The 141,926-nt window shown below is 37.2% G+C and overlaps 2 protein-coding genes, 1 non-coding gene and 1 pseudogene across 6 annotated transcripts; 3 read left to right on the top strand and 1 right to left on the bottom strand.

Moving 5' to 3' along the window:
* Positions 1-17,238: 17,238 nt before the first annotated feature.
* LOC125343812 lies at positions 17,239-19,212 on the bottom strand (annotated as a pseudogene).
* Positions 19,213-44,019: 24,807 nt separating this feature from the next.
* Positions 44,020-129,620, top strand: Prrg1 (proline rich and Gla domain 1). Of its 4 annotated transcripts, none has more exons than XM_048336321.1 (4): positions 44,020-44,111; positions 96,136-96,186; positions 111,981-112,141; positions 126,332-129,620. In XM_048336321.1, the coding sequence occupies exons 2-4, from the start codon at positions 96,177-96,179 to the stop codon at positions 126,818-126,820; spliced, it is 660 nt and encodes a 219-aa protein (XP_048192278.1). In that variant the 5' UTR covers positions 44,020-44,111; positions 96,136-96,176; the 3' UTR covers positions 126,821-129,620. The 4 variants fall into 4 exon arrangements, with proteins under 4 accessions (XP_048192278.1, XP_048192276.1, XP_048192277.1 ...); XM_048336319.1 differs by having other exon boundaries at positions 44,023-44,203; XM_048336320.1 differs by having other exon boundaries at positions 44,023-44,207.
* Positions 129,621-134,786: 5,166 nt separating this feature from the next.
* LOC125344476 lies at positions 134,787-134,893 on the top strand. Its single transcript, XR_007209572.1, has one exon. It is a non-coding gene; the product is annotated as a U6 spliceosomal RNA (small nuclear RNA).
* A 5,057-nt stretch (positions 134,894-139,950) lies between these two features.
* On the top strand, positions 139,951-141,246 carry LOC125343182 (protein FAM47A-like). Its single transcript, XM_048335448.1, has one exon. The coding sequence runs from the start codon at positions 139,951-139,953 to the stop codon at positions 141,244-141,246; it is 1,296 nt and encodes a 431-aa protein (XP_048191405.1).
* Positions 141,247-141,926: the final 680 nt, after the last annotated feature.

The raw sequence follows: 141,926 nt of genomic DNA, 5'->3' as shown, positions 1-141,926 counted from the left end.
CCCACCAACAATGGAGAAGGATTCCTCTTTCCCCGCAACCCCTCCAGCATTTGTTGTTGCCTGAATTCAGAGTATAGGCCATTCTAACTGGAGTGAGGTATCTCAGGGTTGTTTTATTTGCATTTCCTTTACTACCAGGGATTTTGAACATTTCCTCATATGTTTCTTTGCCATTTTTATCTCTTCTCTTGTGAAGTCTCTCTTTAGCTCCTTTGCCCATTTCCTAATTGGTTTATTGGGCTTGGAGGGGCTTAGTTTTTTGAGTTCTCTGTAGATGACAGATATTAGGCCTTTGTCTGTTGCTGTGCTGGTCAAGATCCTTTCCCATATGGTTGGCTGTCTTTCTACTTTGGTGGCTATGTCCTTAGCTGTGCAGAAACTTTTTAATTTGTAGTAGTCCCATTGGTCGAGTCTCTCCCCTATTTGTTGTGCCCCTGGGACTATATTCAGGAAGTTCCTCCTGTGCCTATAAGTTCTAGCATCTTTCCTACTCAAGGATTCAGGTTTGATATTGAGGTCCTTGATCCATTTTGAGTTGACCTTGGTGCATGGTGATAGGCTTGGGTCTACTTTGAGTTTTCTGCATATGGCTGCCCAGTTCTCCCAGCACCAGTAGATGAAGAGGCTATGTTTATTCCATTGTATGTCTTTAGCTCCTTTGTTGAATATCAGCTGAGTCTAAGAGTGTGGTTTTATTTCTGGATCTTCAATTCTGATCCATTGGTCTTCTGGTCTGTTTTTATACCAATACCATGCTGTTTTTGTTATGATGGCCCTAAAGTAGAGCTTGAAGTCTGGTATTGTGATACCTCCTGCACTGCTTTTTTTGCCTAGAATTGCTTTGCCTATTCTATGTCTTTTGCTTTTCCATATGAATTTATGGATTGCTTTCTCTATTTCAGTGAAGAGTGTAACTGGGATTTTGATAGGGATTGCATTGAATTTGTATAACAATTTGGGCAATATGGCCATTTTCACTATATTGATTCTGCCTACCCATGAGCATGGGAGGTCTTTCCATCTCCTTGTGTCTTCTTTGATGTCCCTTATTAGATTTTTATAGTTCTCATTAAATAGGTCCGTCACGTCCTTGGTTAGGTTGATCCCTAGGTACTTTATTCTTTTTTTGGCTACTGTAAATGGAATTGTTTCCATAATTTCCTTTTGTGCTTGTACATTGCTGGTGTACAGAAAAGCTGCTGACTTTTGTGGATTGATTTTGTATCCTGCTACTTTGCCAAAATGGTTTATTAGGTGTAGGAGTTTGGCGACTGAGTTTTTTGGGTCTTTCAGATATAAGATCATGTCATCTGCAAATAGGGATAGCTTTATTTCTTCCTTGCCGATGTGGATCCCTTAGATGTCCTCCTCTTGTCTTATTGCTATAGCTAGGGATTCCAGCACTATGTTGAAAAGAAGTGGGGAGAGTGGACATCCTTGTCTTGTTCCTGAGTTTAGGGGGAATGATTTAAGTTTCTCTCCATTTAATATGATGTTAGCAGTTGGTCTACTGTATATGGCTTTTATTGTTTTGAGGAATGATCCATCTATTCCTGTTCTCTCCAGAGCTTTTAATAAGTATGGATGTTGTATTTTGTCAAAGGCTTTTTGGGCATCAACAGATAACAATGTGATTCTTGATTTTAGTTCTGTTTATGTGGTGAATTACATTGATTGATTTACGGATGTTGAACCATGCTTGTGACAGTGGGATGTAGCCTACTTGGTCATGATATATAATTTTCTTGATCAGTTTTTGGATCCTGTTAGCTAATATTTTATTGAGGAGCTTTGTATCTTTGTTCATTAGTGATATTGGTCTGTAGTTCTCTTTTTTTGTTGGGTCTTTGCCTGGTTTGGGAATGAGTATGATATTAGCTTCATAGAATGAGTTTGGGATTTCTCCCTCTGTTTCTATTTCGTGGAAGGGTTTGAGGAGTATTGGTATTAGCTCCTCACTAAAGGTTTTATAGAATTCGTTGGTGAATCCATCTGGGCTTGGGCTTTTCTTTGTTGGGAGGTTCTTGATTACCCCCTGTATCTCGCTGTAAGTTATTGGTTTATTTCGTTGATTTATTTCTTCTTGGTTCAGTTTGGGCAGTTTATACTTCTCTAAGAATTGATCAATTTCTGTAAAATTATTGTTTTTTAGTGAGTAGAGGTTCTGGAAATAGTTCCTTATGATTGTTTGAATATCATGTGTACTTGTTGTAATTTTTCTGGTGTAGTCTCTGATTTTACGTATATGAGTCTCTTCTCTTCTTTTTTTTGTAAGTCTTGCGAGGGGTCTGTCAATTTTGTTTATTTTCTCAAAGAACCAGCTTTTAGTCTTATTTATTTGTTGAATGGTCTTTCTATTTTCAGTCAGATTTATCTCTTCTTTAATCTTTGTGATCTCTCTCCTCCTAGTAATTTTAGGTTCAATCATTTCTTGTTTCTCCAGTTGTTTTAGTTTCATCGTGAGGTTATTCACCTGCTCTGCTTCCATTCTTTTAATGTGAGTGCTGAGGGCAATGATCTTGCCCCTCAGTACTGCCTTAGCTGTTTCCCATAGGTTTCTTTGTGATGTATTTTCATTGTCATTGTGGCTTATGAATTCATTGATTTCATCTTTAATTTGGTCTGTGCCCAAGTGTTGGGTAACAGTGTGGGGTTTAGCCTCCAAGAATGTGTATAGCCTCTATGGTAACCGTTGTAATTGAGGGTTACCTTTAATCCACTGTGGTCAGATATAATACATGGGATGACATCAATACTTTTGTATTTGCTGAGGTTCTTTGTGTGGGCTATGACATGGTCTATTTTGGAGTATGATCCATGGGCTGCTGAGAAAAAGGTGTATTGGGTCTCTGTAGGGTGGAAGATTCTGTATAGATCTGTCAGATCCATTTTGGATATGGTGTTACTTAGGTCCTCACCTCCCTTGCTAATCCTCTGGGTGTTGGTTCTGTCTCTTGGAGAGAGCAGGGTATTAAAGTCACCCACTATGATTGTGTTTGGGTCTATCTTGTTCTGTAGTCCTGTGAGAATTTGCTTGACATATGTAGGGCCTCTTTTGTTCGGTGAGTATACATTTATCGCCGTGATGTCTTGATTCTGGATTTTACCTTGTATTAAAATGTAGTGACCTTCTTTGTCTTTTTGAGTTGATTTTAATGAGAAGTCCAGCTTGTCTGCGATCAGGATGGCTACTCCTGCCATTTTGATAGGTGCGTTTGCTTGGAAGATCTTGCTCCATCCTTTCATTCGGAGCCTGTTTTTAGCCTTTGCTGTAAGGTGGGTCTCTTGTAGACAACAGATGGCAACATTTTGTTTGTGGATCCATTTTACCAGTCTGCTGCTCCTCTTTATCGGAGAGTTTATACCGTTTATATTCAAAGAGATCAAGGATAAGAGTGTTTTTTCTCCCTCCATTTTCTTGTTGGGCTGTTTTTCCTCTTTTTTTTCCTTGTCTTTAGTGAGCTGCTCTTTCTGTTGGGCTCTGGCTATTGTAGTTTCTTTCTGTTTCTGTCTGTGTGTCCTGTACGATTTCTGTTGGGTGGGATTCCCCTCTTAGAATTCGCTGTAGGGCTGGTTTTTTATTCACATACTACTTTAGATCCTCTTTGCTATGGAAAGATCTGGTTTTCCCCTTGAATATGAACTCCAGCTTCACTGGATATTTTATTCTAGGTTGGCAATTGTTGGCCTGTAGAACTTGGATGGTGTTCTTCCATTCTCTTTGCGCGTGATAGGTTTGTGTGGAGAGGTCTGCTATTATTTGGATCCTCTTCCCATTGTAATAAATTTCTTTCTTCACTTTGGCTGCATTCAAAATTTGCTCTTTATTCTTGAAATCTGAAGTCTTGAATATTATGTGCCTTGGCATGGCTTTTCTGGGGTCTGGCCTGCCAGGTGTCCTATAGGCTTCAGTTACCTGGATGGGGTCCTTTGTGAGATTGGGGAAGTTTTCGGCAATCACTTTATTGAAAATATGTTGAAGCCCTCTGCTCTGGTATTTGGCTCCTTCTTCTATTCCAATTATGCGCAGATTATATCTCTTGTCTTTGTCCACTAGCACCTGGATTAGTCTGCCCTGGAGCTTTACCATTTCTTGGAGTGTGGTAATTTTCAGGTTCTTATCGGCTGCATCATCGTCCAAGAGAGAGATTCTGGGTTCCATATGGTCAATTCTTTGTGCTGTGGATTCAATTGCCGAGTTTATGGATGTCAGAGAGCTATTTATGGTTGTCAGATCAGCTCTGATCGTGGAAATTTCTTCCTTTAAAGAGTTGTATTTTAAATCTATTTTTTCATGCATTTCACTTCTGAGGATGTTAAGGTCTTCTTTAACAGAGGTTTGCACTGTATCCATTTTTGCTTCCATTTCTTCTTTGGCTTCCTGGATGTCCTTCGAGACTTCTACTCTAAACTCCTGGAAATGTTCTCTGATTTCGTTTCTGAGGCTTTCCATCATTTCTGCTAACATAGCCTCAGTTGATTTTTTATTCTCCATCTCCTCTTCAGTCGTGCTGCTTTTTGGAGCTGGCGAGTTGGCTTGCCCTTTGATGTAATTTGTTATATTTCTTTGTGATTTGCGCATCTGGAGATCTGTGGTTGGCTTCCCTGGTTTGGCTTTGTGCTGGTTCCCGCTGGTCTGTCAGTGGGAGACTTGTGTCCTGGCTCTGGGTTTGAGTTTGGCTGTTGAATCTTATTGCCCAATGGGTGAGCGTGACCTTCTCGGTTGTTGCTGAGGTGGTCACCCTCACTGCACTTGGGGGTGGGTAGGGTCTGTGTCTTTCTCTGCGGGATAGTGTCCTGCTGCTGTGTTGTGCTGACCCTAGCGTGCCCCTGTTGGGGGTTTGCTGGTCGCTGATTCAGCGTGGCTTGGAGGCTTTTCTCTTCTTTGGTTCTTTTTTCCACTCTGTATCTTGGTCAGAGGAGCTCACCTCTCAGGCAGTTCGCCCTCCTGTGTGGATTGCTTAGGGGCCAGTGTTGTTGAGGGGTGGCCCATCCACTTGTGCGAAATGCGCCAAACTGAGTGGGCGCTGCCGCTGGGGGGCTCTACCCTCTTGTGCGGGTGTGCCTATCAGAGCGGGCCCTGCCGCTGGGGGGGCCCTGCCCACCTGTGCAATGTGTGTCTACCACAGCGAGCCCCGGGTTGTTGGGTTGTGCTTATGCCCTCCCACGAGTTTGCTGTGGGGGGTGGTATGTGTGGGCCCCAGTGGGATCACGTGTCCAGGTGCGGGTTAGCGCCCACAGACTGCGCCTCCGCTGCGAGGGGGGCGCGTGATCGGGCCCAGGTGTCCCTGCTGGGCTGGTATTGCTCACCAGCGCACCTGTGACTTTTGTTGAAAAGTCCGCGAGGCCCAGGCGCCTCGGGTGGGGCTTCCAATGCCTGCCGTCCCAGGCCCCTGTTGGGAAGGAGGCAAGGCCAGTGCAGCCAGTTCAGGCTCCTCTGCTGCCTTGGCGCTGCTCCGCCCCTGCTAGCTCCTGTGTCCTCCCAGAGTCTGAAGGGACCTTTTGCGGCCTGATTTGGGGGTTCTTTTTTCCCTCGGGGTGGGGAGGGGGAGGGAGGGAGCTCTAGCTTCTTTGTAGGATTTGGGTCTCTGATAGCTGGTCTCCCGTTGTGGGAGGGGGTAATGGGGAACTTACTGGTCCTGGGTTGTGTGTGTGTCCCGCGCTGCTGTTGGCCATTTGGGGGTGGGGTGCTGGGGTGCTGGGGTGTGGGGATAGGTCATTTGGTGGTGGTGGCCCCGGCTCTCCCCTTCTGCACCGCTCGGTTCCCCCACCGCTCACGTCCGATCCCGGCCATGCTGTCCCGAACTTCCCGTCGCCACCGTCTGGTCTGTCTCAATGGGTCCGCGCTCCCCCTGGGGTCCGTGGAGTCCTGCTGTCTGGACTCTGCGCTCCTGGCGTGACTTTTTGACAGTCGGTTTGTTGTTTGCCGGGTCCCCTTTCCCAGCCTGGCCCTGTTCGGGCCAGGGTCGGTGGGTGGGGGGAGGGTACCCCGGAGATTTTCCGGCCCTGTGCAGGTTATAGACTCTTCTTTTTTTGTTCTTTGTCATTTCCTGCGTTTCTCCACTGCTTCTGGCTGCTGGTTTTGCTGGGTTCTTGATGGGGTGTTGGGTGCTGTAGTTCCCAGCTCACTATTCAGTTGGAGCGAGTTGGGGTGCCTCCCTACTGTGGCGGCGCCATCTTCCTCTCTCTTTTTCTTTCTTTTTAATTCTTTTGGAAGTACTAGGGTTTAAACTCAGGGATTTATACTTTCTAGATAGGTGTTCAACTACTTGACCAGTGCCCCAGGCCCCCTTTTTGCCTTTAATTATTTTGGAGGGTAAGATCTTAAGTTTTTTTTTTTTTTGTTTTTTGTTTTTTGGTTTTTTTTTGCCAGGGACCAGCTCTCAGACTGTAATCCTCCTATCTACTTCTGCCTAGTTGAGAATATAGGCATGAACCACCATATCCGGCTATTTTTTTTTAGATGAGTGTCTGACTCCTGACTAATTAGGATTATAGTTGTGAGCCACTATAGCCAGGTGCCACACACATCTGGATAATAGCACAACGTAAGGACTCCTGTTGTCTCACAAACAAAATAATAATCTATGTGTTCACAATTAATATTTATGGCAATGTTTTAGAAGCATGGAGGTTATGTCAGGGAACATTTTGTTTTAAAGCCAAGGGTTATCAGATCAAATGAATTAGGGAGGTCATAGAGTGGAATAGTGCAGACTGTGACAAAGTAGCAAGTACATGGCCACATAAAGGCCTCTGCACTAAAATACATAAAAATGAAAAACAAATATGTTTCCTAGTGAAGCTATCAGTTTTATTAATAAATTTCAATACAAATAGGAGCTAGCAAACCTTCTGTTTCCACCATATCTCAACTTGTTAGCAGGTACTGCTATGTTATATTCTCTCTTTCCTTACACTTTGCTTTGTCTTCGTATACTGAAGATGTCTCCACTGTCCTGCTAAAGAAAAATAGAAATTAGTCTGTTTTACAAGATTCAGAATGCTTTTATTAATATTAACTCCTTCATTTTTTTAATTATTAAATTCTTATTGTTCTTATAAAGGTGTTGTACAAAGGGATTACCATTTCCTAAGTCAGGAAATAAGTACATTTCTTTTTAGACAATGTAGCATCTTCATTTTAGACTCATTGGACTCTACATATCCATTTGTCAAATGGAGACAGATTGCAGTTATTGGTGAATCTAAGACATCTTTATATGTCCCAAAAATCTTTCATGTCTGGAAGTTTAAAATCTATTTGCAGAGAAAAACTATGGTTCCAAAAGACTAGATAAATAATATTCTTATGTTAAAAACTATTCTTAAACTATACAATAGTTCAATTTTAGAATAGCATAACTGATTGCATATATATTTTACTGTAGATAAAAGGCTGAAATTTTTTTCTGTAAGAAGTCATATAATAAATATTTTAGGCTTTGCAGACCATATGATTTTCTCAAAATTACTAAATTCTCTTGTGCATATTCTCTTTTTCAGCAAGTTTGTGCTCTGATAAAACTTTATTAATGAAGCTGGAGCCAGTGGTTCATGCCTGTAATCCTAGCTACCCAGAAAGCTGAGATCTGATGATTGTGGTTCAAAGCCAGCCCAGGTAGGAAAGTTCATGTGTATTTTACCTCCAAATATCCACCAAAACAAAATCTGCATGTGGATCTGGGGCTCAAGAGGTAGAGCTCTAGACTAGAGCAAAAATGCTCATGAATAGCATTCAGGCCCTGAATTTAAGCACCAGGACTGGCACAAACATACACACACACACACACACACACACACACAAACACACACGCACCACAGCTTTATTTATGGACACAAATGCTTGACAATAGCTTTGTTATATTTCCAAATAAAATATTGGAGTACTTAAATTTGAAAAGATGCATTATACCATTAATAATTACCAAATATTGTGGTGCCTAGTCAAAATTAATAAATCTAAACAAATCTTGTTTTTAAACTTTATAGCAATCTCTGTACTATCAAGCTCAACAGAATATTTTCAATTGATTACAAAAGGTTGATTAGGGTTCATAGGAGCTGGGAATACGGCCTAGTGGCAAGAGTTCTTGCCTCATATACATAAAGCCCTTGGTTTGATTCCCCAACACCACATATACATATATAGAAAATGGCCAGAAGTGACGCTGTGGCTCAAGTGGCAGAGTGCTAGCCTTGAGCAAAACGAAGCCAGGGACAGTGCTCAGACCCTGAGTCCAAGGCCCAGGACTGGCAAAAAAAAAAAAAAAAAAAAAAAAAAACTAAAACTAAACTGCCATTCGGGGCTGAGAATATGGCATAGTGGCAGGAGTGCTTGCCTCAGATTAGGGTTCATAGCCATTCCAGAGATGTACAATGGCCAAATAGTATGTAGATCCACCTCCATAGGAAAGCTTATTTTCCCCATTTCCCTATGTACACTGATAATAAAAATGATTTTAACTTTACTATCACATTTAAGTTCTTTACACTCAATGAACTCATACATTGCCTTTCTTCATGGCTTATATCAAGGGTTTGACAGTCCTCCCTATCCTACCTTTGGAATGCAACTAAAGCTAGCTTAGCATAATAGAATTTGAGGGTACAGGGAAGCCTCAGACAATTATATCATAAAAATATTTGAAATTCTACCATTAATAGTAAAAATAATATTAATTATGATAACATAAGAGATACAATTTATTAAATGTCTATCATATGCTGAAAATTGTGAGTTATGTTCTTTGTTCATATTTTAAGGATCAAGAAGTCACATTTCAGAGATTCAACGTTACTTTTTTTTTCAAAATTTTATTATCAAACTGATGTACAGAGAGGTTACAGTTTCATACATTAGGCATTGGATACATTTCTTATACTGTTTGTTACCTTGTCCCTCATACCCCCCTCCCTCCTCCCCCTTTCCCTCCCCCCCCGGAGGTGTTCAGTTCACTTACACCAAACAGTTTTGCAAGTATTGCTTTTGTAGTTGTTTGTCTTTTTTTACCCTGTGTCTGTCAAATTTGGTATTCCCTTTGAATTTCCTACTTCCAATACCAGTATACACGATTTCCAATATACTCAGATAAGATTACAGAGATAGTGTAGGTACAACCACAGGAAGGTGATACAAGAACATCATCAATAATAGAAGTTACAGATACACATGGGACGTTGAAAGTAGTTACAACTGTGATATAACAATTGTTTCCATAACATGGAGTTCATTTCACTTAGCATCATCTTATGTGTTCATAAGGGTATAGCTATTGGGCCTTGTGATGCTCTGCTATGACTTGCCTAAACCTGTACTAATTATTCCCAATAAGGGAGACCATAGAGTCCATGTTTCTTTGGGTCTGGCTCACTTCACTTAGTATAATATTTTCCAAGTCCTTCCATTTCCTTACAAATGGGACAATGTCATTCTTTCTGATAGAGGCATAAAATTCCATTGTGTATATGTACCACATTTTCCTGATCCATTCGTCTACTGAGGGGCATCTGGGTTGGTTCCAGATTCTAGCTATGACAAATTGTGCTGCGATGAACATTGTTGTGCTGGTGGCATTACTGTGATTTTGTTTGTGGTCTTTTGGATAGATACCCAAAAGTGGGGCTGCTGGGTCATAGGGGAGTTCTATATTTAGCCTTCTGAGGAATCTCCATACTGCTTGCCAGAGTGGCTGAACCAGTTTACATTCCCACTAACAATGAAGTAGGGTTCCCTTTTGGCCACATCCCCTCCAACTATTGTTATTGTTAGTTTTCTTGATATATGACATTCTTTCAACGTTACTTGTCTAATGTCCTAACGTTAGGATATGTGGAATCAGGGATTGGGTACAAAGACAGGGAAGGCTGTGTGGATAAGTTCAGGGAAAATGATTATTAGACCAGTTAGAAAATTCATGTTAAAAAGATAAAAGGATTACATCTAAAGGAGAGAATATTTCATAGGGTTTCCTGAGGCTATTATTGAATCCTTCCTACTTTAATCATTTGTTTGCTCCTATAAGATATGCAGCATACTTCCATATCGCTCCTATTATTGCTTTCAGTTACTTCCTGTGGGGCATGCCCGGAGGCAATTAGCTGGCCCCTCCTGTTTCCCAGCCCTGGGGCCACATGGCTGTTATGCTGCAACCCGGAAAGGCAGTCCTAGTTGGCCCCGCCTGTATTCTGGTCCCAGGTGGTCACATGTGGCTATTACGATGAACCTGGAAAGGCAGTTCTATCTGGCCCTGCCTCCCAGCCTTGGGACCACGTGTGGCCAAGATGGCACCTGGTGATGAACCCGGAGGCGGTCCTGTGGGCTGTGACGTAGCATTAGGCCGCCTCTTAGGATTGGTCCCTTGGCTCTCCACCCTTGACAGACAGCTCAGGCCTCCCTTCACAGTCCCTAGATAGATGCATGTACACCCCCTCCCTTTCCTGCCGCTTTCTGACCTATTTAAGAGTGGAGCTTAGGGCTGGGGATATAGCCTAGTGGCAAGAGTGCCTGCCTCGGATACACAAGGCCCTGGGTTCGATTCCCCAGGACCACATATACAGAAAACGGGCCAGAAGTGGCTCTGTGGCTCAAGTGGCAGAGTGCTAGCCTTGAGCGGGAAGAAGCCAGGGACAGTGCTCAGGCCCTGAGTCCAAGGCCCAGGACTGGCCAAAAAAAACCAAAACAAAACAAAAAAAAAAAGAGTGGAGCTTATTTCAATAAAGCGAGACATGCGCAGACATTTCTCCCGGACTCTGTCTGATTGTCCTCCGGTGAGGGGGGGGCTGGGTGCGGGCGGTCTGTTGACCTTTCTCCTTTCTTGGCCTGCCCCGGTGGCGGTGAGCTTCCCTGTCTCTCCCGCAGCTCGGGAGAGCGCTGGGGGCTGAGACTCTGACAACTGGCATCCAACGGGTCAGCTAATTGACTCCGGGCATGCCCCACACTTCCAACCATGGCCAGAGTTTTATGTGTTAGTTGAGGCAAAGGAGCTCTCTGTTATCCTGTCTGGGATATATACTATTAGTAAAAAATATGAGCCAACATCAGTTATTATGTCTTCTCTTTTTTCTTTTGTCAGTGGTTGGGCTCAAACTCAGGGCCAGGTGCTGTCCCTGAGCATTTCTGCTGAAGGCTAACTGTATCAGAGTTCCACTTCTGGTTTTCTGATGATTAATTGGAGGTAAGAATCTCACAACAGATTTTCCTGCCAGGGTTGGCTTTGAACCATGATCCTCAAATCTTAGCCTCCTGAGTATCTAGGATTACTAGTGTGAACCACCAGCACCCAGCTGTCTTCTCTTTCATTTGTAAAGTAATTCAGAAAGAAACCTAATTCTTCAGAAAGAATATGAAATAATTATGCAAGCCTTTTTCATAGCACTTCCATACAATATATAAGAAGATACTGAAATATCTAGAAATATTGTAATGTGGTACCATAATTACTCTAGTTTGCTTGCTAAATGAGATAATAATTTCTAAATCAGAAATATACAACAGAATTTGAATATTAAAATGAGCTTATTGTGTAAGACATAAAAGTAGTTTTGGTTTCAGAAAGGTTTTAGCATGTAACAGGTTCAGATCTTATAAAATAGAGCATTCCTAAACTCATTCCCTCAAAGAAATATCAGTATGAACAATTATGCATGCAAATAACTTCACATGATCAAAGAAAACCAGTTGAGAGATTATGAATGATCTTTTTGGAAAGAAAAATAAAGACACACTTTTAGGTAACTAAACAAGAGGAAACTCAAAGAATAGAATTACAACTGAAAGAGAAAACATTATAATTGATGAGGCAGACTATTGTGAATGAATACATTCCTAAGTATTTTCCCAAGAAATACAAAATCTGAACAGGATTTAATGACTACTGGCAAATGTTACTAAACATTTAAAGAATTAATGCCAGTACTTCTCAAATTCTTCTGGAAAAACTGAAGAGAAGGAAGCACTTCCAAACAAATTGTGTGAGGTTAGCATTATCCTGATACCAAAACCTGAAAGAAAAACTGCATAGCTTTTGAGCAAACTATAAATAAACTCACCATTAGAGTGGAATGTTGAACTTTACACTGTACACTGGTGCCTTCAGCTCCACCTGACATCTTTGATATTAGTTTGAGACAAACCAGATACATTTTGGCTGGGTGAAACTGTTCCAACATACAAGCCTTTTTCCTCTGACCCAAAATGTGACTATTCACTGTTCTTGTTGCCACCTTTGACTTGGCTTCTGTTTATGTTTGCCCAATAAATAACATTCTCTGCTATCATGACCTGCCTGCCTCTTTCTTCATTCTTTCTTGTTTCCATCAGTAATTTTATACTAGAGTTTCCTAGAATAAGCATAGATGTGAAAATTCTCAACAAATAGAATTTTCAATTACTCAAACTTTACAATGCACTGGTGCACATGAGGCATGTGAACAAACATTGATGGGTAGCAACCACCAGAAATTCTGATTTATTAAAATAAGGCTGCCCACCTAGGCTTAGCCTAGTCCATTTATAAAAATGATTCATAAGACTCGGCATAATTATTGGTATAGTTTAATCTTACATATATAGACCAATGAAAATAGGTCAAGCTTACATAGTCTACATGGAAAAATGTTACACACAAAGAAAAGTGTAGAAAAATAATCACATTGTAACACAGCAAACAGTTTTGTAAAGATTATACACATTGAGAATAACTCCACATAAATACTTGGCAACAGTATGAAAACATATGCAAGGAACACCAGATGTTCTTTGTATTACATTTTAGGAGGAAAGACTGGATGATGCTATTGCAGAAGCCTACAAAAAATGCGCTTTTCCCCATAAAATATTTGATTTCTTTTTGTGTGTGGTGCTAATGATTGAAATGACTGATTTCTAGATGGGCTAAGCAAATAAATACTTTATCCCTGGGTCAGACCCCTAGCCCTTGATGTGTGATCTCATTGGGTAGCCAAGTCTAGCCTTGAACTCCTTTTCCAATATGCTTAGCATCAAAAATATCTTTAAAAGAAATGTACTGCAACAAATGTGTCAGAATGTTACCACTGAATACATTCGAATGGAATAGATGGGTGATTTTTTTATTCTCCACGTTTTTGTATAGTTTAAATAAACTGTGAAAAGAGGAATACCATTTTCTCTGCCCAGAAAATGTATCAATTTTGAACCCTGATAGGAGATGTTGACAGTGTTTCAGTACTGTCCTATATTGAGAATTCCTGACAATATTTGACTTGAGGCTCCTTTTTGAAGAAGACTGTGGAGTGGGGGCTTCTAGAACACCAATATGAATGACTTCTTTAATAGACAGGTGTAAACAATCACTGCATCATTTTTATGATCATTGTTAAGCACTAGACAAATAAGGACAGGTTTAGGCTTATAAGGTTTGAACTATCACAAATTGTCCTTGAACTCCCGCTCCTTTACAGTTGATGTCAGGCGATATATAAATCTGCAGATGTTCAAGTGAGGATGTGTGTGTAGGGTCCTTAATAACATGCTACCTTTTACTCACCAAAAGTATTTATGGAAAACGATTCATGACACTCATCATGTACTTGTACTCAGGGAGGAGATTCATTAAATTCATTTATACACATCCAAATCATCAAGAAAAATAGATACAAGTGGAATGTGCACGAATCCATGTATAGGCCTTCTTATATTCTTTCTCAAGGAGTATCACATAGAGCATTCTTTTCCCCAGCAACACAGATGTAGCAATAGGCTTATGATGTTTCTACCCTAGGAAAGCCCTTTGAAATTCAGTTTAGCGATTTTATTTTATTGGTTTGTACTTGTTATACAAGGTGAAAGAAATTCCATTGTTACATCTCCATATGTTTATACTGTATTCCAACCAAATTTACAACACCCATTTATTACATTTCCAGTACTCTCAGAAATAGCATCTCCAAAAGATTTCCTTGTTCTGTTTTCATAGATAGAAATAATCTATTTCAACAGTATTCAAACTTTTACCCATCCCCTTACTGCTAGGCCCTATAAACCCACAAAGCCTATATTCAATCCCTCCAATCCCCCATTCATCATCAGCCTTTGTTGAGTTTCTCTGTGTTGCTTCCATGTATACTGGAAATGTGTTACAGTTATTCACCCTGTTTCTTTTTCCATTCCCTTTTCCTGTTCTCTTTCCTTCTCCAGTTTAGAGAGAGAGAGAGAGAGAGAGTGTGTGTGTGTGTGTGTGTGTGTGTGTGTGTGTGTGTGTGTGTGCATGCTGATCTTGACACTTGAACTCAGGGCCTGGGTGCTGTCCTTGAACTGTTATGCTCAAGGCTAGACTTGAGCCACAGCTCCACTTCTGCCTTTTTGGTAGTTAATTGGATACAAGTGTCTCTTGTACTTTCCTGCCTGGCCGGGCTATGAACCAACAGCTCATCAGATCTCAGCCTCCTGAGAAGCTGGGTTTACAGGCATGAGTCACCAGCACCCTGTCAGTTTAGAGGTTTTAATAGAGCTGGTAGTACAGACACTTTCTGCCTACCATTTGCCAAAAGTCCAATCTCTAAAAAGATAACAGACCATTACAGTGTCTATATGAACAGTCAGAGGGCAATCAACACCCTTGTTAACTAGAGAATGTTAAAAAATATATATAAAGAAAGGGAAACACAACTCTCCATAAAATGAAACTCCCAGACACCTGCCAAGATCCATGCTTGTAAACAGACCTTCCTAAGGATAGCAATCTCAGGCCAGTTGTATTAACTGTTTTCTGCACAGGACCAGTGACTGAGACCATAGAAAGTGGAATTAGAATTATTAAGGAACCCAGTGGGAGAGAAGCATGAGGGGAATCCAACAAGGTGAGGCCTATTAAGGAAAAGCAAGAGCCTTGCATTAAAGTCCAAAAGATTGATTACTAGTACTGGATGTAGAAGACCTAGCTCAACAACAATTAATGTGAAAAATACCTCAGGGATTTGTTACTCAATATCAATTAACAGTGTTAACTGAGCCATCTGAAAACTAATGGCATCTTATTCTACATAAATGGGAATGTCATGCTTAGATCAATGGAGTTAGAACTCCCATGGTATGCTGAAATGGTCAAACACATTTGGGCAAATAAGTATTTCTAAGGTCCTTATTATGATACAGATACAACTGAATAAAAGTAGTGCAGTGGGCAGTGTGAGTTACTAGGCTTATATTAACATGTGAACTGTGCTAACATTTTAAATAAAGTTTCATGATCTATAAATGAACCATGGCTATTTTTATTTGCTTCATTTGAAAGATTTAAGACCAATGTCAGCATCATAAGAAAGACAGGTATAGAGTGGCTATAAAAAATCAAACAAAAACACAGTTCATTGGGCAGGAACATTTTTCTCAGTACTGGATGTATTTGCACTGCTGGATAAATATTTACCTCTAGATTGGCTGAGATATTGACCCTCGATATCTATAGATTCTCTTTATACTCTAAAACCCATGACCTTATGCTTTTTTAAAAAAGATTTGGACATTACACCTGTGTCTTAGAATTTCCTTAATGAACAGCCAAAGTTTTTAAAAGAGTGATGAAGTTGACTCCATATCTCTGGATTTTATTCTCGGTGTTGTCTCTGATACTATGAGAATATTCACAAACTCGGTGGTCTCATTCATTTGTATGAGGACATTTCTGTATAAAAATGAGTTCTAAATTTGGAGATAACTTTTTAAAAACCCTTTTCAAGACTGAGAGTTACTCTTGAAATTCCCAGCTCTAGATTTTTTCAGGAAAATGGGAAAAACGTCAAGTACCTGAATGGAAGCCTTTGTTTAATTTTATTTATTTCATTTTATTTTTGCCTGGTAATAAATACTTTTTTTCATTTTTATGATGACAATTTTCAAGTTTTATTTCCTTTTGTTTGCCTGAGTACAAAGCGAAACCACAAATGGGTACAACCAAGCCATTTCATCTCATATTTACATACCCTCATCAGATCCTCCTCCAGTCTGATGACCACTGACCAGGCTAGCAGGGTGGGGGAGAAGACTTTCTTAGGTAGCACCGTGGTGAAGTCCAGGATGGGGGATCGAGGACAAGGGCCATTTCACATACCTGTCTCTATTCACATTTACCTGGGCACAGGGCAGGCAGGAGCCTTGGCCTGGAGGGGAGCAGTAAAGAGAACTGGTCCCTACTGGCGAGGGAGGAAGCAGCCCCCGCCACCCGCTGTCACACTCCCTCAACACCTGAGCATACCCTCAATCCCAGGCCACTGCTGGCAGGGGTGGCTGGGGAAGGGGTGGAGGGCTCCTCGGGTCCTACTCCAGCTCATGGCTGTGTTCACAGGACAACCAGGGGTTCTGACAGGTAGACGGCCTCCACAGCAGGCCGGGAACAACGACCCAGCACAAGTGGGAGGGTGAGGCATTGGGTAAATAATTTCTGCTCCCACTACAAAACTTTATTTTTTATTATAGAGTACCATCTCATTCTCCTCTGCAAAAGCACTCCCCCCCAAAAAAAAAACCCAAATGAAACAAAAAAAAAAGCAGCCACTTCACTCACTGCAAGACCTATATACATGTAAGTTATTTTCTGTGGGTTTGTTTTTGAATGTTTTTGTTTTTAAGTTTTTATTATTATTTAAATAAACTCAGTGTTCACATTTCTATAAATAACCCCATTTCAGGAAGGCCTCCCCGGGGGTGCGGAGCAGTGCCTTGCCCATGGGGCCTCCACCCTGAAGCTGCGAGCAAGGGGCCTGGAGCAGAGGCCTCTGGGGAAGCGCATCTGGGCCCAGCCATGCTCTCGGCCGGCTTGGGTTGATAAGCTTTGAGAAAGCAGAGGGGAAGACTAGCTTACTGGGAAACCTTTAAAAAAATATTCATACCTCAATGTGTGCCTGTCAAGACATGAGGAGAACAAGAGTTTGGAGATGTCCCGTCCAGGCTGGGTTGTGTTGGGGCGCTGCACCCTTGCCTGTCCCAGGACAGGGGTGAGGCATGCTGGCCCACCTTCCTAGTTCATGTCTGACTCTTCCTTCTAAGACCTGTGCTGAGTCCTGGACTGCATGCACGGGAAGCACAAATGCTCCATTTGTATGCAAAAAAGGTACAAAACAACTAGAATATAAAAGTATTGGTAATATAAGGCCATCTGTTCAAGCCCACTCAGGAACCTGTAACAGATATTAAATACTACAGTGAGAAGGCATCTTAATATGCTTTTTCTTTTAAAAAATATCTGAAGTAATCTGCTAAAATTAAATGTGTAAAAAAAATCCTTTCCCTTTGAGGGCACTTAGCCCTGCGCAGGAGGGCGGTGCTCAGTGCTTGAGCCATGGGTAGGCCTTGATGGAGGCCTTGCTGTGGTCGCCAAAGTCGTACAGCAGCTCCTCCCCCGCCTCAATGTCGCCAGAGGCCACGAGGATGAGGTGCGGCACTCTGGCGATGTCGTGCACTTTGGTCTGGCAGTTCCCACATTGGCTGTGATTGATCAGTCTTCCCAGGCCATTTGTCTCTCGCATGGAGTCCACGCAGTAGGTTTTGCTCAGGTACTGGAAGTAGTACATGTAGCAGCCCGTGGAGAGGTTCTGCATATACAGCGCCTCTCTCTTCTTGGTGTCATTGATCTCCATGAGGTCCCTGTGGTAGTCTTCCCCCGGGGGGAATCGCTTGGTGGCGATCACACCCCTACCTTTGCCATCAGTAAGGTCAATCTTCATGCCCTCCTCCTTCCCGCTGTCAACGAGCTCGTGTATCCTTCTTTCTTTGGATTGCAGCTCAACTTTGCTCTTCCTCAAGCTCCTTTGAATGGGGTAGAAGTCTGTGAGTTTTCGGTTCTGTTGCGTTTTTCCTTGAGCTTTTTTCCTAGGAGCTGGTTTGCCTTTGAGAACCTTTTTCAGGGCTTGCTTGGCAGCAGCTGCATGGGTAGGATCACAGGAAGAGGGTAGAGTTTTTGGAGGTTCTGCTGCTTCAGATTTTTGATTCGGAAAAGGTGCCAGGGGACCTCTCCTGGTATCTTTTTTCTTTAATACTTTATTTATTAATTAAACAAAAATTTTTGACAAGGTGTTGTGCAAAGGGGTACAGTTACATAGTAGGGTAGTGTGTACATTTCTTGTGATATCTTACACCCTGTTTTTCTTTCCCTTCCCTAGGTCAGGTAGACATATATATAATACACAGTGTACCAAGAACATATACAGTAGCCACATGGCCTACGCCAAAGAAAATTCACCTAGGGCTTTAAATGTAATGTTGACAGTAGACAGTATGTCCACAATAGTCTTATATGAACGTACATACATAGCTTTTGAGCTATTGTATTCCACTGAGAGGTCTATTTTTGGCCCTTATATGTTGAGTAGTTGTTTGGTTTTGGATACATAATGTAGGGTCGCTGACCTACACCTGTGGGAAATACCATTTGACAAGAAGTTTTTGGTTTTGCAGACCTGGTCTCTACTGTCTCCCCCTTCCCCCTCCTTAACAGTCATATATCAAGGAGATCACCTCTGTTTTCTGTGTTCTAGGCTTGTCTCGCTCAACATTATTTGTTCAAGTTCTGACCATTTCCCTGCGAATACCAATATTTCACCAATTCTTATCGCTATGTAATATTCCATTATGTACAGGTACCATATTTTTTGGATCCATTCATCTGTGGAGGGGCATCTGGGTTGTTTCCATATTTTGGCTATTGTGAATTGTGCAGCAATAAACATGGAAGTGTAAATGTCTTTTTGATATCTTGGGACCTGTTGTTCAGGATAGATGCCTAGGAGTGGTATGGCTGGGTCATAGGGTAGGTCTATGTTGAGCTCTTTGAGAAACCTCCATACTGTTCTCCAAAGTGGTTGTACTAATTTGCACTCCCACCAACAATTCTCCTGGTATCTTTGATCTTGTGTTCTTCTGATTTCATGGCGCTTCGTATTGCATTCCCAGCATTTCTTTTCTCTTCTCACTTCTTGTAGATTCTGGCTAATGGTTTCCCCTGGCACTTGACTTTGTGAGGTGCAACTGAGTTCTCTTCCTGAAGGGGGGAACACATTCTAGAGCATTTGTTGGGGCTCATGTAGGAATAGATCTTTGACTTCCTGGCAAACACGTTCTCGCTATTGGTGCCGGGCCTCCCAGGGCCCCTCCGATCCACCATCTCCTGGCCCAGGGCCGCCGGCCGCTCCCACCTCCACCGCGCAGTGCTTGAACATCTTCCTGCCTCTAGCCATGGCCCGGCACTGTCACCGCTGGGGATCTCCCAGCAAACCGAGCTTTCCTAATTTTAAATATAGTGTCTGAGGACACCTTAAAGTTTCTTAGTTCAAATTGTCCAGATTAAACCTCCTCAGATTAAATAATCAAAAATCCATTTCTGTTTATTTCAAAAGTATGTTCACTTTCTGGGAAACTTACACAAAACAAATATCTGCAGGAAATAATACTTTGACATGTAAACATAGGATTGCTAAACTTTTTGTGTCAGGTTTACTAAAAAAATACTTAAGGTTGGACCCTTAATCTGTGTATATGCATTTATTTACATATATTCTCAAAAAATTTTTGTCACTCAAACATACTTCCTTAAAACAACTACAACTCTAGGGCTGGTAAGGAGGTTATGTGGTAGAGTGCTTGCCTAGCATGCATGAAGCACAGGGTTCAATTTCTCAGTACCACATAAACATGAAAAAAACAGAAGTGTTGCAGTGGCTCATGTAGTAGAGTGCTAGTTTGAGCAAAAGATGCTCAGGGACAGTGCCCAGGCCTCGAGTCCAAGCCTCAGAACTCTCTCTCACTCTCTCTCCTTCTCTCTTTATCTCTATCTCTTTCTGTCTCTCTTTCTGTCTTTCTGTCTCTCTGTCCCTCTGTATCTCAGATTATATATATATATATATATATATATATATATATATATATAAATATATCCATCTCTAGTCATATCCAGCTCTGTCTCCTTTTCAGCTGTTCTTCCTACTACATTTGACTGGGAAAAGTCCACTCTCTTTAAATTCATGTAGTAAACCTCAAATAGGCTGCTTCCAGCTACTGTTCTACTTCCTACTGCAGTGAGAAAGCCTTAGTAATCTAAGTGGGTACTTCATAGACTGACACATTATCCATATCTGCCAGCATCAGAACTCACATATTCTGCCTCTTATCTGTTAATAAACATTGAAACATAGCTTTCCTAAAAGAAACTTCTGAAAGTGTCACCAAAATCTCTTATACCATGCCCCATGTACCTCTATCAGGTAATAAAAAAAAAATCTCACATGTTCTCCTTCAAACTTGAAATCTAGATGAAGAATGTCACAAGTATAAAATATGAGGGGACTGATTGGGATGGAGACCAGCAAAAAGAGGAAGAGTGAAAGGAGATGATGAAAGGGGGTGAGGTAAAGCCAGGTGCCAATGGCACACATCTGTAATCCTAGCTATTTAGGATGTTGATGTCTGAGAATCTAGGTTTGAAGCCAGCCCAGGATGAGACTCTTCTCTTCAACTAGCCATCCAAAAGCTGAAAATAGAGCTGTGGCTCAAATGATAAGAGTGCCATCTTTGAGATAAAAAGAAACTGTGCCCAAGCCCTAAATTCAAGCCTTAGTGCTGGCACAAGATAGGGGAGGTGGCCTGGCCCCCGATGACTCACTCCTGTAATCCTAGCAACTCAGGAGGCTGTGATCTGAGGATCTTTGTTTAGTGCCAGAGCATGCCAAAACAATCTGTGAGACTCTTATCTCCAATTAACTGACAGAAAACCGGAAGTGGAACTGTGGCTCAAAGTGGGAGAGCACTAGCCTTGAGCTGAAGAGCTCAGGGACAGTGGCCAGGCCCTGAGTTCAAGCTCCATGACCAACAAAAAAAATAGAAGAGATATGAGAAAAAGTGACTTATGAAATTCATGTATGAAAATAAAAACATGAAGAGGCAAAGAAAGATTAATAGGATAAAACTGACCAAAGTACATTATAGGCATGTATGGAAATACTACAACAAAATAACATAGACTAATACAATGTTTAAATAATCTTGTGAAAGTTTTGGACACACCAAAAGCTGTCTGCTTTGAAAGTATTTTCCTCAATATCAGTTTATTTAACATATTTTACTGTGTCCAGTTGTTCTCCCTATGAGAAAAGCAACATTTCTATCATAGATTGTTTCCTTTCTGTCAATCATATGAGAATTGTTTTTCTGAAAACTTCCTGTTTTGACCAAGTGCCTTTTACCCTTATTGATTACATTGTAGTTACATCCTTTTCATGGTGAACTTTAATTAAGACATCCTGTTAGAAGCTCCTTGAAGTTAGTTGTATTCTGTTGATGAAGCCACATCCTTTCACAGATTGTGAACCTGACCTCAGCAAATCTGATCAGAGGGGAAAGGCCTACTGTGTTAGGGATAAAAAAGGAGCAGTCTGCCAGATCTTTGGCTGGTTGTACATTCTTCTGCAGAAGTTCCTTTTCAGTTGTTGTCCTTATTCTTACGTGACACCCCGATATTCTGAGCCATTTTAAAATATCTAATGAAACTTTAGACAACCCTTTCACAAGTATTTTTATTTTTTATTTTTTGTCAGTCCTGGGGCTTGAACTAAGGGCCTGAGCACTGTCCATGGCTTCTTTTTGCTCAAAGCTAGCACTCGCAGGGCTGGGGATATAGCCTAGTGGCAAGAGTGCCTGCCTCGGATACACGAGGCCCTAGGTTCGATTCCCCAGCACCACATATACAGAAAACGGCCAGAAGTGGCGCTGTGGCTCAAGTGGCGGAGTGCTAGCCTTGAGCGGGAAGAAGCCAGGGACAGTGCTCAGGCCCTGAGTCCAAGGCCCAGGACTGGCCAAAAAAAAAAAAAGCTAGCACTCTGCCTCTTGCGCCACACTACCACTTCCGGCTTTTTCTGTTTATGTGGTGCTGAGGAATCGAACCCAGGACTTCACACATGTAAGTCGAGGTACCACTAAGCCATATTCCCAGCCCTCACAAGTATTTTAGAACAAAAGAAAAACATAAGTTTCTTTTTCCTTGGGTTTCTTTCCTTTGGTCTTTGAAAATATTTCCTTTGTTGTCATTTTGCACAGAATTGATTTTCAATCATTCCTTCAATAATGAATATTTATTTCACTAATGTCAAATCTATACCCTATTCTTTCTCTTCACATTTTGTTTCATCTTAACTTTTCAACACCATCATTATATAATTTTGGAAGATATCTTAAAAACAATTAAAAGAGATGTGTAGTCCCATTTGTCCAACCTTTCTTTGATTTGTAGCCTTTCAGGGTCTTTGTTAAGGAAGTTCTGTCCTGTGCCAAGGAGCCCAAGTGTTTCTCCTACTCCTTCCTTTAGTGTTTTCAGGGTGCCTGTTTTGATTTCAAGGTCTTTAATCCATTTGGAATTGATTTTGGTGCAGGGTGATATATAAGGATCTAGTTTTAGTTTGTTGCATGTGTTGAGCCAGTTTTGCCAGCACCACTTGTTAAAGAGGCTATCTTTCTTCCATACTATTGTTTTAGCTCCTTTATCAAAGATTAAGTAGGCGTAGTTCTGTGGGTTCAATTCTGGGTCTTCATAGCGAGAATCTGGAACCAACCCAGATGCCCCTCAGTAGACGAATGGATCAGGAAAATGTGGTACATATACACAATGGAATTTTATGCCTCTATCAGAAAGAATGACATTGTTCCATTTGTAAGGAAATGGAAGGACTTGGAAAAAGTTATACTAAGTGAAGTGAGCCAGACCCAAAGAAACATGGACTCTATGGCCTCCCTTATTGGGAATAATTAGTACATGTTTAGGCAAGTCATAGCAGAGGATCACAAGGCCCAATAGCTATACCCTTATGAACACATAAGATGATGCTAAGTGAAATGAACTCCATGTTATGGAAACAATTGTTATATCACAGTTGTAAGTACTTTCAACGTCCTATGTGTATGTGTAGTTTCTATTATTGATGATGTTCTTGTATCACCTTCCTATGGTTGTACCTACACTATCTCTGTAATCTTATCTGAGTATATTGGAAACCGTGTTTACTGGTATTGGAAGTAGGAAATTCAAAGGGAATACCAAATTTGAGAGACACAGGGTAAAAAAAAAAAGAGAAATAACTACAAAAGCAATACTTGCAAAACTGTTTGGTGTAAGTGAACTGAACACCTGGGGGGGGCGGGGAGGGAAAGGGGGGAGGGAGGGGGGCATGAGGGACAAGGTAACAAACAGTACAAGAAATGTATCCAATGCCTAACGTATGAAACTGTAACCTCTCTGTACATCAGTTTGATAATAAAAATTTGAAAAAAAAGAAATATTAAAAATAAGTATAAAAAAGAGATGTGTAGTATGAATAATACACGAAACTCAGTTAAAAGGATAAAAACAATATACCTGAATAAATTCCTCTCTGTCCAGACAAAAAGGACACAAAAACTGCCACCTGGCAGCCAACTATTACAACAATATTATTAAGATCATCTCAGTAACACTGGTGTAAGACATGTAAAATGTAGAAAATTTGTATCTGGGAAGAGATAAAACTCACTAAGTCAGATCATGTCACTTGAGACACTAAACACTCCAAAATATTCCCATTACACTTGCTAGAGCCCTTTCTATGTCTACAAGTCAGGTGCTATGAACAACCCTGCCTCTACCTGCAAAAACTGTCTTTGTCCCAGAAGAAACTCATCATTTATATTTCCAAGGAGTATTTAGAATCTAGCCAGAGGCATACATTTAGATTGGATTTCTGTGATGTGTCTTTGTATTTCAGAGTCCTGAGTAGAAGAAAGATATTTCTGGCTTTTAAAGAATAAGAAATGGCTTTCAGGAAATTTCCTCTTAACCTACTATGATTCATCTGTGAACAGAACATATGGAGATAAAATCATAAAGTCTGATGATAGGAACATATGCTAAGGTTCTACACCTGGAAATAGGAAAATATGTGGGTAAAGGAAGATAAGTAATCCTTGAAATATATGACATCAGAAGCTTGACAGCAGGAAAATCTTATCTAATCATCAGACATATAAAATTATAAACAGATTGCTTCCCATCAATGCTTGTGTAAATAGACATTCTCTCCATCAGGACCATACATACACTAATAACCATTTAAACACAACTATATTTTAGGATTTTGGATGTTTATGATATTTGGCATAATTACAGAATATCATTTGGTAAAATTGCCTTTGTTATTCTATCTAACTATTCAAATTTGTATCTAATTTTGTATTTATGCATTTTAATTCTTTTAAAAAAGAAAACCTGAAATTCTATAAAACTAGGAATTTATAAACCTAGCTGGTCTCTGTTCTGACATCTATATCACAGCAACCCCCCCCCCCACTCCAGGGCTTCGTTCCCACCAACCTGGTTCTGTTGTCTCAGAAAATCTTAACATACCCTGGCCTTTGCACCAGAGTGTCTATTTCTGTAGCCTTCATCCTCCAGACATTCTCATAGCTTGCTTCCCACCTTTGTGAAGGATTTTTTTTTCAAAATTCATCTTCCTCATTAAAGACTCTCTTGTTCATTCCCTTTAATACACAGCCTATTTCTATTTATACTAGCCTCTGCCTGAGGAAGATACTATTTAGAGACAAGCACACTTTCAGAGTGTTCTTTTTGCAGGTAGAGCAAAAATGGATTTGTTTTCTTCAAATATTTTGGAGAAAGCTGAGTATGCCTAAAGGCATTTCTTTTTCACACGTTAACCTTTAGAACAAGTGCTCCATAACCTTGAACTAAACATGCCCCAAAATGTGTCCTTCATCTTTGCTTCTTGAACTAGGACCTTAAACTGAGTATGCTCAGGAATGTGCCTGCCCTTAACGTGATTTCCTGAATGAATATGTATAGGTTCCTCAAAGAATCCTCATGCTTTCTGTTATTTAAAGAGCACATTTCTTTGGACATAATTCCTATGCTTTCCTTAATCTGCTACATGTGGTAAATCTTTACTTTTTTCCTTGGTCATACCCATTTTTGTTTTTTCACTCACTAAGACTAGAATCCACTGCATTCAGTTACTAATGTGCTTTTCAGTCTCCTTGCTGGGCTTTAATTTTCTGTTTACTATCTTCTAAGGTAGGTAGGTATGTACGTTAGGTAGGTAGGTAGGTAGACAGACAGACAGACAAACAAATGAGGTCAATTTATAGCCATAGTATTGTACTTAAATATATTGTCTTGTCATCCACAGGAAGTATATACAACATCTGTTAAACTAAGAAAACTTCATATCAAATCAGCAAATTACTTAATTATGAAAATATATGACTCTAAATAATGTTCTGTTAAACCAAAGGGAAAACAATATCTACTAGGTCCTAAAGATTAGCTCACTGTGCCCTAAAAATATGAAGCCAGTATAATAGGACACAGGAATGTGAGAATGTGAAGAAAATAAATTTTCCCTTGAAAAGCCCCAGGGAAATATTTGCGTTCCACTGTCATCACTGGTTGTAGACTAATATTATAGAGAATGGTAAGAAGATTTTTACAGTTAAATGAGTGCATGACAAAAGGCAGAAACTTGCCTTTCAAATAAAGCTTCTAATAAGTATGGCTCTTAGTTTAGGGAAGCCAGATGTACTGTCTCGGTCATTATTAAGAATAGTGAGGAAAATGAATGCAGCAGAAAATGTTGAATACTGTGAACATTTAGATACAAACAAAGCCATCTATTTAAAATAGTTATTTATGAACTTAATTTTGGTCAGCATTTTTAATATTTTTTTCCTGACTTGAGAATAAGGACTATCTTTTCACATTTTCCTGACACATTAACATCAGGGCTTCTGTTTTTATCTCCTTGGGAGGTGATAACAGCAGGATTCTTACAGATAATAATTAACTTATATTTCTGATGACATCTGAGGAAAAGTTTTCCTTTGTATCACCAGCAAAATAATTCACAATTAATATTTATGGTTTTTTTGTTTGCACTTGGTTGCCTGTTATTCCAAACAACTTCTGTGCATGGGAAAGACTAGATAACAGGTCATGTTTCTTTTTGTTGCAACAAAAGAAATATTCGGGCATAACACTTTCAGCTTGGCTTAGCAATATACTAGGTCACTTTCATATTTTGTGCAGCTGCTCTGTGAAAATTTTAACTTTGAGAGCAAATACAGAACTGTTCTCTCAACACTTTTAATACTTCTGGAATATTTCACTTAGGACATCACACAACATAGAGCATTTCTATGACCCAAATGTATGAATGTTCTCCAATACCAGCTTGGTATCTTACACTTTAATTCAGTTCTAATCCCACAAGTTAAGGGCTCAGTCTCACAATTTTGCTTCCCATTTCAGATGCCAATCACAAATGTGAATATCAAAATTATCCCAAATTTCTGTCCAATTAACCTACAAATTGGAGATTTCCACAACCTCCTTCTCTGGTTTACTTGTTTGATAGGTAAGTTCACGGAATGTGGAGAGCGTAATTGCTTACATTGTTTACTGGTTTATTATAAAGAACATGAAGGTTCTGGAAGGGAGTTATTTCGTTCTTCATTCAGATTACAAACACGTATTTTTAACTCTGCTTCACACCTCATTTTGGCCCTTAGTAATTGTCAGAGCTTTAGCTATTCATACACGGCATTATGAATTGGTAAGAGGGGTAAAACCAGGAGATACACTGATGGCTTGTGAGGCAAAAGAAAGGTCCTATATGTGCCTGGGCTTGTGGGGCTGCTTCCAAGAAGCTTGCCCTTTTGTCCATCCAGTTGACCAGGATACTGTACTAATTTTCCTGTTTCCACTCTGGACTTGCCAGTCTACTTTCAACATAATAGCTACCAGGGTCTTCTAGAAATCAGAATCAGATATTTAGCATTGTAGAGAATCATACCCTCCTGTCTGTTCTTATTTCTCAAATGCAAGGTCTTCACAATGGTCTGTGAAGCCCTCCACATACCAGGCATCCTGCCTCTCTGGTTCCTGTGATTTATGCCTTATATGTTGTTCACTGTTCTAATACAAAACCCTCTCTTATCACTTGTAATATAGCCTAGGTGGACATTTGTACTAGCTTAGCAAGACAGGTTAAATTGTGATGTTTCTCCTAGTGTGATAAATAATAATATTCCCTAAACTGTGCAATGTATTGGATGATAAATATATGGTCATCATATAAAGAAGAAATGTTTAATGAATACTTGTTTTTTCATTTTAGAGAATGCCCTCTCAGTAGTTGAACTTTCTTTAGTTTGGTTCAGGCAGAGAGAATTCTGAGAGAGAAACAGAATACCCACTCATATGAAGTAGGTAAGGCTCAGAAATGTTAGTATAATTGAAGAGGTTGCATCTGAGAGCTCAATCAATGGACAATAGTCCATTAATTTCTAATATCTGAAAGAAGAGTTCTAATTCCCAACAAAGTATACAGTGGAATTGGTACTTCTGAAAGAAGACTTTGAAAATAGAAGCCTGACAGGAGAAGAAATTAATGATAGCATCGAAACAGAAATTCGATTTTATATTCACCAAGGCTAAAGAGAGCAGTTAAAAACTCAACTGAAAAAATGATTCTAGATTATTTATTCTCTCATATAAATACCTTGAACCCTTAAAATATTCCAAACCATCTGTTTCTATTTGTGTGTGTGTATGTGGTGTGTGTGTGTGTGTGTGTGTGTGTGTGTGTGTGTGTGTGTGCTGGGGCTTGAACTCAAGGACTTGATGATGTCTCTAAGCTTTTTTATCTCAATGACAGTACTACAACAGCCTCATCTCCAGCTTTCCAGTGGTTAATTAGAGATAAGAGTCTAAAGGACTTTGCCTGCCCATGCTATCTTCAAACCTTGACCTTAAGATTGCAGCCTCTTGAGTAGCTAAGATTACAGCCGGAAGCCACCAGTGCTCAGCAAAACAATCTATTTCTTAATGAATACTGTGATCCCTCTTGGAGTTCAAGATTGGTTATCTCAAACTATGACACCTGTCATTTGAGGAAAGAACAGAGTTTTTCTTACCCACTTTCCTTTTAATAAAACCTAGGTGACTTTTCCTTGAAAATAGGTCATAAAACTCATTCTGTATAGTACTGCCTGAAACCCTGAAATGTCACATAGGCATGCTAAGAGGAATCAAAACAAATAGGCCCTGTAAGCCTCCAGTCCTCACTCCTAGCTTATGACCATTTGATCATTTTTCCCATTTTATTATGTTTCTTCCAACCATTTACTACATCAGACTTAATATAAAATACATGTCATTTTCCTCTAGTCTTTGGATATTCATTTCTGAATGCTTTCATGTCACATAAAACTTACATTAAATAGGAGTGAGGGTACGGCTCAATGATAGTATGTGTAAGTCCACAACTTCAATCCCTAGCATTGCAAAGAAAGCAACAGTGACTCATGCCTGTAATTCTAGTTGCTCAGGAGACTGAGCTCTGAAGACCATGGTTCAAAGCTAGGTTAGGCAGAAAAATTCCCGAGACATTTTTTCTCCGATTAACCACCTAATCTAGAAATGGCCCAAGTGGGCCCAATGGCCCACTAGCCTTGAGCATTAAAGCTCAGTGGCAGTGCTCAGGCCCCGAATTAAAGCCTCAGGACCAGTATGAAAAAAAAAGTTAAAATACAAAAGCAATCACATTGAATTAAATATTATTCTCTTATTAATCTATTTTTTGTTTAGAAGTCTGAGTTGTGATTCTTGAAATACACAAAGGACGAAATCGTTTTCTCCACTCCCACTTTCCTTCCATTTACTTTGTAAGCCTTTTCTCAAAAAGTACACAAATAACTTTTGCAAATATACTTCTACAGTAACAGTCTTGTACCCCAAATTCACAGTGTGTTCTGATAGGAGAACCACCAATAAATATAAAAAGTAAGTGCCCAAGGACATGACACAGTGAAAAGGAGGAAGGTACAGTTGGACCACCATCCAGAGCCGACATGCAAGTGAAAAAAGTAAAGAATAACAAGAAGCATCTGTACAATTTAAATCTCCAAAGTGTCCTGGGAAACCAAGATAAAAGCAAACACCTACAGAGCAGATACAGACTTTGGCACAGTTAAAGGCTTTAAATTGTGGGAAAAATACAAGATTAAGAAAACAGAAGAAGGATAAAGAAGAATAAAACTATGTCAATTGTAGGAAAGTGAATGGAACTGGATATGATCATGTTAAGTAAAATAAATCTGACAGAGAAAGACAAATGCCATGTATTCTTTCATGGGTGGAACCTAGAAACCTTATCACAAGATCGTAATTGTCAAAATTGGCGCACCCAAGGAAAGTAAGGGACATTTTATAATACCAAGACCCAGCAGACATAAATTTTGTTGAGATGAATAAGGATAATAATGTCAAATCCATTGTAGTAATTCCCACATGAACTGGGAAAGTCAATGGCAGGAGTTTTGTAAATATGATCCCAGCTTCCTGAGTACCAGTATTATTTGGAAACTAAGAAATATTCAAAATATGAATTCTAAGGCCTCATTCCATGCCTACTGAATCAAAAACCCCGGAGGTATGGCCACACTATGTCTTGAAATACTCTACAGAAGATATTAATGCAGACTAAAGGAATTCTAAAGGCTAATCCAAAATAATTTCCTTTCTAATTAAGACCAGGGGGGAAAAGGGGCAACACAAATTTGATCTCTTTAAGATTCCCTTCAGTTAGACCATAATATTAAACAAAAATGGAAAGAAATGCATCTATAGGAGGTAATGTCAAAACATCGACATTCAGAGTAGCTTTTTATATAAGGACAATGTGTTAAAATTTTTCTAAGGAGGTCTGAGCATGGAAGATGTAACTCTGAAGATTTCCTCTAGAATAGAGGATTTTATTGTCAAAAATACTTGGAAACATCTTTAAGCAACAACAAATCTAGGTAATACTAGGTGCACTGAAGCAGGAATATTTGTATTTTGAAAGCTACCTCTGGACAAAGTCTGATCAACTTAATCATTTTTGTTCTTTTAGTGAAAGCCACTGAGAAGAGTTTCTCAATTTTGGCATTCCATCCAACTCTCCAACCTGACTTGATGAATACCTGAATAATTTGACCAAAACCCTTCAGATTTAAAGAGTATCCAATTATTACTCTAATTGGCTCTGTTTTGTCTTATTATGGCCTATCGTTTTAGGAGTTGCTCGTTCACTCGGTTTATCTTAAATTCGAGGTTCATAGTTCTGAGAGATAAACATCTTGCATGGCAAATTGAGATCACTGTCTTTCAGTATCTCAAGCTTGGTAGATAAAAATCTCGAGAAGCAAATGGAGATTATACCAAGTCCTCTTCAGGAACAATTTCCTGGCACATGTAAGACTTGGTTCTCTGTAAACCCACACAACTTACCTTTGTTCTTCCCCTTCCATATAACCTCAAGGTCACTGTTGCCAGTCCAAGGAAACTCATTTGACTTGTCCTCCCATTTGACTTTTCCCCCTAGTGGAGCCACATTGAAATTTAGGTTTCCTTTCCTGCTTCCTTCTCTGCCTAGTTTTTTTTTTTTTTTTAACTTTTTCTTTCGGGGAAGACTGACTGAGACTTCTGGGTTATGATCCAAGGGGTCAGGCTTCTATCCTAGGATTCCTATAACAAGACCTGCCAATGTTTTCCTTATGACTCAAGGTATGAACGGTTATATTACCAATTAAACTGGTAATGGCAAGTGCAGAATAAATTTAAAGTTCTAATCAGCAATAATGATTTTCATATTTGCTTGAATTTGTATGCTTGGCCTATCAGAGTAAGGAAAATTCACTGTGAATGAAAAGTAAGCAGGGGGAGTGGAAGGGGTCAAGGATATGATTAAACTCATATACTTTCCTGTATTCTAAAAAGAAAGGAATGAACGGTATATAAGGGAAGTGAGGCTTAGTCTTCTTTATATTTCCTTGGTAAATAATGATTGACGTCCTTTCCACTAAGATCAAATGCTTTTGGGTTTCATTGTGTTTTGCCTTTGTGGTAGATCTGAAAGATCTAAGACCAAAAGAGATGCCTTTTCTTCGTGTCACATTTGCAAATTTTAATCCAGTCAAGCAGTAACTCTTGAAACATATCCTTTGAGAGAGGCTTGGATCCTACCGCAGCCATTTCCAAACTTAAGCAAATCACTTAGCATTTCAGTGCTTCCTCTGTAAAATATAATAATTCTTATCTTTTAGGATTATTTAAAAGTTAAATAAGCTCATAAATGTCAAGCACTTAGAACTACATCTTGAATTACATCTAAATACAGACATATCTAAAAAAGACCTAAGACAGATCTTATTTAGTGGACTAATAAAATGTAAAGGAACAATCTTATGATAATTAAAAAAAACAAAGAAAACACACATGGAGAACAGAAAAGGATCAATGTTTAGACAGTAATGCTTGAACTAGGGATGTAGCTTAGTGGTAAAGCAGCTGCCTAGTATGCCCAAAGCTCTGCATTCAAAGCATCAGTATTAAACAGAAAGTAAGAAAGAATCAATGAACACAATCAAGCACATAAAAAACTCTGTACTCTTAAAAAATATACCCAACTATGCATACAACTAGTGAGTCTAACTAATATAATTAAATATTAGCAAAAACAGCAAGTAATTTTTATGCCTGTCCTGGCACTTGAACTAAGGGCCTGGGCACTGTCCCTGAGTCTGTTTTGCTCAAGGTTAGTATTCTACCACTTGAGCAACAACTCCACTTATAGATGTTTTCTGGTTAATTGGAGTTAAGAATCTCAGGGACTTTCCTTCCCAGGCTAGCTTTAAACTATTATCCTCAAATCTCAGCCTCTAGAATGAATGTTTTCAGTACTCTGCCTGATAACTTTTACTCATGGAAATTTCATGAGAAACCATGACAATATTCATTTGAGTAACAATGACCCACATTTAGAAATTACATTTTTAAAGCTGGGCATTGGTGGCTCATGCCTGTAATCCTAGTTATTCCAGAGGCTTATATCTGAGGATCGATGTTGAGAGATAGCCTAAGAAAGAAAGTCCATCAGTCTCTTATCTCCAATTAACCAGCAAATATACAGAAGTGGAGCTATGGCTCAAGTGGCAGAGTGTCAGCTTGAAAAGCTGAACAACTGTACCCAAGCTTTGGGATCAAGCCTGCATACCAGCAACACACAAATAAAAAAAGAAATTATTTTTTAAAGCTATAAACTCTTGTAAAAACTTGGCTCTTGGCTTGAACAGTTGGGTCAAGCAATCCTGTTTCAATCTTCTGGGAAGCGAAGTTTCTATTATTATAACAAACTCTAACATTTTCTTTAGAAATCTAAAAGTATGCTTACTAGAACATGTTTCAAACCTGGTTTTGCTATTTGCTTTTATTTGTTATTCTTATAATTGTTATGATTTAATTGACCTATAATAATTATACACCTTATTGTAATAAAATGTACTGTGAATACATGTATATAGGTATAATGATAAAACCTAAGCAGTTTTTATCATATCTATTACCTCAAATATTTATAATTCTAGTAACTTGAATTGTTTTTCTTTTTAGTTTTAACTTTAATTTGCCTTGTCATTGATAATTTTAGTTTCAAATCTTGACTCAAAATTCCCTCAAAGAGGCTGAGAATGTGGCTTAGTAGTAGAGTGCTTGCCTAGCATGCACAAAGCCCTGTGTTTGATTCCTCAGCCCCACATATACAGAAAAAGCCAAAAGTAGCACTGTGACTCAAGATGTACAGTGCTAGCCTCGAGCAAAAAGAAGCCAGGGATAGTGCTTACACCCTGAGTCCAAGGCCCCCTCCAAGAGGAAAACAAAACAAACTCCCTTAAAGACAGCATCATGGGGTTCATTATTTTAAGTCACATTCTAAAAATCCCAAGTACTAATAAAGCATTGTTTCAAAATAGTTAAAATATTTGATAGTAAACAATAGAAAACCACAGATCAGTGTAAGATGAACGCTCTCAACATATTCAGTCATGCTTATGTATAATGCAAATTATTTAAATTCAATATTTTTCCATTTTTATTGTTACATGCTTAGTATAATTTTTGAAACCCATAATAACAAGCAGAATGACCTAATTTTCTAGACATCTCAGTATTTTCAGAGAGGACATAATAAAAATATCAACCTTATTGTCTCATTCCCACTTTTAGGTCAAGAGACAAGACACTGTTTTGACTGCGTTATTTGTACTATTTTAAATCACACAAATGTAATTCTTAATGCACATCTTTTCTGAAATAGTTTTTGTTTCCAGTGTTCAAAGTTTGTACCTATGTACATCACCTAAGAAGTATATATTTGAGAAAGTCTATCAAGTTTTAAGTTTGGAGTATAGATTCTCAAATTAATGTTGATCATGCCAGCAACACAGCACAATGATTTAAAAAAAACGGAGCCATCTCTGGTCATGGAAAAATGATTATTAGAATAAAAATAACTAAAATTTGCTAAGTAGGGGCTGTCTTGTGTGTATGCCTTATGAAAAATTTAAATTTATTCCTTTCAGGGAAGGAAAAACTGAGAGACATCAAGGGAAGAAGGGACATTGTCTCTCCCTCCCCCCAAAAAAGAAAGAAAAGAAATATAATCAGTACCCTACTTAGGTAACCATAACATCTCTGTACATAACCTTTATAATAACAATTCTAACAAATTATTAAAAATTAGTCTTTCAATTCTCAGAAGGAGGAGCTATTATTTTCCCCCATTCCACATATTTGAAAATTAGGATACATTAATGAACTTATCCAAGGTCCCACATTCAGAAAGTGGCATAGAGAACACTTCAGTCTCAGTTTACCTGATACCAGCGTAAATGCCCTTAAATACTACTCTATGCTCAGTCTCTGAACAAGCCCCATAGAATGGGTCAGAAAATTCTGATTATCTAGCTAAGTGTATCTACATAAACTCCCTAAAAAACAACAGTGAAGAGTTAGCCTACAGCCAAACAAAATATATTCTAATGAAGTAAGAATAAATCTATCTTGTCCTCTACCCACTAGCAGAATGAATCTGATACATGATGTCTCTAGAAAATACAAGTAATGTGCGGCAGGTGTTAGAAATCATGAAAAGAAAACAGTTGGGCTAAGATTTAGTAGAGTGAAAGGACTCAAAACAAAATCAGCAAAGGGAAAAAGCTCGTAAGGGACAAAGTTCAAAGGAAATCAGGTGCCAGCTTCCCAGAGTCCTCTTGCACTGGAGTCACACTGGATACAATTCTTTAATCAACAAGTTGTGACAACTCATGGAAGCTAGCTAAAATTTGAGAGTTGATATCCAAAATTACTATTGGAGTTTGGTCGTATGTATACCCTCTACCTTTTACATACTAAAGTTATAGACTATTAGAAGCAAACAAGTGTTAACACAAACCACACTCTGCGCAAACAGTTAGGTATTGCAAGTCATTCTTATCATTTGGGGAAAGTTCTATATCAACATAGGGAAACTAAGTTACAAACACAGGCCTTTTTAAGAAGAGCAATCTCAGGCGTGTTCTGTTAACTCTTTGTCTCCTCATATATATCTCTAGGTATATCTATGAAGGTAATTCTTACTTTTTCCCATTGCATTTTTAATTTTCTTATTTCTGGTGAATGAGAATGATTTACTACACTTGCTGGGGGCTAGTAGCTCACACCTCTAATTCATGATTCAACCCACCAGCTTAGGTAGAAAAGCCCATGAGACTCTTAACTCCAATTACCAGAAAAAGCCAGAATTGGAGGCTTGGCTAAAGTAGTAGAGTGCTAGTCTTGAGCAAAGAAAAAAAAAAGTGCCTGGCTCTGAATTCAAGCCCCAGGGCTGGTACAAAAAAAAATAAAGAAAAAAAAATCCCCACAACAACAAAAGAATAAATTATTATTTCAAAAGTGAAACTGATTGTAATTCAACATTAAAATATGGAGATGTAAAAATGAAATCCTCCCCCTCATAACTGATATAAGCCAATAAAATATCTGATTATAAAGCTGGGCTTCAGTGCCTCATACCTATAATTGCAGCTACTCAGGAGGCTATGATCCAAGGATCACTGTTTTGAGCCAGTTTGGGGGCAGGAAAGTCCAGGGAGGAAAGTGCTTGCCTCATATACATGAAGCCCTGGGTTTGATTCCTCAGCATCACATATATAGAAAAAGCCAGAAGTTGCACCGTGGCTCAAGTGGTAGAGTGCTAGCCTTGGACACAAAGAAACCAGGGACAGTGCTCAGGTCCTGAGCTCAGGACTGCCAAAAAAAAGGCTGTAAGATTCTTATCTCCAATTATCCATCAAAAATTGGAATTAGAGGTGTCCAGCCATGAGCAAAAAAAGCCAAACAAGAAGACCCTGAGCCCTAGTATTAACCCCTCCCCCCAAAAAACTGATTTGACATTAGTGATTATTTATATTTTAAAACCTTGTTTAAAACTTCCTCTGGGGGCCAGGAGTTAGGCCTAGTGGTAGAGTGTTTGCCTAGCATGCAGGAAACCCTGGGTTTGTTTCCTCAGTACTACATAGAAGAAAAAAAATTAAAGTGGTGCTGTGGCTCAAGTAGTAGAGTTCTAGGCTTGAGCAAAAAAAGAGCTGAAGGACAGTGTCCAGGCCCTGAGTTCAAGCCCCAAGACTGGGAAAAACAAAACAAAGCTTCCTTTGAATATTGTAAGTAAAAAAAAATCACTCTCCACAAACATTCTCATCTCTTCATTTAAATTACTTTTACTACTTTTTATTTATTTATTATCAAAGTGATGTACAGAGGGGCTACAGTTTCATATGTATAAGGCAGTGAGTACATTTCTTATCCAGTTTGTTACCCCCTCCCTCATTTTTCTCCCACCTTCCTCCTCCCCATTTCCCTCCCCCACCATGAGCTGTACAGTTGGTTTACAGCATATGGTTTTGTAAGTATTGCTGTTGCATTGATTCATCTTTTATCCTTTGTCTCTCCATTTTGATGTTCCCCTTCCCTTCCCTAGTTCCAATAAACATATATACAATACCCAGGGTACCAAAATCAGTTACAGTGACATCAGGGGTAAAACCATGGGGAAGAAAGACAAAAGGAAAAGGCATAATTTCACACAGAACATTGAAAATAGCAACAATGATACTTTTTTTGTTGGTTGCGGGGCTTGAACTCAGGATCTGGGCACTGTCCCTGAGGAATTTTGTTCAAGGCTAGTAGTGTTCTACCACTTGAAGCCACAGCTCCACTTCTGGTATTTTCATGGTTAATTGTAGATAAGAGTCTCATGGACTTTCTTGCTCCAGCTGGCTTTGAACTGTGATCCTCAGATCTCAGCCTCCTCAGTAGCTAGGGTTCCAGGCGTTAGCAGCCAGCTCTCAGCTACTTTGTGATAGTACTTTTTAACTACTTTTAAATACTACTGGAGTTTGAACTTAGAGCCTTATGTGTACTAGGAAGTCACTCTATCACTTGAGCCATGTTCCCAGTTCTTTTTGGCATTAGTAGGTTTTCAGAGAAGATCTTGTGTTTTCTCTTGGGACCAGCCTGAAGCTGCCACCCTTTTACCTGCACTTTCTGTATAGCTGGGATCTTGGGTGCATGCTACCATACTCAACTTATTTGTTGATATAGAAATATTGTTAATTTTTACCTGGGCTGGTCTTGGTTCTTATCTTCACTTCCTGAGTAGCTGGGATTACAGGTGTGTACCACTACATCTGGCCTTTCAGCAGCTGAATTCTACTCTTTTCTTTTTATTTTTAGGTCTCAGACTAGGCTTTGAACTCAGTATCTGATGCTTTTTCTCATTGACTCCAACCCCAGAGGTGAATTCTTAATGATAAATAAGTTAAAGTACTATATTTATTAAAGGCATCTTTACTCATGGTGGAGATGAAAGATGAGTAGCAAAGAATGTACAGTAGCTTCCAATCACCTATTAAAATGTGAAACTTCAGGCATGCTAAACAGACAAACTTATAGTAGCCAAAGTGTCAAAATAGGCTTTTAGTTTTCAGTAGGATCAGATAGGAATTATATTTTAGCTCAGATTAATTCCAACAGCTTGTTAATAGAACACCTTCAGAAGCTGACAGAAAATTTTAAGATGAATTGTTTTATTGTGGCTTTTAGGTTTACATTACCTTTATAAGGAGAAGTTGCTAAATTACATGGGGGAAATCTACATGTGTAACCAGAAAATAAATTGTTATAATAGTAACTTTTCTGAGGTACATAGCCTACAATATAATGAGAATTTATTTGCATGTAAATTGCTAGTGCATAAGAATTTTCCATTTGCAGTGGCTAGACTTGGTTAGGCATTGTGCAGAAAAAGAATTAAGATGCCATGCCTGAAAATGCTATCCTAAAGAAAGTGTTTATTAAGTCCAGCCCTTGCCTGATGTCTGGGAGGCTTCTATTCCCAGAACTTATAAAAGTTGCTCAATGTATTGAAACTATTCATGGCACCATGTAGCTAATGCTGAACTTTGGCTTTTCTTTAGAAAGTCTGGTATGTTTGGTACATGATAGGTAGAGAATATCCACATGATCAGACCCCAATAAAGATCCAGTGTGTTGAGTCTCCAGTGGACTTCTCTAAGGAAAAAAACATCGCATAAGTTGTTGCATTTTATTTCTGGGAGAAAATTGCACCCTTTTTGACACCTCATGGGAGACAGAGAGCATAGAGAGGCCTACATATGGAATCTTCCATATTTTTTCCCATATGTCTGGCTGTGACTGTAGCACATAAATCCTAGTCATGTGTACAATTATATTCAGAGTCCCATGAGTGTCTCTAGTGAATCTTCAAATGGTGCGGTGGCCCTGGAGACCCTTGATACAGCCACTTTCCACAGACATGTTGTATAATGGAATTTAAATAGCACTGTCCTTCATCACAAAGTTGTTGAACAATGTGACATTGCTACTTGCACTGATAAGATAAATAAAACTCTAAGTCAATTTGCGACCTGTGATTCTAATGTCAGTTTTCAACAAATATTTTACACACAGAAAGAAACTCTGGAAGGAAATCAGAAGATAGTGAATACACAAAGTAGAAACAATAGTTCACTTTAAAATAAAAATAAGCACAAGTGCCATTGTTCCTTCGGCTTTGGGATACAATTATCCTTTGTACTGAGAATTGTGAAGGGAAAAAAAATCTAAAAAGCCATGCAAAGATCTCCCATGGATTTCCAAAAATAACAGCTGAACAAGAAAGTGGGCACAGACAGACAGGAATACTTCTATTAATACTGCAAAAACATTACCTTCGTTGCAACATTGCTGTTTGTTCTGTCAGCTCTTCTTTGTGACTTTTGATGGAGTATTTGTGAACAAAGGAAAGAAAAGAAATCACACCGTGTATTTTGAAATTAAATCGAAAACAAAAGAGGTAATAAGTATTCATAGAGATTCATCAAATACAAGGAAAAAATGTTCCTGCTATCAAACTGAATTAAACATACCACTCTATAATAAATATATCATAAAGAGCTACAATAACTTTATAAAATGTTGGAAAGCAATAACTACAAGTACATCTTCTAAACTTCACTGTAACTTTTCCTCATCCATTAAACCAATGTGACTTGTTTAGAATGAGTGAAATGCAATGTTATGACAGTGTTGAACACATTTTATGTAGTTTAACAGAATGTTTTTAGAAAATGAGCAGTCATTTGAGAAGGATTTACTTTATTGAGGATATGGCTCAAAAGACGTCTTTCTTTCTAAGATTCCTGTGACATTTATGCATCCTTCGTATCTCATTTCATTGACTTTACTCTTGATAACTACTTATTTTTATCTTTACAGGGAGAAATTAAAAGACTGGCCTTAAGGGAAATAGATTTTGAAAGAAAATTATATGAAGACAGGAAGCAAATAAGTTAGGTAATAAGAGTGTTAGTTGGAGAACTATAGACTTTTATTGCTCACATGTTATTCTAATTCTAATGGGAAGTATGTCAGCATGAGCTGTCATTAAAATAGAAGTCACATGACAAATAATTATGCCTAAAAAATAAGGTTAACCTTATCATTTAAGTGATTATCAATAGTTTCACTTCAATTAGAACATGCAAATCATAAAGACATATTTTCAGTTACTCTTTTCATAATAATGGCATATGGACTTGACTTCACAGAATTATATTTGTCCACATTGTTAGAGCATCCTCGAGTTATACAAGTTCATATGTATATATGTATATATATAATATATATATATTCTGATTCAACTGACCTTCTCTGTCACTCTCCCTCATTCCCTTTATTCACTTTCCCAAACTAAATCTTTTTGTGCCCGTCCTGGGACTTGAACTCAGGGCTTGGGCTCTGTCCCTGACCTTCTTTATGCTCAAGGCTCTACTACCACTTGAGCCAGAGCTCCACTTCCTCCCAAAATATTTTAATAGGCTTCATTATTTCTCAGGGTTGTATTTAAATTCTTTTAAAGAGGAAATGAATCCATCATTCCTCCCTTCCATTTTCCTCTCTACATTTTCAGATGCTTCTCAACGCTTACCCCACAACTGGAATTTGAAGCATTAGAATCTGGGCTGTAATTAATAAGAACCTTTTAAGTTATATGGTGTTTTTAATTTTCATGGCCCATAGCATCCAAAGATAGTGTACTGAAATGACCATGGAAACACTAATCTATTTTTATGAATTAACTAATGTTTCAGATTACTATTTTTGTATTTGTTCTAACATTTAATAGAAAAAGCTCAGAATACAGAATTGTAATAAAATTGGAAAAGAAAATATTAGTAAATTGCTTTATATGAATTAAAAAAATTGGTGGAGGACTTTTAAGGGACCTCCAAAACTGATTTCCAGGATTTAAAATTATTTCCTGTGTCAGGGTTGAATGTGGTTGAGATTCTCAGCTACACTAATAGCCAAATTCTAGAACTCATTTCCATCTCCTATTTTACAACTGTACAATAAAGTTTATAACTATAAAATTTTCTATTGGTAGTTTCACTAATAGAATGCTGTAATAAAATCATTTAAACAGGTTGGGTGGCTCATACTTGTAATCTGTAATTCTAGTTATTCAGGAGCCTAAAAATAAGAGTAGCTATGGCAGAAAAATCTTCAACACTCCATGTCCAATTAAAAGCAAACTTCCATACTGGAGGCCTGTCTAAAGTGACTGAGCACTGGCCATGAGCAAGCAAGCCACCCTGGTACTGGTACACACACACACACACACACACACACACACACACACGTGTACACACACACATACACACATACAAATAATAATTTAAACATCTAGCTGATAAAAGTGAGTATACAAAGAAAGCCTTTCTACAAGCTACTTAAAATAAGAAGCAAGTAGGATTTTTCAAGACCAATAACTTTAAAAATGTAAATAGAAAGACAATCAGTAATTTATATTACTAGTTAGGGATAGTTGAAAGGAGAAAATTTGATGTTTTCTTCATAAGATGACAAATAAATAAAAGGGCTGTGACCATTAGCTATTACCTTACAGTATACATTTATTAGTATACATTTTTTCCTTCAAGTTGGATATATGTGAGCATAGTGTCATTTCCATTATGTGATACAGGGATCTATCTTCCCACTATTTTGTGGGGGAAAATACTGAAAATATCTGGCATGTTAATTGGTGGCTTACAGAACTTTTGCTGGGGGAAAAGCAAAAGCCAATAGCTACATACGGGTTTTTTTTTTTTTTAATATAGCCAGATCTAGAAATGGCATACAATTCCCAGCTAGTTCTTGTTTGACAGACCTTATTGAAATGGCCCCAGTTCCTCTGTAAGTGAGGTCAGGAATGTCATCTTTCTATATGTCCAGAGGAAATAATAGTATGGATAACACAAGGCACTCTATCCCACATTCTCATTTTAGTCAAGTCTAGAATAAGAACAAGACATGATTTTCACCTTACTTTCCTTTTTTCAATAGAGAGATGTTACTTGATTTTTCCACAGTTATTACTGTTTGCATTATATTACCAATAACATTAATAGAATGAAGATGATGTTCTCAGAAATGTATTTATGGGGTTGTTCCAAAACGAATGATGGAACAAAGAATAATATATTTGTCCATAAACAGAATATTTTGGGAGTTTCTAGTGTTTTGGGCATTTTGTTCAGCTTTTTTTGTAAGTAGTCCTCTTAGTAACCTGCTTTCTATTACAATAGCAACATAGATTGCACAGTTTTAGTATAATAAAATATATTTTTTATCTCATAAAGGTAATCTACAACTTGTGTCAAGTTAGGAACATCGGGGACCAACCACAATTGTTGCCTTGGAGGCTGCCAAGATTATGATTGGTTTATAATCCAAGGGAGGCATGAGAACTGAGCTTTGACTTTTCTTGGGAACATGTTTTAACGTCCTAGTGTGTGTGGGAGAGGCCTTAGAAAACTCAAATGACAAAATGTTTTCTTTTGAGCACTGATTAGCATTTTGTCTCACGTTGACACTTGTGTTTTAATGCACTATGCATATAAAGGTCTTTTGAAGCTGGAATTTCTGTAGCTAGTACTGGAAGATTCCCTTCATATTTGCTATCAGCCATTTTAATGTTGTTGCATGTCTGTTGTTATTTTTCCTTCAAGTACATGGCATTAGAACTATCCTGACAACTTGTCTATTGTACTGCTCAGAGTCACTCAAACATCCTAATGGTTAGAGGTGAGGGAAATAAATGACTATCTCCTGAACAATCGCACTTTTCTTCTCTAAGATCATAATAACTACTTCTTGTTAGGCAGTAAAAGTTTTAGTAATTAGGAATCGGTCTTTTCTCAAATGTTTCGTATTGGAAACTTGTATTTATTTGTCCACAAAATGTTTCCCTGTTTTTTTTTTTTTATCAGACGAGGGAAAAATATCCCAAGGGGTACAACTTTTGATCAAAAGGGAAAACTCATGAAAGAACATATCATAAAATATATTAAGGTTAGGCTCTGATGGGCTTCTTCTTAGGGATGAAAGGAGGCTTGGATTCTTTTATCCCACCGCTGAGTGATTTAGCTCAGATTTTTATATACTTTTGAGAATGACCAACACATTACTCAAACTAAGAAAAAAGCAAATAGGAAAGTTTTAGGAATCATAGCTTTTAGCACTGAAAGGGATATTCATTGTTTATCTGAAGACCTAAATTCTAATCCCAGTTTAACCATACACTTCTAATGGGGGGAGGCTTCTTAGATTACACATACATTTTATTTCCAAGAGTGGTTATGATACTCAGTCTCATCCAGTAAAACTCTTTAGTTGGTGTTTTTAAAACCTAGAAGTGAGGAAAAAGGGACACTTTCTGTATGGTAGCCACTTGGTAAGCTTGAGCCCATTATTTGTCAAAGGTTATGGCTCTAAACCTGCAGAATGTGACTTTGGGAGGTATTGAAATAATGACCCTGTCTGAGAGAGGTAGGATTGAAAGCTGGAATTTGAAACATTCTACTTTCTGGTTCCATTTATTCCCAAGGCCAATAATAGACTTACCCTTTCGCAACTTGGGTTACACAATAGCATTCTCTTTTTGCCTAAGCTACTTCAATTCAGTATTTATTATTCAAACCACAATAACCTGACAAATTTCAGGCAAAGAAAGAAGAAAGTACATTCAGAAATCAGATTAAAATTTAACTCCCCACATATACACCTCTGTTAAAGTTGCAAAGATTATCTTTATGAATCCTCTGTGTTTTTAAAAGCTTGCTATCTATGAAGAATGAATAGGACACGGGTGATCTTGTGACAATGTACTTACAGATTTATGTAATCTTTGAAATCTGTGCTTATATTTGTCAGCATATCTTTCTGCAGTAAGTCCTCTTAGGAATGTCTGCTTTGTAAAATATACCCAAATGGAAGACCCATAGAAGCTAATGGGAAGAATTTCACCATATTTAGTTGTTTAAAAGCAGTTACCAGACTCTCCAATAAGAGATTAAGAGGGTCTGGTAACTACCATTATTGATTGTAGGAGTCACAATCAAAATACTTGCTGGAAATCACTATCGGTGTGGCTCTGTGGCAATTTCTTTGTTAAGCCAAATATTTCTTAATCCTATCATGACTGAAGTACAAAAAAATAGAAGGGGAAATTATGAATAAATCACTTTAGGCCAACACCCAATTCACTTTGTATTCCGTGAGATGCGTTTAATAGCTGATCTGAAGGTAAGTAAAATGCCTTGCCACAGCTGGGCGGAGCCTAAACAGAAGCGCATAGAGCTCAATATTCAGCACCCATGTATCATGGAAGGTCAAGGTAGGTTCCTTAAAATGCGTAACATCAGAAAACACGGCCTTATATTTCATTAGGTTTTCAGAATCCTAAAGCTTGGGTTCTATGAAGATATGTAAGAAGCAGAATCAAAGATGAGCGTTATTTGATCATCTGTGTTCTCCTTTCCAAGATGCTCCTGTAGGTGTGTTCAAGATTCTTTTCAAGTGAAAGCAGATTGCTGTTCTCCAAAGTTGTCCAGAAACAGCCACATAAGTTTGTCCTGGGGAAAGGGCAATTCCTGAGCTGTAACAGAGGGCAATGGTTGGCTAGTTACCAATCAGGATCCGGGCTCACACACAACCCTACACCAGAGGTCTGTGAATTAAAAAGTTCCATGCCCCCAATTTCATGAAGGCTGAGGACTATACATAATGAAGGGGAAAAATGACAACTGCAAAGAAGAATGCATAGTGAGATAGGCACAAAGGGTGGCCAAAGGAAGAAGTGCTGGTAGGAACCCACGTGGCTTTGAGGGAGAGATGGGGCGCCCCCAAAGGGTGACTACATGGTTCTGCCTCAAGCCAGGTTTGGTCAACGTTAAGTGTGGGGGTGCACAAAAGGGCGTTGCCAGCCTTTCTCTCAGTGTTATAAAGTGACAACACGATGAAGATGAAATGCACTAGTGGAATGGTCTTTCCCGCAGAGTCGCTGGTGGTGGCAGAAGATTCACTCCTTCCTTTCCCATTCGGTTTGGCTCCTCCCCTTGCTTCCCACCCCGTCATGGCCCCGCCCCTCCATTCCTAACCCCGCCCCAGGCGGCCCCGTTGCTTCCCCCAGCCCTTTCCGTCAGCTCCTGGCTTTTAGCTCCCGCAAGGCTTGGCAGGAGTGTGAGAGCGCAGGCGCGGTTTGCAGCTCGGCTAGCGCGGAGTAGCGGAGCGGGACGGGCGGTAAGTGTGGCCAGCGGCGCTGGGCTCCTCTGAGGGAACCCGGTCCCATCCCAGCTTACCAGGAAGGATCGTGGTGGACGTGGGTGACTTCGGTAGGTGAGGAGAAACTATTTGGACGTGCTTGAATGTTGGTAGCGCAACTACTGTGGAGTGTGCCGGTTGGGGCCGCGTGGGGAGCAGAGTGCGCGGTGGCGGGAGTGGAGGAGGGTGTGTTTGAGAAGAAAAGCTGGAGAGGGGGAACCTCGACGCTGGAAGCCCGTCCACAAGCTTGGCAGGATCGGGAGGTTCGCCAAGGCTCTGGGGCATATCCTAGCTTCAAGTTCAGTCTCCCGGCATAGTGCCTCTGAGAGGAGCCCCAGGCTTATCCCATTGCTCCCACTCTGGCTTCTGGAGGTACAGGTTTGCCAGGAACACTCCCCATCACTGGGGCAAAGATTTCGGGGAGGTGGGTTATCGGCCCGGGTTATTGCCAAAGAAGGCGTGGCATTCCTGTTACTTTCCTTCACCGCGTCCCCGGGAATGTGTCCCTCTTCTGGTCCGTTGTGCTCATGGACATTTTAACAAAGGCTATGACTGTTTTGTAGGCAGTGGCTGGTGACAGCGGGGGCGGGTGTGTGTGGGAGGGGTGCTTGCAAAGTCGCGGTGTGGCCTGAGGGGGGCGGCAATTGGGAATTATGGGGGGCCCCAGCATGGTGGAGTGGAAGGAAGAAAACTACCTTCCTGCTTCAGCCTTTTCCGTCTTCCTCGTCTGCCGATTTTGATTAGTAGTAGGAAAAGCCCCGAAGGGTTATGACTACATTTTTGTGTGTGTTCAGGCTCTTGTGCAGACATAGCTTTTGTGATTGTGTTATACACGTCTTTGCGGAAGAAAAGCGAAACTAATAGCATTTGACAGGAAATAATTGAATGAGAGGGAGAAGTGGAGTGACAAAATCCCTTTGGGTAGTCACAATATAAAGGCAAACTGAACGATGTGAAGTTGCACAAATCTGAGTAAGTGAAAAGTTGAGTAGAGGACTGTTGATGGTTTCAATCAAAAGTATATTATTAAGAGAGTGCTGCCACATAGTTGGGCAGACTCACTTTAGAATCTTTAAATATGATATCAAGAATACAAAACACTAGGGAAAATATTGTGATATTGGATATGGGTTCATAGGCTTTAATTTTTAATTTTAGAATGTTTGTTTTGAAATATAGTATATATGTTCCCAAGCATAGATGTTGATATTTTTACTTATTTGTTTTAACTTAAACAACAAAATGAATTGAACTTCCTCTTCCTCCACTCTTTTCCCTTGATTTTCAATCCTATTTTATAAACATTTACTTTAAGATCTGATGTATATTTAAAGATATAATTACTCTGCCTCAGGTATGAGCTGAACAGAATTTTGTTATTTTACTCTTTTCTTTATTTTCCAGTTATATCAAGGTTTATAGTGATAACGGTACCTGATCAAATCTAATTCATCCTTCCAGACACATCAATTCCCAGAAAAAATTACCAATTTAGCTTCAGTGAAATGGTCATCCCCTTGTCTATAAAATTGATGTCACTAGACTTATTTTATCTTTAACTTTTTGTGCTAGTAGTGGGACTTGAACTTAGGGCCTCATACTCTTCTTTTTGCTCAAGGTTGGAGCTCTACTACATGCGGCACCCCTCCGCCTTTGGCTTTTTGCTGAATAATAGGAAATAAAAGACTCATGGAGGGCTGGTGATATGGCTTAGTAGTAGAGTGCTTGCCTTGCATGCAAGAAGCCCTGGGTTCGATTCCTCAGCACCACATATACAGAAAATGCTTGAAGTCGAGCTGTGGCTCAAGTGATAGAGTGCTAGCCTTGAGCAAAAAGAAGCCAAGGACAGTGCTCAGGTCCTGAGTCCAAGCCCTAGGACTGGCAAAACAAAACAAAACAAAACAAAAAAACTTGTGGGCTTTACTGCCTGCGTTAGCTTTGAATCGGGATATTCAGGTCTTTGCCTCTTGTCTTGTATTATATCTAAGTCAGTGGGTCATGTGAGACTGCCTAATAAAGCTAAAAGATTTATGTGTTGATAAATGTTGTTAGAAAGATAATAATTTGTTCCGCATAAATTCATGTGATAACAGAAAAAAAACTTCATGATGAAGTTGTATGGAATATTTGAGTAACATCAGATATAGGGAGAGAATAAATACAAATGTGTTCCCATGTCTTAGTCACAGTTCATTATTACAAAAGAGGTGTAAACACTTAGCAGATAAGGATAAATAAGGATCAGAAAAAGGATCAAGGCTAACTTCTGACACTAAAACTAGTGAACAATCAACTTTTTGTAACAGAAAGTTAACTATTTACAGGACACAAATAGGGTGTTGTTGTAATTTAGGATGTTCTATGAGTGAATCCAGGTGACCAAATGGTATCCTTTAAAGGATAATGTATCTAAAGAAAGCTGTAACTTAATTAATTGTATTAAACAGTACTCCTAAGTAGCCTTTAGCTAATGGATCTCTCTCTCTCTCTCTCTCTCTCTCTCTCTCTCTCTCTCTCTCTCTCTCTCTCTCTCTCTCTCTTCTTTTTTGCCTGTGTTGGAGCTTGAATTGGGCACTGTTCCTGAGCTTCTTTGGCTCAAGACTTGCACTCTACCACTTGAACCACAGTGCCACTTTTGGCTTTTTCTGAGTAGTTTATTGGAGATAAGAGTCTCATGGACTTTTATGCCCAGGCTTGGCTTTGAACCATGATTCTCAGATCTCAGCCTCCTGAGTAGCTAGGATTACAGGCATGAGCTGCTGCACCCTGCTGGTTCTCTTTTTTTTTTTTTTTTTTTTTTGGCCAGTCCTGGGCCTTGGACTCAGGGCCTGAGCACTGTCCCTGGCTTTCTTTTGCTCAAGGCTAGCACTCTGCCACTTGAGCCACAGCGCCACTTCTGGCTGTTTTCTGTATATGTGGTGCTAGGGAATCGAACCTAGGGCCTCGTGTATCCGAGGCAGGCACTCTTGCCACTAGGCTATATCCCCAGCCCGCTGGTTCTCGTTTTGTTTTCATATTTCCTTGTATAGTTGGTCTGATCATTTCTACCATCCTGTCTTTGATATCTCTTTTAGTTCCACCTGCAACCCTGGCCTTCCAGTAACCTCTAGCCCATAACAATAATTAACTTCTTCGTGCTTTTTACTAGGTCCACTCAAATCTCACCATTCCCACCCCCAGCTTTAATCTCAAGAATGGAGGATGTATCATGAGTAAATGATCACTCACTTTGTAAAAGAACGGAGTTGATTCTTTAATCAAAATGAATCAGGATTGACTGCTTTGTTAGTTCAGATTTCTGTGCCTGTAAAACAGAGTACCTATTTTGGTCATTAGTAACCTCTATTTGCTTCTGTCACTTAAGTTTATCCATACTCACCTTAAATGTAAAAGTGGTTTTACCTTAATATATCACTTTTCTTCATAACACTGACCTCCCACCCTCCAAAAACATGACTTCAAGTTAGTGTCTGGTTTTTACAAAGAAAATTTGAGACCCAGAGAAGATAAGTTCTTGGAAATTTCCTTTTCTCCCCCCTGTATGTGTGTTCCAGTAGTGGCGCTTGAATTCAGGCCCTTGCATTCTTGCTTGGCATTTTTGCTTAAGGTTGCTGCTCTACCACTTGAGCCACAGCTCCTCTTCGGGCTTTTCATTCATTAATTAAGAGATTAGTCTTTTAGACTTTACTGCCTATGCTGGCTTCAAACCATGATCCTCAGAGTTCAGCCTCCTGAGTAGCTAGGATTATCACTTGATAATGATAATACATGACTCTGTTACTGGTTTATGTATTTACTGGGCTGTAGTTTTTAGAAAGTACTTTTACTTAAAAAATATTCACTACAAATAAATTATACACCAGGTGCTCACATCTGTAATCCTAGCTGCTCTGGAGGCTGAGGTCTGAGGATATTGGTTTAAAGTCAGTTCAGGCAGAAAACCACTTTCCTCATTTTTAGTAAGGCCCCAGTAAGGTGTAAAGGATAGCCATTAGGAGCTTTAGAGAGAGGAGTGGTGTCACATAATTTGAATTTTACACCGATCTAATTGGATGCTTGGTGGAGTGTAAAACAGAAGATAGACAAATTAGAAGAGAAATTATAGTAACTTGAATTAAAGTAGTATATAATGAGGCAGATATAAGCAATCAGAATCAAGGATGATGGTAAGAATTTTCAGATTTTTAACTTGGAGAATTGTAGTGATTTAATGAAATATAGAAGATTCCAGGAGAAAGTTTCTAAAAGTGAAGATTAAGTGGTAGACATGTTGAGTTAGAGGTGAGTTTTGTATAATTCATAGATATGAGTGAGCAGGAAATTCTGCAATGAATCAAAATATAAGTGAAGAGGCCATGCCTTTTTTTAATTAGTAATAATTTTTTCTATAGCAGTTTTAGATTCATGGGGAAATTAGGCAAAAATGAGAACTCTCCCATACCTCCTATTCTTCCCCCACACCCCACATCTTCCTGTGCTGTCAGGATATTTTGTGCCACAGGAGTGTGTTTGGCACAATTGATAAACCTACACTGAAAAAGTATCACATAAAATTAATTGTTTATACAGGATTTACTTTTGGTATTGAAAGTTCTAAGGGTTCTGACAAATTCATATACACTTCTGCCCACCATTTTGATATACAGAATAATTTTTTTACCTTTCAAATCATCTGTGCTCTATTTATCTTTTTCTACTCCCAGGCCCTGGCAATCTTGATCCTTGATTGTGCTTTGTTCAAAATACAATGTAGTTAGAATCATACAATAAGTAGCCTTTTCAGATTGATTTCTTTCACTTAGTAGTATACATTAAGCTTCCTCCATGACTTAGTGCCTTGTTTTCTTTAATATTAGATAATAATTCATTGTCTGGATATACAGGTTTATCAATTCACCTATTAAGAAATCTTCATGGTCACAATCAAGTCTTTGAGATGATGAATAAAGCTGTATTAATCTATGTGAGGTGTGTGTGTGTGTGTGTGTGTGTGTGTGTATGTGTGTGTGTGTGTGTGTGTGTGTGTGATAGTAAGTTTCCAACTCCTTTGAGTAAATAACAAGGATCACAATTACTGGATCATATGATAAGAGAAATGCATATTTAGTTTTGTAAGAAACTGATAGTTTCTGTAGTTGATCTACTAGATTACAATCCTAGCAGCAATGAATGGTAGTTCCAGTTGCTCCACACCCTTTTTCAACATACTCAGTGTTCTGTATTTTGGCTATTTTAATAGGTGTGTAGTGGTAGTAGTGGTATCTTTTATTTTTGACTCTTGACTTTCGAATCGAATGTAGTGTTGAGCATTTTTCCATGTGCTTATTTTCCATCTACATTGTTTGTTGGCAAAGTATCTCTTCATACTTTTTGTCAGTTTTTAGATCAGGTTATTTGTATTGTCATTGCTGAGATTTAAGATTTATCTACCTACCTACCTACCTACCTACTTATTTGCCAGTCCTGGGGCTTACACTCAGGGCCTGAGCACTGTCCCTGGCTTCCTTTTGCTCAAGGCTAACACTCTACGACTTGAGGCACAGCACCATTTCTAGCTTTTTCTGTTTATGTGGTACTGAGGAAATGAACCCAGGGCTCCATGCATGCAAGGCAAGCATTCTACTGCTAAGCCATATTCCCAGATTTATTTTTTATTTTTATGTTGTGGATAATAGTCATTAGTCTGTTTTTTGTTGTTGTTTTTCCTGGTACTGGCACTTGGGCTTTGTCCCTTACCTTTTTTCACTCCAGTGTAGCACACTCTACCACTTAGACCACAGCTCCATGTTGGCTTTTTGGAGATTAAGTGGAGATAAGAATCTTTTCTTCCCTGGCTGGCTTTGAACTACTGTCATTACATCTGTTTCCTGAGTAGCTATGATTACAGGTGTGAGCCATCAACATCCACCTGAATTTGGTATTTCTTTTGCAAATATTTTCTCATGCTCTGTAACTTGACTTCTCAGTGGAGCTGAATTTTTTTGGTCTCCATGAAAATGCTTTTATAAATCATTCCATTAACAAAGCATATCTGGTGATAAAAGTAAAGTTGGCGTATCACTATTTAGATTTCCTTTATATTTTTTCTGGGAATTTTATAGTCGTGCATTTTCCCCTTAGGTCTAAGATTTGAAGTTTATTCTTACAAAGTATGTCATATCTGTATTCATAGTTTCTTTTTTCTTTTGATATGTGGATGACTAGTTGTTCTAATACTATTTGTTCAATTTTTTTTTTTATTGTATTGCTTTGTTTGGGAGGGTTCTGGTACTTGAAGCCAGTGCCTAGGAGCTGTCACTAAGCTTTTTTGCTTTAGGCTAGCACTCTACCACTTGAGCCACAGATCCACTTCCAGCTTTCTTTTTTTGGTGGTTAATTAGAGATAAGAGTCTCATGACCTTTCCTGCACAGGCTGACTTTGAACCACAATCCTGAGATCCTCACCCTCCTGAGGAGCTAGGATTACAGTTTTGTGTCCAGCTGCTGCCTTTTCTTCTTTGCAAAGACAAGTGGACTATATTTATTAAGATTTCTGAGCCCTTATTTTATTAAATTAATATATTTTCTATTTTTTGCCCATTCTACACTATTTTTTATTACTGTGATTTTGTAGAAAATCTTGCAGTTGGGTAGTGTCAGTCTACTGCCGTTGTTCTTTTACAATATTATATTTGTTGTTCTGTATATTTTGCTTCTCTCCCTCTAAACTTAAGAAAATTTTTTTTGCAGTACTGGGGTTTGATCCTAGGGCCTCATGCTTGCTATGCATGAGCTCTGTCATTTGAGTAATGTCCACAGCCCTTCTTGCTTTAGTTATTTTTCAAATCCTACTATCTGTGTTTTCTCCATAGCTGGGATTGCAGTCACCCTGCCCTGCTTATTTAGATGAATGTCTCAGTAAGTTATTTCTGATCTGTCATTGAACCACAATCCTCCCAGTGGTCTCCTTCTGAATAGCTGGGATTTCCAATAGGCCTGGCCAGAATAAATTTTTTCATAAACAGAAAATAAGTTGCTGGTTGTTTGATTGGGATTGCATTGAATTTGCAAATTGTTGTAAGGTAGTGACATCTTGAGAGTATTGAGTCTTCTTATCTATGAACATAGAATTTATTTCCATTTATTTAGTCCTTTGATTTCTTTATCAGAGTTTTTGTACATTTTTCCGTAAGCATTTAATATTGGGGATAAATTAATATAAACTATAAAGTGTTTTGAATTCAAATTCCACTTGTTATTTTCCAATAAGTACGAAGGAGATGAATTTTATTCATTAGCCATATATGATACAATCTTGATATACTTATTATTTCTAAGAATTATTCTTTTATCATTTGGGGGGGATTTTCTGTACAGGTAGTCATGTTCTCTGTGGACAAATGCAGTTTTATTTCTTTTTTTTTGCCAGTCCTTGGGCTTGGAACTCAGGGTCTAAGCACTGTCCCTGGCTTCTTTATGCTCAACACGTGTGCACACACATGCACATTTGCCTGTGCCTGTGCCTGTGCCTGTCCTGGGGCTTGAACTCAAGGCCTGGGAGGTGTCCCTGAGCTTTTTTGCTCAAGGCAAAGAGGTTTAACATGTGTGCCACAGATCTCTTTCTGGCTTTTTTTGGTGGTTAATTGGAGATAAGAGTAATATGGATTTTCCTGCCCTGGCTGGTTCGAACCACAATCCTCAGATCTCATCCTTCTGAGTAAGAAGCATTATAGGCACAAGCCACTGGTGCCTGACTATTTCTGTATATATATTTTTTGCTAGTCTTGGGGCTTGAACTCAGGACCTGAGCACTGTGTCTTGCTTCCTTTTGCTCAAGGCTAGCACTCTACCTTGAGCCACAGTGTCACTTCCGGTGTTTTCTCTTTATGTGGTACTAAGGAATTCATGCATGCTAGGCAAGCACTCTACCCCTAAGCCACATTCCCAGCTTTCTGTCGATTTTTTTAAAGTAGATTTGCTTTATCAAAGAAATTCCTTTAATTGATTCTGGGGTTTGAATTCTGCCTTACACTTGCTAGACCCATATCCCAGTCCATACCCCAGCCCCTTTTGCTTTAGTTACTTTTCAAATAAGAGTCTCATGTTTATGCCTGCGCAAGCCTGAACTATGACCCTTGATGATAGATGTGTATCACCACGCTGAGATTTTGATTGGCTAAGGTGAAGTCTCAGCCTTTTTTTTAAAAAAAAAAAAAACCTGGGTCAACCACAAACCTCTCCCATCTCCCCCGCCTGACTAGCTGATAGGTGATGATTAATTTTGATTATCATCTTGATTGAATTGAGAATGGGCTGGGAATATGGCCTAGTGGCAAGAGCGCTTGCCTCGCATACATGAAGCCCTGGGTTCGATTCCCCAGCACCACATATATAAAAAATGGCCAGAAGTGGTGCTGTGGCTCAAGTGGCAGAGTGCTGGCCTTGACCAAAAAGAAGCCAGGGACAGTGCTCAGGCCCTGAGTCCAAGGCCAGGACTGGCAAAAAAAAAAAAAAAATCAAAATTGATTGAATTGAGAGATGCTAGGTGATCAATAAAGCACACTTCTGGGTGTATCTGTGAAGATATTTTTAGAGAGGATTAACTACGATGGTGGGAGGATAGGGCCTTTCTGTGAGTGGCACTATCTCATTGTCTATGGATCTAGATAGAATTAAAAGGACACATGTTTTCTGCTTCATGATTTTACTGAGCGGAGGAGCTCTCCTCAACTACCCCCTTTCTGCCATGGTATTCTGTTTTATAACAGGCCCAGAAACATGATGCTAACTGACCATGAGCTGCAACTTCTGAAACCCTGAGCCACCATTAATTTTTCTTCTCTTAAACTGTTTTACTCAGATAGTATGTCACAACAGTGACAAAACTCACATAACTTTTACCCCAAGTTTGCTGAGGGTATTATTATTTTTTAAAATCATGAATCAGATTTGTATTTTGTCAAATATCTGTTGATAGGATCATGTACATTTTCATTTTTAGTAATTGATTTCTGGAACATATTATTAGTTTCTAAAGGTGAACTAGCCTTGTCTTGGCATAAATTCTGCTTGGTCATAGTATGTACTGTATTTGGATATTGTTGGATTCATATGCTAGTATTTTGAAAATAGCTTTTTAACCTATGCTCATGTGTGACATTGTCATGCAGTTTTGTTTACTAGTAATGTCTAGTTTTGATTTTAAGCTAAAGCTGGCCTTATAGCATAGATTAAGACATATTTCTTGGCATTTATTTTCCGGAGAGATTATAATTTCTGATAATTGTAATTTGTGTCTTTTTTATTAATTACCCTGAATAGAGACTTACTGAGTTTATGATGTTTTCAAAAAATAAGCGTTTGGTTTATCTCTGGTAATTTCCTGTTTTCAGTTTACTAATATCTGATTTGATTTTATTTCTGTTCTTCTATTAGGATTTAATTTGCTCTTCTTTTTGTAGCTTACTAAGATGGGAGCTTAAATGACCGATTTGAGATCTTATTTTCTTTTTTTAATTAATTTATTTATTGTCAAAGTAATGTACAGAAGGGTTACGGTATATGCTTTTTTTTTTTTTTTTGACCAGTCCTGGGCGTTGGACTTAGGGCCTGAGCACTGTCTCTGGCTTCTTTTTGCTCAAGGCTAGCACTCTGCCACTTGAGCCACAGTGCCACTTCTGGCCATTTTCTGTATATGTGTTGCTGGGGAATTGAACTCAGGGCTTCATGTATATGAGGCAAGCACTCTTGCCACTAGGCCATATTCCCAGCCCCATACAGTATATGCTTTTAAGCAATAATTTTCCCTTTAAGTCCAGCTTTTGCAGGACCCACAAAAAAGTGGTGTTTTTTTTTTTTGTCGGTTGTGGGGCCTGGATGCTGTCCCTGAGCCTTTTTGTGCTCAAGGTTAGTGTTCTACCCACAAAAAGTTTTGTAAGGGGGCTGGGGATATGGCCTAGTGGCAAGAGTGCTTGCCTCGTGTACATTAGGCCCTGGGTTCAGTTCCCCAGCGCCACATATACAGAAAACGGCCAGAAGTGGCGCTGTGGCTCAAGTGGCAGAGTGCCAGCCTTGAGCAAAAAAGAAGCCAGGGACAGTGCTCAGGCCCTGAGTCCAAGCCCCAGGACTGGCCAAAAAACAAAAAAAAAGTTTTGTAAGTTACATTTTAATTTTTATCTTATCTAAAACATTTTTAAATTTCTCTTGAGATTTTTCTATGATCCATGTATTATTTTAGAAGATTGTTGCTTACTATTTAAATATTGGGGCATTAGAGTCATCTTCTGTCATTAATTTCAGTTTAATTCCATTTTGGTCTGAGAGTATACTTTCCATGCTTTAAAATTTTTTAAGATGTCTTATGTCTCATAGTAATCTTTTAGTGAATGTTCCATGTGAGCTTTAGAAAACTATGCAATCTGATGTTGTTGAATGAAATAACTCAAGATGGTCAATAACAACCAACTGACTGACTGATGGTGATTTTGATTGACATGGAAGTGGACATGAATCCCTTAGAGGCCTTATTAAAGTGCAGGATCACATTGAGGAAGCTTAAAAGGTCCAGTGGGATTCTTGCTTTCTCAAAAGCCTATCTGATATTGATGTTGCTTTTAAACATACAATACTTGCTAATACTAAAGTTTTAGTTCATTTTACTTTCAATTACTTAATATGCTCTGAGTACTGCAAGTATTTGCTATACAGATTTTCCACCTAGGAGAGGAAAGAAATTGAAAAAAAATCTGCTTTACTTATCTATCAAACATTTTCTCCTAAGACTGGGAGCTAAGAGGAAACAAATTATATAAAATGGATATTGTTATCATTGTGGTAAATCGGCAATTTGAGTAAAATAGTAATATATCCCTGGAACATTTCTCACATTGCCTTTTTAGTTGTAGACAAGATTTTACCAACCATTCTGTACAGGTTATTTAAGATAAAATAAAGTTAAACAGGACAAATTGGTTCGTGTGTGTGTGTGTGTGTGTGTGTGTGTGTGTGTGTGTGCGTGTGTGTGTATTTGCATGTATGTGAGAGTAATTGACAAGGTATAAAGCTTTAAGCTTTCCTTTAGGGATGTAATAGGAACTACTAGCTCTTACTCTTTTGTTTTGATTTGTCTTTGAAGCCTGTCTTTTTTTTGTTAATTGCAGCATGTTTCCTACAATGAAAAAGTGATTGGATTATCCTGAAACGTAGGGGACCATAGAAATAATACAGATAATGCAATGTGATTTATTGAGTATCCTAAGGAAATGAATGTATGGTGTTCAGCTTTAATTCTACATTTATCTAACATCTTTGCTATTTAAGTGCTATATATACAAGTTTTATCCTTTCTCAATAAGAAACCTACATTCTTCTTTAAATGATACTGGACATATGAAATATCAATCAAAGAGCCAAGGGCCTAAGGTAATCACAGCTCTTTAAAATGTTCATAGTTGCTTTGTTCTTTCCATTATTGCGTGGTAATAATTGTCATACTTCTTTTCAAATACATTCAGCTACTAGTGATGAATTATTGATAACACTCATTATCTTATTGAAAGTCTTAGCAATTAAATATGCCACAATTGAAATAATGATTTGAATTCACAGACACATTTTAGTGCTTCAGAATTTAGAATCTAAGATTCCTTTAAGAAATGCGGCAAAGCATTTAAGCATGACAATATACAGTCTATGTTTTTCCTGTAAAAGTGCTATTTAGTTGCTATAAGTTAAACTATTTAATTTGACCAAAATGTTTTCTGCTCTTTATTATATTACCACAGCTTAGAAAAATGTGTGCATATATTGTTCATGGAAGTTGTACAGCTTTTGATGTTCTTCTTAATGGCAGTTCTTTAGCATACTTAGTTATTTAAAACCAGGAGGGTAAAGACTGGATTTTGAATTTATTATATACTAAATTCTGTGAAAGGAGATACCTAAATTCAAAAAGACGTTATAAAGCAGGAAAAAATGAAAATGTGTCATATTTTAAATCCTTGACTTGAGATTAGTACCCTATATTCTCTTTCTTTCTTTCATCCAAAATTTTGTCTTAGAAGATGCATGTTATTCTCTGGAGTCCTCATTAATCAAAAGCTCCATTTTCAGTGACAAAGTCTTGTTACACCAAGTACTTTTTAGTCTTTAAATCTCCTATATTTCTCTCCACCGTGCCTGATGTTTGTGGTTTGGTTCCTAATGTTATGCATTCCAGGTTTGTAAAAAAAAAGTCAAAAGAAAAAAGGTCTATGTGAGTAACTTACCACAGTAATCCACTTTGACATGTTTGCTTTAGGGAGAAAGCAGGAAAAGTTAGAAACATAAATCTAGTTTTAGAATTTGCTGTCACTGCAAAAAAAGTAAATGGAATATATTTCAAGTTTCTTTTCCTATATTAGTATTACTTATGGGACCAGAATAATTATTCTGGCAAGGATATATTTACTTTCACATGTAATTTTATCCTGCTTCAGTATCTCACTTATTTCCCCTTAGATTTACCAAGAAAATATTGTTGCACTAGTGGAAGTAGTAAATGCCTCTCTGTAGGTTCACAAGTAGTGTGAAAATAGATATTTTTGTTGTACTAAACAATATTATAAAATTAGCAATTCTTTGAATTTTAAATGGTAGGTAATATTTATGAGTAGTATTTTGTTTATATTTTACTCTCTAAATTATGAATGTTCATCCACATTGTAGAATTGACCTTTGATAAATTTTAATAATCTCTATCTGCTATTATTCAAGTTCAACCTTCCTTAATTCTTTCCTAACACTCTATAGTCATATCTTTTATTGTGTGTTCCAATCCTTTGGCTGGAGCTGAAGGCCTTTCCATGAATTTTTGTGCTCAGGCTAGCACTTTTGCCACGTGAGTCACAGCTCCACTTCTGGCTTTTTAAAACAAATTCTTTATGTAGGTCTTAGGACTTGAACTCAGGGCCTGGGTGCTGCCAGTTAGCTATTTTGCCCAAGGCTAGTGCTCTGCCACTTGAACCACAGCTCTACTTCCAGATTTTCGGGCAGTTAACTGGAGATGAGAGTCTCACAATGTTTTCTGCCCTAGCTGCCTTCAAACTACTATCCTTGGATTTCAGCCTCCTGAGTAGCTAGGATTACAAGAATGAGCCACCAGCACCTGACACATATCCTCTTAACTCATCTGCCCAGTAATTTTTTTTTGCTTGTTCTTCATCTAAATCTGCCCATCCACAAATATTGAAAACCTCCACCTGGTGGCCCCACCCTTCTCAGTGCACATAGAAAGCACATTTAATACACTTACAGAATAAATTAACCCACTCAATGAAAAGTTATAGTTTTTCTATTTGATTTCTTCCTTTCTGTTTCTGTCCTTCACCTTTTAAACTCGAGCTAATTATCCACCAGAATCCTAGCCTGGCTAGTTAGGACATCCCCATTGTATTAGTCTAGTTGTTCTTTGCCTGGTTTCTACCACCAGGAATCAGGCTGCTAAATACATCTAGAATCCGTCCAGCTATAGTGGGTGGATTCCTGTCTGCCAGAGTCCTCAGAATACAAGGAAAGGCTTAGAAACAATCCTGTAAGGAATGAAATTTTCTCTCTTTTGTTTGTGAGACCCAAATCCCCTCCTAATAGCCTGTTCCTCACATGAGTATAGTGTTAGTACATTATTCAGAAAATGGCTCAATTTATTTGTTCACTCTAGTTCCCCCACAACTCAGAGCCATATTCATTATCTTTCTTAGTAATAATAATGATAACAATAATTTCTTTGCATTTTACTGGATATTTTAATGCCATTTTTCTTGCCCATATAGTATATGCATGGCATTTATCCCACTTTATAGTAAGGACACTATATTTTAAAGAGTTTAAGTGCCTAAGGTCACTTTAATTGTATGTAGTAACATTATAATTATTCCAATCCATATTTTTCTGACACTGGATGACTGAATTTTTCCTCAAAAAGCCCTGGTGCCTCCTTCTTTTCTCAGTTTCACACAGTAAATATAGAATAAAACTGTGTTTACAAAGAGAAAAAGTATATTGAGCAATTATGCATGCATCTTAAGCACCAAGCATTATGGACTAGGATTAGTATTTAATAACTGTCAAATGAATGAAGAAATGCCATGTAAATTTCTTAGAAAGATAATCGCTGTGTAGTAGAATGGCAAGCATATGGTAAATACTCAAAATATTTATTGAGTTCATGAGGTTATCTACTCAGACACTGTTGAGTTAATCATATTACCCACTGAACCTTTCTATTGGAACAGAGGATGATTATGAATGTGAGTAAACAGATACAGTCTTCTAGAGAGGAAAATGGTTGTTTTAATGTTTCTCCTTTGTATACCTTCGTATATCTCAGTGGGTTTCTCTCTCTCTCTCTCTCTCTCTCTCTTTGGTACTGGGGATTGAACCCAGGACGTTGCACTTGATAGGCAAGCACTTTGCCTCTGAGCTACATCCCATCCCCTCAGTGTTTTATATCATGCGATGAAGCATGAAGCTTTTGTTTACCTATCCTGTTTCATTGAGACTTTGATTTCCTAAAAATCCTTTCATGTTTCCCCCCCCCCCCCTTTTTTTTTTTTTTTTGCCAGTTCTGTGCCTTGGATTCAGGGCCTGAGCACTGTCCCTGGCTTCTTTTTGCTCAAGGCTAGCACTCTGCTACTTGAGCCACAGCGCCACTTCTGGCCATTTTCTATATATGTGGTGCTGGGGAATAGAACCAAGGGCTTCATGTATATGAGGCAAGCACTCTTGCCACTAGGCCATATTCCCAGCCCCTTTTGTTCCCATTTTTGTACAATGCCATTAGTTCCATGGCGTCAAATTGATTCTTCACACATAAATTTTCCACATTTTATCCAGTCAGAATTTTTCATGGAGATTCTGGAATAAATACATGATTGTCTGCCTTAAACTAAAATGTCCGAAATGTCAATGGCTCACATTTGTTACTCTAGTTACTCAAGAGGCAGAGAGGAGAGGATCTTGGTTTAAAGCCAATCTGGACACAAACAGTCATTCCTAAAATCCTAGTCTCGAGGTGTAACTTACTGGCAGGATACCCATTGTGAATAAAGATGAGTAAGAGCTTGAAGTTTTGAATTCAAACACTAAAACTACCACCATGTACATTCATTCAGTGCACACACACACACGTGCACACACACACACACACTCTCATAAATAAATACAGTGTTCAAAACAGAACTTCTCCTGACCTCTACTCTACCTATGTGTCTGCTTTTTCTCTTGTGTCTTGTTGTGTTCCATGGGGAAAGGGCTGTGTTTTCATATCTCTGGGTAAAAAGCAATCAATATATAATCAAGAATGTGACCATGTAGTTGTGTTTAACTGCTCCTTTGGAAAACTTATAGTTGAGGCCCTGGGCTTAAGACCTCTAAATTAAGGGGGTACCTACCAGTAATCTGTATCACCCCATCCAAAGATATTTCTGCTTTCCTTCTATTTCTCTTTCCTAACAAGTAGAGATAAAGCAAGAGAGGAAGCTGTCTTTTATTATCTCTTTAACTTGAGCATAACTTCTTGAGAGAAATACTTCGATTGTCATGTCTATAGATCTCATTCCAAACATATATAAAATGCAAACTTTAGGTCAGATCATTAAAATTCCATTGACTGCAATAGTCATAACCTAGCAAATTTCTTTGAGAGCATTGCTGCATTGTATGTTTAGCATATCCAGTGGTTTATCTGTAGTTATTGATTAATGAAAGCAGTTATAATTTTTTGAGCTTACATTGAGGTTCCCTAGAACATTCATATTTTGTGTGGATTTTTCTCTGTGGTTCATTTCTTTTGTAGTTGAATTACAGGCCACAATTTGTCATGTAGATGCTTTTTCTTATTCCATTCAGTCATCAAATGAAGGCCTACCCATGATACTGTGCAGTCCACTCTTAACCTCTATCTGTGGATTTGTTCAGAGAATGTTTATGGCTTATCCTTTCTGTAGGATAGTTACTGGACTTCTGCTGATGATATTGTTTTTTTTGTTCCTGTTATACTATTGTATTGACAATGTGGTTTTGCTTCTCTTTTTTGTTCATCACACACTGGTTGGGCTCAATTTATCTAAAAGTATGCAGATTGTCTCCAAGAGCATTAATTAAGTCATATCTAATTTCTATAATTTTGGCAAAGAAATCTCATGTGTGCCCTTTTAACATTTAGTTTTATTAAATAGAATTTTGTAAGGAGTATTGCTTCCTTCTTATTCCAAAAAATATGTTTCGATTCTGTATGTAGTATTATTGAAATGTATGATTTTTTAAGATGCAAAAAGTTAATGCATTACTAGCATTTTGGTATAGGAAGTTTGTAATTGGTTTATAACTACCTTTTGGTATAGGAAGGTCTTAATTGGTTTATAACTACCCCTTATCTTCATCTGTACTTACAGAAGTGAAATTCAAACTCATTTTAGGGTTGGTTTTCCAAGTCAGGTAGAGCTCAAGAAGAGTGCCTCAGAGACCTCTGAGTGTTTTATATATATCATTCAGTTTCTAGAAGGGTCTTGGGTAAATGTTTCTGATTACAGTGCCATGACTGTTTTAAAACCATAGACTTTGATTTGAGCTTATTCTGTTTTACCAGGAACAATAACATTAATTCCAGGGACTATTACCAGACCTTATATTATCCTTCTGTGGGTGAGTAGGTAGTTAGGGAAGTCAAATAGCTGATGCAAGTGCTTTCTCCCATGTGCACAGCAAATAACTCACAAATAGGTCCCTTGCTTCAAAAGTTACTCAAATTGCAGGAGGTGACAGGACATTCTATTAATAACTTCACATTTACTCTACTCCATTGCCACTTCCTTTTAGCTAATCCAGGGCCCTACTGAAACACAGTCTTCTTTTAATAAATACTTAGAAAGCAGGGCGCTGGTGGCTCACTGCTGTAATCCAAGCTAGTGAAGAGGCTGATATTTGAGGATCACACTTCAAAGTCAGCCCAGGCTGACTTTATGGGACTCTTATCTCCAATGAACTTCCAAAAAGCCAGAAATGGATCTGTGGTTCAAGTGGTAGAGTTCTAGCCTTGAGTAAAAAGAACTTAGCCCAGTCCCCGAGTTCAAGCTGTAAGACTAGCAAAAATATTTTTAAAAATAAAGCTTAGAAAAATGTTAACACTAAATATCATTCTACTACATCTGGTTCACAGGGAAGCAGAAAAAATCAATATAGTGTAAAATAACTACATTGAGTAGCACCTGAACGACTAAATCTTACATGATTTTGTATAGGACATGGAGTTAATACATGACCCAAGTCTTAGTGAAATGTCCCATAATTCTTGACGGAACAAGGAAAATAACCTAGTGAGAAGTGGAAAATTGCTGCAAAGTCCTTCCCTCCTATCTCCTAGTTTAACAAAGACTTTCTTCCCTTATTCCATATGGGAGTAAAACTACTGGTTTCAATATACAAAATATCTTGGATTTAGTTTAATATTTTAGGTTGTTCAACATCAAATGACCTATTGCTTAGGCCATCTGGCTCCAGTTTGGTGTCATCATGTGAGACTAGGGATTCCGGAAACTGATACCATGCTGATTTTGCTTTTGCTGTCAATGTAAGTAATAAATTATCTTCTTACCAGCCAAAGTAGCAGAAATTTGGCAAGTGAATCTAACAGCTGCAGTAGTAATACACGTAGCTCTGTTAGCCACCATGTTGCTACTTTGGGAATGTTTGTGTGACATAGTGGAACATTCGCTGCCAAACATCCAGCTGGCATGGGTACCAGGAGATATTCCTTGAGCCTTGCACTCATCTCTGGCAGAATGGGAACCCTGGTTTGGCAAGTGGATAGAGGTGGGGGTTTTCTATTAGAATTACTCTTGATTGTTTTTCTCTTGCATTGTTAAACTGAAGAACTACTGAGACCCTCCTCATTAGAAAGGTTTTTTTGCTGGTCCTGGGGCTTGGACTCAGGGCCTGGGCACTGTCCCTGAGCTTTTATGCTCAAGGGTACTACTTTACCACCTGAACCACTGATCAGCTTTTTTTTGGTGGTTAATCAGAGATAAGAGTCTCATGGACTTTTCTTCCTCAGATCTCGGTCTCCTGAGTACCTAGGATTATAGATGTGAGCCACCAGTGACCTACTAGAAGGTCTTTCTTATATACCTGGAAGTACTTGTGAATTCTGAAGCCACTGTTCCACAAATATTCACCTATGCATGATGGGAATGGAAGCATAATGGTAATGTTTGGGTCTATTCAGAAAGGTGCACCTTCAATATGTGATTGCCTCCAGCTACTAATCAATTCTGTGGTCTCTATAGTCTATGCTGTCTTTGGGTTTCAAAAAAACTCCAATGTTTCACTATACAAGAATTTGTAAAATATTCTTATTCTGGCATTATATCTGGAATAAAACAAGGAGGCAACATGAAGGTTACTTCCTAAATTATACATTTAAAAGTTTCTGTAACATTTGTCAATTCTTTATTGTTACTTTCTAATATAGGCATTTAGAGCTTTAAGCTTCCTCGCAAGCACTATGTTAACTGCATTTTCCAGATTCTGAGGTTTTATCTATTTATGTTATTGTGAAGTAGTTGTATGAAAGAGTTACCATTTAACAAAGTAGTTTATGAATACAATATATCTTGATCAATGTCTGATGTTATATTTTAATTATTGTTTTGTCCAAAATTTTGTAACCTTTATATATCTCGGAATTTATCCTTCAATCCAGTGATTACTTAGGGTTGTGTCATTTACTTTCCAAACATGTGGTGTTTCTTCTGGTTTTCATATTGGTCACTCCCCTCCTCTCCCAGGGACTCTCTCTTCCCTTTGTTCCTCCTCTCCCTTCTTTTTTTCTCCTCCCTTTTCCTCTTCTCCTCTCCTCTCCCCCTCACTTCCTCCTCCTCCTCCTCCTCCCCTCCTTCCTTCCTCCCCTCTTCACCTTTTCTTTTCTTTCTTCCTTTCCCTTCTCCTTTCCTCCCCTCTCTTCCCCTCCCCCCCTTTCCTCTCTCCTCCTTCTTGTGCTCTCATTTCCTGCCCTCCCCTCCCCTCTCCTCCTCTTCTTCTCTCCCTCTCTTCCTTTTTTCCTTCTGGCATAGCATATAGCCTTCGTTGGCCTCAAACTCACAATCCTGTCTCAGCTTTCCAAGTGATAAAATCATAGGCTTTCACCACCATGTTTCTGAAGAACATTTTCACACCTCCGGAATGGTTACAAACTCCTTTACATCTCTGTGGAGAATTTGGTATCAGTATTGTCTCAGACAACACCTGGGAATGTGATCTCAGGATGACTTTTGGGTCAAGGCTTGATTATGTTTTGTGTGTCTGGAGAAATAGATTATACACTTTATACCTGTTGGTCAAAATTGCTTTGTAAGCACATCAAGACTCATGATATGTGACTGGAGGCATGACTTAAAGTAGTAGAGCACCTTCCTTGCAAGTGTGAGGCTCTAAGTCAAGAAGAAAAGGTTTAAAAAATAACCCCCAAATGTGCACCTTATTTCTGAGTTTTGGTTACCATGATTAGTCGCATAGCATGAGCTACCTTCATTACCTTCCTTGAACAAAAGCCATTTATGCTGAGATTTAAATATTGTTCTGCTTGCCTCAAGGCAAGTATTCTGCACTTACTCTTCTAATTAGCTACTAGAGGGATATATATATATATATATATATATATATATATATATATATATATATATATATCCATTTGATTTACCCAATTGGGTTAGTCTATTTTCTGTTGGGAGACCACAGGCTAGTTAATTTATGAAGGAAAAATGTATTCAACTTATATTTCTGGAGGCTGGAGGGTCCAAGGTCAACAAGCTAGATTGATGGGGGTCTTTTTGTTAGTGGAAACATTCTATATACTGGCAAGGCAAGGCAGGGTATCATATGTGGAGAGGAGCATATAAAAGATCCAGAAATAAATTGACTTCTATAATAGATCTACTGTTAAGCTGACATAAACCATTCACCCAGAACCAGTTTTTAAAGTTGCACTTGCTAATACTTCACAATAGAAATTAAATTTAAACAGGAGTTTTTGTGGGAACATTCAAACCATAGCACCAATGTGTGCATTTTCTGCTGCTTTTATTGTGCTCTTTGCAGTAATAAATTTTAGCATTGAGTATAATCTGTTGGGTTCTTTTGATGAATCATTGAACTCCATGGTGGTCCCATGCTCCTCCCCCAAACTGTATTCTAACTTAATTCTGTTTTGATTAAAGAACACACTTTGCATAATTTCCCTTTTTCTTTCAAATTTTGAGAATTTTGTAATGGTATAAGATGTGTCTTTTCTGCCTAGTGCACCATGAGCCCTGAAAAGAAAGGAAATTCAGCCATTATTGGTGTATTGTTCTGTAAATATCAATTAGACCACAGAAGCTGATAGACTTTTGAACTTTTATATCCTTGTTGATATTTTATGCCAAGCTCAACCAGTATATTTTTTTTAAAACTTTAGATATGCATATACATTTGATACAATATTTTTCCTTTTGGAATTAGGAAGTATCCTTCTTTATGTCTTATACACTTAGTTTGATATTTGTATTCTGAGATTAATGGCCATTCTCAACTTTTGCTTCCTCTTTACAAGATGTATCTTTTAGATTTGTTTACTTTTATCTTCTCTGTGTATTCATATTTAAAATGCATAGTCAGTAAACATATAGTTTGAGTTTTTTTATACACTCCTTTAATGTTTATCTGCTTGTCTTCACTCACTAGAGTAACTTCAGGGAAGTAATCTGTCTCATTTCAGAATAATTCTTTCATTTGGTATTTGTTCCATGCAAATGTGATTCTATAACCTAGAAACTGAAGGATTTTTCTTTTTACTTTTATATGCATGCCTCCTTTTCCACTAGCTGCTGCTCACCACAAGTGCTACACTTAGACCAGACTAAAAGCCAAGGTGATGAAAACTTAATTTATGTAGCTCCCAGTCTCCATTCCAGGTCTTAGCAATTGTGGTTCATCCTCAGATTTCATATGTTACGGTTCATTGTCCAGCAGCTTAAGTTTATTTTGGTTTTATGCTTATTTTTTCAGTGTCTGCAGGCAGGGGATGAAATCTTCCCTTACAATATCACTAGATAAAATAAATTCATAAAACATATTTAACAAAAAACTGACGTTCTTGTAGGCTGAGAAATCTCAGTAAAAATGAAGAAGGTTTGGAATAGTGGTATACACCTAGAAGTTTGGGCATTGAGGTAGAAGGATCATGAGTTCAAGGCTTGCTTGTACTACATAACAGAACTATGTCAAAAAACCAAAAGAAGGATCTTTTGGAAGCAACCTGCATAATCCTGCTTTCCTAAATTGTGTTAAAATTTGGATCACTTTTCATAAAATATGAAGATTACTTTTTAGAAAAACTGTTTATAGCTGTCTTGAACCGAATACTTGATTTCTTTGCCTATGATTGATGAAGGCCTACCATGAAGTTAGGTATTCAATAAATGTTAGAGGAGGTCATGAAGTTAAATTCAGCACAATAAATTATACAGCATTAGTAAATTAGGTAAGTGTGAACATTTTAATTATCTTGGAAGTAAGATGATTAAAGAAAATTTGCATATTTTTCTTATATTCATGTACAAACACAGCCAACATATTTGAAACCATTTTAAGTAAAAAATCTTCCATGATATTCTTCGTTGTATATTTCTATAAGAATGATATTTTATTGGGGGAAATACCTTTAATCGTGTTTCCTACTTATATCTAATCCATTTGTTGAAGGAGTTTAGGGAATACCGATGTAGGTAATTAAATAAAGCTCATTTTGTAGTTTCTGCTTCACATAGCAGTCAAAGTAAATGAGATTATTAAAAGGAAGTCCTTAAAGCTCAACATAGAAATTAGAAGGCTCATAGAAATTACCATGGAATTCAAAATACAAAATAGAAAATATCAGGCTTAATGTGTTCTGGAGGTTATGATATAAAAATTCACCCAAATATAATTGCCACACTTTTGACTTTTAGATCATTATCTTCTTGTTAATGCCCATGTAAAAGATTATGTGGAGTTTTGATATCACTTTGGTAAACTAGGCTGGCCTTACTGTAGATGCTATTCATATTGAATGGGAATGAAATCAAAGTAGCTCTGTTGACCTTTCACTAAAATTAGATATTTGACATTGACTTGTCAAGAAGATTATTGTAAAAGAGATGTTAGCAGGGAGCTCCTTCTTGAAGTCTATTCAATTATTCAGGATTATAACTTAGAAACTGCCTTTGTTGCTCTTCCCTTAGGTCTCATTTAAAGGAACTTGTAAAAGATTAGGAATTTCTCTTGTTCATTAAGGAGCTATGGTACCATCTTGCAGTTGGCTATAGTGACCTACAGCCCACATATAGAGATCCACGTACATGTAGCCTCTTTCTCCCTGAGGTAGGCTAGTTTGAAATCCAATGCTCCAAACTGTTTTGAGACTTTAATTGCATGAGTGAACACTGGAAATGTGAAAAACAGTTTTGGACCAGAATAACAAGGTAAGGCTGAAGAACATTTTTATGGATATTTGTGCATGTTGCCAGCAGGATATTTTTTCCAGATGATTCTGAAAGATTCATTTATACTTTAACGGATTTTTTGTTTTATTCTTCTAAGGTTCCTATTGAATTCTTGTTAATTATGTACCAGACTACATTCATTACTATTCTTTACCTTAATGTCAACATCTCTGAGATAAATGCTTCCGTTTAATGGGAAATAAGGAGCTGATATTTTAAAAAGGAATTTCCTTATATTTCAGTGCTTCTATGATATAGGATGTCTACCTTAAAATTAACAACGCAAGTTATTAGAATCCTATAATTGTATTAAGTTTTGGAATGCTTGAGCTAAGAATTTTCTCCTTAAATCAGTAGTTACATTGGTATGTGGGAGGAGTCTTTCCCAAGATTAGCTTTCTTCAGTCACTAATGCTGCAGCTAGACATTGCAGAAGCAGTTTCTAAGGAAGTGAATAGATGGTGAGGTAATTTTTGTAAGTGCTTGGATCCTGATTGTCTCCAGAGCCTTTGAAGCTGTGAGTTACACAATAGACTGATTTGATCTCTTAGAATCTTTGCCAGGTTTGTAATTGCACTGAGATTTTAATGATCACAAATGACAACATGATGTCCTTCTCTTGATTTGAAGAATGAGGTAATTACTATAGGATGAGACGTAGGTTTTAGTTTGGAAGACTTGGAAGATCAAAATTCAGGTTAAACATACCAGTGTATCTGAGATAATTATGTGGCTGCTGAGTAGAGGCTAGTTGGTTTGTTGATATAACCTTGAAGATTACCATTAAACTATGAGCAGAAAGGGTCAGGTTCAGGGGTGGTGGTGGTGGTGGTGGTGGTGGTGGTGTGTGTGTGTGCGTGTGTGTTTTGACAGTGGGGCCTGAGTGCTGTCCCTTAGCATTTTACTCAAGACTAGCTCTATACTACTTAAAGCTTTTTTGTGTGTGACTAATTGGAGATCATATTCTCATGGATTTTTCTGCCCATGCTAGCTTCAAACTGTGATCCTCTGATCTCAGACTACTAAGTAACTTAGAATTACAGGCATGATCCACTAGCACCCATCCAGATTCAGGTTTTATGTCATTTTGGTAATCATTGAGTCTTGGCATAATGGTTGTCTGTGATGAATCATGTTAAGTTTGTCGTGGTTGTTGCAATAATTAGAATTATATTTCATTATACTTCTAGACTAGTAATATTGGACAGGTGGTGGAGTAAGGTATTCTTTGCCTTCTGCTCTTGGAAAGCAAGCCGTCATTATTCTAGACTCGTTAAGTGTAGCCTCCATGTCTGTGAAGTCTTCATGAGCTTTTCTGGGTACAAGGAACATAACCATTCTTCTCTGAATACATCCTTTACTTCTTTCATAGTATCTATGAAGTGTTTATATTTTGTAGTGCTGAGGTTTAAATTCAAGGCCTTTTGGATACTAGGAACTGCTCTACCACTGACTTACAGCCTTGGTCCTTAGTGCATTTTTTTTCCAGTCCTGGGCCTTGGACTCAGGGCCTGAGCACTGTCCTTGGCTTCTTTTTGCTCAAGGCTAGCACTCTGCCACTTGAGCCACAGCACTACTTCTGGCCATTTTCTATATATGTGGTGCTGGGGAATTGAACCCAGGGCTTCATGTATACGAGGCAAGCACTTTTGCCACTAGGCCATATTCCCAGCCCTCTTAATGCATTTTAATGTATATCTGCCTCTTGCCACTGCAGTAGAAAGCACAATTATTATTCCTGTATCCATCACTTGTATAATGGTAGAAAGTGATTGGATGAGAGTAACAGGGTAGCTAATAGAGACCTAGATAAAAGTATAGCTATCTCAGAGAAAGTTCAGAGATGGACAGTTCAGTGTAGGAGTCTTAAATGGGTATATTATTTTTCCAGTCTACCAATATTAACATATGGTTCTCATTTTTATGATTGTACAATGGCTATACTCCATATTCCACATCTGTATTCCATGTAAGAAAAAAAGAGAGCAAATGACAGAAGGGTTTGCCAAAAGTATATCGTCTTAAGAAGACATTTGTTTTTATTTGACTTTGATCAGAACTAGATCACATTAGTTTACATTTTCTCCCTACTTTGTACCAGAAAAAAGCAAGGAACAAAACCATTGTAGATTTTATTTGTATAGATGGTAAACAATACTATGTTTATTATATGGTTCTTCCTTAAACTATCTTGGCATTTTTCCAGTCTGTTATGTTACCCATGAAACACATTTTAGAAGTAGATTCACCACCTTAAACCTCAAGGACAAACTCTATTTCTTTGCTGTCCTTTCCAGTTTGTGGTATCTGTTTTAAAAGTGTGGTCTGCTCATGGTTTCAAATGACTTTGTCATTTTGAAGATGAAAGATATGGTGAGAAGTGGAAATAAACAATAATACAGGAGACTGTGGCTTGAAGAACTTGGCTTCAGGGGGTAGGGGGGAGAAATGAGGGAGAAGGTAACAATTTGTACAAGAAATGTACCCACTGCCTTGGTATGAAACTGTAACCCCTGTGTACATTACTTTGACAATAAATAAGTAATTATTCAGAAAAAATAAATAAAAAACCTCTAAGCAAAAAAAAAAAAAAGAAAGAGCTTGGCTTCAATTATATATAAGTCACTTACCTATGTAAGTTTTAAACTTTTTATTGGTCTTAGCAGTAAGGAAAATATTCAATTTTGTAAATAAGTTTTGTGTTTTCTAAATTTATATGATCCCTCGATGCTCTTTACCTTTCAATTCCTTCCTCGTGGTTTCAGCATTTGGTGTGTCTCATTTGTAGTGTTTCTTTAATTTGTGCCTTAACAGAATCTCTCGTTATCAAGCTATAATCTTTAAACTGGTTAAAAAGAGTGTTGGGGGCTGGGAATATGGCCTAATGGCAAGAGTGCTTGCCTCGTATACATAAAGCCCTAGGTTCGATTCCTCAGCACCACATATTTTTTTTAAAAAAATGGCCAGAAGTGGTGCTGTGGCTCAAGTGGCAAAGTGCCAGCCTTGAGCAAAAAGAAGCCAGAGACAGTGCTCAGGCCCTGAGTCCAAGGCTCAGGATTGGCCAAAAAAAAAAAAAAAAAGAGTGTTGGTGCAGCTAAGAACCCTTCGGATCCCTGAATCTTTGATAGTATCCCTTGATTTTTTTCCCCATTGCCTTAGAACGCTCCTCCTTTTAATTTTCAAGTTTACAAATATGCTTCATATGTTCTGTAGATAGCTGTCAATTTTAATGTCCATTCCTTTTTCCAAATACAGAATATTTGTTTAGCACAAATTTCTGTCTTCACTACATTACAGGAAACTCTCATATTGAAATCTATTAGAGAAATCCTGTTTCTCGAAGACCAAACTTTCCTTCACACACCTTCTATTTAGTTGTTCTGGGAAATGAAGGGTTCTTTTTTAATGTTTCTCCATTTTTCAATTATTTCTCAAAAATTAATGTCTACTTTATTAGGGGAGCATTTTTTTCTCTCAAGGGCCACATATCTGAAGAAGAAGAAAACATCAGATAAGATCAGACACATTAAGGATATAGTTCTTTGGGGGTAGCAGTGTAATTTTTTAGGAAGAAAATGTCCTTGCATGCTTTTGAAATTTAGAACAAAGAATGGACTCACTCATAAAGAACAAAGAACACACACTGTTTCATCCAAAAGCTATTAAAAAGTTCAGCTAGCTCACACATATCATATATTATTTGCTCAATCTTACTGAGGTCACGGAATTATAAACTAAATTAATGAGATACAAATTTTACCTTGTTGAATTCACTAAATTGAAAAACAAAATACTAATAGTGCATCACAAGCAATTGTACAAAATAGGCAGTCTTCAAAAGCTTTTTAAATTTATTTATTGTCAAAGTGATGTACGGAGGGGTTACATACATAAGGCAGTGAGTACATTTCTTATCAAACTTGTTACCTCCTTCCACTTTTTCCCTCCTTTCCCCCTCCCTCTATCCCTCCCCTCATAAATTGTACAGTTGGATTACAGCATATAGTTCTGTAAGTATTGCTGTTGCATTGGTTTGCCTTTTACACTTAGTCTCTTCATTTTGATGTTCCCCTTCCCTTCTCTAGTTCCAATAAACATATATACAATACCCAGGGTACTGAAATCAATAACAGTAACATCAGGGGTAAAACTGTGGGGAAGAAAGAAGAAAATGGCATAATTTCACTTGGCACCTTGAAAATAACAATGATAATGGCAAACCACATATTTCTATAACTTGGAGTTCATTTCACTTAGCATCATCTCATGTGTTCATAAAAGTTTTTTTTAATTAAAAGATCAGAAAGGCCAAGAAGCAGAGAAGCCAGTATAATAGAAACTTCTGTGTCCACCATTATGTTTTAATTTTTTTAATCTGGTTTACTTCCTTCCTTCTTCTCCATTGCTAATTTCCCAATCCCATTGACCAATCTTAACCAATCACTGTCTACAGCCAGACATTTTTGTATATTCATGAAGAGCATGAAATTGGTGTGATCTTTCTAGGTGAAAAGTTAGCAATGATATTTAATCTTGGAAAATAATAAAATGTGTCTAAAGATACAAATAGCATGTTTATCAGCATTATTTATAGAGAAATGAAACTATCATAAATTATCAACAATAGAAGACTTGTTAAATAATAAATATGCATATAGTGGATTTTGCAGGAGCAAGTAATACTTATTATTTCCCTAGTTACCAGCTTCAAATATATATTACATTGGCTTGGCAAATAGAAAATATTCCCTGTACATATCATACAAGAACATATGTTTAATTTAGTCTAAAATATATGCTTCTATGTTAGAGATAAAGTAGAAAATGGAAAAGTAAAAGGTTGGTGGAATTTACAGTGAAAGTAAGATAGTAAAGCAGGCCACTAGTTTGTTTTGACTGTTCAGAGGAATTGGTAACTTCACTCTCAGTTTCTGTGCATTCTCACTGTGCCAGGTATTCACTTGGATTCTAGTAGTACATGGCCTTATTCCTCAAACAGTTTGCAATCTGGCAGGAAAATTAACACACTTAGAAAACTGGTGAGCAAATGAATAAGTATTGTATCTTTGAATCCCATAGAAAGTCAGAATACAGAGATATAAAGTCCTCCAGGGTAGAGATATATGTCTTAAGAGGAATAGGATTATACTGTCATTATTAATAAAGTCTTTAGGATTCAAAGAAGTTCAAAAGAAAGGAACAATATATTTAGACAGGTGCTATACAACTAGAGTCACATCCTGAGTCCAGAACAGCGTAAAAGGAAGGGGAATGCTGTTAACAAATGCTTGGAAGTGGGAAAGTGTGTACGTGTGGAAAGCTAGGTTGACTCAACTATAGTATTCTTAATAAACAGGTGAATGGCACTAGAACTCTGATAGTCGTGATTTAGGACGTGTTATAGGACATGTTGATTTTAACTATGATTTGTAAACAAACAAATGGCCTTTTCAATATTAGAAAACACCTTAGAGCATACATTTTCAGCCAGGTCCTGAGCATTTTCCTTTTTGGGTTCAGTACTCTAGTGGGGACAGCATTAGAGAAAAAATCACACCTCTGGTGTGGTACAACTTCTAACCAAGAAGTTGCTTTCCAACCAAACCAAGATTTGGTCTCCTTATCTGAAAACATATATATTATTTCCTTTGTAGACTCAGGGTTCTTTTTTTGAGATAGGACTTTGCTATGAAGCCCAAGCTCCAGGCTGACATTGAACTGATTCTTCTGCTTCAGTCTCCCAGCTGGTGAGATTATATACATGTACCACCACTCCTGTTTCACAAGGCTCTTAGTGTACAGATTAAGTAAGATGATATAAATGTTTTTCATGACATAGGGCTGACTGAGTAAAAGAAAAATGTCTTCAGACAAAAATCCCTTCTGCCCACTCTGTTTCTTTACCCCAATTTTGATGAAAAGGTCAATAACTAGAAGAGAAAAATAACGTGTAGATACGTTAACTCACCTGAAAAGGGAGTACAAAATGAAAGTACCGGAACCTTCAGCACATTGTCCAATAACAAGATTTGGGGTTACTTTTCAGCTCTATGTCATAGCACACATCCTGCTTTGCTTTTTTCGGTTGGTTGCCCCAAGCCTTCTAATGATTTGGTAAAAGAACTTGACAAACTTTCCACAGTATGCTGCTGGGGAATAAAAATTATTATAGGCCCAATTCTACCCACTAATGACTATAAATATTGCTTGTAATAGTTTAGAATGGAGTGACATTCTGAATTCTCTCTACCCATGGGTTTGCTTATCAGCATTTCTTTCAGAACTGTTGGCTGCTCTTTTTGAACAAGGGCCAGCAGAGTGAGTCAGAAATTTTAGATTTTCTTTATAGACTGGCCATCAGACATTAGTCTGGAACAACCAGGTGCAAGTTTTCTTTGAGGTAATCAGAGGTAAAAAAACAAACCCACACTGGGTGTATTTTCATTTGTGTGTCTGGACAGTTTTAGGAAGATATTTGTGTAGGTCAGTTTCTAAATATATTATACACATGCAGAGTACATTGCTTATGTGCCATTTTGCCATTGACCTACTTATGAGAGAGGCTCTAAGAAATTGTACTATATAAAATGTGTTACTGTATTTTCTATATGGATGTTGGAAACTGTTTACTACATTACTTTCAAGGGTATTAGGATAATTTCCTTCTCTAATCTCCAATCTCAAATTTCTCTAATCTCAAATTAGTACTGAGTTAGTACTGAATGTCTTGGGCTACTGGTTTGTTTTTATCTTAGTGTATGGATCATGTAACTAATACTGTTCCTTGGAATTGGAAGCTAGTAGGTTTATCTCTTTATATATATATATATATTATCAAACTGAATTACAGAGAGGTTACAGTTTCATACATTAGGCACTGGATACATTTCTTGTACTGTTTGTTACCTCGTTCCTCATTCCTCCCTCCCCCCTCCTTCTTTCCCTTCCGGTTTATCTCTTTCTTTATCAAAGTTACAGAACCTTTTAATCATTCTTTATATATAAGCTTTAGTCCTCTCCTTTTTATTACTTTTTTGGGTTTGTCATATTTTCCTCAAATCTTTATATTTATAAACTTTATTTGGGCTTCTTTTATAATATGCTTTATACAAATTATCCTTAATTCTTCCCAGAGCTAAGTAGGATATGAAGAAATAAAGTGAAACTGATACTGAAATACTGTTTGAAGTGTTGCATTGAAGTACATTTTTTTCATTTTTTATTCCTGATTTAGTGATAATGTAAGATGTTTACGTTATTATATATAATTTACAATATACTGTGATTACAGAACTATATAATAATTAAAGTTTTAGATAAGATACATTGAGGGTCAAAACAGCACCTGATCCAATAACTGATACAATAACCTCTTCAATGAATGTCCCAAGAAGCAAAAAATTATATCTTGGCCCTTCTGTACATTTAACCATGGAATACTTTATAAGAAGAAGCAGAGTTCCAGAACTATTTCACAAGTGATGAAGGAACAGAACAAACTGAACTGGTAGGTATTGCCTCACCAGTGTCAATTACTCTACACTCATCCGCTGTGGTCCAGATCTTCAACTGTCATGCCATATCTACTTCACTGTAGTATAACTTTAGTTTTCTGTCTGTTTTCAGTCTGTTTCAGATAGGTATTAGGAAGCAAGCTGAGGTAAAGTAATCTGCATGTGTATACAGAGCAGATAGCACTCTTTAATTTTCTTAGTATGCTTGTTTGCTTCACAGGGTTAGATGGTACTATCTACAGAAAGTAGATTGCCAAATTCACTCTCTTATATTCCTTGACACTAAGGAAATAATAAAAAATGAGAATAGTAATTTGTGTTTTAAAAGATGCATTGCTATATTATTTCAATAGTAATATAGAATCAATTCTTAAGGGTTGCATAATTTTTAATGTGCAAATGTAACAAAATTTATTTACAAATGATAAAACATTTAGGATATGGTTAAAACATGGTACATAAATATAATACTGCCACTAAGAAAGCATGCTGATGAAATTTTAAAGATTCTGTAAAGAAGATTCTTTAAAACTATGGATGAAAAAGGAGCACATAAAATGAAATAGCATATGATCTTAATTTGCTAATATATATCTTTTATTCAATCAATTTTGCACATCTACTATGTGTCAAGTATAATGATGAATGTAAAGATATAGAATCAAACAAGATACTTACAAGTCTTGCCAATATTAAACAAAGTAAGACATCATTATGAAGTTAAATCTCCCTTTGACAACTGTTAAGCTTTAGTGAAATGTGATTAAGTGGCTAGGCATACTCACTCATGACTATAATTCTAGAGACTCAGAGGTGGAAGTGGGAGGACTGAGGTTCAAGGCCAGCAGTGGTAAATTTACCCCAAGACCCTATCTGAAAAACAAATTAAAAGTAAAAGAATTGGGGGAGAGGGGTTTATCTTAAGTGGTGGAGTGCTTGCCTAGATAGCAAAAGACTAAATTCAATCCAAATAAATACCCTTATAGTGTGATTAATTTAGTTCATAGATTTTTTTAAGACTTTCCTAGCGTGCCTGCTTTAGAATCTGAGATTTCTTAGCTCTCTAGTTCAATTAGTTTGAACAAAGGAGTTTAAAAAACTAAAGCAATAGAAAATTCAAGCCTAATTATTTACCTTAGCTACGATATATAACCAATCCATATGCCCCTCAGTAGATGAATGGATCAAGAAAATGTCATACATTTACCCAATGGAGTTCAATGCCTCCATCAAAAAGAATGACATTGCCCCATTTGTAAGGAAATGAAAAGACTTGGAAAAAATCATCTTAAGTGAAGTGAGCCAGACTCAAAGAAACATAAGCTCCATGGTTTCCCCCGTTGGTAATAGTATATGTCTAGGATAGTCCTAGTGGAGGATCACAACAGCTCAATAGCTATGTACATATAACCATATATAATGATGCTAATCAAAATGAACTCCAAGATATGGAAACAAGAGGTTCTTTTTTTCTATTTGTTGTTTTAATGTACATGTGAAGTTATTTGTTTTTTCCTTCATTTCTTTTTTCCCCTTCGGTTTATTCCTCTTGTCACTGTTCTTAATTTTGGTACCCTGTGTCTTAGATATATGTTTATCTGATTTGGGGAAGGGAAGGAGAATAACAAAATGGTGAGACAAAAGACAAAGAATGGACCAATGCAACAGGGACACTTGCAAGACACTATGTTGGAAATGAAGTGTAAGGGGAGGAAAATTTGGAGAAAAAGAGGGACGGGCTAAAATGTTCTATAAGAAAGGTACTCATTACCATACTTATATAATTGCAATCCCTCTCTACATCACACTTGCAATAATTTTTTTAAAAAATAGCATTAAATTAAATAAAAAAGAAAATTCAAGCGTAGTATACTTCATCATCTTTAAAATTTTCTTTATTATGTGGTTAGTATTACTCATTAACTTCATCTCCTCCTAGAAGTTATTAGCTTGTAACGGAAGGCAGCATTTCTGGAGAGGGGGTTAATTTTTATTTATTTATTTTAATTTTTAATGATTATTATAAAGGTGATATACAGAGGGGTTACAGTTACATAAGTCAGGTAATGAATACTTTTTTTTTGGACAATGTCACCCCTTCCCTTGCTGTCTCCCAGTTTTTTCCTCCCATCTCCACTCAGAAGTTGAAGAGTTCATTTTCAATATAATATCTAGTGAGCACCATTGCTACATTTGTTTACCTTTTGTCTCACCATTTCTGTGCCCCCCTTCATTCAGGTAACTGAATGAACAAGACAAAAAGAAAATAAAACAATAACAGCAGCAAAGATAAAACCTCTTGTTTCAATTCCTGAATTTCATTTTGGTAAATACTATTTTATATGAGCAAGGACACATAGGCACTGTGCCTTTGTGTTCCTCTCCTTAGACTATCCTCCTTTGGTTTCACTGTGTGTCTGTGAGTGTTTAATTTTTTTCTTTATAAAAAAACCTACTGCAAAAAATTTGTGGGATATAAATCTTACTGTCTGCACAGCATTATCAGTTTAATAATTTTGAGAAGTTTTCTTTAAAATATTTTTAAAGATTCTTATAGGAAAATCATCTTTGCTGAGAAGCAATCTTTGCTGAAGAAACAGCAGAAAAATTTTAAGAACTTCATCTTTCAAAAGAAAAATTCCTTAGGATTGAGTTTGTGCATCAGACCATTAAACTTTGGCTTTCCTGATAGTTTTAGTTTACTATTCTTTTTAAAATTGTTTTTATTTATTTATTTTTATGTTTTTGCCAGTCCTGGGGCTTGAACTCTGAGCACTGTCCATGGCTTCTTTTTGCTCAAGGCTAGCACTCTACCACTTTAGCCACAGTGCCACTTCTGGCTTTTTCTACATATGTGGTGTTTTGGAATCGAACCCAGGGCTTTATATATATGAGGCTTCAAGCACTCTACCAGTAGGCCATATTCCCAGCCCCTAGTTTACTATTCTTAAACATATTCATTTTAGTGACTTGATTTGTTAGATACTGATACAATATTAATGCATATCACAGAGGGGCTAACAATTGAAGACCTCAGAGGCATATAAAATTTGTCCCATATGCTATTTGCAAGTATTTCTCAGTGTCATTTTTACAATATGCATACATAATGAAATCATATGAGAATTTAAAATATTGGGATCTATTTCTTTCTAGATTAGTTGTCTCTGCTTCTTACTGATCGTATTTAAAAATCTGACTATCTGAACTTCTTATATGACTACATTTAAAACACTAGTTTGTTATATTTGGGCCTAAAATTCTGTGCTGTGGTATGTCTAAGATAATGAATCAAAGCCACACTGTTGATTCTTGTACATTTTCCCTCACACATAGTGTCCATTATGCATTGATCTTTTCCAGCAATATTAACTTTCTTTAACTGATTGTTCTGCTATCTAAAGAGTCTTATTAAAATTTAATCAGTAAACTAAAAATAAACAGCTAATGCTATAGTACATTCTGGTAACTCATAAAAGAAAAAGAAGGAAGTATTGCCTAATATAGGTCTGTGAGGTTAAAAGAAGGTTAGTATATACTTATTGGCTGTCCAACAGTATATATAAATGACCTTTTTGGTCCCTTGAGAACTGTGATGTAATGGGATCACACTTGCAGGTGATACATTTTTCCATTTATAGAATACATTTATAGAATACTTACTCTTTTAGCCTATTGGTATCAACCTGTCTCGAATTTTTTTGCACTATATAATACAGCTAAAGAGATCTATACCCCTTCTTTTCACCAGGCAAACATGATTTTTGGTGTATTTCCTGTATGTGCTTTGCTTCCCATCTATCAAAAAGATATAAATGCTACCCACATGAATTATCTATTTTTGTTGTTGTTGTTGGTCGTGGGGCTTGAATTTAAGGCCTAGGCACCATCCCTGAGTTGTTTTACTCAAGGCTCGTGCTCTGTTACTTTGAGCTCCACTTCTTGTTCCTCACCATTTAATTAGAGCTAAGAGTCTCTTGAGGACTTTTTTTTTGGCCTGGGCTAGCTTCCAAGCACAATCCTCAGACCTCAGCCTCCTGAGTTGCTAGGATTACAGGTGTTAGCCACAACCACCTGGCTCTGAATTATCTTTATAATAACCTTCCCCTTTGTTTTATCTCATTCTTTAAGAGGTTTTTTGCCTTACTGCTTTCCTTGTTAGTCTTCTCAAAATATTTCTAGCTTTAAAAGGATCACTTAACTGTATTCCCACTATTCTACCTTTTTTTTTTTTACAATGACTGTTCTTATGTTCAAAGACATTTGTTTTCACAGTGCTGTAGAGAACTCATTAGTTTAGAAAAGTATGACTTTGCTGATCTTAAAAGTAATATATGCAGTGGGGTGCTGGTGGCTCATAAATGTTCTCCTAGCTACTCCGGAGGCTGAGATCTGAGAATTGCGGTTCGAAGCCAGACTGGGCAGGAAAGTCTGTGAGACTCTTCTCTCCAATAATCTACTCAGAAAAGAGTTGGAACTTTCACTGTGGCTCAAGTAGTAGAATGCTAGTCTTGAGCTAAAGAGTCTCAGGAACAGCACCCAGGTCCTGAGTTCAAGCCCTAGGACCAGTGGGGCTGTGGGGGAGTAACATATACATCTATGGAGAAGTCTTGAATCAAGCAGTGTCTGAAAATGTCCATAAGGCAGGTTAACACACAAAAAGTAGTTCAGTGCTATCATTCATTAAGAAAATGCACAATGCGATGTCATTACCTTCTACCAGAATAGTTCGGATAAGGAAGATAATACCAAGAGTCATCAAGAATGTACAGCAACTGCAACTCTGCTGTACTGTTCCTGAGAGTGTAACTTAGCTTTAAAATTTCACTGGGAAACTTGAACAGAAGTGAGAAGAGCTGAATATAAGCATGTCTATGACTCTAGTTCTAGACATATACTCAAAAGAAACAGATATACAAGCTCATTAAAAGAAAGCATGGTGCTGGTGGCTCACTCCTGTAATCCTAGCCACAAAGGAAGCTGAGATATGAGGATTGTGGTTCAAAGCGAGTCAGGGCAGAAAAGCACCCGTAAGACTCTTATCTCCAATTAACCTCTCCCAAACCAGAAGTGGCACTGTAGCTCAAGTGGTAGAGCACTACTAGCCTTGAGCACAAAGAGGCTCAGGGACAGAGCCCAAGCCCTGAGTTCAAGCCCAACAACTGGCAAAAAAGATGTATAGAAGAATGTATATAATTAATCTCCATTTGAAGCAACTGAAATGTGCAGCGGTAGTATAATGAGTAAATGAGGATATATGACTAACATGGAATCAACACTAAGAAAGAATCAACTCCAGTGATATGTAACAATATAGAATGAATGAACTCCAGTGATATGTAACAATATAGAAGAATCTCACAAAAATGATGTTGAGCTGTTGAGCAAAAGAAATTTGATCTGAATGCCTGTACAGTATGATTTCATTTACATGGAGTTCAGAAACTATTCCGGAGTGGTCCACACAGTCCAGTCCTGTCATGCCAGCACTTGGGAGGCTGAGGAGGCAGGATTGCAAGTTCAAGGTTAGGCTGTGTAACCTAATGAGTTTGAGAGATTTTCCTAGACTATATAGTGAAACTCTATTGGAAGCCTCTAATGCCCCCTTCCCCACCAAATCAGTCATACAGGACCAACATATGGGATAGGAAATTAAATTAACTACCTTTCTTGGAAGGTAAGGGCTGGACAAGTGGAGTGCTTCTAGATCCTAGTGATATTCATTGTCTTGATTTGAATGTACTGGTTACATGGCTGTGTCCACTTTTTAAAAATTCAATGAATTATATATTGAATGATTTTTACCCTTTTATGTATTTGTTACTAATCACCTGGCCTAGGCCCATTTGCTCTACCCAGACAGAAATCGTGAGTCAGCAAAGTTTATTTTTCTAATATTGTCAGTCACGGGTCTGTTGAGTCCCTAAAACCTAAGGACTTGATTGGTAGACCCAGGGGCTTACAGATCCAAGTTCTGAGAGCCAGAAGCACATTACTCCAGGATTTAGAAGCCAGAGACTTATGATTCTGTGTACTCAGGTTGGAGGCTTATTTTGCAGGCTTATTGATCTAGGCTTTAGCCACCAATGGCCCTGGCACTCGAAAGTTATTGTAATCCTCAGCTTCTAACAGCAGTGATCAACAGTAGCAGGCAGCAGCAGGGTTTCAACTCCTAAACAGGACTGCAGCATTGGGATACTTGGTTTCTGAAGCAGCTAGTGTTAGAGTTTTGGGGTGTATGTTGTGTCCCCTGTACCTTAAGAATAACTGCATGGGATTCTTCCGGTGACAGGGGCTCATGGTTTCTAATGAACTCTTCATTGTCTCTGTCACCTCTATTCTCTACACTGTTCATTTTCTGAGAGCCTTTAATGGTAGTCTTAGTACTACTGAACTTGCTGTCTTCACCACTGTTAACTTTTACCATCTGTTCTTCATGTTACTAGCTCAACCCATGCTACTAATGAAAATGAATAGTAGGCAAGAAAAGAACACTGGAAAGAAGATTTTTAATAGACCTAATGTAACCCAAGGGGCAACACAGGAAGGTAAGCCTAATGTGTATCAAGGGAGTCTTCCCCAATCATAGCACCGTTCCTCATGCAAATGAAGACCTGTGATTGGTCTTTTGGATTATCAAGGAAGGTACTCCCCCTCTGGCCTGGGTGAAAATGACTGCTAGACTACACTGAGACACACATGGCAAAAGTCTAGTGCGTGTTATTTGAAGTAACTGTGACTGGAATGCCTTCTGACCTGGAATTGAGCTTCAACTGGAAGCAGCTGTCATTGCAGCATGGCTTCCCCAAAGGTATCCATATAGTGTTCCAAGCAATCTGGCTGCTATGTAGGGCTACTTGGCTGTCAGTCTTCCACTCGAGGTAACCAGGCAAGAGGGAAGGGCCTCTCAAACTTCCTGTGCTTGACATGTTTAGTCATTTACAGAAAGCATTAAATAGATGTTTATAGTAGACTTAGCAAAAGCTCAGCATAAAACCAACAATTTTAATAGCACTTATCAGTACTTAGTAGTATTTAACAAGTTTAATAGTGCTTAACTCCTGCCCCAGTGCCTTAGAAAAGGAAGATTTTTTAGTTTGTCTCATACACACACTATATTTTTAAAAGTAGCATATAAAAGAATGATGTGTGCTGTACAGTTTATGTACTGCTATGTAACAAGTTGCCACAAAAATGTAGTAACTTCAAGTAACACATAGGTATTAAACTCAAATAGTTTTTCTGAGAGTTAGCTATTAATACAGCTGTGCATGAGACAATTATCAAGATCTTTATTGGTTGTTGCACTTATTTGAAGGCTTGAAAGGGACTACTAGACCAACTTCCAAGATGTCTGATTCATGTACATGCTGAGACAAGTTTCAGTAAATGCTGTCCATATTATCAAAAATGAAATGAAAACAAAATTACTAAAAAAAGGGGGCGGGAGATAAACATTTCATGTCAGATGTTCCTTTATTTGCAACAAGGTAACGTCTCAATAGGCCCACTGAAGGTTGAAAATATCCTTTGTATAAAATGTAGTTAACATAGGTTGGGATGGTGGCTTAGTGGTAGAGTGCTTGCCTACCATGCATGAAGCCCTGAGTTCAATTCCTTCACACCACATGAACAGAAAAAAACAGAAGTGGCTCTGTAGCTCAAGTGGTAGAGGGCTAGCCTTCAGCAAAAGAAGCTAGGGACAGAGCCAAGGCCCCGAGTTCAAGCCCCAGGACTGGCAAAAAAATAAAAATGAATAAAATAAAATGTAGTTAACACAACTAACCTATTGTAACACAATGCACCTCAGAGTATTAGTTGTTTCTTTTTATGATTTCCTGGCTAACTAGAAGTCATGGGTTATTGTTGCTGCCCATTATTTTTAAGAGAGGATCACCCCACATATTGCTATCCTGAAACAGAATCAAAATTGGAAATTCTGTGTATAGTTTCTACTGACTATGTATCACTTTCTCACTACTGGAAACCCCAAAGTAGTAGATTGAACCATTTTTAACCAAGGACTATGTGTATATGTTTTTATAGATGTGACTTTATGTATATAACAAATTATATCATGAAAACTATTTTATAGTTTTTTTCCTTCACTGAATAACTTTTTAGACACCTTTGTAATTTATTCTTTGTGCCAATCTTAAAGTTGAACTCCATGCCTGGGCACTGTCTCAGCTTTCGTATTCAAAGCTAGCACTCCACCACTACTGGCTTTTTGGTAATTGGCTGGAGATTGCCCCATTCATAAGGAAATGGAAGAGCTTGGAAAAAAATTATACTAAGTGAAGTGAGCCAGACCCAAAGAAACATGGACTTTACGGTCTCCCTCATAGGGAATAATTAGCACAGGTTTAGGCAAGTCACAGCACAGGATCAGAAGAGCCTAATAGCTATGCCCCTATGAACGCACAAGATGATGTTAAATGAAATGAACTCCATGTTATGAAAACAATTGTTATATCACTGTTGTGATCACTTTCAATATGCCATGTGATACTATAGCTTCTTTTGTTGATGATCCTCTTGTATCCCCTTCCTGTGGTTGTACCTGCACTATCACTGTATCTTATCTGAGTACACTGGATACTGTATATACTGGTATTAGAACTAGGGAAGTGAAAGGGAATATCAAAATCGAGAGACAAAGGATAAAAAGACAAGCAACTCCAAAAGCAATACTTGCAAAACCATTTGGTGTAAACCAACTGAGCAACTCATGGGGGAAGAGGGAAAGAGAGGGGGAGGGGCGAATGAGGGAGGAGGTAACAAACAGTACAAGAAATATACCCAAGCCCTAACATATGAAACTGTAACCTCTCTGTACATCACTTTGACAATAAATAAGAAAAAAATAATAAAATAAAATAAAAAAAAAATAAGATTCTCACAGACTTTCCTACCATGATCCTCAAATCTTTGAACCACGATCCTCAGATCTCAGCCTTCTGAGTAGCTAGGATTACAGGTATGAGCAACTGGTGCCCAGTATATTTTTAAATTTTATGATAAGTTCATCAGTAGTTCTATTTCACCATTCCTATGTAGCTTTATAGTAGTATAATTCACAATTAACATGCATGTACATAGTTGCAGTATAAAATTGAACATATTTTATGTGTATATATCCATGAAAATGATACTGCAACAAAAATAAGCATTCTGTTACCCCCAAAAGTTCCCTTCTTTCTGCCCCTTAGCAATCTTCTCTTTTTTTTTTTTTGAGACAAGACTTTCCTATGTAGCCTAGACTACCTTGAATTTATGATTCTCCTGCTTCAGCCTCTAGTGTGGTAGTGTTACAGGCATGGGCCAGATTTACCAACTTTCCTCTCATTCTTTTAGTGGCTTAAAAGTTTTACTTGCCTTTATTGGGTATCTTTAAACTGTAGACTTACATTTGCTCATAGATGATTTAATTTAACTTTTGAGTTAAACTGTAGAAACTTCCCCCCACCCCTCCTCCCAGTCCCAGCGTATAACACTGATGCAGTGTTACAATATATCATTGAGGGCTGGGAATATGGCCTAGTGGCAAGAGTGCTTGCCTCCTATACATGAAGCCCTGGGTTCAATTCCCCAGCACTACATATATAGAAAATGGCCAGAAGTGGCGCTGTGGCCACTCTGGCAAGCAGTATGGAGATTCCTCAGAAGGCTAAATGTAGAACTCCCCTATGACCCAGCAACCCCACTTTTGGGTATTTATCCAAACAACTACAAACAAAATCACAGTAAAGCCACCAGCACAACAATGTTCCTTGCAGCGCAATTAGTCATAGCGAGAATCTGGAACCAACCCAGATGCCCCTCCGTAGACGAATGGATCGGGAAAATGTGGTACATATACACAATGGAATTTTATGCCTCTATCAGAAAGAATGACATTGCCCCATTTGTAAGGAAATGGAAGGACTTGGAAAAAATTATACTAAGTGAAGTGAGCCAGACCCAAAGAAACATGGACTCTATGGTCTCCCTTATTGGGAATAATTAGCACAGGTTTAGGCAAGTCACAACAGAGGATCACAAGAGCACAATAGCTATACCCTTATGATCACATAAGATGATGCTAAGTGAAATGAACTCCATTTTATGAAAATGATTGTTATATCACAGTTGTAACTACTTACAACATCCCATGTGTATCTGTAGTTTCTACTATTGTTGATGTTCATGTATCACCTTCTTGTGATTGTATCTACACTATCTCTGTAATCTTATCTGAGTGTATGGGAAACAATGTGTACTGGTATTAGAATTAGGAAATTCATAGGGAATACCAAAATTGAGAGACAAAGGGTAAAATAAGAGAAACAACAACAAAAGCAATACTTGAAAAACTGTTTGGTGTAAGTGAACTGAACACCTCAGGGGGGAAAAGGGGGAGGGGGGTGGGGGGTATGAGGGACAAAGTAACAAACAGTACGAGAAATGTATCCAATGCCTAACGTATGAAACTGTAACCTCTCTGTACATCAGTTTTATAATAAAAACTTAAAAAAAAAAGAAGTGGCACTGTGGCTCAAGTGTCAGAGTACTAGCCTTGAGCAAAAAGAAGCCAGAGACAGTGCTCAGGCCCTGAGTCCAAGCCCTGGACTGGCTATGTATATATATCCTATAGTTAGAGTTGTAGCCCTGTCACTTTATACTTTATATGATCTTGAAAATTGTCTAATCATTGTATGTGTGGGCATATATAATGTTTTTAATCTGCAAAGTGGAAGTATAGTAGTGGTATATTTAAATCATGATTGGGTAATATTATACTATGTTATTATCTGCTGCTGTTTTTCTCATTTGTGCTTGTGCTAAAAGCCTCTTTTCAATATCTTCTGATGATACTGAAGCTGTGATTAACTAGAGCCTTGTATTCATGTAGCTTGCCAGAACATAACTCTTCCTTTTCACTGTTAGTTCCACATCTCCTTCTTTTGAGCATCTTGGCAAAGACATGAGGCACGAATTTAATGCTATGCTATCTTAATATTGGGGAATTGGACCTTTGGAATATTGCCTATACCTAAAGACATCTAACTAGAATGCTTTAAAATACCTAAAACCTTACAGACTAAGATGTCAGAAATACCAATTTCATTTCTACAGTAAAAGTTCTTAGAAATCACTTTGATAGTAAAGATTATACCTAAATAACAGCTATTATTTGAATACATGCTCCTTAAATTATTTGAAAGATTCAAAAATTAATATATCTCCTTATTCTCACATGTGGAAGCAAAAAAGTTTATTATGAAAGAAGTATGGAACAGAGTACTGGTTATCAGAGTCTGGAAAGGCTGTAAATGGGGAATGGAAAAAAGGTGATATGTACAATGGTACAATTGGACAGAAGGAGCAACTTCTAATATTCTAGAGCATGGTAGGCTAACTATGGTTGACAAAAAGTGATTGAATATTCCAAAAGAGCTAATAAGATTTTGAATGTTCCCAACATTAGGATAATGACAAGATATCTAAGTGTGCATTTTTCTGAGGTATTTAAAATTGTGAAATTTAAGGGCAAGATTAAAGCTGGATGTGTGTGTGTGTGTGTGTGTGTGTGTGTGTTGTTGTTGTTGTTGTTGGGATAGAAGTGGTAATTGAAACATTGCTGTACATAAACTAATCTTATTATCAGGCAATATGGTTGACTTCAAGCAATTTATAGGACATCTAGATTGTGTGATTTTGCAATGATTTGTTTTGTTCACTGAGGTGTTTCTACATATTCATATGATTTATTTAGATGCTTATGCCATTATCTTTAATGATTTATCATACACTTGAAATTTAAGATCCATTGTCACATAAAATGAATATTTCTCACTTGAAAGTTATTATAGAAGTTTAAATGTTGTTATTGATGATACTGGATCATTCTGTGTCAATAATAATTTTACTTAGCTTCTTTGTATCTCTCTTGACTTGTTTACTTATGAAGATTCAAGTAGAGTATTTCCTTGTTTATGCCAGGGGTTGACAAATATTGGCTTGCTGAGTGCTTTTGTATTTCTGTGAACCAAGAATGCTTTTTCCATTTTTAAATGATTGAGAAAAATCTAAGTATATTGCAAGAAATGAAAAAAACACATAATGTGAAAATGTCAATGTCCTAAAATAAAGTTTTTCCCTCTTTTTATTATCTTCAAATAGTTATATAAAGTTTTATTTTGTTGGGAAAGATGAGGGAGAATGATGAAAAAGGTGAAATTGCCCAAGATGCATTGTATTCATGAACTGATTTGTTGAGTGGCAATGGCTTTGTACAATTAGTTAAACATAATTAAAATATAATTTAAAAAGAATGGAATCTAAGGGAGAGATAAAGGCTTAATGATAAAGATGGAGGGGTGAGTTTGATGAGACATACTGTATGGATGTATGCATTATGAAAATGGCACTGAAAACTATTTTTAAAACCAATAAATATATGCTAATAAAAACTTTTTAAAACATCCACACACAGAATGACTGCCATGGCTGCTCATTTGCCCTTGGAGCTGTCATGACAGAGACCTAATAGAAAAAGTCTGCCAACCTCTGATGTACACTAACCACTGTATAGCAAGAAAAGTAGTAAAAGACAAGTGTTATGAAAGCATAGTGATACATGCCTGTGGTCCCAGGGAAGCTGAGTTGGGAGGATTAGAAGTTCAGGATCAACCTGTGTTACACATAAGACTTTGTCTCCAAAAAAAAAAAAAAAAAAAAAAAAGAATAGAACTCCCACTGTGAGTCTGTGAGTCATGCCTCTGTAATCCTAGCTACTAGGGAGGCTGGGAGGCTGAGATTGAGTATCTCGGTTTGAAGCCAGCCAAAGACTTATCTCCAATAAACTACTCAGAAAAAGCTAAAATTGGTACTGTGGCTCAAGTGGTAGAGCACTAGCCTTGAGTCAAAGAAGGTCAGGGACAGCATCCAGGCCTGGAGTTCAAGCCCTAGGACTAGAAAGAAAAAACAAAACAAAAAACACCTGTAATCCCTGCTCCGTGGCAGGCTAAAGGTAGGAGGGTGATAGTTCTAGGCTAGCAGCCACAGGCAACAATGCAAAACCCTATTCTGAATAATAAATAAAGCAAAAATGGCCTAGGGATGTGGCACAAGTGGAAGAACACTTAAATAGCAAGCACTAAGCTCTGGGTTCAAACCCCTGCCAAAAAAGGAACAGAAACGATTCTAGTATGCATTTACCATTTAAATAAGCCCTATTCTTTCCGGCCTTAATTTTTTTTTCTTGGCACCTGCCTAACAAGCATGAGGCTATAGATTTAAACCTGGGTACCAACAAAAAACTTCTGAAATGCATTCTGAAACTTGATTTGGACACCATTTACAAAGATGTTGTGTTAGTCTGCTGTTCTTTACAGTTATAAAATAACTAGAAAAATCAACTTAAATATGGCATAGTGGTAGAGTGCTTGCCTTGCATGTGCTGGGTTCGATTCCTCAGCACCACATAAACTGAAAATGCCAGAAGTGGCGCAGTGGCTCAAGTGTTTGAGCGTTAGCCTTGAGAAAAAAAAGAAGCCAGGGACAGTGCTCAGGCCCTGAGTTCAAGCCCTAGGAATGGCAAAAAAAGAGAGAATTTATATTGGCTCACAGTTTTAGAGGTTTCAGTCCGTGGTCACTCTGCTGTTGTTTCTACATGGTAGAAGGACATGATGAAAAGTGTACACCTCTTGGCTAGGAAACAGAAATCATGTAGAAGGGGTAAAGGCAAAGGTATACTCCTTAGGGATTTCCCCCAGTATCTTCCTCCAACTAGGCTTCAGCTCATGAAGTTTCCAACTTTCAGTAGTGCCATCAGATGATAAGACACATGGCCTCTGGGATTTCAGATCTAAACCATAACAACTTTTTTTTTTTGGGGGGGGTGGTGGTGTTATATAGAGTATCATGAACTTTTTGTCCAGGCTAGCTTCAAACCGTGATCCTTTTCAAATTTAGTAATAAGGAGTACAGGCATAAGCTACAGTGCCTGGTCAGTCTGTATTATTTGAAGGCTATAGAATCAGAAAAAATGCAGAAATAAAGCTCCCAGAGGCCTAGTAGCATGTATCTTTTATTTACAGAATAGCTCCCTGGCAGCTAAAGAGAGATAAGGCTTTTGAGCTGGATGCTAGTGGATCATGCTGCAATTTTAGCTGCTTAGGAGGCTGAAATTTGAGGATTGTGGTTCAAAGCCAGCCTGGGCTGACTTTCGTTCATTTAACTTTTTCACCAATTAATCATCAATAAATCCAGAAGTGGAGCTGGGGCTCAAGTAGTAGAAAACTAGCCTTGAGTAGTAAAAGCTCAGGGACAGCACCCTGAGTTCAGGCCTCAGGCCTGGCACAAAAAAGCACATGACTCCTTTCCATGTGAAAGGAATGGACTCCAGGGAGTATCTAGGGTATACCACATAGTCCTTAAGCTTTCTTACACTTAAAACTTAATATGGTATTGGAGCTGGAAGAAGAGATAGAGATGAAGACTCGCAAAGGCTTGAGATGGTCAGAGGCTAATATAATGGTGCATTAAAGCACGATAGGGGACAATAAAATGATTAGCCTAGCTAACAAGCCTTGTGGCCTTGTGGCACCAAAATAGAGCCAGCAGGGAAGTGCTTCTCTACAAATTAAAATGTAGCCTGCAGTGTTCTGAAACTTATAAAAGATCTAGCTATAATTGAATCTCAGAGGATTACTGGAAGAGTAACTACCAGGAATAGGAGCTTTCATTGAGATTATCTATAGAGAAGGGAAGGCAGTGAGTGCATGGAAGTGATACAAAAAATGGAGGGTACACATCATAAACAATTATTATAGCTGAAACTAAAAGATACAAGTCAAGTTTTCAAAATTCAGCTCACTGTGTGTGAGTGTGTGTGTGTGTGTGTGTGTGTGTGTGTAAAATGCTTTGTCTAAGTAGTAACAGTTACACTTAATGTGGTGAACCAGATTGACCAACTGAAATCAAAACCACAAGAACGAGACTGAACCAAGATCATTTGGGGTTAGAGGACGGGAAAAAAATGATAAACCTTTTTCTTCTCAAAAGTCCTTCTTACAAATATCAAGGACTATAAGTACTGTTGTCATTTAATTCTCCCCTCAAGGCCTATAAGGTAGAAATGCCAATTAATAACTTAATATATTTGAAGAAAGGAAAGTTTAAAAAGGTTAAATAACTTTTCCAAGGTCAAATAGCTAGTATTTGTGAGCCAGATCTCAAATTCAGGTATGCATGGTGGAAAAGCCAATGCTCTGACCCGTTGTTAGAATTCTTCAGAATGTTTGTAACCTGTCATTATTTAAAAGGCCATAGTTGAGTACAGTTACCACCTCAGTACTTATTCATCTGTCAAGTATACCAAAATATCACATTGTATACCTTAACTATATATCATTGAAGAGCTATCATCAAAAAGGTCAGACTGAAAGTAAGCAAAAGATCTTGATGAAGTTCTCAAAATGATAAAAAGGGTAAGAAAAGGACAAACTATGACATGTTCTTTATTATTTGTTTCTTTTTGAAATTGAGGAAACATTAGCCAACATACAGAATAGTATATTAGAATCTAGAACCTTACTTAGTATGTTATCTGCTATTAAAAATTTTACAAGGTCATATGGCCTGTATTAACTTTAGTATGGTATATTCAGGGGAGAATTCTAGTGGTGCAACTCCTTTGAACAGCTATCTTACAGTCTAACAAAATGAATACCAGGAAGCCACCATTTAAACTATGGGGGAGGTTAAGAAGGGAGTAGACCAATGAAGAGAAGAGTGGTAAGAATGCAGTCATAATATTCAGTGTGTGTGTGTGTGTGTGTGTGTGTGTGTGTGTGTGTGTGTGACTGAAATTAGGAAAATTGAGTGATAATGAGTGGGATTAGGAGAACGTTGAAAGGGGCCTCTTCGAATGTATATAAAGCAATATACATATCGAAACGAACTCCAAGATATGGAAACAAGAGACCTCCTTTTTCTCTTGTTTTGGTTTTTGATGATTTTGTCTAATTTACATTGTGTATAGTATATTCAAGTGTGCATCTTTAGAAGGGTTGGGGGAAGGGTAGAAGACTCCAGAGAAAAGGGATGAAAAAGTATAGCAGTGGAATTCACTGGGCACTGATGAAATTGAACTAATAAAACTCAGGAACAGAGGGGCTGGGAATATGGCCTAGTGGCAAGAGTGCTTGCCTCATATACATGAAGCCCTGGGTTCAATTCCCCAGCACCACATATATAGAAAGGGTCAGAGATGGTGCTGTGGCTCAAGTGGCAGAGTGCTAGCCTTGAGCAAAAAGAAGCCAGGGACAGTGCTCAGGCCCTGAGTTCAAGCCCCAGGACTGTAAAAAAAAAGAAAATCCTCATGAGTGGAGATGGGAGAGAGGGACTGGGAGAGAGTGAGGGAACAGAAAATGCGTAACAAAAAGAAATATATTTCTTACCTGCCTTGTAATTGTAATCCTCTGTACATCACCTCTATAATAACTAAATTAATAATAAAAAGGGGTGACATTAATCAAGATGTATTATGCTCATAAACTGACTTATTAAATTATAACCTTTTGTACAACCATTTAAATATAGTAAAATTATTAAATGAAAAAGTAAAAAATAGTGTTTTGTATTTGCTGAAGTGAAGTAATAGATCACAAGACATTGATGTAAGATTAGTCCAGATCTTCATCTATAAGATAGTGACAGCCCAGCACAGTGACTAATGCTTATAATTCTAGCTACTTGAGTCATTTTATGACTCCTGGGGACAAAGTTCAAAAGGCCCCATCTGACCTAATAAAAAAAAAAAACTGGGCATAGCAGCAAGCACCTGTTGTCCTAGGTATATGGGAAATGTAAACAGGAGGATCATGTTCCAGACTGACCCAGATTGAAAAGAGACTCTATTAGAAACATAATGAAAATGACAAGAGGTATAGCTCAACTAAGTGCTTTCCTACCAAGTATATGGCCCTGGAATCTAATCTCAGTACCATAAATAAACAAAACAAAACAGTGTCCACTTTGCAAAATTCTACCTGTATTGTGGGGTTTATGCTCCTCCTCTTTAGAGTTTTTTTTTGTAAGTTTTAATGACACTAGGTTCCTAACAACATGGCTAGCTTAGTCTACTTTAGGATTATACCAAATTTTCTTTTTACACATTTTCAAGGGTTTTATTGTAAATTTTATATCTCCTACAAAGATCAATAAAATCTCAACTCATGACTTTTTGTAAAAGTCTGCTGTATCAGCATGAGTTCCATATATATATATATTACCCAGATTAAACAAAGTTCTGAAGAACTGTAGACTTACAACTCTTACTTGAGTATATTAAATGAAATTATGTATAACATCTGTCACCCAATTGTAATCCCCTACAGAGCAAAGTTTGTGACTTCACCTTGCTCACTCCTGTTTCCCAAAAGCATAGATTCTCAATCTGGATAGTATTTTTATGTGGAGCTGCTTTTTTCATTGTAGAATGTTTTTCAGTATCTCTGCCTCAGTTCACTAGATACTTGGCACATGCCTCTACAGTTGTGGAAAACGAAATGATCATCCACACAGTGCCAACTGTCTTTGGAAGAAAATTACCCCTAGTTGAATATCACTGCCCTGAAGAATAGAAAAGTAGCTGGCAAAGAAAAGACACCAAACATTTGTGGACTGACCGAAGACAAGAATGAGTAGTGTTGCACAAAATGTACTACTTGTGAGAGGCTACACATATCTAGTTAGACCTTGGAAACATTCCTACTAGTCATAATAGGAATTTTAGATGCATTAGAGAAATATGTAACACATCAAATCTATGACTATACATTCTAATTTAGAGGACAAAGCCAAAGTAGATATTGAATTAAGAGAAACTTAGCTGAAAGAATATTTAAGTATAGATAATAAATATATTTTGCAAAAATCATAAAATGAATTAAAGTACCATGTGCATAACTGGAATTTGAAGCATTTATCTATAGTAGGCAAAGATGATATATCAAGAACATGGCTGGTATGAAGGATAGCTTCCTCTAATTCTGGCTATATAAGCCTCTAGTACCCTCATTGGGAAAAACCTAGGGCTCAACATAGACTAACTATGGGTATAGCAGATAAATTGTTTACCCTTTGAGAAATAGACTGTCAGATAATATAAGATATGCTCATCAAAGGACAGATATTACTTGCTCATGTAATGAGGGAAGGTTTCATTCGATATGGAAAGATGAATAGAATCTTTCTAAGAGTAGATAATGCAGAGGAAATGATCCAAGACATAGCTCTGGGACATTTGCAAGCCTACTTAAAGGATGAGTAGAGCCTGGGTTGACAGGAACATAATATTTCTTTTAAAGAAGGAGGAACCTGGTTGTACAGTGTGTTTAATGCCTAGGCTGGATAAATCTATACAATAGTGATTATTTTATTTGCATATCTCAGTGTCTATTCAAAAGCTCCTTTGTTGATATTTTTCTGTGTATTGCCATTACTTTAGAAGTAATGTTTAATTTGGGATGGGGACTGAGAATCAAAACTGATTACTTTTGGCTAGAGAAGTATAAACGCTGAAACACCACACACACACACACACACACATGTCTATATATACATACTTTCTCACCAGATGAAAGAAAGACTGGAGACTAGAGCAGTAGGAGTCAGAGTGAAAAGTGCTAGCAAAACCCTGGCAACAGAAGCAACAAGGAGATAACTAATCTAGGGCAGAGTTTGACGTTTTGGATGATATGGACAGTAGACATGAATCCTGTATCTCTGCTAAGGAAACTGTCTTCTTTAGAAACAAGATTCTGATCTTTGGAAGTTTACTAATGGAAGGCTACATGAGGTGGGTAACAGGTAGTCCTAACTGTTACTCCTTGGTTTCCTCTTCCCTGGGAAAATGGCTGCCTCCAACATCACCTTTTGTCTCCACCATGCTGACATCGGGAGAGGCAATTCCTTTTGAAAATCCTGGTCCATGCTCTTTCCTTTGTGGTTCTTACTAACATAATTGAAGTAAGCTTGCTTCTTTTCAAAAAAGACATTCTTAAATATTAAAGAAGAAAGAAGATGGTAGAAATCCTGCCATATTTTTTGTAACATCTCTGATCAAGCTTCTCTTAACTCATCCTGTCTTTAGTTACCAGAGCTATCTTCTAGAATCCAAGTTTAGCTATATCACTTCCCTGCATAACTCTTTCATGTCCTTTCATTTGCACTTCGATTACTCTTTTATATATTGACTTTATAATGTTTTTCCCTGGAGTGAAAAGAGATTTATAATTCTGTTTGCATAGTGATTGTTTTATTTTTCTTATTTGGGAAAGATTTATAGTTAAGATGAGATCATATTTTAGTACAGTGAAGGACCTTCTTGTAAATATATGTAAAGTTTTAGCTCTTTCCTGAAGCATTCCCAAAAGTCTCATCAGAGTGCTTAGGGGGGAACAGGACTTCAATTCCAGGTTCTGTAGTACTGGGTTTCTGGTGTATAGCCAGGCTTCCTCAAGGAAAAAAAAATGCCCAATGTTTTCAATCTGCACAGTTCTTACACTAACACATTTTATAAATTGATATTCTGCATAAGATTTTTTTGAGGACCACTTACAGCTTTCAGTAAAAGATGGGTGATAAGAAATTATTAGATGGCTTCTAAATGTTGTTTCATTAAAAAAATTCTTTCAGCTCCAAAATTCTCTACAAATCCAGACCTCTTCTTTCTCAATCATTTTTTATTAATTGTATTCCATATAGTTACAACCTTGCAAGAAAAATAATAGCATTACAAAATTATAAGTGCCTTCAGGTGTTATCCTATTTAGTTTCTTCCCAACATAAACTCCAAACAATAGGACTCCTGAGAAACATTCATGTAATAACAACTAAAAAACTTAAAACAGACTGAGATTATTCCTTGCCTTCCTCATTAGCACTTTTAAAATATGTTTATTCACTTTTGATGGTACTATGGTTTGAGGGTCTCAGGCTTACTTATTAGGCAGATGCATCTTAAGTCTCTAAAAAGTCTGATAAAAAGGGAACTTTGTAGTATTATGTCAACATTTCCTATATTTATTTGTTTAAAGACCCTTGTTTTTTTAATAGTACACCTTTTCATGTTATTCAAAATAATTTATACAAATTATTGTAAAAGATATGCTATAGAACACACCCAAAAATACATTGTTGATATAGGAAAACCCTAAGAACAATAAACATAACAAATTTATGGGAACAGAACTTTAAACATTGAACTTGTCAGGTACTGGTGACACAGCCTCAGATTCAAGGCCAAACAGGAAGAAAAGTTTGTTAGACTCCATCTCCAAACTAATCGACAAAAAGCAAGGTTTGCCCATGGCTCAAGTGGAGCAGTGCCAACTTAGCAATTCCAATACCCTGAATTCAAATCCAAATGGTACAACAAAAATTAAAAAAACAAACACTAGCACTCTTAATCTTAATAGCCTGGCATTTATCCTTTAAATAGGTATTGAATTTCATAATGTTATCTTATTATTTGCAGTATTTATTATACTAATTATCAATTTTATAATACCATTTACTACAGTGCTAAAATCACATTTAGCTACTAACTGTTCTATAGCAGTAATTGACTTGATTTTTCTTTTCTTTTGGACTGACAGTAAATGTGACCCAACCAGCAAGGAAAATAATTCTTCCAGTTAATTTTTGGTGTTTTGTTGGGAGGAGAAAGGAGTGACCACTGTTAGGACTTCTTGCATTTTAGCTACATGCCTCAGATGAAGGCATGCTAAAATAATCATGGCATATGCCTGAACCCATCCACACTCAATCCTGGAATATACCTTTATGCCTTTTTCTCTGTGGTGCTTCCCATGCTATCTCTCTTTCTCATGCACTTTTTTGTCATTTTAGACTATTTCTTTCAAGCTTTTTGTCAGTTTTTGGTACAGTTTAGTGTCCCCTTTTCTCTGATTGCACAGTCCTTCTCTCAAATCTCTTTTTATTTTGCTTTAATAAATTTGCAGACGCACTTTTTAACATCCTGCTGTGTAACTTGAAAAACATCCATATAGTTCTCCCCCTTTTGCAAAGAACTTGAAATAGAAAACGATTTATTCAGTGTCACACAGATAGTGATCGGGCCTCAGTCTGGTATTTATCCCTTAATTTGTTTCTGCCTGCTTATCTGCAAGTAAGTTATTAATTCCTTGGTGGACTGGTAGATTTTTATCTTACAGCTTAACTGCTAAAGTACTTAACTCTATATTGGAGATGTGACAAGTGACTGGTGACTGTATGTTGATTCAAACTTTTAAGAAAATGAAGTCTCATGATATGGATTAATTTCCTTACATGTATATTTTTTCACCTTTTTTAAGCAGAATTGTTTATCCTTTACATCCTTCCTCTGCAATTCCAGTTTGCGTTTTTCTTTTGCTTCCTCTAATATCTATTGTCCGTAGTTCATGACCATTGAATCATACTATTTATTGGAAATAACTCTGTAGGCTGCTGTGCCTCAGGGATAATTTGATTGGAGTGTTCCTATTTGACACCATTCAGGAAAATGTTACATCATAAAGGGTATTGGATTTGTCACAGAATGATATTGAAGAGAAACCAGGGATATAACATGCTAGTCTGGTCATTAGCATTGTGCCAGCATTTTATCTGCCATTATTTTTCCTACAAGATAAGCATGTGTGGCCAATTTGATGGTTTCTGTTTGAGTTAGGGCAGAGATTAATACCAGGTAAAGAATGTCACAGTCAGTTAATGTAGTGCCCATAATTTTTCTATCCTGAGACAGTTAATCTGTGAGAAAGATAAGATTTTTGTAAGGGAACAATATTTGAATGCACTGAAATGAAATGCTTACATTGACTACATCAGCTGCAATGAGAGCTTATCTGATATGACTCAGCCTGTGTGAATCTGACTGTGTATGTGTTCTATTTTGTGCAGGCAATCATCATCCAGGATCTTTCCAGAGACCATAAGAAAACATGGGCAGAGGTAAATATCTCTCTCTTCTAAGTGATCAAGACTCACTCCACGTTAATTCCACTACAGTCAGGAAATTAAATCTGCAACTTCCAAGTTATGGTACCTCAATTGTATTTCCTGTTGATGCTAGTGAGTTTCAGTTTCAAGAAAGGCCAACATACACATCACATGTTGCTCACTAAGATTTAAATTTCCTCAGATTTTTGTGCATATATCCCAGTATAGGGAGAGACAGCTCAAACTTAACACTGTATAGACCTGCCTAAATCCAAAATTCTTTAAAACTCTTAGCAAGTTTACTCATATGCCTCAGTGGTTTCTAAGTTTGGTTAGTAGTAACACGGCAAACACATCAAGAACATTCTGTTCTACGGATTAACAGTACTAAAATATTCATATGAAGATGATTTGTAAATGGTTTTGGTTTCTCTGAAAATATGAAAGCCTAGCATTATGAACCATTAGATGAATTCTGTGTGCTTAATTTTTCTTTCCCAGAAGGCTATTTATGGCCAGTGGACAATAGAGAAATATAAGGTCATTTCATTGTTAACATTAACCAGCCACCACAATAACTTCACAAGTAATTTCTAATGATTGTGGATCATAAAAATCAGAGGTCTACAAAAGATTTTAAAGAAAGACTTTATGTGGTGCAATTTGGTAAGAAAAGTACTAGACAGAGTCAGAAGTTCCTTATCTACTACCTCGATTAAATCTCAGAGCCTCCCTAAACATTTTTGTTCATCCTTAACGTGGGATTAAAGTACTGTGTACTTCCAGCATTAGGAGGTTGTGGTTGGCATAATTTGATAATAAATCTGTTAGTGTTTCGAGACTGAGAAGTTTGACTCACTGGGAGTTTCTTCTTATGTTACTTGCCAACCCTCCCATGTGCATTCTCCATAACCCTCATATCAATTAAGAAAATTATATTCCTGAGCTTTGTTGAGTCAACTTTTTATTCTCCAGAACTTCTCTTGGAAATTAATTTATCTGAAAGATTCGGGTTCTTTATAAGCCTCCTCAAAATCTGTCAATCCCTGATGCTTTAGGAAGTTAAAAAATAAGTAAAACTTTTAAAGAAACTCAGCAAATTCCTAGGGCTAATTAATAGCATGTTCTGCCCTAAAGTCAACTATCAATGGAAACTTCCAGAGTATCTCACTGTGACCTGGCCTTCACTCAATCTCAAAGGCTTCCATTGGAGAATGTTCTAGTTGTTGTTACAACCGTAGCCATATGGAAAAGAAAATTGTACTGACAGAAGCAACTCACTCGTTTTTGTTTTCCTTTTTGTTCTCAGAACTGATTATCAGCTACTAGCAATAGCATCATTAGATAGAAACTTCAAAAGATAACTCAGCATGTTTTTGCTCAAATGGTCACGCAACTAATAGAGCTCCTGCTAATATAATAGAGTTTCTGCTAAAGAATAGGGAAAGATAACGCATCTTCAAAGAGGGGTGTATTTGCATCCTGGAGTGAAGTGCTTCACATAATTATGTTTTACCAAACATCGACATTTTCAGTAATAGCATTTTTTGAATATTTTATTACCTTTAAGAAGGAGAATAAGAGACGCTAGTATGTACTCATTTTTTTCCGTGTGCTATACAATTTTTAATTGAATTTGGCAAAGATTCTTACAAATACTTCTCAATGTGTGATACAAAGAGACACAGAAGGAAATTGCAAAAATATGACACCAGACTGATTATGTATGTTAGAAATCCTTGAAAATAAAGAATATAGAAAGAGAACTCTATGACTTGAGAGAGAAATTAAAACAACTAAAGTTGTGATGAATTTATTTTAGAATCCTTTGAAGAGGATGATGAAATTTAAAAAGTGTTAGAATTATCCTTTTTTATATGGCATGAAAGATTATAAAGGAGTAATGAGAACAAACTGGGTATTTTTTTTTTAACTTAGGGCCTTGTGCTTGCTAGGCAGGCACTCTACCACGTTATCTGTGCCCTGTCTTTAATTTCTTCTTAGTTCATCACCAAGTTATATTGTGTACAACATTGAAAAACCAACTTATTAAATATAAAGTATTAGTCAGGGATTCCCATTTAGTACTCCTAAGAATCTAATATTATGTTCTTTGCACATTTTTAATGAGTTGTAAGAAAACCTTATAATATGAATATAATTATTTTTGTTTACATATTTAAAAACTGAGACTAACAAAGTATTGTCTACAGTCTCTAAAATGAAGAGCCAAAATGCAAAACTAGATTTGGAGGAGTGGACAGGAAAGTCAGAGGGAAATAGCTTAGTCTCCATCAGCATGTACAGTAAAAGGTAAAGCACATATATCAAACAAAGAACTACCTCAAATATAAAAATCCTTTGAGCAAAATGACTCAGGGCTTCACTAATTCAAAAGCCAGCAGGACCCATTGTCAATGGTCAAAATAGATTTGAAGATAATTCAATTGAGAAGGTTTGCTCTGCACATTCCACAAGGGAAGGTATCTAAAGGAAAGGGCTTGACACTGCTTACTTTGTCTTTGTCAAAGTCAACACTTTTGACTGATGACCTTTCTTTCTATGCCGTTTCTAGGCACAAACAAAATAACACATAGAAAACCAGAACACTATGAGATAGCTCATAGTTAGAAGCTGTTTCAAAAAATAATTACATTCATAAATAAAATTCCAGTACAGAATTAACATTTTCACATGTAAGACAATATGAGGACATTACAAGTGTGTGTATGTATAGTACTATATTCATAATAGTAAAGTATGTGTCTTTGTCTTCAGGTTGAAGTTAAAACTGTATTCTACAATTCTTCCCCCAAGCAAGCAGTATATTCATGAAAAATATCAAAGATTCAGTACTTCCAACAAGTAGTATCTTTACCTACAAAGCAACTTCGGGATGTTTTTTTCCTAAAACAAATCTTGGATTATTGCATTTATTGTAGTACATAAGTAGCATTGGCTAGAAAACACATCTGCTATTCATGAGTATTTTTCTACCTCATAACACTGTATCTTCTAAGTGCTTTAATAGCAATCCATGATATTGATTAGTCACTGTTTTCAGCTTGAGAACAAAGTTCAGATAATTTTTTAAAAAAGGACAGAGCTTCTGGAAGAAGTTGATCGTATTGTCTCAATAATTCCAAGTTGCCATACATACTTATTGACCTTCCCTTACAAAATAGTAGTAATAAGCCTAGAATTAATATGCTCATGCCTATAATCCTAGCTACTCAAGTGGCTGAGATCTTGGAGTATCACATTTTGAAACTATCTTGGGCAGCAAAGCCCATGAGATTTCATCTCCAAACTAATCAGCACAAAGCTGGGCTGGAAGCATGGTTTACAGGTTAAGAATGCCAGTCAAGCAAAAAAGCTGAATAAGGTTGAGGCCTTGAGTTCAAACTTCAGTACCTGAAAAAAAAAACAGTAATAATAAGCCACGAATCTGCTAAAGGGTTAATTTTGCTTTGTTGTTTAGAAAATGGTATATGTGGAACCTGCCACAGGGCAGGTTATTATTTCGGGGTATAATTAGAATAAAAAGATGAAGATAATATTTTCTCAGTTTCTTCTCTTGTATTAGCCTTTTAAAACAATTCAAATGTTTAAGCAATTAACAGAGTTCAAAGTCTGAAAGAAAATCCTAGATCTACAAAATCTTTATCTGAAAAGTCAGTTTCTGATTTCATTTTCCATATACAATGATGACATACACTTAATATTCTGGTACAAATGAATGTATAGTTATGTATCAAGAGTGGCAGTGTGACCAATTGTTAGTTTTGTTTCTTATTGAATCATGGCAACATAACTTCTTTAGGTTTGTGGATCATGTGGCTCCTTTAACCCAAATTACCCAACCATATCCCCAACCTGTGAAGACTTAGTGTAAAAACGGTGGTTTATAGCCACCACCGCAAATCTCTTAAGTTCTTTGATTCAGTGTGGAACAGCTACTCATTTGAGGCCAACTCTGAATTTTAACGGAGCAAAAAGCTCCATATTTTCAAATAGGGAATGAACCTTCAAATTGACAACCCTTGTAAAGTGACAGTCTTGTAATATAGTACCTGATTTTATTTGACAGCTCCCTGGTTTATAGTTCACGAGAGGTCATGCATTCGAAGTCATTTAAGTATTCCATTTTCTGGCCTATATTAGATACAAGTGTCTCTTTATTATGGTGACATATTCATGCTTCTGTAGTATGGATGATGCCACTGATTTATTTAGACGTATCTTCATAAGCTAACTGCTGCCATTGCTTTTCCTGCCATAAGTGTTTCCCACTACAAAAACATGGTTTCATATTTAAGGATTGGGATACTTTTAAAAAATTCATTCTAGTGAGTTTTTAATCTTTGATACAGTCATTTATTTTGTTAAGTTTAAGATGAATATAACATTTGATACATGAATTTTCATTGGTTTCCCAAACTTAGAACTACTGACATTATTTAATTTGAGGCAAAGCTCACATTACATAGATTTGACCATTTTAAAATGTACAGTTCAGTACTATTTTACACATTCACAATGTTGCACAACAATCTAGTTTCAAAACATTCTCATTAACTGAAAGGAGCCATCCAGTACTATTTGACTTTCCTTATTTTTTGAATATGTGGTTGGCCTGGACCACAACCCATCTACTTATACGTAGGTGGAATTACTACCACACCCAGCTTTCCTTTTGTTGAGGTTGATTGTCTTTGAATTGTGATTTTCCCAATCTCTTATCAATTGGAGTGAGCAACCATACCAAGAAGAATAACTTTTGAGGCATATTCATGTTATATTAGTATTCATATTTGATCTTTCTTATAATTGAATATTACATTGTATGAATATACCAAATTGTGTTTATCCATACATCCGTTGATGGATATCTGGCTAATTTCCACATTTTGAATATTGTCAATCATGCTGCTATCGATATTAAAGTACAAATTCTCATTTGAGTATCTATTTTCCTTTCTTTTGGGTTTCTAAAAGTGACTGTTTGGAATATAAAACTCCTTGTCGTGGATGCTGTTTTTCGCAATGTAAAATGTTTAACACTTTGCTTACTTAGCTTTTCTGTACCCAATGACAGTGGTACCCCGGCCCTTACAGTGTGTCAGCCAGAAATATATCTAGGCATTGCACATATTCTGTGGTGAGATGAAAATCACTAACGGTTGAGAACCACTAGAATTGAATAAAGGAGAAGTAATTATAAGAGATAAGCCAAATTTCATATAGTAGGGTGTTTAAAACATATTATTTTTGATGAGGTGTTTTTTTAAGGTTTTTGGCAAGCTTTTTAATCCAGTCATTTGTTTTCATTTTCACATTTGAGATTCAAGAATTATTTGTATATTTTGTATAGCAAATAAATATAATATTAATTAGTCGGGTGCCAGTGGTTCACGCGTGTAATCCTAGCTACTCAGGAGGCAGAGATATGAGGACCAGGGTTCAAAGCCAGCCTAGGCAGGAAAGTTCAAGAGACTCATATCCAATTAACCATCAGAAAAACAGAAGTGATGCTACGGCTCAAAGTGATAGAATGCTCGCCAAGAGCTAAAAATGCTCACGGCGAGCATTCAGGCCTTGAGTTCAAGCCCCATGACCAACCAAAAATAAATACACAAATTAATTAGTTAAATGACTAAATGAATCATTTTAAGACATACTTCATTTTTAGAGATTGGTTTTAACTTTTAGCAAAATTGACCTGAACATACATAGATTTCTCCAGACATCCCGAGCATAAGCCCTTGCGTATCTCCCTCATTTTCAGTACCCTTTCCATCAGAATGATGCATTTATTACAGTCCATTAGCTCACATTGACACTACCATTATTACTCAAAGTCCATAGTATTATACATTCTATCAGTTTCTATGACTATATAATGGCATTTATCTACTATTATTGTAACATACAGCTTAGTCAAACTGGCCTAAAAGTCTTTTGTGCTCTTCTTGTTTATCCTTACATCTTCTCTACCCTGGGTAATTATTAATCACTTTATTATTCCATAGTTTTGTCTTTCTTAGTATGGCACATAGATACAATTATATATTATGTATGTTTGCTAGACTGGCTTCTTTCATTATCAATATGCATTTATGTTTCCCCATGTCTTTTTGTAGCTTTGCACCTTATTTGTTTTTGGCAATGATTAATATTCCATTTTCTGAATGTGTTATAATTTGTCCATTCACATACTGAAGGACATTTTGGTTACTAATATGTCTTGCATTCATGTCCAAGTTTTGTTTGTTTGTTTGTTTGTTTTTAGGAAGAAGGTAAGTTTTTAGCTCCTGAGTAAATATAAGGAGCAGAATGTCTGGATCACATGGTATGAATATGTTCAGTTTTGTGAGAAACTGCTCAAATGACTTGGAAAATGTACTATCTTCTATTCTCACTAACAATGAGAGTCTTGCTCTATATCTTTGACAACATTTGATTCTCCCCAAAATCCCATTTCTTTCCTGTTTTAGATCCTAACTCAATACCTTAGAATAAAAGTAAGTTCATTTCAGACTTATGTGGCAGCATTATAGTAATGACATTCAGCTTACCCGTCTATTTTATATCAAAACAACCAAGAATCCTGAACAGAGGACATTCTAGAACTGAAATCTTGGCCACCATTCCTAAGAGTAGCTTCAGATATGTATACTGTATTCAAGTAAAACCCGAACGCTGCTATCACTTACTTCTAGAGTAAATTCTCATATTAAAAAAAATCAGGGCTGGGGATATAGCCTAGTGGCAAGAGTGCCTGCCTCGGATACACGAGGCCCTAGGTTCGATTCCCCAGCACCACATATACAGAAAACGGCCAGAAGCGGCGCTGTGGCTCAAGTGGCGGAGTGCTAGCCTTGAGCGGGAAGAAGCCAGGGACAGTGCTCAGGCCCTGAGTCCAAGGCCCAGGACTGGCCAAAAAAAAAAAAAAAAAAATCAACATTGATTTCACAAGTGAAAAGCCATTTCTGAAATTCATGTGGTCACAAAAGCACTAATTCATCATTGATACTGCATTTCTTAAATCCATTATGCTCTATTGTAGGCCGGAGAGAAATGTAGCTGAGTGTTTTTATGGTAGCTACTTTTGGAACATGGTTTTGTAGTTAAGTATATTATGTGTCCTACTAGGAAAATTATCCACACCTAGAGTCTAGATTGCAGCTGCCATATAAAATACATATTCTGCTGCCGGTATTGCTGGTTTATAAAGCAATGTAAAGGTACATGTTTAAAACTCTCATCATTGATAAGTCCTATCTACCTCCTTTTCCCATTCGATAATTATTAGTCACACTTGTATCCATGTTTTACCATGGAGATAGAAGTATGAGTTATAGGTAAGATCTGTAAGCACACATCATTTATGGTTGTAGCAACTATTAGATATAATTGATGCACTAATAACAGGAACATAGACATCTTTGGAATGGTCCCATCCTTAAGATTGCACCTGACTGTGGGTTTAAATAGGCAAAATTTGACCATTTATTAATTTTATATTAATAATTCAAGGCATTTCTCCCAGTACACAAATATCAAATTAGAATACTGCACCTTTAAATCCATTGGTGTAATTTCTATTAATGGTGTCATCTGCTGTTGCATCAGGAGCTATACATTTTAAAACCAATTCAGGGAAATTTGGCATTTTACTTTCCTTTGTGAGAGAATGTTTTAGGCTATTTCTCTGTTTCTCATTTTTAATGAAACATAAAATCATTAGACAAGAGACAAGCTGAATATATGATCTGAAATTTGACCTTTAAGAAAGCCATATTGGGGTAGTTAGTAGCACTCTGGTGACATAATGTTTGTTTCATTTTTTAAAAAAGAATGTTGGCTTTATAGTCATGAATGATTTATTTGTTTTCTCTCTTATAGAAATCTACCCCTGGCATATTATTCATACTTATTCCTGGAAATATGTGTATTATTATCTGCTTTTTAGTGTAGGCCTACAGTAGTACAAAAATGTTTTTCAAAATGTCTTATGTAATGATCATTTTCAGCACATTGTCCTTAGGAAGTAGGTTTGGGGTATTAAAACTATTAATAACAATTGTTTCTTCTGTCAAATCCTTGCATTTCTTATGTATGACAACTTCAAATTCATTTTTAAACACTTGAGATCTCACATGGATTTCAGCTCCCTGATTCCTTATAAACACATGCTATATGTTATTCTAAATAAACTATAAGTTTCTGGCAACCTAATCTGGAATTCAGAATAATAAATAGATGAGCTATGAAAAATTCAACTCCTCATTTCCATAAATAAGTTACAGTGTTGAAATAAAATTGAGAAATATTCTATTCTACCATCCTAAGTAAAGATAGGAATATGATCCAAGTAATATCTTTATAGTTTGCACAGTTTAAGTTTTTAGTGAGTGTAATGCCCCAGGATGTGAGACTTTGTTTTCTTAGAGAACGGTATTTTCTCAGTCTATCAGAGGAGTAGTTATTTAATTCCTACGTCAGCAGAAAGAAAACTTAAAGACACTGCATACAGGTACAACTGAGTAATAGTATCCCAATGGCTTGTAAAGAGGAAAACAAGGACTTGTGAGTGTGACATTCCCTTAAGATTTCACGAAAGAAATCACAGGAGTAGATAGGATTACTTTTTTCTTATGTGTGTATGTTGGTTTGTTGGTTTTTTTGATTTTTTCTGGCTGGAAGGATTTGTATGTGAGACAATATTCCCACTGCAAATTTTTGCAAAATTCTTGCCAATGGAAAAATTCTTGCCAATGATAAAACGTTTTATTATTACAACTAAAAGTACCCAAGGACTTTTATTCAACACCTTTGCTTCACAAATGAAGAAAGTAGTAAGATATGTAAGAAAAAAATGATGGAATCATACAACCAGTTTCCAGACAGAGCTAAAATAGAATGTCTCTATGCCCACTATAATTCAAGGCCTTTTCACCTTACTACGTTTGTCTTATGCTACAGTTCCATTTGCCTCAATACAGGTTGATGAATGGATATTGGCTCTCCTAGACTTCAGTATATCTCAAAAGACAGCTTTCATGTGCCAGATAGAGGGGTTGAATAAACAGATAACTTTGTATTTACTGTAGTCTTCTGTGAAAAATTTACAACTAAACCAGACATTAGAGATTTATTTAGTAAAGAAATTCACTTTCTGGTTAGTTGGTAGACTAATTACAGATTCAGTCTGTGTTACACTAACATTTACACAACTTTGGGAACAGATTTTTTCCATTTTGTGTGTTACTGGTTGCTTGCTGTTTAATGTGTTAAATAAACTTATTTTGCACTGAGAAAGTACCTCAGTGGGTGAGCATTTGCCAGGTATGCAAAAGCCCTTGATTTGATGCCCAGCAATGAGAATATTTTTTAAATATTTTTATGGGAATAGTTCTAAATTAGATCATATAAAATTTCCTGCCTCATGTAAGCATTATCCTGAATTTCATATGGCCCTTTATTGGTGACTCAGATTCACCATGATGAAATATAATCATTGATGTCTACTGCTTCTGTCTTTCTTTTCCCTTGCCTTCAAATTAATTAGCTTTCAGTTCTTATTGCTGTCAGCATATTGATCTAGTTCAGCTTATCTGGACACCTTCTACTCAGTTTTAATGTTCACTGAGGCTTTCAAGACCCAGAGCCAGACTTATGGATATGGAGAGAAAAAAACTAACCTTTGACTTAAGAGAGTTGGGGTTCTCCTGTAGGTGAAGCATAAAATGAATCGTAGTACATGACCTTGTTCATTTCTTCTTTCTGAGTTGATGAGACTGGGCTTACTTGAGTAACTTCTACGTAAATGAGGTATTAGTTATTAACATCCACAAGGATTATGTAAAATATTGAGCAGCTACATGAACTAGCAACCTAAATTTCAGTGGTATATAATTTAGGATATTTTGTTGTAGCTCATTTTTCTATGCTTATATATTCATCATGTATGTAATTTTTCTTTCTTAATTTGTCCTTCCTAAAAGCTTTTTTGTGATCTGTTGTTAAATTTTCAGTGATGACTCTGGTCTTATGCATTAGAAGCCCTCACTTGAAGGTTTGCACTCTCTGCCTCAGACACATCTAGCTATAGAACACTGGCCACATATACTGCCGGCCATCTGTAGCAGCCATCTTCCTTCTTTTGTGTGTACATGTGTGTGCTTGGGCTTGAACTCGGGACTTGAATACTGTTTCTGAGCTTTTTGCTTAAGGTTAGCATTCTACCACTTGAGCCACAGCTCTACTCACAGATTTTTTTTGGTAGTTTATTGGAGACACTCCTCCATAGGCTGGTTTCAAACTGTGATGATCAGATGTCAGCCTCATGAGTAGCTAGGATTACAGCATAGGATCTACCAGTGCCCAGCTTAATAGCAGCCATTTTCAAATTTCTAGCTCCTTTGGACTCAAAGCTGATGAGAAACTCCAAATTTTTTTGGTTTGAGTGGGTTGTATCTCTTGAAATTCACTGTTATTAGACAATTATCCTCTCTCTGTTATTAAAACAGAGGATTAAAAAATGCTAGGTTAAAAGATGTTTACCCAAGCGGTGGGGGGGGGGGAACATTCCAGTGACGATAGGCTACCCACATACATATCACAAAAATTGAAGTTAGAAGCAAGCATACAAATTATGATAAAACATAAAAAATAGTCATCAATTTACAATCAGGAGAATTTCTGAAGAAGTTGCAGGGCTTGAACTCAGGGTCTGCATATTGTCCCTGAGCCTCTTTGTGCTCAAGTCTAACACTCTACCACTTGAACCACAGAGCACCTTCCAGTTTCTGAGTGGTTAATTGGAGATAAGAGTCTTATGGGAACTTTTCTGCTCAGGCTGGCTTTGAACCTCGATCCTTAGATCTCAGCCTCCTGAATAGCTAGGATTGTAGGTATGATACATCAGTGCCTAGTTCACCATATATTTTATAAGACTTGGATAACGACTACAGATAGCTTGCAACAGGAGAAAGATGGCTTCCAAGGCCATTTTTAGTTGAACAGAACACAGTTGTCTTCTAATTGTCAACCACCAAGATATATGAAAAATAATCTTGGTCTTAGGAGAGCCAAGGCACAACTATGCTGATGATCATTTATATCCCACCGGTCATGTAGCTGAAATTTGGCTGTCTATTCAGTTGAACCAAGTGAAAATCATTAGTCTATACATATTTAAAAACATTTTAGTGTCTATAAGGGAGTTTCATACTTTAAACAGCCCTTTATAAAGCTGATATTTCTCATTCTAGACTTGACCAAGGGGACCAACCTCCCAGGCACACCTGGTTAATTGTGGGTAAAGAGTTTCATGGACCTTCATGCCCAGATTGGCTTCAAACTACAGTCCTCATATCTCAGTCTCTTGAATAACTAGGATTATAGGTGTGAGCCACCAGTACCTGGCTCTCATTTCTTTTAATGGGAAAACTGTTATCACTGCTTTAGTTTTTTTTTTGTGTGTGTGTGTGTGTGTGTGTGTGTGTGTGTGTGTGTGTGTGTGTTGAAGAGGCCCTATATTCAATTATAAAGTCCTAATGAAAGTCCCAAATAAAAGTGTGGAAAATCCCCTTCTTGCAGTTTGGAAGCTGCTCAGGATTATGAGAGCAGACAATCTCATTTCATGCTGCAACTCAAAGCTGCCTCCTTCCCCTTCAATTTGTTCCCACATTAAGAAAAAGTAGTTCTGGTATCATCGTGCAGGATCCATTAGATTTCTAAATTACTTGTGCTGGTCCTGAGGCTTGAGCTCAGGGCATAGCCACTCATCTTGAGCTTCTTTTGTTCAAGGTTAGTGCTTTACCACTTGAGCAGAGCTCTACCACTAGAGCCAGAGCTCTACGTCTGACTTTTCAGGAATTTAACGAGATAAGAGTCTCACGGACTTCCTGCCTGGTCTGAGATCCTCAGATCTCAGCCTCCTGAGTAGCTAGGATTATAGGTGGCAGCCACCATCACCCAGCCTTCAAATTAATCTTTTAAAGACTGGTAAATATGCCTTCACCATTTCCTGTTTCCTAATGTATGGCAAACATAACTAATCTCTAATACCATCTTTCCATTTGGGTCTAACTTTTGCTCTAAGTAATAACTTCTAGTTGACTAGATTTGGCAAGCAAGATAAAATGTACTTGCCAGCTTAGTCCATCTAGAGTTCTCAGTATTACATTACCTTTCCTCCTGGAATAAGAAATACTTAGAAGATATTTATGGAATTCTCTGGGTAATTTGATTAGACTGGGATTAGAAAATCTGTTCCTTGCTACATTACATTTGGGTTGTTTATCCTTCTCGATTAGTGTGATTTCTACTTTTAGGAATTAGCTACTTTCTTTGACTCTGTTTATCCATTTATCTAGGATATGAGAAAATACTTTTGTTTTTAATAGTATTTTATCTTTTTCCTTTTAAAAGTTCAAAATACAACCTAGAACTAGTGGCTCATGCCTGTAATACTAGCTACTCAGGAGGCTGAGAACTTAGAATTATGGTTCAAAGTCAGCCCAGATAGAAAAGGCTGTGAGATTCATTTCCACGTAACTAGCAAAAAAGCCTGAAGTGGAGCTATGGCTCAAGTGGTAGAGCACTAGCCTTGAACAAAACAGCTCAGAGACAATGCCCAGACCCAGAGTTCAAACACCAGTACCAGTACAAAAAGAATTCAAATACATTGTTGTTGATAATTTGATTTATGCTTAGAAAAACAGATACAGAACCCAAGGCTATCATATATGCATTAGCATATATATTGTATTTAAAAACAAGGAAGCTGATAATTATGATCAAGTTTGCACTTGTCAGAGCACACACTGAGATTTGCACTCAGTAAAAGACACTATTTTATAAGAAGAGAAAGATGATGTGGAAAATAATATCTCCTTTATATGACAAATGAATAAAGAAAGAGGACCTGTTTATATTGGAAAAAAGGACTCTCCAAGGCAAATAGGTTGCTATTTTTTTCATGTATTAGTTGGGTAAGATCTGTGTCGTTTTAGAGGATATGAGTATGACCAGGGGGCTGGTTACATTAACTCATGCCTGTAATTATAAATGTTGAGGAAAAAGAGATTGGGGGATCCTGGTTCAAAGGCAGCCCAGGCAAAAAGTTCACAGTAATGCATCTCAAGAAATAAAAAGCTGGTCACAGTAGCATGCACCTATCATCCCAAATACATGAGAAGCACAAATAAGAATATGAAGATCCAGACTATCTTGGGCATAAATGTGACACTCAATTTGAAAAAATAACTAAAACAAAAAGGGCTGGGGTCATGGTTTAAGAGGTGGAGTGCCAGCTTAGCAAGTGAAAGGCCCTGAATTGAAACCCTAGTACCATCACTGGAAAAAAAATAAACACTAATAGCTGCAAAGTTATAATTCAACAAAATAGTTCCTGGAAAAGACCACCACAGTAAAATAAATATGACCAAATGCATGCACCTTGTTCCTATATACTAAAATCATATATCAAGATGTCTCTAAATTTATTAGTCTATGCTTCCCATAAACACCTTCCTCAGAACTCATTTTCAAAGGAACTGGCATTAGGATAAGCACTGAGAACTGATTGTGAATGCAATTTCTTGGTTCCGTACCTGGCCTAGACCAATGGAACTAGAGACTGGGAATGAATACCAATAATCTGTTTGACAATGAGTCCTTAGGGATTCTTGACACTGCTATGACATGAGGATCACACCTAATAAGTTCCACTGTTATTCTAAAGCTCATTGTAGACCTGTTGATTTCTTTTATAAAATTTACCATAATTTGTATTTTTGTGTGTTGGTCCTAGGACTTTTAACTCAAGGCCAGGGTGCTATCCCTGAACTTTTATGCTCAAGGCTAGTATTCTACCACTTGATCCATACTCCACTGTCTTTTTTGTTTGTTTTTGGTGGCTAATTGGACATAAGACACTTGCTGGGCTAGCTTTGACCTATGATCTATCCTGTGATCTCAGCCTCCAGACTATCTAGGATTACTGCCATGAGCCACTGGTACCTGGCTCATAATTTGTATTTTTTTAATTTTTTGTTGGTCATGGGGCTTGAACTCAGGGCCTGAGTTTGAACTAGGAGTGCTAGCCCTGGGCTGTTGTTTTTTTTTTCCTTCAAGACTAGTGTTCTATCACTTGAGCCATAGCTCCACTTACAGCTTTTTTTAAAAATAGTTTTAGATAAGATCTCACAGACTTAACTGCCAGAGCTGGCTTCCAGCCTCAATCCTCAAATCTCAGCCTCTTGAGTAGCTATAATTATAGATGTGAGTCACTAGTTCCTGGCCATAATTTGTATGTTTTTGCCAGTTCTGGGCTTGAACTCAGGGCCTGGGCACTGTCCCTAAGCTTCTTTTACTCAAGGCTATATCACTCTGCCACTTGAGCCACAGTTCCACTTCTGGTTTCTTCTGTTTATGTGGTACTGAGGAATCGAACCCAGGGCTTCATGCATGCTAGGCAAGCACTCTACCACTAAGCCACATTTCCAGCCTCTATAATTTGTATTTTTCAGGTTTCTTCTAATGTTATTGTATGACTCAATGATTCATTTTATAGATGATTCCTCCTATGAGGTATAGAAGGAAAGAAATACTTACAGAAGGCCAACTATGTCTGATTTTTGATCTAGCATAGGAAATCTAGCTAGCTGGTATCAATTTGGATACTTTAAAGAATTATGAACAAATCTTTATCTTCTATAAATAAATACACGTTTAATGAATTCATTAATATAACTAGATTTTACAAGAAAAATTATTATTAATTTCATTTACTTCAGAATATGTTTTCTAAAATAGTGTGTTTCATGGAACATATGTAACATACATTCTCACATGTCAATAATTTACAGAATTAGAGAATTGCCTAATATTCCTACATTAGCAAAGATTTTGTTGGCATTACGTTTATGGCTTGAAACAAGCAAGACATTTTTTATGGAAAACATAAAATAGAGCTTAAAGTGCAGTTGAATATGAAAATGAAATGAATGCCAAAATGAGCAAATATATTGCCTATTTTTTGCTTTTATTTTTGTTCTTGTTTGGAGATAATGTCTTACTGGGGAGTCCAGAGTAGCATCAGATATGACTGCTGCTTAATTTACTTTGCTGAATTTCATGAGTACATTTTGAATGTTATATGCAATGCCTATATAAAACATGAAAGACACTGTTTTTTTCCTTAAAGACAGTGAAATGAGTTGATGTGCACTAACATACTACCACATTTACAATACGATTGCTATGAATATTCCCTCGAAATGATTTATGATCAAATTTATCTTCTCATTATTATTTTGTCATCTCTTTTCATAAGGTCAATTGGAGTTTTATTTATCTTTAACTGGAAAGACAAAGATTGTCTCTGCAGTGTAGAGACTGGATTTTGATTTTGATTTGGTTGTTGCTGTCCAACAGCAGAATGCCTTACAGTAGCGAATATAAGTATTGCTGTCATGATTGCTGTATTTAAACATCCATGGTAGGCAGGAATGTATAAAGTCTGAATATAACATGGTTGAGCATGTCACTGTCCCTGCCCAGGGCACTGTCCCTGCCCAGGGCAACTTTGAGAGGATATGGTGACATGATGAAGAAGCTGCCAGATGCCCTGGTTTGGAGCTGAGTGTTGCTTCACTGCTGCCTCGCTGACAAGAGGTTTAGGATGTTGTCTGTGTCATCTGAAGAGTATCTAGAATCTTTCTTCTTGTATAGTAACTTCCCATATGGGATTTTAATTGCATTTTTATGCTTATTGTTATTTCTCTTTTTAGTTTTCCTCACAGGAGAAAAGGCCAATTCAGTTTTGAAACGTTACCCAAGAGCAAATGGCCTTTTTGAAGAAATCAGACAAGGCAACATTGAACGAGAGTGCAAAGAAGAAATCTGCACATATGAAGAAGCCAGAGAAGCTTTTGAAAATGCTGAAAAAACAGTAAGTATACTGGCACTTGAAAACATTTTCACCAATTGTCCTGCCTTTTTGACGCTTATCTGAAACCTCCATTCCCAAAGTTTGTGCATTGCTATCAGTTAAAATGACTTTTGTAAAGAAGTCTGAAAGTGGTATGTAACTAACAATGTTCTGTGTATAGGAGACACATATTGATGTCCCTGTGTGTTGATCCATTTCCATAGGACACTGTTGAATTAAGATTCACAAATCCTCGTGGCAGTGGAAAAATCATCTAGTTCACACAAGACTTGGAGCTGTAAACTTAGTATCATTACTTTACTACGCCTAATCAAAAAGAAACAGGCAGAAGCTAATGAATACTGGCAGTGTTGTAATATATTTTATATTTCTTGAGCTAGGGGTATAGCTCAGTGTTAAAATATTAAAATACTTGCCAAGAAAGCTTGAACTGCACTGAAAAATAGTGCCCCTCTCTAATGCAAAAAGAAAGACCAGTAGATTTTCCTTTTCATTCTATGACAATATTGCTCTTTAACTCTTTCTCTAGACAGCATGCTATTTTGGAGATCATGGATGGAATGGCAAAAAGCAGGGGTGTCAATTTTATAGATCTTCTCCACAGTTGGAAATTTGGAGCAGATCTATACAGAAGCTAATTTTAAAACTTGCACACTATACAGATAAAGATCCACTTCCGTGTACCATAAAAATAGTATTAAATGCCAAATAAATGATGTCTGATATGCTACTGGGATATTAGATGCGCCATAGACACAGTAGATATACAAGAATTTTATTAGGTAAAGAGATTTATTGGAACACATTATAAACATGTGTGTAAATGTCATAATGAAATCACCATCTGCACCATCTGCTAGTGTAAGCTAATTAAAAATATTTTTAAACGTTCTGCAGTGTAGGAAGGAAGGAGCTCAAGGAAAAACACTTAGATAGATGATTGCTAGATTCCAGTGTACAAAATTTAGCCAAATCTATTATTTTTGTATCAGTCCTGGGGCTTGAACTCACGGCCTAGGCACTGAGCCTGAGCTTCTTTTGCTCAATTAATGCTCCACCAATTGAGAGCTGTACTTCTTGGTAGTTTAGTGAAGCTAAATGTCTCATGGACTGTCATGCCTGGGATGGCTTTGATCCACCATCCTCATATCTCAGCTTCCTGAGTAGCTAGAGTTAGAGGTATAAGCCGTCAGCACCTGTTACAAAATAGAATTTTAAACTGATAAAATGTGAGCTTGTTCAGCTTTACTAATTCACTTGGGGTTTATTAAATATGGTATAAGTTATGGGTCTAATTTTTCCCCATGGCTGTCCAATTGTCCAAACACCATTTACTAAAAAGTTCTGCTTCACTCTGTCAAATAAGTTATCTCTTACGGGATACCTAATTTCAATCCATATTATTCTATTTCAGGATTTTATATTTAGTTCATTGGTCCAGCTTTGTGCTCAAATGATCAAACCATACTATTTTAATTATATCAAAGGTGTTACAAGTTTTAGTATAAATTGATTCTCTCTTATATGGTATGATTTTTCTGTGGTTTGTGAGCTGTTCTTCCACGCTTATTTTTCCATATAAAATTTATTAATAGCTTGTCTAGCTCCAGAAAAAGTGCTTTGTCAGTACTTTCATTGGGATTTTTTTCATTCTGCCCCTCTTCCCCAAAACTCTGCTTTTACCATAGTAAATAGTAAATTCATCCAGCCATCTGTTTGCCATTTCTCATTCTTCTTTTTCATATCCAACATTACATCTGCCAATGTTTGGTTCTACCATGAAAATACAATTAATATCCAGTTACCTCATTATCACTCTGATTGTCTCTCTACTTGCTGTTTATATCCAAGCCACCTGTTAAGTTTGTTCTCAACTGGTGACACTATTTGGGGAGGTGCTAATACTTTAGGAAGTGAGGCTGAACTGAAGGAAATAGGTCATTGGGAGTGTGTTGTTAAAGGAGCTGTTGTTCCTGACCCCCTTATTCTCCTTCTCTTTCTTTTTCTACTTCCTGGCCACCAGGTGATGAATAGCCTCTTCCTTGCACTCCCCCTGCTATGATCGTCTGCTTCATCCCAGTCACAAAACAGTAGATCCACCTGCTACTGAGCTGAAACCAAGAGCCAAAATATAGCTTTCTTCCGTTGAATGATCTTTGATATGTGTCATAGCAAAAGTCTGACTAAACACACCACTATTTCCCTCACATCCATATGATTCCTTGAAGCTTCTTCTCAGAACAATAAGCTACAATAATGTTTTAAAAATCTCTTTGCCCTTTGCCAAATGTGGTGGTGCACACATGTAATCCCAGAACTCAGGAGGCAGAGGTAAGAAGATCATGAGTTCGAGGACAGCCTGAGCTAATAGCAAATTCCTAGGCTACGTTAGTGAGAACCTGTAAAAAAAATAGATAGAAACCTCTCTGTACATTAGTTTGATAATAAAAATTTGAAAATAGATAGATAGATAGATAGATAGATAGATAGATAGATAGATAGATGTAGATAGACAGAACCCTTTAAATGGCTTTCCATCTCCCTCAGTAAAAGCCAAAGTTCTGAGAATTATCTGCATAATACTACACAATCATTTCCATCCTCACACTTTCATGCCCCTGCAATTATTTCTTCATCACATTTCCTATGACATTTTCCCCTTATTCACTTTGCGGTAGCTTCCTTCTGCCTCTTTACACATACACAAAGCAAGAGTGCTGTCTGTGGCTTTTGCAGTTGCTCTTTCCTCTTCCAGATGAGTATGTCTGAGCTTTCTGATCACTCTCAGGTCCAGGTCTTTGTGCAACTTTACCTTCTCAGTGAGGAAGTAAACTATCATAAATTGCAACCTTGACTGTCTTCCATGAATTATTTTTCTTCTCAGCACTTACCACACTTTGCCATCTATTTGTTGTATTTGTTGTTTGCTCTCTTCCCATGACTATTATCCCTGTAACAGCAGCATTTTGAATTCTATTTTGTTCATAGCTATAGACCCTAATAGTACTGGCACATAATTGGGGCTAAATAAATATTTAATAAGGCAATGGACTAATGGATTGTCATATTACAAAGTACATTTAATGCATAGGAAGAAGTGATTTAAACCTTGTTCATAAGATGGTTGAGAGATGTGGACTTTAAAATGGATTTTTATTATGTTGGCATGAATTTGTTCCCTTGTTTATGGTTTAAAGCCTGTCATCCAGATATGCTTATGCCATTAAAATCATACCATTTACAATAAGGTATAATAAAATCGTTGCTTTCATCCATTATTTGCTTCAGAACAAGTATTAGAGAATACTGTTTTTTATGTGCTAAGAAAGATTGAACATTGGCCCAGACAGATTCATCTTAAACTTGGCAGTGAAGAAAATAATTAGGTTTTGAGATTTGATTCCTACTTTTAGAATTTTTAATATCTTTTTGTGTTTTTTTTTATTTACTGACATGTTTTTCACTCTCAAATATGGATTATATGAATTTGGAAATCTGCATTTGGTAGACTGTTTATAATTCTTCACATAATTCAAAACACAAGTGTGATTATACACTTATCATGCATAATATTCCTCATTCTCTACATGTAGAAGTTGGGTCAGATTTACTAGGATGTTACCTATTAAAACCCTGCTGTGTAGTAGACATAGGGCACTGAAAATCCCTTTGCCATGGAGTTTGAGCTCTGATAGAGACATAACATAGTCAAAGGCTGAAATAAATACTTTGTATATGTTAAATAATTTCTCTTATTTCTCACTTACACTTCAGTAAAGCTGAAGGAGAGAAAGTAAGGCAGTAATCTGAATACTGTGCCCAAACCATCTCCATTGAGAATCAGATCAGATCAGTTCTGCTACATATTGAATGTATTGCTTTGAAGTTGTTATTTCACCTTTCTAGGCCTCCATTTTAAATACAAGGTGCATAAAACATTGTCACAATGAAACACCCTTGTACAACTAATATATGCTAATAAAAATATTAAAGGGGAGGATTATACCCACAACAAGATGTATGGTGTAGACAAAGCTTCATTCTAGTTTCTAGGTGCCAAGTTTTAGCTACTTTATTGAAGAATGATTATTTGATTTCTACCACTTTTTCCTCTCTCTTCTCTATAGGACCATAAGGTTTCTCTGAATTTTGGATTTTTACTCTTAAGCTACCATATCAAAGATAGCAGTGGTGTGGGGGGAGAGGGATTAAACTCCTCGCCTCGTGCTTTACTTGGCTTTCTTGAAAAAAAATAAACATGGTGCTCTACTACTTGAGCCACAACTCCAGTTTTAGCTGATTAATTGGAGAAAAGTGTTTCTAGTTGTCTTCCCAGTCTGGTTTTGAACTCAACCCACAGATCACAAGTCTCCTGAGGATTATTAGCATTATAAGCAACAACCAACTGTGACTCAGTAGTAATTCTTTAGAGTTCATGGTAAGAGGTAATATATGAACACTTTGGGGAAGAGAAAGTGATTCTGAGAAGTTCTCAGTCTTTGAGATACTTTAAGAATTGATCACTAAGGTTCCAGAGATGACTCATTTCACTTGGAGGCAGGAACTCAGATTCTCTGGCACTGTTAGAGAAACTTCTATTTCACTTAGCCTCTAAGGATCTGCTGATAGTTTTGAGCCATATTTAGAACTTGGTCCCGACCCTTGGTGAGTAAAACACCCATGAAAGATGAGGGAATTCAGGACAGAGGGGAGGTGAAAGTCATATCGGCAAACATATAGCGGGAAACTTGGAGACATCACCATGGCCATCTTTCAGCCTACTTTTCATCACATCCAATAATGTCATCATACTGTGAATCCATCAAGGGATTAGTCTGTTCAACATAGCAAAGCGTTGCAACAGTGTCCACTGAAGGCAAAAGCCCCATCAGCTGGCAAGCAAATACCTAATAGATGAGCCTGTGAGAGCCATTCCATGTTTAAATTATAACAACCTCCTCTCTGAATTTCTCTGTGTCTCCCTTTCTCTCTCCCTTTTCTTTCTTCCTATATGTCACTATACAATTCTCTCCTAAATATGAAGAAGCGCAATCATCTATTTATGACAATTTAAAACTTTCAGTTTATCACACATCCTACTCAGTTCCCATTTTGGAAAGGCAATTTGCTACCTACTATCTTGGTCAGCTATTTACCACCTTGGGTGAACTTGAACAAGGTCTTTAACTTCCCTGAGGCTAGTTTCCTCATATGTAAGATAAAGACTGTGAAAGCATCAACTGCACTGTGTTGAAATGAAATGAGGCAATGTACGTAAATCCTAAGAGTGCCTGACATGGTATAAGTGCTTTGTGTGCTTTCCATCCTTTATCATCATCATCATCATCATCATCATTGCCCTTATCATATTATCCTCACTTCTGGATTCATTTGTCTATGCTTTGTACTTATGCCACTGACAGTCTTTCTTGCATTGCTATCAACCAGTTCATCCTGCATGTTGAAAGGGAGAAATCCTTTCCTTCTGCTTTGGCTGTCAAATATCAGGACCCACTAGAGTAAATTGCTGTTTTAACGGCAGCAAGTGTGGCTCAAGACAGCAGGTGAATTTTGCTATGGCAACATTCCATAGTATTCTCTATCATTCTGTCTCCACCTGCTTTCCTTTGAAATAACCCCTGAAATACTTTCTATTTGTTCTTCCCTACTTTGGCTGCCTGAGCCTCTGTTTCCTTTCCATTCTAGCTAAACAAGAGCAGAAGTATGACCAAATACTAAAAATTGTAATTCAAATACAGTGAACAGATTGACAAATATTTGGGGAACTTTCAAACCTTCTCTGATTTCCATTTGTTTCATAGATACACACACATGTGCACCCTTTTGATATTTCTGTTTTAAAATTGTTTTGGCAGCCTACTTGTTTTATCACAAATATGAGCCAGAAAAATATGGCCTAGAACCTAAATATAGCCCCATCTGTTCTTATAAATAAAATTTCGCTATAACTGACACATTACTAGTCATTTACACAGTGTCTCTTGCTGGTTCCTGGAAGAGTTAGATTCAATATATAAGGAAAAGACCTATTCTCTTCTAAAATCTAAAAAATATTTACTATCTGGTTTAAAACAGAAAATCTTTGCCTATACTCTTTAATGTTACTTGTCACAGTCCCCAAATTTACCTAAAACTGACATTTTTTAATTTTTCATCCACTTTTATACTCCTAATACTCTCATTGCAATTTGAGCTTGGATTTCCCTACCATAAACGCCCACTGGAAGGTAAATCACTAAACACGTAAATTTTCCTTTCAAATTGTCAACAATTGCAGGCTGTGATTCATAGCCAGCATGCCAGAAAGCCTTAGGTCAAGGCTGGTACTTTCCTTCTTGAGCCATACTTCCACTTACAGCTATTTTTGGTGAGTAATTCAAAATAATAGTCTCACAGATAGGGCTGCCAGGGATGGCTTTGAACTGTGACCCTCAGTTCTGAGTAGCTAGGATGATAGGCATTGAGCCATCATCACCTGGTTGAATGAATAAAATTTTAGCAGTCAACTTTACATACTGGTCAATGATATTTTTAAGACTTGGGAATTCCTTCCTTTTCTTCTTCTATCAGGAGAGATTCTAAATGTCCCATGTTAATTGGTTTCACCAAAGTGTTCTGAATACACACCTTAACAGTTTCTAAATAATCACATCTACACTAAAGAGGTTGTACTTTAAGATGTATGCCTCCTTGAGAAAAAAGAATCCCCAAAACTAATCTAAATAAAATCTTGGCTCTTTCCTGCGTTCTCCAGCTATTTTGTCTTCAAGAATCTGAACTTGCACTTAACATATGTAGCATAAATATCATTTCTCTAGGTACTTCACTCTCTTGTCCAGTCAGTTTTCAAAGCATTTTCTTACATTTTATATGATTTTTCACGTTCTCTTTTCTTTGAAGTTAGATATATGTTAAGTGATTTTTGTGCATGCTCAGTCATTTTCTTTAGAATATTCCTATTGATTCGAAATCTTAAGAATTTTTGAATTTCTTGTTTGAATTTGCAACTTGCATCATTTTTTACCTTCTCTTGACAAAATAACTCCTTGAATATGAATTCACTTCTAATTTCTTATCTCCTTCTGTCATTCTTGTTCAAGGAAAGGGAAAAGGTACTTGAATATTGTGCATAAATCCTGCCTGGTTCCTCCTCAGAAATATAAACTGACAGTGAAATCACCCTTTCAAAACACTCCCAGACAGGTTCTGAGCTGATTAATTAAGAGTGGTAAAACATGCCTATTTCCACTCTTTCTGATTATGGGTAGAGGCCTATAGGCCCTAAGTTACTGAAATTCTATTTATACAGAGCAATAACAAAATTCAAAACAAAAAAGCATGCATTCTATGAGAGAGAAGAAAATATTCTGATAGAATCTTGCACCTGCTGAGTTTTGTTCTATAACTCTCCTCTCATGATGAAACACCTCCCTCTTGGGGCATTGTCCTGTGAATTAGTTGTCAAACCTCTTTGGCACCTTCAGATTGTGTTTATTATGCCCTTGAATTTAGCCTGTTGTAAAACTATGAATTCTCTTCTTTTAAAAAAAATATTGTAAAAGTGATTTACAAAGGGGTTACAGTTACATGAGTCAGGTAATAAGCATATTTCCATCTGAACAGTGGTACCTCCTCCATCATTCTTTCCCAGTTTTTCCCCTCCTGACTTCCCCCCTCCCCGCGAAGTGGTAGAGTTCATTTCCAACATAGTGTCTAGTGGGATTTACTTCTGAATTGGTTCACCCTTTGTCCCACCATTTCTGTGCTTCCCTTCCCTTCCCCAAATCAAACAAACTTATATACAAGACAGAGGGTACAGAAATTTAATAAAAAATCAGTGACAGAAGGGACTAAACCAGAGAAAAAAGAAAAGAAAAAGAACCACAAACAGTACAATAAAAAACCACCTACTTCCATTTCTTGTTCATTTTGATAAGCATCATTTTGTATGATCTTATCCACATAGCTATTGAGCCCTTCTGATCCTCTCCTAAGAATATCCTCATTTGTTCTCACTGTGTGAATGTTTAGACTGCCGTTTAATTAATCATGTCCAGATGTAATTGTCTTTTTACTATCTATTGGGTTTACTTGTAGATTTATAAGCACATTCTAGTTATTATAAATGAGGGAATCCGTGTTTCTTTGGATCTGGCTTATTTTGTATAATTTTTCCACGCCTTTTCATTTCCTTTTGAACAGGTCAATATCATTCTTTCTGACGAAAGCATAGAATTCCATTGTGTATATACACACATTTTCTTGATTCATACATATACTGAGGACATCTGGGTTCATTCCATGTCTTGTCTGTGGTAAACAATGCTGCAATGAATGTGGTCATGTGGGTGGCTTTAGTGTGTGGTCAACTGAATAAATGCCCAGATCCAGAAATTAACCCACAGACCTATAGCCACATAATATTTGATAAAGTATCCAAAAACACAGGATGGAAGAAAGACAGCCTCTTCAACATATGACACTAGCAGAATTGGCTATACATGTACAGAAAACTGAAGTTAGATCTTTATATATCACCCTGCACCAGAATCAAGTGCAAATAGATCAAAGACTTCAGTGTAAGATCAGATACCCTGAAAATATTACAGGAAGAGACAGTGGATACACTAAGGCTCCTTAGCACAGGTTGAAACTTCCTATGTAAAGATCCAGAATCACAATGAATCAGTGAATTCTATTTAAGAATTCTTTTCTTGATTAAGCAATCCTTTTGATGTGCTGAAAGTTTCTTCAAAACTATGATTTAATTATCCTAGCAGTTCTTGATTGAGTAGTGCAAAATTGTGTCACTTCAGTGTAATTTTTAGCTAGTACTCATTCTCTCTTTGAAAACATTGCTCTGTGCTGGGTGCTGGTGGCTCATGCCTGTAATCCTAGCTACTCAGGAGGCTGAGATCTGAGGATTGCAGTTTGAAGCCAGGCTGGCCAGGAATGTCTGTGAGACTCTTATCTCCATTTAATCACAGAAAAAGCAGGAAGTGGCACTGTGGCTCAAGTGGTAGAATGCTAGCCTTGAGCAAAAGGAGCTCAGGGACAGCACTCAGGCTCAGAGTTCAAGCCCAGGACCAGTAAAACCAAACAAAAAATTGCTTTACTAAATTCTTGAAGTCATTTTCTCTTTCTGAATATCTTTTGTATATGTTCTGTATAGATACCCAGTAGATACATACACTGAACCTATTTGAATGCCAACAGTAATGTTGATCTTGATTTCAAATCAGTTTGATCCTTCCCAAAGAAATACATCTGCAAATACCTCTGTATTCAGATCATTGATACCTTAATTGAAAATATTTTGATTGGAATTTCAGCAGACTTGCTTTGTTTTGGCAATACTGGGTTTTGAATTCAAAGTATCATAGTTTCTAGACAAGCATCTACTACCTGAGCCATGTTTCTGGTTATCTTTCCTCTTGTTATTTTGAAATAGAGTCTTAATTTTTGCACATGACAATCTGGATCATAACCCTCCTATATACACTTTCCACTGTAACTATGATGATAGAAATATACTACTATGCCCTGATTTTTCTGTTAACAAGTAGTCTCATGACCATTTTTGCCTGAAATGTCATGGAACCATGATCCTCCTGATATTAGCCTCTTGCCAAGTGGAGATGGACAGATCTGTGCCACTACACTAAGCTAAGTTGAGATAGGGTCTCACTAAGTTTTTGCACAGGCTGATACCAAATCAAAATCTTTTCTATCTCTGCCTCCTAAGTGGCATGAGCCAACAGTGTCTAGCTTAACAGGCTTGCATTTTAGTTCATATTAAGCATGTAAGGAAAATTGAATTTTCTAAGAAAGTGGCCACATGGCTTGAAATATCTAATACTGAGAGCATATTGCTTTTACATTTTCCCTTGGTGCAAATCCCAGATGTAAAACATTTTTAAAAGATGTAAGCCAGAATACTAATAGTTGCTAACATCATTGTGATGAAATTATAACTAATTTGTTTTCATGTTCAGTTGTTTCTTCATTAGTGAATTTTTACATAGTTAAGATTTACTTCCTGAAAATTATTAAACTTACCAATTGTATTGGTGACAATATAAAAAGTGACTGTACAATTTTAAGAACATGTTTGCTAGTTTCTCTTAAAAAGCAAAAAAAAACCTGGACTTGATATGTAGTCCAGTTTAGAAGGCTTAGCTGGCCTAACATGCTAGGCCCAAGGCCTACTTCTGGCTTTTTTAAATATTGAATCTCTCTTATGTTTTCATTTCTTCCTAAAAGTAAAATTCATTATGACCGTGTGTACCTCTTTAGTAAATCATCAAGAGTTTTTCATACCATATCCAAGTACATCTTAGAATCAAAGAACATTGAAGGAATAATGTGCCTTAGACAAGATCTGACTTCAGAGGGTAGAACACTGAGGACTTTGTGTCATTGCAAATTTAAAGGGCTGAGTGACCAAGTAATTAGATATGAGACCATAAAACATGTAGCTTTAGTGTCCAGACTCTTACTTTGGACAAGATTTTGTATTTTATGTAAAAGTCATACCTCCATGGGATATCTGAGTTTGAAATCTCTGATGTCGTCCAACTCCCTTAATTTTCTCATTGGGACAGTGATCTAACTTGTTCCCAGCTCCTCTTTTGCCAATTTGGCTCCTTCCTTTGGTACCAGAGATTTAAATAATATAAATGACTTGTAATATCTAAAAAATAAATATGACTGCAAGAGAGTATTGACTAAATTTAAACATTGGAAAATAGAGTCAGGGGCTAGGGATGTATCTCAGTGGTAGAGCACTTGCCTAGCATTCACAAGGCCATGGTTCAAGCAATCTCTTTTAAAAAAAAAAAAAAAACAACAAAAAAAGAGTTATGGGTTGAATATGAAGTTTGCCCCAAATAGCTCCCAAGTTGTAGCTTGGTCTCCAGCTAGTATATCTTATAATTAAGATGTGATTGGATCATGAATACTCTGATCTATTTAGTGGGTTAATCCAGTGAGGAATTCATTATTTGATGGCATTATTGGGAGATGGTAGAAACTTCCAGACAGGGGATTTAACTAGGTTATGGAGCATGTTTTAGGAAGCTATATATTGTCTCTAACCCCTTCCTCATCTCTTTCTGCTTCCTAGCTTCCATGAGAAGATAAGCTGTGTTTCACCCACACCCTTCCATTATATTGCTTTACAATAACTAAGGAACCACAGAATCAGTGACCATGGGCACATGTACTGAAGCCTCTGAAACCATGAGCCAAATTAAATTCTCTCTTTTTAAATTGTTTTTCTCAAGTTGTTGCAGTGATGAAAACATGAATAACACTGGTAGGGAAAATTGAGGAGAAGAGAGAAATGAGTCAGTGCACTGAAGATTAAGGGTGGCCTCTGTACCAAGATAAGGGATAAATTAATCAGACATTTAGCAGCATAGACTTGGCTATGATCTATAAAAATGAATCATAATCACTATTATTTATTGAGTATATATAGTGAGAGTATATATGTATATATATATTTGTATATATATTTATTGAGTGTATATATATTGGGTGTACATACATGTACATATATAGTCTAGATAATCAGATAATTAGGTAGATATGTTGTAGATGTTATTTAGTGCTGGGACAACCCATAAGTTGTTTATGTTATCTAAATTTACAGGTGAGGAAATTATGGCTTAAAAGATTAAGTTGCTCAAATCCCATATCTAGCAATTGGTTGTAGTTTCCTGAAAAAAATACTAAGTATTTTATTTATTTATTATTTCATTGTCTTCAAAGGGTCTTTTAAGTATTTACTCCTCAGCCATTAAATATTTAGCGTCAAGTATTAAACATGTAAAATACTAAACCACTTTCTCTTTGGAATTATTGTTTAAGTTAAAAGTACCCTAAATATTTTCTATAATACCTTGAGGTCCCTCCTAGGAATGATACATAATTTTTTTAGTACTGTTCCTGGGGCTTGAACTTGGGACCTGAGGACTGTCCCTGAAATACTTTTGCTCGAGGCTAGGTTTCTGCCACTTGAGCCATAGCTCTGCTTCTGGAAGTTTTTGATAGTTTAGTGGAGATAAGAGTCTTTCACACTTTCCTGCCTGTTCTGGCATCAAACCACGACCCTCAGCTCTCAATCTCCTGAGTAGCTTGGATTACAGACATGAGTCACTTGTTCATCATATATAATTTTAACTTTCAGTCAACACCTGCATACTAAACAATGCTGTTGGAAAAGGAGTTGAGGAACAATGTTTGTTGGAACCATACATCAAAAGGAACCATTAGAAAACAAGGTGTCCATCTGTGGAGTGTTTGGGTACTAAAAATCTAGAGTATCCTAAACTAACACATACTACTAATGATGATGGCAATAATGTAATGAGAACCTTAAAGTTGGATATGGAATTACCATTGTCTTATATTTGTTATGTAAGAGGGGCTTTTTTTTTGGGGGGGGCAGGGTAGTACTAAGATTTGAACCCAACCTGGTGCTCTACCACTTGAGCTATATCCAGACCTTTTTTTTCTTTTTTCTTTTTTCTTTTTGCCAGTCCTGGGGCTTGGACTTCGGGGCCTAAGCACTGTCCCTGGCTTCTTTTTACTCAAGACTCCAACTACCACTGAAGCCACAACACCACTTCTGGTCTTTTCTGTTTATGGGTGCTGAGGAATCGAACCCAGGGCTTCATGCATGCAAGGCAAGCACTCTTCCACTAAGCCACATTCCCAGCCCAGACCTTTTTTTTAAAAAAAAAAAAATTACTTTTTTGTCAAAGTGAAGTACAGAGGGGTTAGTTTCATATGTAAGGCAGTGAGTACATTTTTTGTTCCACTTGTTACCTCCTCCCTCATTTTCCCCCATCTCCCTCCCATGAGTTGTACAGTTGGTTTACAACAAATGGTTTTGTAAGCATTGCTTTTGGAATGGTTTGTCTTTTTATCCTTTGTCTCTCGATTTTGGTATTCCCTTTCCCTTCCCTAGTTATAATACAGGTAATACAGTATCCAGAGTACTCAGATGAGATACAGTGATAGCAGGGGTACAACCACAGGAAGGGAATACAAGAGAAACAAAACAAAGCAAAACAAACAAAAGAAAAAAAAGTTGTGGTTTCACATGGCATGTTGAAAATAATTACAACAATGATATAACACTTGTTTCCATAATGTGGAGTTCATTTCACTTAGCATCATCTTATGTGTTCATAAGGGTATAGCTATTGGGGTATTGTGATCTTCTGCTATTACTAGCCTAATCATGTACTAATTATTCCCTATGAGGGACACCATAGGGTTTATGTTTCTTTGGGATCTGCAGCCTAGACCTTTTTATTTAGTTATTTTCCAGTTACTTTTGCCCAGGCTAGTCTCAGACTGTGATCTATCTACATATGCCTCTATGCAGTTGTGACACAGACACTCACCCACCCGACCTGGCTTGTTGATTTAGATGGGATTTCATTAACCTTTTGCCTAGGCTCACTTATAACTATGACCCTCTGAACTTCAGAATCTTGAGTACCTGGGATTACAACAAGGTGCCAACATGTCTGGCCTGACTTTTTTTTTCTCTTAATAGGTCATAGCTGAAAAGTGTAAATATCTCCAAGTATTGAAAAAGAGTCTTGGATTCTGATTATTTTAGAGAGCACTCATAGTGTGCACAATGATGCATAAGTAGTCCCCTAACTAATGGTAGTTTGACTTACAGTTGTTTTGACTTTGCAACATTGTGAAAATGGCATGTGTCCAATGTAAAACCATACATCAGAGATTGAATTTTGCTATTTCCTTGGGCTACTACTATGCAGTAAGATAGTGGCAGAAAGCTGTGGCTACCACTCAGCCATGTGATCCCAGTGGGGGAAAAATCTAGACTCTGTGGTGGGATATATGTGAAACTGTGGTGCTTACTAGTTTTGTTTATTAAATGCATTTTGCTTAGTGATGTTTTCAATTTACAACCAGTTTCTCAGGATATAGCCCATCCTAAGCTGAGAAGTTTCTGTATGTTTAGTTTCTTGTCATGAAAACTATAGGCTGTAAGTTATTCGAACCAACAAATCCAGTTTTGGTCTTTGGTTCATAGTGTTCATTGAACCTAGATATTCGTTCATCTGCTATTTCCTTTCTCTTGAGCATACTGATTTTGGATTTATTTTTTGTATTTTTCAGAGGGAGTTTTGGAGCACCTACACAAAAGCGCAGCAAGGAGAGACTAATAGAGGAAGTGACTGGTTTCAGTTTTATCTAACCTTTCCATTAATCTTTGGTCTCTTTATTATCCTCCTTGTCATTTTCCTAATCTGGAGATGTTTCCTAAGAAACAAAACTCGTAGACAAACAGTGACTGAAGACCATATTCCATTCCCTCAGAACCTTAATATCATCACTCCACCTCTCCCACCAGATGAAGTATTTGATGGCAGTGGATTGTCTCCGAGCTTTCTGGAATATGTAGTTGGGCGATCAGATTCTGTCTCCACTCGCCTATCCAACTGTGATCCCCCACCAACCTACGAGGAAGCCACTGGCCAGGTGAACCTGCGGAGTAGTGAAACAGAACCTCCTCATTTAGATCCACCCCCAGAGTATGAAGACATAGTCAACTCTAACTCAGCCAATGCCATTGCTATGGTGCCTGTGGTAACCACCATCAAATGAAGCTGTGCAAACTTCTTTTTACTTTAATCATTTTTAAAATACTAATGAAAAAAACTTTCTAGCACTTTACCACTACATAAATGTGTGTTGACTTATTTTATTAGACTCTTACAGCATACCACTTCACATTTAACTGGTTTGATTTTCTTTAATGATTTTTTTTCTATTTTATACTTATTACTTGTGCTCATTTTTTTGGCTAGAGGTAGAATGTGAAGAGAAAAAAAGCATACTAGTAGAGATCTTCATGTGACATAATGAGAGCTACATATACATGTGTGAATATATGCATATACATGTGCACATGTGTATCCATCCAGTATGTGTGCAATTGTCTTAAAACTCATTAACACTTGTATCTAAATTACCTGTAAGGGCAACATTACTCACTAAATTTGGAAGAAGAAAAAAAGAGGCACCAACAATTTATGTAGTAGCAGATAGTGAGTAACATGCTGTAGAAATTTGCCAAGAGGATATATTTAGAAGGTTTCCTTATTCTTACAGGTTTAACCTTCTATTTTGAAAGGGAAAAATGCTGAGTCATTCTCCATTTTAAAAACCATCTCAGAAATGCACATAGAAAGCAATACTTGCTTTCAAATGCATAGCAAGAAAGTGATTGATCATTACTGGTATTTGACTCGTTTTATATTTGGGATTTTCTTCTTGTTTGATGCCTTCTCCCCACACTCTAATTAAACAGTTTGCTTACTTAGCATCCCATGCTATTTGTACTAACATCCTGATGGGGAGAATTTCCTGGCATGGAATAATTTCTAAAGTGGATATAGGGATTAATGATAGTCAATAGATACTGTTTTTTTTTACTCCTTTTCTCACTAGGAAGGGACAAAAATTATTTTCTTCTCACTCTTTCATCGTATTGTACTCTCCTGTTTATTCTCTCTTTACCATCACAGATTCTTCAGGCACCCAAGAATTTAAGTTAGAATAAATTTTTTAAATTGCTTTCTTAATGTTTTTATACATGATGCAATCTTTGCCTAAGATTATAAGAAGACAAGTTTTCATTAAATTCTAAACTGTTTTTATATTGTTCAATTGGTTGAAGAAAATTGCAAAGTGTGTGTGTTGTTGTAGGTGCCCACTAGATCTAGGTATAGATCCAGTACCTAACAATGTATATTATCATTGCTATTTCATTTTACATTTTTGTCAGATTTTTTTTCGTACTGTTGGGATTTTTACTTTTCCCTTGGAGCAGAGGGAACAGGCTGCAAGTGAATGGCCAACATAAACTAGATCAGAAAAATAAAAGGGTGATATGAGACAATATATGTATAAATACTTTGTACAGTAAGAAGACTTTTCAAATATAAGACACTAATATTATGTTCGTGTGGTATATTGGGATGAGTTTCTCCCTCTCATTCCCTAAAATTAACCAGAGATTTTTTATATTGATAAATTGAGCAGATTGCTCCAAAAATAGCTTATGTGTTCCCAAACTGAGTGTGTGAGCTCTGTTACTTGACTGTACATAGTTGTGCCAATTTAAAGATGATTGCGAACTCTGTATAAACAGGGAAAGATGTTTGGAATACATACTAAATTTTTAGTTAATGGCTTTCCTAGACTAAGAATGATTATACCTTGATAATAGTCACAAAACGTACATGGTGATCTTTGGTTTCTAATTAAGTCTGAAGGTAGGATTGTTTGACCCAGTGAGTAATGTAGACATGTGTGGAGTTTATGGGTTGTTTCTAAATGAAAAATTAAGGGCCCTTTAGTGTGAAATATTTTGTCATTAATATCAAGCTTTAGATAAGACCAGCAATTTTTAAAGTGTGACCAGTGGACCCTTAGGGTTTCTTACAAGCCATTCAGGGAATCTGGAAGGAGACCAAAAAATTTGAAAACTACAGGATTAGACAAAGAATTGAATTCTTCTTATTAGGTATCTTATTACAACTTGCTTTACTTTTTGAACTCCGGATGTTGAGTTTAATGCTGCATCTTAGAGATACCTGAATTGCAATATAATATTGAATGCTAATCCTGAGAGCAAAAACCCAATCTTTAAACTAACATGGCTAATGAAAACACTACTCTATAGTAATAACTGCATCGGCCATGATCTTATGGCAGCTTTTTCATGGTAATGAGAGAATAAACAAAATACCACTTTCTTCAAACACAATATTAGTTCTGTTTTAATGTTTTGCATTTTTTTACAAAGATCCCTTTTGCTACCCTATCTGGTTTTATAAACCGAGTTTGTTAACATTTATTATAATTAAGGGGCTTATCTGGAATAATATATATTTTTGTGCTTTTGCCTTTCTTACCTGATTCGTATTACATTCGCTTTTGATCGTTTTTAATAAAGGTTTATTTTTGCAGAATATATTTAATACACTTCTTAAATAGTAACTAAATTGAATCAACCTATTTGTATCTAAATAAAAGGATGTGCTCATTGGTCTTCTAGTAGAATGATTTCTAAGTCTCTACATGCAGTGGTTGTACCTAGAATCCTGTAACTGGCACTTTTTGCTTTCCTGCTCTAAATATCACAAGAAATTGTATTTGTTTTCTATTGACCAATGCAAATAAGAGATTTTGTGTTTGTTATTGCTCATAGTGACTTCTTTAAGATTGATGATTTGATTGAATAACTATTGAAGTAGCATGTATTTTTATTATAATACTTCACATTTTCAATGCTTGGTTTACATTAAATTATGGTATTTAACTTTTATGTTTATACTAAATATGGTTTTCTTAGGTTTCTGTGTTCTTGGTATGCTAAATAAAGCTATTTTTAAACTCAGTAAGTTTTTATTTCCCTTCACTTGTGTTAATATATTATGGTTAGTTGGAACAATTTCTGCATAGTTCTTACTACAAATGATTTTTAATAAGAAAAGTGATATATTTCTTTTCCCTGATAGACTTAGGGAGTACCACTCCAGAAGTCCGAAATCATCTGATGAAAACTTCAGTATGTTCTCAGTATCAAAGAGAACTTTCTGTACTACTGTGACCACCATGGGCATGATTTTTTTAAGTAGAAATATGTCTGCAGGGGAATAGATTAAGCTCCTTCTTTCAGTGAAGTTTGTCAAATCTTGAGAACAGTGGTGGCTACAGATACCCAAGAGCTGTTTGTTCCTGCTTAGCAGAACAGGCTTTTTGATACTTCTAAAGATAAAAAGAAAAACACAAGATTAAAGCATTGTGACTCTGGGGCATTTCCCTAATTTTAGCTACCTTAGAGAGTAAAAGCTGATTCATCATAACATTAACCAAGCAAACATAATGTTGAGTTGATCTTCATAAAAATTAAAATTATCCTTAAATTCTGGGAGAAATTTTAAACACAAATTATAAGTAAATATCCATTTTATAAGGATAACTCCTCAGGGTTAATGAGACATAAAATGATACTTTAAAAATATATATCAATTTTTAAACTTTCATTGACAAAACTTTCGTCTTGATGAACACAACCATGAGACTAACACCTATATCAAGACATTTTTAATATCACATGCCTCCTCCTTTTAAGCTAACACTCCTCTTTCATCTGTCATAATAGATTGCATTTGTAAAGCTTATACTTTTCTTTAGCCATATAAACTTGCCTTGTTTTGTGTAAGCTCTTAGTCGCTTTAGAAAGCTTCAAGTTAGATATCTCTGTGCTCCTCTTCTATCTCTGCCTTCCTTGAAATCACCTACTTCTTTGAGTCTTCCTATATTTGTAAAGCTCTTTACTGTGAAGAACTGTTTAATCCTTTTAACTCTCTCTCCTATGTCCATCAATTGCTCTGAACATGAAGTCTTTCATTTTTTGTAGCCTTTGAATTGATAAAATATCAAGGATTTTCTGGCTGATCTACAGACTGCTTTGTCATTCTGCTTGTTACTAGTATGCTGTTTGGTTTGCTTTGTTTTGTATTTAATGTTGGATTTGGAACCCATGGCCTTGTGTGTGCTGGGGACAGGCTTTGCCACTGAGATGAACCCCATGCTTCTTCTCTTAACTTACCATTTTCTTACCTTTTTCTTAAACTTTGTACTTGGACATTTTGTTCTCAGCAACTTTACTTAATCAATTCCTAACCTCCCAAACCCACTATAATCTGGCCTCACAAGCTTATTGATTCTTTTTTCTTCCTATAGCTCAGATGATAGATACTACCAAAATTCCTACTTGGTGTGCCACATTAAAGACATGAGAAAGTAATGATGTCTATAGATTTCATCCTGGGAATTTTGCAACCTGACTGAATGACAATATCATTATCTTCTAGAGAGGTTTGTAACACTAATCCTACTCTAGCTCCCATATTCCTCTTGCCCAGCCACATGACCTTCACAAGTAGTCATCACATCATACAGAACCTGTTGCAGTTTTTATCAATTTAATCAGTGGAAACTAACTTTCAAACATTTTAACAGCACCTTAAAATATTAAGTCAGTGGAATAATTATGCTTGACTGCAAAAGTATGAGGCTTGAGCCCCTATCTGTGATCCATCTTGTTTACTTCAGGTCAGTCCCAGTAACCTCTGCAAACCCTGAAATTTATGAACACACCTAAAAAACTACTATAATGAAAAAACTGTTGGTATCCAATTACATACTTCTTCATCTTCCCTCCCCGAACAAGTCTGATCAGGATTTGCCACCTATGAACTATTTGGAATAGTAAGGTATTGATTCAGATATCCCTAACTTAACACTATATTTGGACATATTTTTTTCAGCAACCTCCTTTGTCTTTTAATTCAGTTGAGAGAGTAAAATGTCCTTTACATGACTATATCTAGCAAATATTTTCCACATTTTTTCAAAGACCCAGAATGTACTTCTGACAAGATGACCACCTACAAGTACCAGACATGCTTCTGTCCTACAAAGAAGGACTAAAACAACAGCTGTTTTTATTGGCTAGACCTTTTGGGGAGAGTGCTAGTGTTTAGTATGGATGAAACAAAGAAGTTATGAAATATGGGACCCAAGAACAACCTTATGATAAAGGAAACCAAGTACTTTGCAGTGACCAACATCTTGCCCCAGTTAGGATAAGCTTGAAACTGAGTGGGTCTTCCTACAATGAAGAAATGATTAATTGAAAACTCTCAGCAGTCTCCACTGACACCATGGATACCTGAAGTTTTTATTATTGGGGAACTTTGGGACTCCTGTGGGCTTTGAGCCCAGTTTAAGGAGGTATAAAGGAATATGAGTACTGCACAGTTCCATAGATGGGTCCCATTCCACATTGTACCTTTTTCCACATATGCTAGTACTATCTGCCTCAATTTTGCAACTGAGCATACAGAAGCTGACCATCATACCATAACTCAAGGTTCCAAACAGTCCTACCTATATACCATCATTAACATAGATAAGTGTCCCTCCACTGCCAGTATAATACCACACTAAATTTTCCCAAGTCTACCTGAAGGGCCCCACCCCTATGGTATTGACAGGTAGCCTACCTGGGCATACTGGACTTGCAGTTACTATTTGAACTCCACATGTCTCTCAGACATTGATGAGCACCATACAGCCCATGATCTCTACATCTGCATGGCTCATAGATACTGATGGGTACTTTGCTCTCATTTCCAGGTGTACCATGTATGCCTACCCAGGCCCTATGGAGTGACCCCCACACATGTGGGTATCTTGTTCACTCACTGGTTAATCATACTACACCTCCCCTGCCTGGGCTTGCCAGAGCATCCCTGCCTCTATAACAACTGGAGAAAATGATGGACAACTCATGGCTGCAGCTGCAGGTGTCATACTGTAAACCTGCCCTGATAAGTATTTCAACCATTAATTACAGATGGAGCAAGTATATGGATTCTATACTATAGCACTCACCTGAGATTAAATCTAATTTCAACTCCCTAACTGGCATCCTGGGACATATCTAAAAGAGAAAGTCTTTTACTATAAAATTAGTAGAGACAGCTGATATATCAGAGGTGTAAATATCAATTGTGAGACAAAACAAGTATAAAAAGGAAAGGCAACATGAAACTCCCCCCACAAACAAAATAAAGAAAATATCAACAAAATAAGTGCTAAAGAATTCAAAACAAATATTTCTAGGAAACTCTATGACATAAGAGAATATGGATGATTCAGGAAATTAGAATAATATAGCCAGGCACAGGTGGCTGAGGCCTGTAATCCTAGCTACTCAGGGAAGCTGAGATCTGAGAACCATGGTTCAAAGCCAGCCTGGGTAGGAATGTCCATGAGACTTTTATCTCCACTTAACTACCTAAAAACTGGAAGTGGAACTGTGGCTCAAAGTGCTAGAGCACTGGCATTCAGCAAAAAAAAAAGGGACAGCTATCAGGCCCTGTGTCCAAGCCCTATAACTAACAAAAGTAAATAGGTGAATAATGAAATAAATTTTAACACTCTGTCTTCTGAATGAAAAGTTCAATTGAAGGACATAGATACTAAAAAAATAACCCAATGGCCAGGCACCAGTAGCTTATGCCTGTAATCCCAGATACTCAGGAGGCTGAGATTAGAGGACTGTGGTTCAAAGCTAGCCCAAGCAGGAAAGTCCATGAGACCATGAGACACTTATCTCCAACTAACCACTAAAAAGCTGAAAGTGAGGCTTTGGTTCAAGTGGAAGAGCACTAGCCTTGAACAAACTCTTAGGAACAGCACCCATATCCAACATATAAGACTTGAAATCAGCACATACAAAAGAATCCAACAGAAATATTAGGACTGAAGAGTGAAATAAGCAAAAAGTAATGTAAAATATGGCCTAAATAAAAGATTAGATAAAGCAGGAGAAAAATAATCTGAACTTGAAAATAGGTATTTTGAAGCAAAGTAAGTAAAGGAAACAAACAAAGAAAAGAGAAAGAGAAAGGGGAAAGAGAAAAATAGAGGAAGGAAAGAAAGAGGAGGAAAGTACAAACTCTAGAGGAAAGGGGAAGGGAACGACACAAAGAAATAATATATGTTTAAAAAAAAAAACAAATAGATAGATGCCAGTGGCTTGTGCCTATAATACTAGCTAATCAGGAGTCTCAGACCTGAGGAGCATGTTTTGAAGCCAGCCAGATCTGAAAAGCCCCCATGAGATATATCACCAATTAGCCATCAGAAAACCAGAAGTGGAGCTGTGACTCAATGTAGTAGAGTGCTAACCTTGAGCAAAAAGAGTTCAGGGTCAGTGATCAGGCTCTGGGTTCAAGCCCCAGTACTGATAAAAAAAAAATAAAAATCATTCTAATCACAAAAACTGACAATTATATATTGTATATATGTGTCAGATTAATACACTGTCCCTAAAAATGTGTAAAATTATTTTCAGTTTAAAATAATGTAAACAGGGCTGGGGATATGGCCTAGTGGCAAGAGCGCTTGCCTCATATACTTGAAGTCCTGGGTTCGATTCCCCAGCACCACATATACAGAAAAAGGCCAGAAGTGGTGCTGTGACTCAAGTGGCAGAGTGCTAGCCTTGAGCAAAAAGAAGCCAGGGACAGTGCTCAGGCCCTGAGTTCAAGGCCCAGGACTGGCAAAAAATAAATAAATTAATTAATTAAATTAAATAATGTAAACAAGTACACTACATAGCCACTAAGCTCCATTATCTATAATATTTATGATTGAGGACAAGTCTCTGAATGTAATGGTTCTTTGCTTATATAATTTCCTCTACACTAACTTCACCTTTTGTCAACTTGGTACTGTCACACACCTCCTTAAATCATATATACAAATAATGACAATAGCAAGGTCATACTTCCACTTAAAAGAATACAACTATAATGGACACAACAAAAATCACACAAATCCCTTCCCAGAAAACCAAGCAAAGTCTTTGATAATTCATAACTTGAATGATAAGCTATATAGTTAAAAATACTTAAATACTTCAGTATCATTCATTCAGCATATATTATGGAATATAAGGGAATTTTTTTAAAACAAAAATATTGTGCTAGCTTTAGCAGCACATATACTAAAATTGGAACAATACAAAGAAGATTAGCATGGCCCCTGAGAAAGGATGACACACAAATTCATGAGGCATTCCATATTTTTAAAAAACACAGAAATATTAGCTTATCGGACATATGTTTGTGTAATTAAGAAGGAAATATTTATAATTGGATGCCTCATTTCTGTAACTGGTCACAATCACAGCTGGTATTTATAACTACCTTCTACGACATATTCCATATTTCCTTTGCCTTTGGCAAGCGCATTTTTGTACTTTCCTTGATAGGGTCAACCAAAGCATTATTTCTAATATGTATGGGTTATTAATAGTCTTGTCTAGGTTTAGGGTTGTTGTAGTGTTCCATTTACCTTAATCACAAGGTATACCAATGAAAAAAAAAAGCCCTAAAGACTCTCCAAGCACATCTTTCCTTACCTACTGTCTGAAGTAGTACCACATTTTCCTCTTAGGAGTCTAAATTAACTATCCCAGCCAACACAACTCTCTTTTCTTTCCATAGATTCAGAGGTATAAGAAGCCCAAAGTAAGTTGATAGCAGTCTGAAGTTTCAGTTTAGTGTGATCATTATTGTGTCTCCTAATGGAACATTCTTCCATTTGGTACTAAGACTTTTAGGCCAGGAGAGTATAAGAAACAGTCATCAGACATTTTTCTAGTGGGTCACTTAGTGCCATTAATGACTGGTATTACTCTAATTTCCAAGAAATCTGAGAAATAAGATGGTTTGTGAGCATACTCCATAATTTCAAATAACAAGTGAATAAGCATTTGTTTAGTTATCCCATGATCAAGTTTCCAGGGACCTTAGAGAAAACAGCTCAACTGGATTTGTGATCACAGAGAAACACAAAGTAAAACTATGAAAATGAAATAAGGAAACCTGTTGCAAATACTACGTTTTAGAGGGAGGGTTTCAGAGAGAGTGATAGAGGAAGTTGATTAAAATACAGTGGAAACATATGAGGAGATGTAACTAAGAAATCCCCCCCTCCATATAATTGACATAATCCAATAAAAGTAATTTATATCCCCACAAAAAGAAATAGAAAACAGTGTATTATATTCTGTTTAGGCCAAAATAAACAGACCAGTTTTATTCTTTGAGGTAACAACAAAGTGGGAGAGGAGATATATAAGACAAGAATTTTCAAGCCATATCAGACAGCAAATACTGATTCCTTAAAATTGGGAAATAGATTGTTTTGAGTCCTAGTATTGCCCCCAGATTGTTTAATGAGTTCCCAGGCTTAGGGAGAGGAGCTCAGTCAGAAACCACTAGTCTGTCTCACTATGCTAACAATACTGAATCAAGAAACTTGGTCCTTGAAAAGAATCACCTAGGAAGATTACAGACAGCAACTAGCTGACACACACACAGGACCTGTAAGAGTGATCGTTTTAGTGGATGCAAAGAAACAAAACTCAAGGTGGCATAAGATTTCTCACCCAATACATTACAAATGAGAAAACAGCAGATTCACTACTTTCAATTACTGATAGAAAAAAAAGTACTAACCTAAAATTTTATATACAAAGATATCTTTCAAAACTCAAGACAGGAACTGGAGGAAAGGTTTGGGGTGGAGCCTGTGCTTAATAAATGTGAGGCTCTGAATTCAAAACTCAGTGAAGATTGGTAGACATATACAGAACACAACTGTGTATGGTGGTGCCCATCTGTAATCTTAGCTACTTGGGAGGTGGAGATAAGGAGATTCACAGTTCAAAACAAACCCAGGGCCTGGGAATGTGGCTCAGTGGTAGAGTGCTTGCCTAGCATGCACAAACCCTGGGTTTGATTCCTCAGCACCACATAAACAGAAAATGCCAGAAGTGGTGCTGTGGCTCAAGAGGTAGAGTGGTAGCCTTGAGCAAAAAGAATCCAGGGACAGTGCTCAGGCCCCGAGTACAAGCCCCAGGACTGGCCAAAAACAACAACAAAAACAAACTAACAAAAACAAGAAAAATGTTACCAAAGATCATCTCAGCCATCAAATGATGTGTGGTGACTCATGTTTGTTATCCTCGGTACAGAGAGGCATACAGAGGAGGATCTTGGTGTGAAACCAGCCCCATGTGGAAAAGTGAGACTATCCAAAAAGTATACAAAGCAAAATGGGCTGTGGTGTAGCTTAAATATACGTCCTGCCCTAAGTTGAAGAACACCAGCCAGGTATGGTGTTACATTCCTATAATCTTAGTATTTGGATGCTGAGGCAAGAGGATGCAAAGTTTCATGTCACCCAGACAATATCTTGGTACAAAATTTAGAGAGGAAAAAACACTCCGAAGCACAGTTCTGGTGATAGGATCACTTGCTTAACAGGCATAAGGCCCTACGTTTAAACACTAGTACTACCAAAAAAATCAGCAGCCGCAATCATGTGGTACAGTGCATTTTTCCTTCTCTTCTCTCAAAACTTACACTCAATGCTACTCACAGATTATTTTTCTTAAAAACAGTGAGTAATCTAGGGAAAACACAGAAAAAAAAGATGTGATAGACATATACCAAAATGACAAATATAAGTTAAGAAAAAAAAATCATACTAAGTAAAGCGAGCCAGACCCAAAGAAACATAAACTCTATGGTTCCCCTCATTGGTAATAATTAGTATATGTCTAGGCTAGTCCTAGCAGAGGATTACAATAGCTATGTACATATGACCACATAAGGTGATGCTAAGTGAAATGATTTCCAAAATATGGAAACAAATTGTTTATCATTGATGTTCTTATTTTTAACGTACTATGTGAACATATTTCTTTTTTCTTCTGTTCACTATCCCTATGATTTAGCCCCTGTTGTCACTGTATTTGATTCTGGTATCCTGAGTATTTTATACATGTTTGTCTGAATTAGGGAAGGGAAGGGAAGTATTAAAATGGTGAGACAAAGGATAAAAGGCGAACCAATGTAACAGCAATACAATATGATATAAACTAACTGTACAACTCTGGGGGAGGGGAGAATTGAGAAAGAGGGAAAGTGGGAGAAAAATGAGGGAGAGGGTAACAAGTTGGACAAGAAATGTACTCACTACCTAACATATGTATCTAACATATGTAACCCCTCTGTACTTCAATTTGACAATAAAAATTAAAAAAATAAAAAAAGAACATATGGGCAAATGGACATGTAAGTTTTTCATCAGTTAGAAAAACTCATTATTACATGAAACACTGCTTTTCGTGCCCATAATCCTAGCTACTCAGAAGGCTGAGGTCTGAAAATCACTATTGAAAGTCATCCCAGGAAACAATTCCTTCCCCAAATAAGCATAAACAATACTGAGCTGGAGGCATGGCTTATATGAGAGTTGCTGACTGCGAGCAGAGAAAAGCTGAGTGACAGCCCAAAGCCCTGAGTCCCAAAGTGTGGTACTTTCACAGAACAAAAAAAAATCTCATTGTCAGCATGCCAATTTACCCTCAATAATCCTTAGAATTCAGAAATCCCATCAATGTCCCACCATATTTTTTGGTATAAGTTCACTAACTGATGCAGAAATCTTCATAAAAATTGAAAGAATGTAGTACCACCAAAAAAAATCTTTGTGAAAGAACAGAATTGGAGGGTTGATATCTAATACAGCCTACTGAAAAGATGTACTACAATGCTAGAGTAATGAATGTAGTGTGCAGTTGCTATACAGACAGAAAAAACAATGATCAGAAAAAAATCTAGAGAAATACAGATAACTAGTTTCTATTAAGTGAAAAAGTAATTAATTCAGTGAAAGAAAGCTCACCTCAAAAAAAATTAAGTAAAGGTCTAGAGTTAGTGTTTGATCATAGGTCCCATACAAGTCTGTGATGTTTGGATAGAATAAGCTTTCTTTAAAACACCAGAAAAAGAGCACTCTATGAAAGAATAAAATTAACACAATAGACTCTATCAATTTTGAATCTTATTTTTGAAATACATTAAGCCATTAAGAGAACAAGAAATAGATTGAGGGAAATTTTTTCAAAAGATGTATCTGATAAAGGACTAAAAGGCAGAACAAAAATAACTCAAAACCCAGTAACTTATATATCAAGCACCATAATTTGAACATGTACAAAAATTTGAAAACATACTTCAAAAATAGAGATATAGGTGAGCAATCTGCATCATTAGTCATGTAAGAAATTTAAATGACAGTCAGGTACCACTACACACTTATTATATTAGCCAAAATTGAAATGGGTAACCTTACTGAGTATTGTATGTAATGGAATTAAAAGTGACATACACTTCCACAGGGAATATAAGATAGTAAAAGCATATTGTCCAAAAAATATAAAATTACAAGCAGGTATTTGGAATAAGCTCAAAACCTATTGACTAAAATGATGACTAATGCTAACATATATTTGAAAATTATTGGGTGGATATTGAATGTCCTGGGCACAAAATAGTAACTATGTGAGTATGGCTCAATTGAGTGCCCACTTAGGAAGTGTGAAGCCCTGAGTTCAAACCATAACACACACACACGTACCAGGAGTCTGGCTCATTTCATATCAGTGATCCTAACTATTGAGGCTGAAATCTGGAGGATCCTGTTCAAGAGGTAGAGCACTAGCCAATACAGCTTGCTAGATTTAAAATCCCATTTCAGCCCCCAAGTTAATCCTAACTCTACGAGGTAATCCATATGTAAAACACCTATATTTAATCATTTCACAAATGTATATACACACAAGTGCACCTCAAAGTATCATTTTGTACATGATAAATGCAAGTTTGTTGATTCAAAATAATACAACTTGGGACAGGTTTGGTAGTTGCATAAAATGTTAATCACACATCTCTTTTGATCCCCCACCCCCCTAAATTGGACTCCTACTTGAAGTTTACCCAGGAGAAATGATAGTACATATGCACACATAGATGTGAATATGGATACTCAGAGAAAATTTCTCTGCAATAGTTCAAACCAAGAAACAACTCAAACGTTTTCAAAAGGCAAGGAAGTAAATGCAGAACTAAAGGACGTGTTATAGCCAAACAATGGGTCATAGAATGGAAGAAGCTGGGGGAGGGGCATCCCAAATCTCTGCCAATGGAGTAGAATGGGAGAGAATTCCAGCGTCCCAGAGCCTATTTGGATCGCCTAGTGACCGCTGTGGCCTCTGAGCCGGGGCCACTATGGGAGAACAGAGAAGGAAGTGGTCCGTGCAGCCATGGGTACTGAGGCCAACGTCTCCACGTGTGCCTTGCAAGCCCTGGCGCAACGACAATACTCCTGCCCGGTGTTTGATTGTACCTAAGAAGGAGCCTTTCAGGATCCCCACTTCCCTAGATGGCCGGAGATGGGTATTTGTGAAGGAAGGGCTGGAGCCCTTTAAAAAAAGCCGTCCACCATCTGAAAATATTACTGCTGAAGCACGCAAGGGACCCTTTCTTCCGTCGATTTCTCACAAACCTCCCCCCAGGAATCCCATGAAGATGCCCAAGTATGCCAACGTGTATTCTTCGCTCTCGCAAAGCCAGCAAGCACGCAGGGCCTACATAGCAAACCTCGAAGAGAAAATGAAACGGAAGCACCCCTTGGCTCTCTACCCGAATCTGGAAGACAACATACCCGAAGGTGTCTTACTAGATGTGCTGAAATTGCTGGACCCTGAAAGGAAGCTGGAGAGTACGTGGGATTATTGTGAGACCGAGAAGAAAGATAGAAAACCCAAGAAACCTTTCAAGGTAACCAAATATTCTAAAACCGTGAAAACGTGCCTGAATCCTCCCCCGATTCCTGGCAAGCGAGTAGATCTGGTGCCACTGAAAAAACCCAAGGTCTCAAAGGCATTATATGAAGCTGTTATGCGGAAGTACATACCCAAAACCGTCTATAAATTCTGTGAATGGGTTCAGACCCTTGGAGACTTAGACATTGATGAAAATGTAGTGGTGGATCACTTTGATCTTGGCTATGAGTGCATACCAACCTATATAGATACTCGCATCAAGAAAGTAAATAGAATTCCTTTAGAGACCAGGCAATGCAGAAAACTTAGCAGAGTGAAACAGATACGATTCTCTATCCAGGAAAGCAATTTTGAGAGGAGATTTCGGAAGCCACCTGATCCGTACAAATCCCACAGGCAGAAGATAAGGTATGGAGCTTGGTACCTGAAGCCTAGTTTGTGGAAAAAGCTAGTAAATAATGAGCCTCTGATTGACCCAAAGGAGTTCATTGAGGTAACTTATCCACCAGACATTATTGATGAACTTTACGGTACAATTGCCTTTAAGGATTACATCATGAGCAAAGGCTACAATATGCCAGCTATTCTTGAGAAGTTTTTCTTCAGGAAGGGATGGGATTACCAAGATGTTATCACTCCTATCCCGAGAGTAGTAAGAGCTCATGAACTGAAATATGCAGAGGATGAGGATGATGATGACGACTATGACGATTTCGATGACTACGACTATTATAACTAGATTGATTTTCTCTTCATTACTTGATAATTTCTTGTCCTCATTTTAAACATTCATCAGACTATATGATGAGATTCCTACCTAAAATGTACATCTTTGATGGGTAGCATATGTACTTAAACACCTAATGCTTCTAAACATTTCTCAATGAACTTTGCTTTGTGTTCATGCTTTGGATGTTTTTCAACCGTGACATCAACATTCATATAGTCTTTTTCACATTTTGTAGCATTGAGAATATGATAATCTCACATCAATTAATAAAAGATAAACAATTAATAAAAGCAAATGAGATTTAGTGATATCATTTACAACATGCGATAAATCTCAAAATACTATAGTTTTAATTAAGGAAAGGAAACAGTTAGCTCCACTTGGACTAAAATTTTAATGGAATGGTTATACTAATTATTTTGTCAACAAAAGTTGAAAGTGTAGCCAAAATAATGAGTTCACCTTTTTCTCTTGCACTTAGTTTTTATTCCTAGATGTACTAGCTTAAAATTTTTAGTTTCAAAAATCTTTTTGGCGTTCACAAGCTTATTTTAATTAATTAATTTATTTGTAAGACACATTTCAAGCAATTCATATTTTAATTCATTTTCTTTGTATATGTATGGTGAGCCTATATAAAACAAAAAATATGTAACCTTCAATTAAGGTAAATAAGGGAAGGGATGGGT

This window comes from Perognathus longimembris, chromosome 28 (genome assembly GCF_023159225.1).
Source record: "Perognathus longimembris pacificus isolate PPM17 chromosome 28, ASM2315922v1, whole genome shotgun sequence".
Taxonomy (NCBI): Eukaryota; Metazoa; Chordata; class Mammalia; order Rodentia; family Heteromyidae; genus Perognathus; species Perognathus longimembris.
This window is presented reverse-complemented; position numbering and strand designations above follow the sequence as displayed.

What these genes read in the sequence shown, in the direction of transcription:
- Prrg1 (XM_048336321.1), top strand. An exon ending in TTGAAAATGCTGAAAAAACA is followed by an intron (nt 112,142 to 126,331) that starts GTAAGTATACTG and finishes TGTATTTTTCAG; the next exon opens with AGGGAGTTTTGGAGCACCTA.
- LOC125343182 (XM_048335448.1), top strand. Translation starts at nt 139,951, where the DNA reads ATGGGAGAACAGAGAAGGAAGTGGTCCGTGCAGCCATGGGTACTGAGG.